General features: G+C 44.1%; 3 long non-coding RNA genes across 4 annotated transcripts; all 3 read left to right on the forward strand.

Moving 5' to 3' along the window:
• Positions 1-18,130: 18,130 nt before the first annotated feature.
• Positions 18,131-37,506, forward strand: LOC102899161. Of its 2 annotated transcripts, XR_006588814.1 has the most exons (10): positions 18,131-18,311; positions 18,476-18,693; positions 20,484-20,644; positions 27,005-27,110; positions 31,483-31,805; positions 32,091-32,202; positions 32,326-33,290; positions 34,930-35,055; positions 35,167-35,336; positions 36,996-37,506. It is a non-coding gene; the product is annotated as an uncharacterized LOC102899161 (long non-coding RNA). The 2 variants fall into 2 exon arrangements; XR_006588815.1 differs by lacking the exons at positions 18,131-18,311; positions 18,476-18,693; positions 20,484-20,644 and adding an exon at positions 24,963-26,045 and having other exon boundaries at positions 31,483-31,582.
• Positions 37,507-38,252: 746 nt separating this feature from the next.
• On the forward strand, positions 38,253-41,471 carry LOC109493775. Its single transcript, XR_002148152.2, has 2 exons — positions 38,253-38,902; positions 40,713-41,471. It is a non-coding gene; the product is annotated as an uncharacterized LOC109493775 (long non-coding RNA).
• A 6,650-nt stretch (positions 41,472-48,121) lies between these two features.
• LOC109493773 lies at positions 48,122-87,676 on the forward strand. Its single transcript, XR_006588712.1, has 3 exons — positions 48,122-49,008; positions 85,797-86,707; positions 87,140-87,676. It is a non-coding gene; the product is annotated as an uncharacterized LOC109493773 (long non-coding RNA).
• The last annotated feature ends 56,503 nt before the right edge of the window (positions 87,677-144,179 follow it).

Genomic DNA, 144,179 nt, shown 5'->3' on the forward strand with positions numbered 1-144,179 from the left:
GAATAGCTTTACGTCCACCTGCTAGTTGGTCATATTTCCTTAGTAAGTGCTCCTCAAAGTGGAATCATGGAATGTAAGGAGTCGTCCATTTGAGATTTTCCGGAATGTTGGCAAATGATTGTTCAGAAGGTCGTACTGATTCATCCTGCCAGTGTTCCAACTGAGTACGCTCTACCTTTGACATTTTGCTAGGCTGACAGCCATTGAAGTTTGCATTTCTGTAGTTACTAGTGATGTTCAACATCTTTTTTGTATTTTAGCCATATGCATTGGTCCTGTGAATTGTCCATTTATAATTTCCCCTCTCCTATTGTGCCACGCATCTTTAACATTAATTTATAGGAATCCTTTATATACCAAGGATTTTATCTTTTTTTTTCTTTGCAAATATATTCTTTCAGCTGGCTACTTCCCTTTTAAATTTTGTTCATGTGTTTCTTGCCTTATAGAAGTTTTATATCTTTATGTAGTCATTCCTATCCATCTTTTCCCATGAAGAAAGCGCTGTGATTTGTATACTCAGTGCCATTTAGTGAGATGCAAGGAAGGGACTTGGGCACTAATTGTGGCTGAGTGATCTTTAATAACTAACCCAGGCATTCAACAAGCATGGGAGCATTTTCTATGTGCTGAGCACTGGGATAAGTGCTGAATGCGACACAGTCTGCCCCCTCAGGAAGCTTAAAGTCTCTTGTGAGAGACTCAAAATGTTTGTAGACTAGAAGGGTCGATGCTACGTTAGGAATAAGCATAGAGCAGGTGGAAGGCGCTGCGGGAGGACTTAGCAGGGCATTTAACAAAGTGCTTGCTGGGCGGCCAGGGACAGAGTCAATCTGGAAGAAGACCTAAATGAGCTGCATTCTTAGCTTGTCCCAGAGAGAGGAAACGGAGCTGGAGGGAAAGATGTTGGTGGCCTATCAGAATGCCTCCAACCAGCACGTCTCAATTTATCGTCCCCCTAGGAGACGCCCAGGTGTTCCTGAGCCAAGGAACGCGACTCCAGGCCAGACACAGGCTCGGTGAAGCCACATCTGGGTCTGCAGTGCCAGTGACGGACAGACTCGCTTGTTATTTAACTTCTTAGTGCCAGTTTCCTAAACTGCAAAACTAAATGAGATATTAGCAGCTGCCTCACATAATGGGGGAGATTCGGCTGCGTAACAAGTGGGACGCCCCTTGCACGATACTTGAAGCCAAATTTTGTTTCTCCAATCTCCCCCTCGAGTTCTTCCTAGAGTGCCAAGTTCTGGTCATTTAAGGAATTTTTTTTTTTTTTTGATATAGACAAAGATAAGCCGCTGACTTTGTCTAAAAAATGATCCCTAGGCTGTCACTAATGACTTATGTTAAAGGTGTTTGTGGATTAAAAAAAAAAAAAAAAGACTAGGTTTCTATCTCCCACAAATATGAGATGTGGCATTAAGTATCCAAAAAAAAAAAAAAAACAAAAAAAACAAAAAAAACAAAAAAAAGAGAGAGAGAGAAAATTGTATTTTTCTTCTTTATATGAAATCAGCTTCTCCTCTCTTCCTTATTTATTGCATTCTGCCCCAAAGCAGGACTCTGTTTCTGCTATTTGAAAAATGCATGCAAGTTATTTCAGAGGATTTAACAAATCCTTCCCCCCTACCCCCCGCCCCATACCTTCCTCCCTCTCTCTGCCTTTCTTATGTGTGTGAACACACCCTTATGTGCATGTATACATTTGACCATTGTGGCATGATGATTTCCTGAAAAATTGATGTGTCTTTTTTTAAATGCTAATTTATATACTTTTGAGAGAGAGAGAGAGAGAATGGGGAGGGGCAGAGATAGAGGGGGACAGAGGATCCGAAATGGGCTTTGCATGGCCAACAGCAAGGCCCATGTGGAGCTTGAACTCACCAACCTGTGAGATCCTGACCTCAGGTGAAGTCAGATGCCCAACTGACTGAGCCACCCAGGCGTCCCTAATGTGTTTTTTTGTTGTTGTTGTTCTGGTTTGTTTTTTTTTTGTTTGTTTGTTTGTTTTTGCCTTTCCCGATTAAAAAAAAAAAGAAGGTGGGCTCTCTCTCTCTGTCTCTCTGTCTCTCTCTCTCTCAGCTTTAGAGGTTTTACGGAATCTAAATCTAAAAGCTGCTGCTTGTGAGCAACCTCTTTTGAAACATAAAGCTCATTGAAGTTGTTTTCTTTTTTTTTTAATTGTTTATTTATTTATTTTTGAGGAGGGGAAGAGAAAGAGAGAGAGAGAGAGAGAGATCACAAGCAGGGGGAGGGCAGAGAGAGAGGGAGAGAGAGGATCCCCAGCAGGTTCTGCAATGTCAGCTCAGAGGCTGATTCGGGACTCAAACTCACAAACCGCAAGATCGTGACCTGAGCCAAAACCAAGGGTCAGACATTTGACTGAGCTGCCCAGGCGCCCCTGAAGACGTTTTCTGAGACATCTCATGGGGTGGGGGCAAGAGGGAGAAGTACCTTGGAGAGCAGCATAGCAAGAGCAATCGCGAGGGGCAGTTTCTAAATCTGAAACAAGGTCAGAGGCCAGCAAGCTTCTCAAGTGACGGTACCTGCACCTACCAGGTGACATATCTCAGGGAGACCTCTGAAAGCAAAAGGCTTTGTGGTGCTGTGGCAGGGCAAGGGCCTTAGCTTTAGAATTTCTGTAACCGAGCTCTCTTACCCTGCAGGGAGGCCTCTGGGCCTGACAGTGAGACCAAGGGACCATGGTGTTCTGAAGAATAGGGTCCTGCAGCAGGTTCTACTTTCTGAAGGTGCTCTGGATGGTATGTCCCATGCCACATGCCTTTCTTCAATATGGCCCTGCCACACCCTCATCAAAGGGAGGGGATTTATTTATCTTCCCTTGAATCTGGGCTGGCCTAGAGATTTATTTGGACACTTAAGAAGCCTTGGAGCTTCTGGAAAGCTCGTTCTCTAGAAACTCCTTCCTGGGATGTTCTACCTCAGAATCCCGCCGCTCTGCTGTAATAAACCCAAGTTACGTCTACGTAACCACATGCCCGCGCTCCAGTCAACGGTACTGACTGAGCTCATCTTTACAGCCAGCTCAGCCCACTGTCCAGCCCAGTGCCTGACATGCCAATCAAGAAGCCTCCAGAGGATTCTAGCCCCCAACCATTCAAGTCTTCCCATCAGAATCCATGGTCATTCTGGAGCAGAGACAAGCCAGACTCACAGTCCTAACTGAATTCCACCATAAGATTCATCACTGCAATGAAATGGTTCTTGTTTTTTTTTTTTTTTAATGCAATTCAGTGTTATTTTATGCCACTAACTTAAAAAAAAAAAAACCTAGTTTTATTGAGATATGAGGTATAATTTATGTAACATAAGATCAACCATTGAATGTGCACCATTCAGTGGGGTTCAATGTCACCCACAGTCAATTTTAGGATAAGCCCACCACCCCCAAATTTCCATTTTCATCTTTTCTAGTCAGTGTTCACTCTCAATGAGTAGATAATCCTCCCAGCTGGGAACTCACTTAATATCACAATAAACCATAGTTATCCTCACTACTTATGGGACTGTCCTAGACTCCTTGATGTTTTGTAACCCAATCTACATTGTTCTGGAACTGAATCCAGGTGGCTTTCTCTCCAGTGACAACCCCCTCCACCAATGACATCTTCAGAGACTAAGAATTAAAAAAAAAGAAAAGAAAAGACAAGAAAAAAAATTCTCATGGAGGTGACACTAAAGCATCTGAGAGAGACCAATAAAAATATTACCTAGGGTCTAAACAGTTTGAGACGTGAGGGGGTTCCATGAAGCAAAGAACACAGCCCCTATCAACAATACTCTCTTTCTTCCTTGTTTTTAAATCACATTGATTTACCAAGAGAAGACATGTGAGTGCCCTCCTTAGAGCTTTTGGAAAGCGTTCCAAGCATGCTGGAGTGTCTCAATAAATAGGGAACGTCTCGATAGTGGCTCATTTGCCTAATCAATCCTTCCTCTCAGACATTTTGATATTTAGGTTGGCAAAGAATAAAAATAGGAAGTTCCTGAACTTCTAAGGAATTTTAAGTCTAGGATTCCCTGAGACGATGGAAGCACAATAGCTTCCCACTGGAGACTGTGAGTTTCATTTCCTTGTACAATCCTGAAGCAGACCTGAGAAGCAGGTCCGTGTGGCGGCACCCAGAGAATGGCCCGGTAAGATTGGTAGCATCTCCCACTTAAAGGTAGTCCATGGGGGTAGAGGAGACTGCTCTGCTCACCATATTCTGTAGCTATTTGTGGCTCATGGACATGTGTAGAGCCCTTAGATACTGTTCTAGAAATCAGTCAGCCCCTTGACTTCATCACATTATGAACCATAGATGAACCTGAGTCTATCAACTCATATAAACAGGGAACATCGAATCCCAATTTCCTTAAAATCTGGTTGAATTAGCCTAAAGGAGCATTCAATGATCTTTCCATGTAGCTTGGGTTTTCTCTAGAAAAGTCAACCCCAAATGAGGTCCTGGGAGGTCACAGATATTTGGAGGATCTTTGACTGTGTTATGGTCCTTAACTCCGTCTCTTTAAAAAAGTTTTATTGAGGGGCGCCTGGGTGGCGCAGTCGGTTAAGCGTCCGACTTCAGCCAGGTCACGATCTCGCGGTCCGTGAGTTCGAGCCCCGCATCGGGCTCTGGGCTGATGGCTCAGAGCCTGGAGCCTGTTTCCGATTCTGTGTCTCCCTCTCTCTCTGCCCCTCCCCCGTTCATGCTCTCTTTCTGTCCCAAAAATAAATAAAAAACGTTGAAAAAAAAAAGTTTTATTGAGATATAATTGATATCACAAAAATTTGCATATATTTACTGTATGCATTTTGATCAGTTTGGCTGTAGATATACATCCATGACACCATCACTACAATCAAGGTACTAAACATATCTATCACCTCCAAAAGTCTCCTTGTGTTCTTGTGTGTGTGTGTGTGTGTGTGTGTGTGTGTGGTAAAAACACTTAACATGAGATCTATCCTCTTAACATATTTAAAGTGCATAATATGGTATTGTTAAATGAACTACAGGTACTGTGTTGTACGGGAGATATTTAGAACTTTTTCCTCTTGCATAACTGAAACTTTATACCTATTGACCATCAACTCCTCAATCCTCCTCTCCACAGCTGGCAACTGCCATTCTATTCTCTGCTTCTATGAGTTTGACTATTTTAGACACCTTGAATAAGCGGAACCACGCAATATTTGACCTTCCGTGACTTGCTTGTTTCATTTAGCGTAGCGTTCTCTAGGTCTTGGGTATTAACCTCTTATCAGATAGATGGTGTGCAGACATTTTCCCCCAATACGTAGGTTGCCCTTTCAGCCTGTTGATGGTTTCCTTTGTTGTACAGAAGCATTGTAGCTTGATGTAGTCCCGTTTGTCTGTGTTTGATTTTGGCTGGTGCTTTTTGTGTCCAATCCAAAAAATCATTGCCAAGACCAATGTCAAAGAATGTTTTCTTCAAGTTTTACAGTTTCAGGTCTTGTGTTTAAGTCTTTAACCCACTTAGAAGTGAGTTTGTGTATGAAGTAAGATGGGAGTCCGGTTTCATTCCGTTGCATGTGGACAGTTTTCCCAGCACCATTTGTCAAAGAGATGATCTTTTTGGCAGTGTACTTTTGACTTCCTTGCTGAAGATCAATTGACCATATATGCATGGATTTGTTTCTGGGCTCTCTGTTCTATTCCATTGGTCTATGTATTTATGCCAGTACCCTACTGTTTTAATTAATATAGCTTTGTAAATTATTTTGAAGCCAGGAAGTGTGATACCCCCAACTTTGTTCTTTCTCAAGATTCCTGGGGCTATTCAGGGTCTCTTGTGGTTTTGTATGAATCTTAGGACTATTTTTTCTATTTCTGTAAAAAAATGCCATTGGGATTTAAACAAGCATTGAATTGAATGTGTAGTTTGCTTTAGGTAGTATGAACATTTTGACAATAGTAATTCTTTTTTTATTAATTAAAAAAATTTTTTTTAACGTTTTATTTATTTTTGAGACAGAGAGAGACAGAGCATGAATGGGGGAGGGGCAGAGAGAGAGGGAGACACAGAATCAGAAGCAGGCTCCAGGCTCTGAGCCATCAGCCCAGAGCCTGACGCGGGGCTCGAACTCACGGACCGCGAGATCGTGACCTGAGCTGAAGTCGGCCGCTTAACCGACTGAGCCACCCAGGCGCCCCTTTTTATTAATTTTTTAAAAATGTTTATTTGTTTTTGAGAGAGAGACACACAGAGCATGAGCAGGGGTGGGGCAGAGAGAGAGGGAGACACAGAATCTGAAGCAGGCTCTAGGCTCTGAGCTGTCAGCACAGAGCCCAATGTGGGGTTCGAACCCACGAACAGTGAGATCATGACCTGAGACAAAGTTGGATGCTTAACCAGCTGAGCCACCCAGGTGCCCCACAATATTAATTCTTCCAATCCATGAACATGGGATGTGCTATGATCTGAATGTTTATGTCTGCCCCAAATTTATATGTTAAAATTCTAACCCCCATGGTGATAGCATTAGGAGGTAGGGCCTTGGGATGTGATTAGGTCATGTGGACAGAGTTCTCATGAATGGGAATAATGCCTTTATAAAAGAGGCCCCAGAGAGCTGGATCTCCCATTCCATTATGAGGACATAGAGAGAAGTCAGCAGTATACAACCCAAAAGAGGGTCTTCACCAGGACTCGACTATGCTGTTGATCTTGGACTTCTGGCCTCCAGAGCCATGAGAGATAAATTCATGTTGTTTATAAACTACCTGGTCTGTAGTATTTTGTTATAGGAACCCAAATGGGTGAAGGCAGTTTGTCTTTCTACTTACTTGTATCTGCTTTAATTTCTTCCATCAGTGTTTTATAGTTTTCAGTGCACAACTCTTTCACCTCCTTTACTTATTCCTCAGTAGAAGAAGAGAGAGAAAATTCAAATAAATAAAATTAGAAACAAAAAAGGAGATATTAAACTGATGCCACAAAAATACAAAGGATCAAAAGATAATACTATGAACATTGATATGCCAACATGTTGGGTAACCTAGAAGAAAGGGATAAATTTCTAAAAACATACAACCTACCAAGACTGAATCATGAAGAAATGGAAAATTGTTCATGACCAATAATGAATATGGAGATTGAAATCAGTAGTGAAAAACTCCCAACAAAGAAAAGCCCAGGACCAGTTGGCTTCACTAGTGAATTTTATTAAACCTTTATAGAAGGATTAACACCAATCCTTCTCAAACTCTTCCAAAAATTTGAAGACGAGGGAACACTTCCAAACTCATTTTATAAGGCCAACATTGCCCTGATACCAAAACAACACAAAAAGGCCACAAGAAAAGAAAATCGTAGGCTAATACTCCTGATGAACATAGGTGCAAAAATCTCCAACAAAATTCTAGCAAATCAAATTCAACAATACATCAAGTAGGACTTATTTATTTATTTTTGGGATGGTTCAACATATGCAAATCAATCAATGTGATAAACCACATTAACATTATGAAATGAAAAATTAAAAATCATATGGTAATCTAGGGGGCTGGGTGGCTCAGTTGGTTAGGCATCTGACTCTTGATTTCAGCTCATGTCATGATCTCACGGTTCGTGAGACAGAAAACTGTGTTGGGCTCTGTGCTGACAGAGTGGAACATGCTTGGGATTCTCTCTCTCCCTCTTGCTCAAAATAAATAAACATCAAAAACATTGTACGATCATCTCAATAGACGAGGAAAACACCTTTGGCAAAATTCCATAGCCTTTTATGTTAAAAATCTTCAACGAATTAGGTACAGAAGGAATGTTCCTCAACATAATAAAAGCCATATATAAGAAGCCTCCAAGTAATGTCATACTCAGTGGTGAAAAACTGAAAACTTTTCTTCTAAGATAAAATCAGCCGCACTGTATACATTAACAACCAACTATCTGAAAAGGAAATTATGAAAAGAATCCCATTTACAATAATATGTGAAAGAATAAAATACTTACGAGTAATCTTTATTCCCATGCTTCGAAAGCGTCAGGGAGATGGCAATCTGCCACCTGTACATTTTACTCTCAGCTAGTGTGGATCACGTCAGAGCCGCCCAGGAAGCTCCATGGTGGACCCGCTGAAGGGCACTGAAGTTCCAACCTAGAGAAGAGCAGCTCATCGTGTACGTGCGTGACTCCTGGGGGTGCTATATCAGGGATGGTGACATCTCCAGGAGTGGCCAGCAACGTGTCTGGTCATAACTCTGTCCTCTGGGTTCTGGTTCTGTATTCCACTGCCATGCATTCCCTTGCCCTTCACCATGTGGTGTGTGGTCCACATCTGATTGCCATCAAAACTCTTAATAATATTGCAGTCTTCAGTCTCTGCCTCTAATTGCATGTAGTTCAGTTTTCTAAAACACAGAGATGTCCTGCTTTTCGGACTCACTGTTATGTGACTGTCTCCCTGTCCAGTTATTTCTCTTCCTATTTGTTACTGTATGGATGTATGCAATTCTGTTCACGCATATTTTGAGCGACTGCTCAAAATTCTCAAAGGAGAATGCTTTCTGCTTACATATGACCTTAGAAAAGCCTGTGGGAGAGGCTTACATTCAGTGACCTAGTTGCAAATTGAAACTTACAGACTACATGCTACTTGGAAGTTTTCTCGGTATTCAAAGGCTCCTTTTTTCTCTAGCCATTTTCAATCTCCTATTATTCAAGGTCCTTTGGGTTGAAAAAAAAAATGCAGTTTAAAATGATGTAAGGAGGTCACAACACTTTGCAGCGTCCCTGTTGGCTTTCCTTTTTGCTAGGGACAGGACAGGATGCACTAAGGTTGCTGATGTTAATTAGTGAATAAGAAGAGAGAAGAAAAGATGGGGAAGGGGAGGTGGGAGGAGCAACTTCTCGGACAATCAGGGTACTTTAGATGCATGGGCCCCACTTGCTGTGGGTGCGTGGAAATGAGCGAGAACACACGTGAAGGTGTCAGAGTGGGCACCTCAGGCACTTTCAGTTAACCTTTACTTAGGTGGTCTTAGGTGCCTCTGCCTTTTATCCTTTGGAACGGTCTGCATTCATCGCCATTGGCTGAAATTTTGTTTTGTGTCTGAGCCAAAGCCCATCAAGCTTTCTTTAAAAATAATGAGTCGTCGTCATTTTCTTAAAAAGGGGAAAAGAAAAGGCTAATCAGTAAGAGTGATATGGAGGGAAAAATTGGCATGCACGCGTCAAGTGATTTAAGTCCCTTTGCAAGTGAGGGCTTCCTCCAAGGGGCAGACCGCGCCTGGTAGACTTAATTGGGAGTTGGGCGGGAGTCTGGCGGCAATCCAAGTCAGAGCAAGCCCTGGGGGAGAGGCGTGTGTGGGAAGCCGGGTGAGGGTGAGGGGCGGGCTGAACACCTGAGCAGTCAGGATTGCAAAGGTCTCCAGGCAAAGGCGGCCCTGGCCTCAACAAGAGCCAATTAGAGAGAATGACATGGCTTCCCAACTCATTAATTCCTGCCACTAGAGAATACAGATCCTTCCCCCATGTCTCAAGGCCACAGTGTGCTTGTAGCTTGCAGTCACTGAGTGAGCCTCACTGCGGCGGAACTCTCCCCCACCCCCGCGGTTGAGGGTTGGGTGGGGCGTCCTTGTGATGGACAGGTGGTGAAGTCATGGAATGTGGGGAGAAAGAACCTCTCAGCCAGTCCCCACCAACCCTTACATCTTGCACAGGAAGAGAGCGATGCTCAGAAACCCTGACTTTTCTGGGAACATGACTTAGTGGCAAAGCCCCACCTGAATCCAAGCCTCCGCATTCCAAGGCCAAATGCTTTCCCCTCTTCTGCTCTGAGGCTTTATGGGTGTGTGTGAGTCTGTTTGGGTTGCTGTAACAAGCACCATAGACTGGGGCTTAAAAAACAGAAACTTGGGGCGCCTGGGTGGCTCAGTCGGTTAAACGCCTGACATTGGCTCAGGCCATGATCTCACAGTTCGTGGGTTTGAGCCTCACATTGGGCTCTGTGCTGGTAGCTCAGTACCTGGGGCCTGCTTCGGATTCTCTGCCTTCGTCTCTCTCTCTCTCTCTTCCCCTCCTCCACTTGCCCTCTCCCTCTCCCTCTCTCTCTCAAAAATAAATATACATTAAAAATTAAAAAAAAAAAAAACCCAGATACTTATGTCTCACAGTTCTGGAGGCCAGAAATCCAAGATCAAGATATTGGCAGGGGTGGTTTCTCCTGAGGCCTTGCTCTTTGGCTTGTAGATTTTCAGGCTTTTACGCTGTGCCCTCGTGTGGTCTTCCCTGTGTGAGCAACTCTGATGTCCATGCTCAAGTTTCCCCTCCTCTTTGAAATTTAAAAAAAAAAAAAAAAAGTTTTTTTGTTTATTTACTTTTGAGAGACAGAGAGAGACAGAACACAAGCAGGGGAGGGGAGGAGAGAGAGGGAGACACAGAATCTGAAGCAGGCTCCAGGCTCTGAGCTGTCAGCACAGAGCATGATGTGGGGCTTGAACTCATGAACCCTGAGATGATGACCTAAGCCGAAGTCAGACCCTTAACCTACTGAGCCACCCAGGTGCCCCACATTTCCCTTTTGTATCAGGACACCAGATTGGATTAGGCCCCAGCCTAATGGCCTCACGTTAACTAACTCATGTTTTAAAGGCCCTACCTCCAAATCCTGTCACATTCTGAGACACTGGGGGTGAGTCCTTAACATATGAGTTTTGTGGGGACACAGTTCGCCTCATAACCAAGTGTGACAAAAGCCACCGAGAGCGTGGAAGGGAGACCCTAGTCTGTGCTTGTGTTGTTTCTGTGCAGTCACTGGCTCAATGTGAAAACACTCATTATGTAGCCGTAACCCTATGTCATTGTCTTTGTTTTGCCTCGGAAATGATCCTTCTCTGTCATAGACCTTTAGAAAGTGAGCCACATTCCACAAGGGGGCTGACGTTCCCTCTCCATCGTTGGCTATAGCTGCAGAAAGGTTGGGGGAGAGCTAGTGTGAGAATCTATAAGGCATGGTGGTCTTTAAACTTCCCTGGAATGCTCCGGAGAGAAATCCTAATTTCCAGTCCTAATTTCCTTCTGTTTTGTACGTCCTTTTTTCGTTTCCCTCAGGAATACACTTTAAGTCGTGTAACATTTTTTACAATGTTTTTTCTTTGACATCTCGAACATTGTATAATTTCCCTTTGTATTTGCATTGCCATCTGTACACCTGCAAAGAAAAACAGCCATTACAAAGGCCATTGAGGCCCTGTCCTTGGGGGGAGTTTAGGGTTATAGCTGGAATGGAATCTTGGATCCTAGATTTTGTGTCTCAACTGTCACTGTCTGTGCTCCAGGTACAGAGAGTATAATGTTTTCTTTCCTTTCCTTTCCTTTCCTCTTCTTTTCTTTTCTTTTTAATGTTTAATTTATTATTTTTGAAAGAGAGAGAGAGAAAGAAAGTGTGAGCAGGGGAGGGTCAGAGAGAGAGAGTGGAGGACAGAGGACCTGAAGCAGGTTCCATGATGACAGCAGAGAGCCCCATGGGGGACTGTCCCCTAGGACCTCATTCAACCAACTGATTCCAGTCTCCTCACATGTGATACGGGACAAATTTCTGCCAGGCCTCTTTCATGGGTTGTCACAAAGATACAATAAGAATATATGTGGAATCTGGAACTGTGTAATATACATGCATGTTTGGACAGTTACATCTCTATGTATGCTTGTATGTATAAGTAGTTAATGCATATGTGAATGTGTGAACTACTCTTACCATCTCCCAGTGATTGTTTTATGCGCGATGTGACAATAACGAAGGACTAAGATAGGGGAGACAAATTTGAGTTTCGAATTCAAATTCCAAAAGGATCCTATGTTTGGGAGGGGAAGAAGGTGTCAGTATATGACTTCATTTGTGGTAAGAGTGAAGGATGTGTGGCTTACGGATTGTCTCCACTTTGTTTTCCAAAAATTACATTCCTGGACATCTAGCTTTATAAAGATGAAATGTGTCCCTGATGAAAGAAATGATTGTTGCCAGTCAGGGCTATCAAACAGAGCATGTAAGTGTGTGTCCTTACGATGTGGTTCAAGAGGCCTGTCATCCTCCCCTGCTTTCCGCCCCCCCTCGAGGAGATGGCAGTTAATTAAAAAAAATTTTTTTTTTAATGTTTTATTTATTTTTGAGAGACAGAGGGAAGCAGAGCACAAGCAGGCGAGGGGCAGGGAGAGAGGGACACAGAATCCGAAGCAGGCTCCAGGCTCTGAGCTGTCACCACAAGGTGACGCCCATGCTGGGGTGGGAGCTTGTCTGGGTCTGGCCCACCTTAAGATGGCCCCCGTCTATCTATCCTTGGCTGGGGTTCAGAATCCGGCCAGACTCATGGAAGGACATGGCCGGCAGCAAGACTATTGAAAGACAGGTCAGAGTTCTGGATTCTCCTCTCCGGGTGCCTCTGGAATGGATGCAGAGTTGATGCTGGGTTTCCCAGGCTGGAGGGGCACTGGCCGGTCCGACGTGGACAGAGCCATCCATGCCCGAGGGTTGTCTCAAGCAAGGAAAAAGCTCCCAGGAGTTCCTGTAAACTCCAATCTGCTTTGTTATTGTGTTTGTTTTTAATGATACCTACCTCAGTGGGCAATTTTTCCCCTCCCTTGAACCATGACTTATTAGTTTCATTTAATGGTTTCCTCCTACGCCAAAAAATAAAATGGAGCAGCTTACTGAGATACTAAAAGAGAATAAAGCAAATAAATAGAAAGACCCCTTGTGGTGCGTGGGAAGTACAATGAAGGTCAAGTGAAGGCTCAGTGTGCAGACTTATGCAGAGATCATTTGCTTGGTGTGGGGTTGTCTCTGGTTCTCTAGGGAGACGCCATGCCCTTCACCTTGGGTTTCCCATTGTACTGGATCCTGTGCAGGGCCCAAAGGTGTTCAGAGTGATGAGGGAGCCTAAGGCAAGCTGACAGACCATAACCCCCTCCCAGCCCCGGGGTGGGATGTGTGTGATATTCCTGGGCACTCCTGGCTGCCCAAGAACAAAGGAAAGGGGAAAAACAAAAGATTAACTGATAGCGATCACAGTCCTGCGGACACCGGTCTCCACCCATTTACAAATATCTTAGTAAATTACAAGAAAAAGATAGTCTAATCAATAGCCTAATCCCCAGAAACTTATAGATTCCGTTTCTTGGAGCCCCAACATCACCCTCCCCTCCTTAGTGATGTGGGGAAGAAAGGCAGAAGGAAATGGCAGGTAAAATTACATTTCCTTATAACCTGCAGCCCATTGGCAAATACTTGAGGCAGGCAGAGCAAAATGTTTCTCCAGGAACTGCTACTGTCTCAAGGTTAATGCTTTGCTAGAGGGAAAAACACCCTTAGCTAGACACTAGCTAGGCCTCCAGGGTCCTGGGAGTCTTCTTTAGCATATGAAAATCTCACTGGGATTTTACCTCCCCCAACTCCCAGGTATATAACCAGTCTCTCTTCCAGGTCCCTGGGCAGCTTTTCCTGACCACAGGCCCTGTCCCCGTGCTTTGATAAAATCATCTTTTTGCACCAAAGACGTCTCCAGGAATTCTTTCTTGGCCGTCGGCTCCGGACCCCACGAACCCCACCATCACCCCAAAAAACTCATCAGTAGAGCTGCTTTGGCCATAAAGGCCGCTGCTTCGTTCGCCGTGCCCTCTCTCTCTTTCCTGACTGCTGGTCAGATGCAGCCGAAGGAATGGCCTGCCCGCCGACCGGGAACACGAGTTAGAACTTTATACAAATGAGAATAAGCTTCTGCTGCGTTTGGTCTTGCTTGTCGAAGCAGTTAATCTATGCGATTAACACACTTTCCACTGTACTCTGCGCAGCCTCGGGAACGAGAACTCGGGAGACAATCAGAATCGAGTGTTGGCTGTGAGCCTCCACCTGGTGATCTTGAGAATTTGGACTTGCCCTCTGAACCCTTTTTCCCCTGGTGTCTCAGCGGGGCCACAGGCCTCCTTAGGACAGATTTCTGGTTCTGCCACGGAAGTTTCCCTCAGTCTCTGACTATTGTCTCCGTAAGTAAGGGTCCTGAGTGATAACTTTCCGGAGGTGGGCAAGCCATCCCTTCACAGCACAGGGGCGCTGGAAGGGGGTGTGCAACTGCCTGGGTTCTGGAGCCTCCTGCTTTGCGAGCTCACAGGCCATGTATGGTCTCATGGGAGGCCAGCCCCGGCCTCTGGGAAGGCTCATTCCTCCCCCCCGGGGCAACTCTAGGTGTGCAAATAGCTCAGGGAAGGATCATTTAAAATCGCCTTTAAAGCCTGATTTGTAAATAATCTAAGACTGAAGACAGAGCAAGTTAAATATTTATTTGAAGATTATGTCTCTAAAGAGGGATTGTTGAAAATTAGTGAGTGCTCTGCCGTCTTCTCTTTCCCCTCCCCTGCTGGAGGGCATATTATTTTTACGGTGGTGTTTGACAGCCAGAACAAGCCTCTGTAGATTTAGTGGTTGTTTGTAGTGGCATTTATGTGTTTGAATGAGCTGGGCAAACAGGAGGGAGGGAGGTGGGGGTGGTTAATTAACTCTGCGAATCTCTTGCTAACACTTCCACACTCAGAACATGCCAGTAAAAGAACCATTCACAGGTTTTTACAAAAGAAATCCTTCCCTTAACATGGCAGGTTTGGAAAGCACAGCAAATCCACACCCCTGCCTTACAGATTCAGGATCTTCAAAGAGAAATACTTGCTTCTGGGCAGAAACTATCTGTGGCCATAACTTGCCGGGCCAGCTGCCCGGCCAGTTCCTGGGATAATGTCACTCATTCAACTCATTCATCACACATTTACTCATCACCTGATGGTTCTAGACCCGTAGGTATATAGCTATACATACCCATATACATATACAAACATACTTCCATATATGGACACATACACGTGTATTTACACACACATGCATGCACTCACACACATACATATTCATACACGTGTACATGTACACACATGTATGCAGACACACACATATTCATATACGGATACATATTCACACACATGTACACATACATGCATGTTTATATATACAGATGATGCACACACATATACATGCATACACACACATACAGAAATATATATTTATATATGGATACATATTCATCCACTGGACACATACATGTATATTTATACATATGTATGTATACACACATACATATACATACACATACATATACAGATACATATATATGCCAAACCTGCTTTCTAAGGTGAACACAGAAAGTTATTTGAAAAATTGCTAAATTTTTTTGTAGTGAATTAAAATCAAGCTTGAGAAAAAATACTGCTCAAAAAATATTGCTCAAATATTGCTCAGTCAATATATCAATTTACCCAGAACATTTTCCTCTCCCAGGAGATTGTGTTAGAAGGTGACCCCTGAGAGTGTGAGTCCCATGTCCCCCTGAGATTGTGAATTCTTGGTAACTGACTTCTCTGGGCCTTGTCTCTAAGAGATTGGATTAAATCAGTGTTCCCTAAACTTGCATGATCTTTTTTTTTTTTTTTTTTATGTTTTCATTCATTTTCGAGAGACAGAGACAGAACATTAGCTAGGGAGGGGCAGAGAGAGAGGGAGACAGAATCCGAAGCAGCCTTCAGGCTCTGAGCTGTCAGCACAGAGCCCAGTGGAGGGCTCGAACCCATGAACTGTGAGATCATGACCTGAGCTGAAGTCGGACGCTTAACTGACTGAACCACTCAGGTGCCCCTAAACTTGCATGATGTTAAGGATCACCTGGATATTCTGCTTCAGTAGATCTGAGATGCGGCTCGGGAATCTATAATTTTTTTTATGGTTTAGGTCCACTTTCTTGGTCTTCTTCTATAGTTCTAATAAAGGCCCAGGTGATGCTTAAGACCCAAAATGTTTGGAAAATCCTGGAACAGATGATCTTTGCGGTCCTGCCTGGGTATGACATTTTAATATCTTTTTTCCAGGGCCTCTTTAGTCCCCTTCAATTGATATCTCTGGAAAAGCTTTAATAAGAACACTGATGATCAGTAGATTTTTTTTTTAAACAAGTAAAAGAGAAAAGTGTGAGAGAAGGGCCATACACGAATTTTTCACCATCATTGTGGAACCTTAGCTCACTGATGATCTTATTGAAGGGGGTAGCGGTGACATAATGGGGGCAGATTCCCTCAGCGATAAATAGTCCAGTGGCAAAATTAGGACAAGGCTACTGTATTGTGTCAGGGCCCGAGGACGGTGCAGACCTCTCGCAGCTGTTGAGTGAGGGTCAGGACCCAGCGTCCGTGCGCTGGAGGCCACTGGGCACTGCAAGCACCTTTTCTCTCCCTGACCTGTCCCCACATGGGACAGGGAGGTCAAGAACTCATAGGCACTTCCTCTCTGCCCTTTCCTCAGTTTCCCCAGCCCTGGGACACCACCTCCTCTAATACCTGCACCATCACACCTGTCCTTTCCTCCACGGAAGATGGCTGTTTTGGCTTAGCAGCCACCCCTCGTGCATGGGGGGGGGGGGGGGGGGAGGAGGAGGGGTCTGTAAGCTCTTCTGATTCCCTGGGCTCAGATTCCAACGGTCTCTGCCACTCTTCCCTCCAACCTGGCCCTCACGTTCAACACATCACCCCTCTTGCCTGATGTGTCCACATCCATGCCCTTCTGTGCATCCACACCCTTCCTTACGCCATCATTGTCTCTTGCTGCAAAGGCCTCTGCCGGTCCGGACCTGGCCTTTGTTCTCTCCCCACCTCCCATTCACCCCCGAGCTTCTGGGGCGACGTGAGTCAAACCATTCCATTCTGCCTGCTGCAGACAGTGAAGGTCCAACCCATCATGGCAAATGAGCACTCCTGTCCCCTGACCCAAGCACACAGCCTCGCGCCCTGCAGGTGCCGTCCCTCCACTCCCCATCGTTCGGACATACCTGCCTTCTCGCATGCACTCTGTCCCCTCCTGCCAGAGCGCCCTCCTTGTTTTCACCTATCTTCAAGTCTTGGTTTAATGCCAGCTCCAACCTAAAGCCTCTCCTAATCCTGCTATCTGGAACTAATCTCTCCTTCCTCAGTGCGCTCCTTCGTTTCTTTACACAACTGCTTTGGCTCTTATCACGTTCGGCCTGGTGGGATAGTCACACGGCTTATATCACCCCAGATGGTGAGTTTTTTGGATGAGGGGCTTGTTCATATTTACAGCTCCTATCCAATATTTGACCCTCCGTGGAGACCGGGTGGAAGTCACATTACTGGCACTCAGTATGCCAACAAATTTCCTATGCTTCACAGCAACGCTTTTATATAGATTTCTCTCTATTTGAACCTATCTATCTTCTCAATCACACAGCTGTTTTTCGTGGAAACAGTACTTGTTTCTCTTTTTAACTCAGTCTCTTAAACATGACCAACAGACATTCATCATTTACCAGGCTAACTTTCTCATACGATTATATAGGGAGTGTCAGTCACGGACACGTGTTGAGCGATTTACGTATTTTATTTCATTTTATCCTCTCCAGGGAGGAATCTCTTCATTGTGCAGGTGAGAACAACTGAGGCTCTTCGAGACTGCAGAGTTTGACCAGCCTCACACAGCTGGTAAATACCCGGCCGGGGCCTGAAATGAGATTCGGATGACTCAGAACCCCGCACTGTGAAAGGGGATGGGCTGTTTCCTTTCATCTTGGGAGGAAATGTTGCTCCCGAGGAGAAAACAGAGCAGGTGACCACTCCACCTCTGGTTTGCTCCTGATATTGGAACTGCCCTCCAGCTTGGATTTCCCTGGACAGTAGTAAGATGGCCCAGCTTGCCTCCTTTCTAGTGACGGGGATTCCCTCTGACTCCAGCCTGGTTTCCTCGCCAGATCCTTTACGATGAACCCCATCCTCACCCAGGTGGGCTCAGCCGCCCTAAATCTCAAAAACTCAACAATCCACAAATAGTTTGTCTTTCCAAGAGACCCATGGGATGTCAACTCTGGCCTTCCTGGAGATGGATCTGGCCATTGGGAATGGTGCTGGTACTCTGCACCGTCACAGAACGTGCCAAGAGCAATGGAATTTCTGGCCTGGCCTCCGCTAGGGTCTCGGTAGGCGGAGCCCCAGGCAGGTCTTTCTGGGGGCTCTCTTGCCTGCCAAGTTGGTGTGACCTTGGGACATGGTGAAAGGTAGAGCTTTTTGGTTAGCTATTTTGCAGGGCTTTTGGATTCTCTTGCTTTCTTTCCCCTTTGGCTTCTATTTGCAGAGAGACTCGGCTTTGAACCCAAATGCATTGAGGCATGGGTGCCGGGAGCAGCCGGGCTCATTAACCGGAATCCTGCAAGTGAATGCAAAAGTGTGAACACAGTAACAGTGCTGAGGTGACTCTCCTTTTTTTAGATAATCCTCCCCGTCTTTTTTTTTTTCCCTCTCAAGTTTCTGTTGCCTCATGCTCCCCCCCCCCCCCCCGCCCAGTTTCTGTCTTTCCTTTTGCCCTCCCTGAATCCTTCTCTTCACCATTGTCTCTTATCTTCTCTCTTTCAAGGCAAAAAAGGACACAGCTTCTCAGCGTCTGACGTCCGCCTGTCAGACTTCTTGGCCCTCGGGCTGGAAAAACTCTGGCGTTCTCAGGAATCCTTGCAAGCCTGGCTCCGAGGGGAAGCTCACCCGTGCAGACCACAGGGAGGAGCGAGAAGCCTTCAAGGCGCAGACCAGGTTGGACTAGATTCAGAAGCCTAATTACCACCAGAAAATTAAAGAAAGGTAATAATTGCTTTTAAACACTTAACAAAAGGCAATCTCACCTCGCAGGTTTGTAAATTTGTAGTGAGAACTGATTACAAGGGGGCACTTGTGCTGCTTTCTTTGTGTTTGATTTGCAAACCAGAATGCACACGCCCCCATATGCATAATTGGACCCTCACGGTCTCCGCATCAATGTGGCAAGGCAGCCCAAGTTTATTTATCCAGGGCTCATTCAAAGAAAAGCTGAATGGAACAAGAAAACTCCCACTTTGCGATGGGATTAGATACCGTGGAGTATTCCTCCCCCCGCCCCCCCCCCCCACTCTTTCAAGGATTTTTTTTTTTTTTAAGTTTCTAAATCTGCTTGGGAAAAAAAAAAAAGTAAATTACCAGAAGTGAGATTAGTGGGGAATATTGTTCTTAGGACAATAGTGTCTTTATGGCCTGACTGGTATGGGCTCCCTGCTTCAAAAAAATACAAGGGCTGGAGGTGTGGGGGTTCTTAATTGCCTACATCTGATCAACTGGCAGCAGAGAAAGAAGAAGAAAGAAAGAAATCTCATTCAGCTCTGATTTAGCCTGGATCAAGTCCACTTGCTAATCAGAGTTTAATGAGGATGCCACTGGCCCTGTTGTATTTGCCAACGCTCCCACTAAGGTCCCTGGCCTTCTGTTTGTGCAGGGAGCACTTTCGTCCGGCCGCCCCACGAAGCAGGATGCGGGTTGACATGATAGAGTCCCAGCCCGGAGAAGTTAATTAAGTTTGGGCCCTTGGCATTCCAAGTCACCGGAACCCATGGTGGGAAGCCTCACCCACCGCACAAAAGAGACCCACACGGAGCTCTGAATGATCGTCCTCGGCGGGGGTAGAGGGGCTCCTGCGTGCCCCACTGCCAGCTCTTAACCCCGGGGACCGTGTCCCCTCCACTGCACAAACTGAATAGGCCGGCAGGACCGCGGGCCGCTTCGGGTGCGGGAGGATTCGGGAAGCGCCCGGGCCATCATCCAACGTCTCTCAGAGACGTGCAGACTCCACGGTCCTCAAAGAATCCGCAGACCTAGGAAGGCGCAGATAAAGGAATGATCTTGTTTCCAAGCTGTGTTCCTTCTCTGCGGTTTAGACAAAAATGACCTCAAGCCAACGGTTGACCTTTAGACGCACAAGCTGCTGTCTTTTCCGGTTTTAATTGTGTATCATAACCTCCCAGGAGGGAGTGACGCATCCGAGGTCTCCATGAGGATGCGGGAGGGCGCTGACACCGTGGAGGCCCAGAAACGCAATTCACGGGGTGCGGGGAGCCCCGGATCAATGGTCAGGACCTCTTTGCTGCGCGTTTGCGTTTGTGGCACGTGAAGGCCGTGAGGGCAATAGGAAGAACAGCCAGTTGGAGGGTAGTGGGCTTGGGTTTTGAGTTCCAGGTCCGCCTGAATTCTTGGAGGGTTCGTCCCTTCTGACAAATTGAATGTTTCCCATGGGGTCGAGATTGGGATAGTACGAGTGAGCACCGCCTTCTGCAAGGTCACGTGGTAAACGCTCTTGCTCCCTCTAGACCCGCAGTTCTCCAAATCTGGAGGCCAGCAGAATCCCCTGCAGAGCTGGTGAGCATGCGCACTTCTGAGTCCCACCCTCAGAGAGTCAGAGGAGCAGGTCCGGGGCGGGCCTGAGACTCTGAATTCCTAAGGATGCTGCTGCTGCGGAATCGGAATCGGTGGCCACGCTTTTAGGCACCGCCTTGCATCACCCTTCCCTCCCTCCCTCCCTTCCTCTTTCTTTCCTGATTTGTGTTATTCACATGTGGTTTCTCTAGTGCCTACAACAGTGCCTGGCCCATTGTGGATGCCCCAATAAAATGTATCGAACAAACGACAATAGCCACATGAAATAGATGAAAAGACAAGGTTCCGGAAGGATAGGCAATTTGGCCCAGACTACACAACCAAGAGAGAGCAGAGAAAGAACAATTACCAGGTATTTGTGGCTTCAAAGCCAGTGTTTTTAACACCCATGCCACCGTCTCTCACTCCCAGCATGCTCTGGGCTGAGGCTAATTTGGGCATAGTTCCTTTGGGAACCTGGAAATCCTGACTGCCAGCCTCACACAGAGCTCTGAATGGCCCCTTCTCTCCGGAGACAGCAAAACTGAAAATGTAGGGGGTGGCCGATTGGCCTCAGATGGCAAAGGTGGTCTTCTGAGAACCTACGACTCGGCCAACCCATTCTTTTTGAACCCCTGGAAGTATCCAGAGAGAATTTTACCAACACCCTTTCCCTCATTTATCGGACAGCTGACTGGAATGTTTTTCTGCCTCACAATTTGGATTTACCCACCAAGAAAATTCTTCCTCCAGACCTTGGGCAAGCTCTCGGATCTCGTTTTATAATCCCAGCTGTTGCAACAGCAACTATAAACTGTGTAGAGATCAATGGTTATAATGCATAATGAGATGCTCCAGAAATGTTTGAACAAATTAATGGACAAACCATTTTTAAATGGAACTTTTTATTTGGAGTTAATTATAGATTCTCACGCATTTGCAAGAAATAATACGGAGATATTTCTTATGCCCTTTACCCAGTTTCTCCTAATGGTGACATCTTGCTAAACTATAGTACAATGTTGCCCCTAGGATATTGACATTGATGTAGTGTGAGCATTTCCACCACCAACCACATGGATCCCTCATGCTGCCCTTTTACAGACATGCCTCATTCCTTTTTGCATCTCCCTCCCCATCCAGAACACTATGGAAATCACTAATCTGCTCTCCATTTCAATAATTTTGATATTTCAAGAACGCTAGGAAAGTGGACTCATACAGCATATTTCCTACTGAGATTGATTTCATTTCCACTTAACACAGTCCTCTAGAGATTCATCCAAGTTGTTGATATATCATGCATTTACTCCTTTCTTGGCAAGTAATATTCCATGGTACTGAAATGGAAGTTTGTTTTTACCATTTAACTGTTGAAGGACATTTGGAATGTTTCCAGTTTCTGGCTATTAGGAGTAAAGCTGCTGTGACGATTCATGGACAGGTTTTTGTGTGACCATGTATTTTCCATTTTCTGGAGCAAATGCATCAGGAGTATAATTGCGGGGCTCTAAGATAGTTTATATTTATTTATTGTTTCGTGAAACCGCCAAACTGTTTTCCAGAGTGGCTGTACCATTTTGCATTCCCATCAGGTAATGGGAATTCAGTTTCTCTGCATCCTCCCTAGCATTTGTTACTGTCACTATGTTTTATTTTAGTCTTTCCCATTAGGTGTGTAGTGATAACCTATTTTGGTTTGAGTTGTATTTCTCTAGTGGCTAATGGTGCTGCATCTCTTTTCACGTGCTTCTTTGGCAATACTCATCCTCTTTGGCGAAAGGTCTGTTCATGTTTTCTGCCCATTTTCTTTTTTTTTTTTTTAAATTTTTTTTTTCAACGTTTATTTATTTTTGGGACAGAGAGAGACAGAGCATGAACGGGGGAGGGGCAGAGAGAGAGGGAGACACAGAATCAGAAACAGGCTCCAGGCTCCGAGCCATCAGCCCAGAGCCCGACGCGGGGCTCGAACTCACGGACCGCGAGATCGTGACCTGGCTGAAGTCGGACGCTTAATCGACTGCGCCACCCAGGCGCTCCGTTTTCTGCCCATTTTCTAATTGGATTGTTTATTTCATTACTACTGAGTTTTTAGAATTCATTATATAATCTAGATACTAGTCCCTTTGTTAGATATGCCATTTGCAAATATTTTTTCCCCAGTCTACAAGCTTGTCTTTCCATTCTCCTAACAAAGTCTTTCACAGAGTGAATGTTTTTGATTTTAATGAAGTCCAGTTTATCGGTTTGTCCTTTTTATGGACTGTGCTTTTGGAGTCAAGTCTCTGAACTCTTTGCCTAGCTGTAGATCCTGAAGATTTCTTGTTTTCTTCCAAAACTTATAGCTTTGCATTTTACATTTCAGTTCATGATTTACATGTTGACTTAAATTTTGTATAAGGTATAAATTTAGATGTTATGTTTTTTGTCTGTGGAAGTCCACTTGTTCCAATGATCTTTCCTCCATTGAATTGCTTTTACACTTTGGTCAGAAAGTTGAGTGTATTTGTGCGTCTGCTTCTGGGTTCTCTCTCTATTCTGTTCCATTGATCGCTTTTCATCAATACCACCCAGTTTTGATTCACAGAGCTACAAAATAAGTGTTGAAGCTGGGTAGATTGATCCTTCCCACTTTATTCTTCGTTTACAAAGTTGTTTAGCTACTCTAGTTCCTTTTGAGTTTCCGTATAGAGTTTTGAATGATCTTGTCTCTAGCTACAAAAACTCTTGCTGATATTTGGATGAGCATTGGCTTAAATATTTCTAAAAATTTTCATTCTTATCATGCGAAGTGTTCAAGTGCACGTCCATGTGACACATACGATGTTTTGATTTCTTTCATCAGCGTTTTGAAGTTTTTGGCATAAGAGTTCTGTATGTGTTTTGCTAGATTTATCTGTAAGTTATTTCATTTTTCTGAGCTATTGTGAATGGTATGCTATTTTAAATTTTTTTTTTGACTTTTTATTTATTTTTGAGACAGAGAGAGACAGAGCATGAACGGGGGAGGGGCAGAGAGAGAGGGAGACACAGAATCAGAAACAGGCTCCAGGCTCTGAGCCATCAGCCCAGAGCCTGACGCGGGGCTCGAACTCACGGACCGCGAGATCGTGACCTGGCTGAAGTCGGACGCTTAACCAACTGCGCCACCCAGGCGCCCCCTTTTTTTTTTTTTTTTTTAATTTTTTTTTTTTTTTTTTTTTTTTTGGTATGCTATTTTAAATTTCAGTTGCCCTGATGTTATGACTACTATATTTCTGGTATATACCTGTATACAATTGACTTTTGTATGTTCTTGTATTCTACGACTGTTCTGAACTCACAGAATTTGTTTGTTTCTTATAGATTTCTTGAGAATTTCTAGGTAGGTAGTCACATAATCTGTACACAGAGGCAGTTTTATTCCTTCATTCCAAATTTACTTTTCTTACCTTATTTCACTTTACTTTTTCTTGCCTTGCCATCTAGCTAGAACTTTCAGTACTATGTTGAATGAGTGAATATTCAATATTGAATAAGTACTGTATGGTTTTCCTTTTGAGATATCCTTGCCTGTTCTCAATCTTGGAGGGAAAGCATTCAGTTTTTTACTATTAAACATAATGTTAACTTTAGGGTTTTTTTTGTTTGTTTGTTTGTTCTTTTTTTTGTAGATGCTCTTTATCAGGTTAACTCCTCTTTATTTCTGTTTTCCTGAGAATTTTTATCATGATGCCTGTTGGATACTGCCAAGTGATTTTTCTGCATCTGTGATATGATCACATGATTTTTTTCTTCTCAGATTATAATGACTGATTTCCAGATAGTCAATTAATTTTGCATATCTGGAATAAAACCCACTTGCTCATGGCATAGTATTCTTTTTATGTATCATGAATTTTATTTTCTAATATTTTGTTCAGGAGATTTGCATCTGTATTCATGAGGGGTAATGGTCTATAGTCTCTTTTTTCTTCCTTTTTTCTTTCTTCTTTCTCTTTCTTTCTTTCTTTCTTTCTTTCTTTCTTTCTTTCTTTCTTTTTTTTTGTTACTGTCATTTTCTGTGTCTGGTTTTGGTATTAGGGTAATAGTGGCATCATAAAATGAATTTGGGAGTGTACTCTCCTCTATTTTCTTGAAAAGACTGTGTAGAACTACTGTTAATTCTTTAATCATTTAAAAAAAAAAACTCTTCAATGAAACCATCTGGGCCTGGAGATCTCTGTTTGAGAGTTTTTAAATTACACATTTAATTTTCTTAATAGTTATAGGCTATCCAAATTTTCCAATTATCTATTTCATATTGGGTAAATTGTGATAGTTTGCGCATCTTGAGAAATTGGTCTATATCCTCTAAGTTGTCATGTTTATGTACGTAGAGTTGTTTGTAGTATTTCCTTATTGTTTTTTGATATGAGTAGGGTTTGGAATTATACTTTCTGTTTCATTCCTGATACTGGTGATATCTGTCTTCTCTCTTTTTTCTCTTTCAGTCTTGCTAGAGTTGAATCAATTTAGCTGATTTTTTTTTTCTTTCTGAAGAACCACTTTTGCATCACTGAAATTCCTATGTTCTATTTATTATTTTACTTCCTTTGAGCTTTCTCTTCAATTCTTGGATATTTTTTAGAAGTGTGTTGTTTAGTTTCCAAATGTTTAGAAACTAGAAAGAGCTCACACTGGGTTCTAAATTCTTCCATTAAAAAGTTTCATGATATCTAACATTGCTAATATAATATGGTCACAAGTGACCAACAGTGGCAGATAATTTAGCTATGGGTGCTATACTGTGAGATTAGGCTAACGCATTGCCTGATCAGAGCAAAATTTGGCATTGGCTTTCCTTTCTTTTCAGGGAGGTGCCTGAGAGCCTTGACTTCTAAGTCTCTGGCCCAGGATCCCAGCAATGGCGGATGGGGCATTGAGAGTCATGTTTTTGTGCAGCCTAGAGGGTTCCCTTCTTTTAGTAATGTCTTCACTGGAGACTGTAGACAAGTGAGAAGCAAACCAGCCAAGAATAGGCTATGTAAAAATGAAAGCTCTCTGGAAACATAAATGCGTACCACTAAGTGAAAGAAGCTACTCTGAAAAGGCTACATACTACATGATTCCAACTATACGGTGTCCTGGAAAAGGCAAAACTGTGGGGACAAAAAAAAAGATCAGTGGCTTCCAGGGGTTAGGGGGCAGAGAGGGGTGAGTAGGCAGAGTGCAGAGGAATTTTAGGGGAGTGAAAATACTCTGTATGATACCATAATGGTGGATACATGTCATTGTACATTTGTCAAAACTCACAGAATGTACAACACCACGAATGAACCCCAGTGTAAGCTACGGACTTTGGATGATAATGGTGTCAGTGCAAATGTTATTAATTATAAACAAATGCACCACTGTGGTTGAGAATGTGTAGTGTGGGAAGTTGTGCATGTGTGGGGACTCTGTGTTCCATATGATTCAATAATTCTACTTCTGTGTGTATCTTCAAAAGAATTTAAACTAAGCAGTCAAATAGATATTTACACACCCATGTTCATGGCAGCATTATTCACAGTAACCAAGAGGTGGAAATAATTCAAGTGTCCCTCAACAGGTATTGGATAAACAAAATAGAGTATATCCATACAATGAAATACTATTCAGCCTTAAAAGGAAAAGTAATTCTGACGCATACTACAACCTGGCTGAACTTTGAGGATGTTATGATAAGTGAAATAAGCAAGACACAAAAAGACAATTACTGCAGGATGCCTCTTCCATGAACTACCCAGAGCTGTCAAGTTCAGAGACAGAAGGTAGAATGATGGCTACCGGGGGTTGGAGGAAGGAAAAAATGGGGAATTATTTAATGGGCATAGAGTGTCAGCTTTACAGGGTTGTACAACAACGCAAGTATACTTAACCTCACCCCACACTTAAAAATGATGAAATGGTAAATTTCATGTTACATATATTTAACACAATTAAACGTTTTCAAACACTAAAAAGAAAATTAAAATTAAAAAAAAATTAAAAAGCAAGCTCTTGGAAGCAGGAAAATGTCTACTAGCTTCAAAAGTTCAGGAGGCTCCATTTAATTTAATCTGACCTCCCTTTGAATGCAGTGCCTAACATTTTTTTTTTTTTTTAATTTAAATTTTAGTCGACATCCAGTGCAATATTGGTTTCAGGAGTAGAATTCAGTGATTCATCACTTATATACAACACCCTGTGCTCATCACAACAGGTGCCCTCCTTAGTACCTCTCACCCATCTGGCCCATCCCCCACCCACTTCCTGGGTCAAACCTCAGTTTGTTCTCTACCCTTATGAGTCTCTTATGGTTTGCTTCCCTCTCTCTTCCCCCGCCTCTTCCCATAAGTTCATCTGTTTGGTTTCTTAAATTCCACATACGACTGAAATCCTATGGTATTTGTCTATCTCTGGTTGACTTATTTCCCTCGCATTTTTATTTCTAGTGGTGGGCACTGTAGTTTTTCTCTCTCTGGTTCCACTGTCTCTAGATTTTTCCATTCAACTTTCCCAATAACGTAACAATACTTTCACACGAGGCCCCGTGAGAGCACTGACACGACAGGCAGAGGCAGGTCTTGGCCCCGAGGGGCTCATAAACGGACGCAGACAGATGCTTGCTTACAGAATGTGATCCTGTTCAGATAAAATAGGATGCCATTTGAAATCTAGCCTCTTATTCAAGTTTTTTTTTTTTAGACAATTGTTGCCATTTTATTTATAGCTAATTTCTCATTTCCAGCACTTTTCCTGTCCAAGTCAAAACTGGTTCTCTTCCACATCCAAAGTGTGTGGGGACGACAAGAGACACTGGCTCATCACCCGGCTCCCAGAGAAACACAATGGAGGTGTGTGATGTGACCTTCTATTCAATAATATAAGCAAAAATCCAGCTTGATTTATTGTTATTGTGGTAAAATATACATAGCATAAAATTTAACATTTTACCCATTTAAAAATACGTAGTTCAGTGACATTAGTGTATTCTCACTGATGTACAGCCATCACCACCAGCCATCTCCAGAACTTTTTCATCAGCCCTGTGATGAGACTCTGTCCCCATGAGGTAATAAGTCCCCGTTTCTCTCAGTGCCCCCAGCCCCTGGTCCAGTTTTATTTTTAATTTGTGGCCTGGGTAAATGAACATGCAGACCTGGGAGACTTATAAGGTACATGATCTTGCTCTCCCTTGCTTCTCTTTTTGAACATAATCCTTTATAATAGACCTGAAATTGTGTGTATTAGATTTCCCACCCTATATAGTAGAGCAGGAAGCCAGGCTTAGCAAGCTAATGTCCCTCCTTTTAACTGTGTATAGTTTTCTTCCCTGGCTTTTCCTTCTTTCCTGGGCAAATTATCTATCTGCTAAGACTCCGAGAACTGAGGCATATTTCCTGGCCTCTGTTGTTGGCTCAGGCACTTGCCTGGAATTTCTGGGATGCCAGCCCCCTGTGCGTATCTTGGAGGTGCTTATACCGATGGGTTACACCAAGGAAGCAGACGCCGTTCCTATGGGGGTTTCAGCACCGGGAGGTGAGATCTCTGGCTGCGAAGGGTTCTTAGCTTGAGTTCCAAGTTTGACTCTCCTAACAGCTGTTCAACTTTGAGATGACTTAGTCCTTCTGGATCTCAGCTTCCTCATTTAAAGGAGCCTCAGTTTCCTCAATGTGCAATGAGGATGATGACATATCTGATATTTCCACTTGGCATTTCCAACTCGACGGAATGAAATGGCGCTCTTGATTCTTCCTGCCAGATTGATTTCTTCGGCAGCCCTCTTCGACGTGATCCCACATCATCCATCTGATGGTTTATGATGGAAACCTGGGGGCAGCTCTTCATTTCCTTCCCTGCTCATCAGGAAGCCCTAACGATTGCACATCTGACTCCCATTTTTGACTCACACTGCACTGCTCTCCGATTTCCCAGCCACCACTAAGGACTATGGGAGCAACCTCCCAACTTGTTTACTTGCTTCAGTTCTTGGTTCTTCTCCAACCCATCGTTAATCATCAGAATCAGGATAAGAACACTTCTATAGTGTTCTCTACGCTGGCCACCGTTCTAAGTGCATTATGTGTATTACCTCATTTAATCCGTATACTAGCAGTAGATGAGTCCCTACTTAAAATGAATCCAGGCTTCCTATTTTAAGAATCATGTTCTACCTCCCTATCTTGCTCTGCCAGATTCTGAGTGTTGTGTTCTGGCTTCCAGATGTCTTCATCAGGTCTATGTGTGAAGCAGGTCTTCTACAATGACTGACTGAAAAGGCCAAGGTCAAGGGCAATGCCTACTAAGTACTAAGAGAATTAAGAAGCCATCTTTATTTCCTGTAGCTCTCTTCTTGTGGTCCTGCCTTAGTACATTTTTTTTTTAAGTCTTCACTTAACATTTTTACATTTTTAACAAATGTAAAAGTAGCCAGAATAATAAAATAATAATATAATAATATTATATTTATATTTATTAATATAATAAATATATTTAATATAATAAAATAATAAAATTAATGCCTGTGGGTATGTCCCCCAGAGCCAACAGCCATCACATCATGGCCAATTTTATTCCACCTATGTGCCCATCCATCCCCCATCCTAAATTATTTCAAGGCAAAGCCCAGACATTATATCATTTCTTCTGTAAATATTTTAGTATGCATTCCTAAAAGATAAGATCTTTTTTACTATGCCATACCCAAAATACCATTATCATACCTAAAATTATTTAAAAAGCCACTCCTTAATGTTGTCAGTTGTTATATATATCCTATTATCAGTTATTATATGTCAGTTATTATCTCATCCTTAAAATGCATACTTTTATGGTTTATATCTGAATTTATTCCAATAAAGTCCACACATTTTCATTGTTTGATGTATCTGACCAGTATTTATAGGTTTCCCTGGTTTTGTTTTCTCTTGAAATCTTCCTTTTAGGAAACTGTATCATTTATCCCATCAAATTTTCCACCCTGCATATTTATGATTGTGTTTCTGTGGTGTAGATGAGCATTTCTTCCTTTTTTTGCATTTCCTATAAATTGTAGAGACTTGATCAGATTCAAGTTCTATTCTTTTGATAAGAGCACATTCTAGGGTCACCTGGGTGGCTCAGTCGGTTGAGCGTCTGATTCTTGATATTGGCTCAGCTCGTGATCCTGTGGTTCTGAGATTGAGTCCCACATGGGGCTCTGGGTTGGGTATGGAGTCTGCTTGGGATTCTCTCTCTCCCTTTGTCTCTTCCCCCACCCCCCACTGTCCCCCTCTTGTGCTCTCTCTCTCTCTCGAAATAAATAAATAAACATTAAAAAAAAAGAAGAAGAAGAACACATCCTAGATGGTGTCCTACTCTAGGTTTTCTAGAATAAGACTGTTCAATAGAACTTTCTGATGATGAGACTATTCTATATTTGTGTTGTAGAATTATGGTAGCCACTGGTTCATGTGGCTATTGAGCCCTTAAAATGTGGCTAGTGCAACCAAGGAACTGATTTTTAAATTGTATTTAATTATAAGTAAACAAAATTTAAAATTTAAAGCCCTACATGTGGCTGGTGGCTGTCAGATGGAATAACACAGCTCTAGTGTTTTCAAAGACACTGTTGGTTTGGTGAAATAAAAAACACGGCCAGTTTGGCCAGTGGGACTGGAGTTAAGCTTGTGGAAGACTATCTTTATTAAATAAACAAGCCAGTAACTGCCTTCTTTGTGTTATGTAGTTAATGCAGTTGTACCCATCAGTGCCTGGAAGGACCAGAGTTAGGATCCAGTGCCTGTCCCTGAGCAAAATTTGTGTTCCCTTTAAAGAGGAAGGAGAATTGGCTATTGGCCAGGTAGATCAGATGTTGTGTGGCTTGATGACTATACACTTTGAAATCTCTCTTTAAGAAAAGGCATACACAATTATGAAAACAAAATTAAGAATAAAAAATGAACTTCACAACATTCTTGGGTGCCTGGGTGGTTCAGTTCGGTGAACATCTCGACTCTTGATTTCGGCTCAGGTCATGATCTCAGGGTTGTGGGGTTGAGCCCTGTGTGGCTCCATGCTAAGTGTGGAGCCTACTTGGGATTCTCTCTCTCTCTTTCTCTCTTCCCCTCTCTCCCACTTGTACTCTGTCTATAAATAAAAAAACTAAAAAAATGGTAACATTTTAAGTAACTGCCTGGCACATCCCTCTGAAACATTTTATTCGAAATCCTCCTCACCTGACAGTGAATTTCTGTATAATTTTTTTTAGCAACGATAGAAAGACCATTCAGTCTTTCCCATGTTGAGACATGGGGGATCAAGACGTGTTTTTTTTTTTTTTTAATTTTTTTTTCAACGTTTTTTATTTATTTTTGGGACAGAGAGAGACAGAGCATGAACGGGGGAGGGGCAGAGAGAGAGGGAGACACAGAATCGGAAACAGGCTCCAGGCTCCGAGCCATCAGCCCAGAGCCTGACGTGGGGCTCGAACTCACAGACGGTGAGATCATGACCTGGCTGAAGTCGGACGCTTAACCGACTGCGCCACCCAGGCGCCCCAAGACGTTTTTTTAATCAGTAGTTTAAAAAAGTTTCAGCCTGACAACTTGCTTATTGGTAATGTTATGTAAAGATGTAAGGTTACTGCCAACTTTGACAAAACCACCCCCCCCGGTTTCTTTTATAAATGAATTGTAAGATCTCCAGGTATTTCAAGTTGTCTTGTGTGTTGGCGAATCTCAAACACTCTTTCCATTCATGCTACTCGTAAAAGAGTTCATTTTCAATGTCCTCATTGTAATGCGTGTTATGAGTTTTGTGCTAAATTTGTTGTTAGTCTTTCGTGCCAAATTATTAAGAAAGATTGTTTCCAGTGCATGATTTGAACTATTAATCACATTAGCAAATAATCCCTAGAGGCTCTTCATTACTCTTATCCTCAGTCTATCTTTTCTTCTTAATATATTGCCGCTTTAAAAAATATATGCTGGGTGTAATCCAAATGGTTCCCAAACCTCACTATTTTCTTTTAACCAGTGCCCATTTACCTTGAAGGGAGCCACGTCAACCTGTTCTAGTAAACACAATCTAAGTGTATCCTCAACCCAGCTAAGCCACCAGTACACCCTAAACCGTCTACTGGCACTCTGCTACCATTTAGCATGAGAGGAGATGTGAGTGAAGAAAACTGGGGTAGAAAACGGAGGTGGTTATACTTCACGGTGGTGAACAATCTTACTCACACAGGTAACCTTAAGGCGAGAGCTTCCTTTTTCCTGGCTTTGGAAAGGAGCCCAGCCAAGTGAGTGACCTGGGAGCTTAAGCTTCAACGGCTTCGTGGTAAATGGTAAGTCTACCTCTGCCTTCCACGTAGGCAACCACCAGGGTCTGCTGGCATAACGTCAGGAGAGTCAGAAATCACCAGGAGTGGTGAACTGAGGACGGTCTAGAACCAGGGATTGGTTTGGATCGGAGGAACCACACCAAAGCTGGTTTCCAGGAGGACCCGGACTTGGGAGCAGAATGGAGACAGGAGGCACGAGGTCTCGGAGGAAGTGCTACGACGTCTGGTGAGCAAGGAGATGTAGCAGATGTGCAGGGGCCAATACTGATGCATTCCAGATGGTCACGGCTGGACCAGCAGGCAGATGGACATTACTGATGGGGACGAGGAGTTTGGAAGGGTGGAATTGCCACATCCTGTCAGGGGCACAGCGCGACTTAATGAAACTGGTCAAGAGGGATTGAGATCTGGGGTAGCTGAGCCCTCCGCCGGCGAAGGGTTCTTCTTTAGAGTGTGGCCAAGCTGGCCGGGAACCCCGTTTTTCTGACTCCTGTTTTTTTCTTTACTCCAGGCTGCTGCCCAAATAAAACCTTTACCTCAAGCTACGCATTCGAAACTGGAAGAAGGCATTCGTTCTTGCCTAGGGAGAGCCTTCCTGGGAGGTGGCTCATCAAACCCTCGTGGTGGGTGGCTCCCCTTATTGATGGCCTTATCAGTGGTAGGGGATCTTTGCCTGGTGCAAAGAAACATCCGTAAGACAGGGGAGGGAGAAACCTATTGTATTAAATCTTTCTTTCTCCTTTCAGTTTTTTTCCCCTCCTGCCTCCCACAGACACCTGGTATCAGTTCCAAAAGATGCATTTTAGTGCCTTTAAGCAAAACTAGTTCTTCTGCCTGGGTGAACTCTGACACTGAACTTTCTGTTTCCAGCCCCCTTAAAAAACCTTCATCAAATTTCCACCACGCAAAGGTTGAAGTGTTTCGGTCACCGAAGCGGTTCAGTGATGATCGCGGTGGCTGTTTCTTACAGGGGATACTCGTCCATTCATTCATTCATTCATTAGTTCGTTCATTCAACAGACACGTAGCAAGTTCTGCAGTGTGACAGACATTGCGCCTGAAGGCAGAGCAAACACAGTCACCGTTGCGGCCATCTCGGAGACTCACATCGAATAAATCATAAACAAACGTAATCTTGCCACACTCACTTGAATAAAAGGCACAGACCTGACCTCTATATTCAGCCACTATGCAAATACGCTGCTGGGTCAGTGTGAAGGTATTTAAAGGCGTCCACGTGACATTCTCCTCAGATGGCCCCTATCCTGTCCTTCCCTCTGCTGACGCAAAGGCCTTCTCACCCGTCAGAAGGTGAAGCCTTGTCCCTGCCTTGAATGGGGCTGGCCTAGGAACTTGCTTTGAGCCCGAGAACGCTGTGAAGGGATCTGTGTGAGACAGTTTGGGGCCAACGCCTTAAGAGAAATGATGGCCTTCCGCGACTTCCCTTTCCAAGTCATCTGCCGCAGACAGAGCCAAAATCCCGAGACCACAGTGCTGTGAGGAAGCCAAGCCAGCAGCGGGGAGAGGCCACACGGAGAGAGGGATGTTCAGCCGGGTCCCAACTCTTCAGCCTTCCCAGCTGAGACGTCAGACGTGACTGAAGAAGGCCATCTCCTCTCGGGGCATTCTTCTCCCAGTGGACACCACGTGAAACAGGAAAACCACCCAGAGGAAACCAGCGCACATTGCAAAAGAAGAATAAATGGTTATGGTGAGTTATTAAGTTTTGGGGAGGTTTGTTACACAACAATAGATCATTAAAACAGCAGTATAGCTGCTGCCTTGAGCCCCTTGAGTGGCCCCTCCCCTGTGGCCTAGACCCCTCAGATCTGTCTCCAGCACCTCCAGGACGGCTCCCCACCATGACTTAGCACTCAGCAGTCAATTCCCGGCACAGCAGGAAGCTTCCAGTTTCTTCTTCCAGAGTCCATTCTGTGTTCTTTGGGCTGACGTCTGCACATTTCCAGTAAATAAATGCTTTGAATACCTTCACCGAGGGCCGGGTGGCATAGGGTTGTATGGGGGGGGGGGGTCTTTGACCTATTCAGAGAGGCCAGGGAAGGATTCCCCAAGGAAGAGACCTAAAGTGTGTGAAAGCGTTGATTTGGGGAGAAGGGCGAGGAGGCATGACCACAGAGAAGGTGTGTAAGGGAGCTCTGTGGTAGGACAGGAGCAGAAAGAGAAACTGAAAGAAGGCAGGTGTGACTGGTGTGCACAGGGCAAGAGGAATGTGAAGGGTCTGGACCTTGTAATTGTCCTCCCAGAGTACAGCTGGTTAAACTAGAGAGTTCCCTTCTCTAGGCGGGCCAATGACCAGGTAGAGTGCTATATGCTGCAGGGTGACTAGCCAACCCAGTCCAGTCCCTTCTTTTAGAGAGTTCAAACCAGATGTACCAAAGGAGTCCACTGGCCAAGAGCAGACTTGCAGCTGAACCACTGTCATGGCGGACCTTGGCTGGGGGGGGCAATGGATGCCTCTTCCTTATTGAAGACTGAGCTCTAGAATTGCTATAGGGCAGAGGTGGCCTGCAGGCCAGCTGGTGTGGACATTACACCTTCTTAAAAAAATTTTTTTTTGGGGCGCCTGGGTGGCGCAGTCGGTTAAGCGTCCGACTTCAGCCAGGTCACGATCTCGCGGTCCGTGAGTTCGAGCCCCGCGTCAGGCTCTGGGCTGATGGCTCAGAGCCTGGAGCCTGTTTCCAATTCTGTGTCTCCCTCTCTCTCTGCCCCTCCCCCGTTCATGCTCTGTCTCTCTCTGTCCCAAAAATAAATAAACCTTGAAAAAAAAATTTTTTTTTATTCTGTTCATCTACACAGGGTTGCCAGTACAATGCTTTATTATTAAATTCGTCGTTAACACTGAAATATCAAAAGTTTTCAAATCGAAACCTTTCAAACATTTGGGAATTTTTTGAGCATTTCTACCATATCCATGGCAATCGTAGATGGAAGTGAGTAGCAGCTACTTGGGTTAGTTGGAGTATGCACAGTGCACATCAGTTTAAAAAAATTTTTTTTTTCAACGTTTATTTATTTTTGGGACAGAGAGAGACAGAGCATGAACGGGGGAGGGGCAGAGAGAGAGGGAGACACAGAATCGGAAACAGGCTCCAGGCTCCGAGCCATCAGCCCAGAGCCCGACGCGGGGCTCGAACTCCCGGACCGCGAGATCGTGACCTGGCTGAAGTCGGACGCTTAACCGACTGCGCCACCCAGGCGCCCCAGTTTAAAACAGTTTCCACTGCTCGCTGGGGCGATCTCTCAACACACGAGGCCAGTTGTCACATATCATCCTACAGAGGCCCTGCTGCACATGTTCACATTACTACCCCCCCGCTCCCCAACCCTAGAGGCATTGGACATGGTGATCCCCTTTTGGGACAAGCTGGCTCCCACTGTAAACGGAAGACCCTTGATGTCCCCCATGGTGTGTGTGACCTAGGACTGCGAGATTTAGCAAACGGAGAAACGAAACGGTAAGAACGACAAAATTAAAGAGGACACCCAGTTTAATTTGAATTCCAGGTAAGCCACAAGTGATTTTTCAGTGGAAGTGTATCCTCAGTGTTGTATTTTCTCCTTCCCAGGAGGGAGGGGCAGCATTGACGGCTGAGATGAATGATGTCCTGGCCTCGCTGTTCCTGGATGCAGGCCCCCGTCAACTGGGGCAACCTTGAGTGAGGCTCTGCTTCTTGCCACATGGCACAGGGGCCAGTGAGCAGCCCGTTCCGAGTAGGATGATGTATGTGGACGCGAGGTGAGGGCATCCCCAATGTGGGAATTTCTGTCCCGGGCATGCACGACCCTCCTAGCACATGGGTCCATTCACCAACTCAGAAGCTCTCTAAATTCCTTCGTCTGGGTTTTTATGGAGGTCCTGTTGCATAAACATGGTTGATTAAGTCCTTGACCATTGATGAGTAACGCAATCCCCGGTTCTTTCCCCCTCCCCAGAGGCTGGGGGCGGTGGGACTAAAGTTCTAGCCCACTTTTCACGAGCATTACTTACCTGGCAACACTCCTCCGCTCTGCCCCCATCTTCCAAGAATCAGCTCATTAGCAGAAACTCGGGTATGACTGAAAGAGGCTAAGTATGAATAACAAAAGATGCTCCTCTTGCCCCCTTCCTCAGGTAATTCTAAGGGTTTTAAGAGCTTTGTGCCTGGAACCAGGGAACCAGGGACAAAGACCTTGGATCACAATATCACAGCTGGAACGGAGAGGGAAGTGACAAGGTGACAGTGTGGATGGCTGGAGAGAGCAGGAGCAGGAGGAATCAAATATGTTGGTGGCACCTCTGTAGTTATCAGATAGTGGCACCACTGCCTGGGGGTTTTATTTCCAAGGAAGCTGGGAGGAGGAGCTGCTCTGAAGAGAAGAGCACTACCTCTCTAGATGAATCGATTTTGAGGTGCAGTCAAAAGAAAAAGTCCAGCGAGTGGCTGAAAATTCCGTTAAGTTACAAGAGCCACTAATATTTAATCTGTGCTCACTATGTGTTTCCTGTTCTAAGAACTTTGCACATATTAATTTCTTTTTTTATTAACATTTTTAAAAATGTTTATCCATTTCTGAGAGACCGAGAGAGACAGAGCGTGAGCAAGGGAAGGGCAGAGAGAGGGAGACAGAGAATCCAAAGCAGGCTCCAGGCTCTGAGCTGTCGGCACAGAGCCCGGCACGGGGCTAGAACTCACGGACCGCGAGGTCATGACCTGAGACGAAGTCCGACGCTTCACCAAATGAGCCACCCAGGCTCCTGGCACATATTAATTTCTTAAATCCTCACAAAAATTCTATGAAAGAGATCCTACTATTATTCTTTCCACTTTTGGACGAGGAAACCAAATAACAGAGACATCTAGTAACTGGTCTAAAGTCTCATGGCCAGCGATATTCCACCCTAGCTGTCCCGTAGTGCGTTTGCCACACTTCCTCCCACCTGAGACCCAGGTGTATGCTCCTCTGCTCCCCTTTATCAGATCAGTCTAGAGGTGAGAAAACATGTTTTATTTGTCAATGTCCTATTACTTAGTTAACATTTTTTAAGGGGAAAAATACAATTAAAACCAGACACCCCAAATTAAATTGTATTTACGTACGAAAAGAATTGGGATGAGTTCTGGCCGAATGGCACAGGTCTTTTGTGGCATCTAATTAGGATGCTTAAGTTTTACCATTGCCATCTTGGTATTTAATTTTAGCGGAGAAAAGTAGTGAGATGGCGCGTGAATAGTTGTGTCTTTGAAGAGCCTCTTAGACATGCTGAACGTGATTAACAATAACATGTTAATTAACTGATTAATACTAGCTTCATAATGGCAGTTTTGTGACAGGAGTAGCTGAAGGTACGCTGCTAGCAGGGATTCCAGGGTACTTCATCTTTAAAAATGTGTTTCTTTCGTTCTGTGTCGAACAGGAATGCATTTTCATCAATCACTTGAACTGAAGGCATGCGTTTTTTGCTGGACTGAAAATTGGTATTTTTGTCTTTTTTTCAAGAGGATTGTTGGATCCGTGTGCTCAGATTCATAACTGGCATTGCTCCCTTGTCTTGGAAACAGTGTGTGAGAGAACATTGCGTTCTTGGAATCAGAAACTGGTTCCCGAGTTCAGCCTTCATCCACACAAGGTCTACAGGAAGAGGCAAAATTTGAGAGATGGGAAATTGCGCCCATGGAGTCATCAAGGGGTCATCACTGAGGTAGCAGATTTAGGACCCAGGTGGATGGGATAATTGCCACCTCTTCCCCCTGAACCAGCAAGTGTGCTTCCAATTTCATCAACAGAAAGGGGACCTGGGGAAGAAAAATGGCTTTACCCTTATGTATCTTTTGGTCTGTTGCTGACCCTGCCACAGGCCTTTTGGGATGTGAGAATGGTCTCAGTGTGTATGCAGCCTGCCTTTTTTTTTTTTTTTTTTTTTTTTTTTTAGCACTATATACTTCTTGTGGTCATAGAGCCGTAAGTAAACATGGAAAAGGTGACAGCCTGGGGACCTCAAGTTAGGATTGCTGTACGGTGACATTGAACAATGAAGTGTCCCCAGTGCTCCCCAATAATTCACTGTGGACACTGACAGAACATGTGTCTGTTGATGGCAGGGTTGGGGTAGTTTGGGGTGGACTGAAGGCAAAGGCTCTCAGTGCCCTCCAAGATACTGGTGAGTTCAGAGGACTAAGGTATTCAATCATTGTAGGGCAACAGACTCTTTAATACCGTGGAAAGTTGGCAAAACCTTGTGAACCTGTGTGAATCAGATACACTGGCTCAAAGTAGATGAAATGGATCAGTTCACATAACGTGGCCTAGTGTTAGGGCTGTGGGAATGAAAATGCCCTAGGAGAAGTCCTGTGGCAGCTTTGCTGAAGCAGGTGTGTGTGTGTGTGTGTGTGTGTGTGTGTGTGTGTAAGAACCCATATCCCAAATTGTTATATGACTTCCACCACTTACATCAGAATCCCTTTCTCTCTTTCTACTGAATGGCATTCTTAGCTCCCAACACCCTCCCAGTTCTCATGCCTGAAGGTCAACTGTGATTTCAACTTGATGCTTTTGCCCTATTGGACACATGATTTTTTTTAAGGTAACTTTTTTTTTTTAAGTTTACTTATTTATTTTGAGAAGACAGAGACAGCGCAAGCAGGGGAGGGGCAGAGAGAGAGGGAGAGACAGAATCCCAAGCAAGCTCCGTACTGCCAGCTGCAGAGCCCCATGTGGGGCTGGAACCCAAGAGCTGTGAGAACATGACCAGAGCTGAAACCGAGTCGGATGCTTCACTGACCGAGCCACTCAGGCGCCCTGGACACATGATATTTGTAAACCTAGGAAAAAGCAAGGAAAACTCCTTGGAGATTGATTTGGACCCTTGATCAAAATGAATCTTATAATTAAAAGTATTGATAACTCAAATTCTTTAAAAAGGTAAAAATCAGCTCATTTCAAGCAAGCTCTCTTGCCGGCCACTTGGAATAAAGTTAAAGCACCTTTTGAATAGGTCATCTGAATGCAGTTTTCTCTTGTAAGTGGGTTTAAGCAGGAACACGTTGCCATTTCCTTGACATCGCTATGTGCTGTTGCACGTGTCTGAAGTCCAGACATGAAATGAGGTGTGTGCGCATGCATGTGGGCATATGGGACCAGTTTTCCTCACAATGACAAACACATGAGTGGATCCCATGCTTAACCCCTGGTTGTGCAACTTCAAGCACACTGACAATGAGGCGGGCCCAAAGCTGTGCTGCTTGGCCTAGAATGGAAATTCTCCTGCAGACTCCTTTAACTTCTCTTCTAGTAATGGCTGAAGACTTAAGATGAAAACAGCAAGTAAGTCTCTTCAGAAATGAAAGGTATAAGTCATACTTTCACTTTGGGAAAACTCTGCTAATTTGATTACTTACTTGACTTAAATTCACCTCTTCACATCCCAGGAAGTTTGGCTGACTATGTGTTGTATTCTTAGCAGCAATGAATGCAACAAAGATTAGTATTTTATTTCAAAAAAAACTTCCTTGCATTTATTTTTCCAAATGGGAATGACGGGAGGGTAATAACAGAATAAATCTATTTGTAAGTTCTTTTTTTAAAAAAGTTTATTTACTTATTGAGAGAGAGAGAGAGAATGAGTGGGCTAGGAACAGACAAGAAGAGAGTATTCCAAGCAGGATCTGTGCTGTCAGTACAGAGCCTGATGTGGGGCTGGAACTCACAAACTGTAAGATCATGACCTGAGTTAAGATCAAGAGTTGGATGCTTAACCAACTGAGCCACCTAGGTGCCCCTATTTGCAAGTTCTTTAAATGAAAGTCATTAAACAACAGATGGCTTATTTTATGTTCAGATTCTAGAGCATCTAAAAAAAATCTAGGCCATTTATGTTTATTATGTTTAGGGATTGTTTAAGAAAATAGTGTGAGTAAAATATTTCATTTTTCTCTAATAGTTTTACATGAAAATTTGGTTAAATGATAGAGAATTCACGTAAGGGAAAATCTTTAAAATACTAGTGAAAAGGAGAATGTATATGTTTTTCAAACAATTTTTAAACGTTTATTATTTATTTTTGAGAGAGAGCACAAGTGGGGAAGGCACAGAGAGAGAGGGAGACATAGAATCAAAGCAGGCTCCGGGCCCTGAGCTATCATCACAGAGCCCAACACGGGGCTCAAGCCCCGTGAGATCATGACCTGAGCCAAAGTCAGACGCTTAACTGACTGAGCCACCCAGGTTCCCTGGAGAATGTAAAGTCTGCTTATCTGGCTTTGTAAATATAAGCTGCAATCACTAAAAAGCAAATAGTAAATTTATTTTCAACTTTGGTAGCATGTGTAGGACCATAATACTGTCCAAAGGTACTAGGATGTATCACATTATATTCTTTAATGGATTAATGTTAGGGTTTTTTTGTGGCCCTTCCCAGTAAACATAACTTAGCTGAGTAAATGATTATTTTAAGTATCTGTTATAAGTTATAGACGCCTCAGTAGCCTCTTGGTGTTTGGTTGTTTTGGGGAGAGTATTTTCACTTTATATCTTTATACAAAGATAGGAGGAGAGAAGTGTTGGGCAAGATGAATGGGCACGTTCTAATCGCCTGTGGGGCTTTGTAAAGTACATTCTGTCCCTGACAGATTGTGATATTGTAGAGCCTGTAACCCCTATACGGGACACCAAATTCCTTACTCAATCCTAAATCATGCCTAGAGATGGCTGCTGTGACTGAGGGAGTGTGTCTTATCCCTCAGGCATTTTGGGAGAGAAAAAGTTTGTGAAAAAGTTAGTATTCCTGGGGCATCTGGGTGGCTCAGTCAGTTGAGTGTCCAATTTCAGCTCAGGTCATGATCTCACGGTTTGTGAGTTCAAGCCCCATATCAGGATTGCTGTTGTCAGCACAGAGCCCATTTTGGATCCTCTATACTTCTCTTCCTCTGCCCCTACCCCGCTCATGCATCTCTCTCTCTCAAAAATGAATAAACATTTATATAAAAAAAAATTAGTATTCCTGACAGGATTTTTATTTCCAGAAATAGGGATATATTCTGTTACCAAATATCATCTGCCCGTCACATAAGATGATGCTATGAATCTGTAATTGGTTGTGGTTTCCAAATAATTTATATTTTAATACTCAACCTAGGATGCAAGATATTTGCAGAGTTTGTTTTGAGCACCGACTGGATGGCTTTGCTTAAAGGACCACCATGAGGACTGTTTCAGACAAGGAATCTTCAAAGTTCTGCTCTTGAACCATGGCAGCAAGAAGAGGATATAAGCTCAGTTTCTCTTTTTAACCCACTGAAAGGTTCTGTTATGCAAAAGGTTCTAAAAGGTTCTTTGTGCTGGTACCACATCCCAGAGATCACGAGAGGGCTTAGGTCTTTCTGGTGGACCCACCAACTTGAATGATGGTCTATCAGCTTTGGAGATTTGACCTTCTGAGATTAGAGACAGCTGTGCAGAGAAAGAATCTCCCCCATCCCATGTTCTACCATTCCCACGGAAATAAATATACTTTCGTTTGAGCCAGCTTAGACACAGAGGAGTCAACACTGGAGCATTTATCTGAAAAGAAAACCCAGGAAAACCCCTGACATGTCTTGGAAAGACCTCTAAAAATCTAGACATGACTGTAGTTCAAAGGCCCATGTTTTCTCCTCCCCCAGGCTCTCTCCTGGGGCAGTAGTTCTCAATATTCAGTCTGGAGGTTAACTTTTGGCTCTGCGATCAACTATCTGGGTGGAGGGCTACTCAGGGAGCCCCAGCGTCTTCATCTGTCAATAAATTACTTTTTGGGGCTACTATGGGAAGTAAAGAGGAAAGTGAGTATGGCGATCTCAGCACAGTGATGGTCACTAAATCAAAACTAAATAAAGACTCAACAGAATGTTAGCACCTACATCCTTGGGCACATTCACTGGTGGAGGGAGATTGTGACCTGGCATGCCAGAAAACATTGTACTTGCAATTATAATCGCCCTTAGGAACATTTTAATTTTTTAAAATGTTTATTCATTTTTGAGAGACAGAGAGAGACAGAGCGTGAGTGGGGGTGGGGCAGAGAGGGAGGGAGACACAGCATCTGAAGCAGGCTCCAGGCTCTGAGCTGTCAGCACAGGGCCCGATGCGGGGCTCAAACCCGCAAACCACGAGTTTATGACCTGAGCCGAAGTCGGACACTTAACCAACTGAGCCACCCAGGAGCCCTGCTCTTATGAACATTTTAATATACAGACACAGACATATTGTGTGAAGCTGGGAAGTGCATTAGATTAGAAATGGTGAACATATTTATTTTAAAATAAAAAAGGTAAATTCTGGCTAAGAATGCAATCGATCATTAAATGGGTGGTCTGTGAGGACACAGAAGAGGAAGCAGTGTTAGAAGAACGGGCAAGTGCCGGATAAGGCAATATATATCCAGTGCCCAGCCCCTCATGTGTTTTTTTAAGCCTAAATGGGCATACATGGAAAAAGAATTACGTGAACAGAATCTAAGACTTCGATTCAAGTCTTTGAAACAAGCTTGCTTTTTTGTTTTCTTTAAATGTATGCATACATATACACATGCATTTAGTTCTGGAAAAGGATCACAATGAACTATTAATTTTAAACCCTGTGAGGACAGGCCGTGTCCCTGTTTTGTAGAACAGTGCCTGTCTCTAAATAGCATCTGTTGAATGAATGAGTAAATAAGCAATGAGTCAATAAGCAAATACCCAACCACTGTTGCAAAAGACTTGGGAATAACCAGAATGAGGTTTTAATCATGTTTGTTTTGTTTTGGGCCACATCTATTGCATATTTTATATTTTAGCTGGGTATCTTTGGGAGAATTGGTGTGTGTGTGTGTGTGTGTGTGTGTGTGTGTGTGTGTATGTTACAAACTGTTGTCTGTTCTTATAAAATTGTGGGTGTTTTTTGTGGAGTGATTGTGTTCCAAAAGACTCAGACCTGATATGGTGAGGACTTCTGGAAGCTTATGGAGTTAAGGCGTGCATCCTTCACTTTGTGCAGCAGAAGGATCTATAACAACAAACTGGTCTACATGTAGCTGTGTGTAAATATGACCGTTCCTTTACATATTGAAGTTGAACAAATATTATCAGCAATCACTAGGCGTCATTGATTTGCAAGGGAGCAAGCAGTAAGGGAATGGAGGTTCTCAATGTCAATCCCCTTGGGAGAAATTGCTCTTTGTCATGGGATGGTGCGCTGGGCCATAGGAGGAGGGCTCTCTCTCTCTCTCTCTTTCTCTCTCTGCCTTCTCTCAGGTCCTCCTGGCAAAAGTCTGCACTCCAGAAAGAAAGTAGGAGAGCTGGACTTTGAGACATGGTGGCAAAGTAGGAGCCAGGAAAGGGAATTCCTAGGACCCGAGTAGGGTAAGCACGTGGGCTAGACTACTAAGCAAATACACCCGTTGAACAAGGTCATCCATATGGTACTTCCATGACTAGCTGGCCTTTTGGGAAAATGAATCCAACAGATTGTGATCATGTCACTCACTCATCTGGGTGACTGGGTTGGAAAAGTATCTAAAGTATCTAAAGTATTAAAGTAAAAGGGCTGGTGCCTCATGAATCTTCTCATCACAAATATCTCTTCTTGCTGGGAATGATTCTCAGGTTCAAGAGCCTTGATTTCATCTTGTCTGTGTTTCCCCCCTTGTTTTTTTTGTTTTTGTTTTTGTTTTTCAACGTTTATTTATTTTTGGGACAGAGAGAGACAGAGCATGAACGGGCGAGGGGCAGAGAGAGAGGGAGACACAGAATCGGAAACAGGCTCCAGGCTCTGAGCCATCCGCCCAGAGCCCGACGCGGGGCTCGAACTCACGGACCGCGAGATCGTGACCTGGCTGAAGTCGGATGCTTAACCGACTGCGCCACCCAGGCGCCCCTCCCCCCTTGTTAAGAGAACAGAATTATGTTTCTCAGGTCTTCCCTTTACTTGCCCTACTAAATAGGCAAACCTGTAGCAGATAATCTGGAAAAGGAAAGCGAAAGGATCCGGCATTTATTAATAAAGGATCAGTTGTCTATGAGAGGCGTTTTGCGTATGTTATTGAATTCATTCCTCTTGACAACCGTGACGCATGAGTGTTAGTATCCCCATTTCACTGATGTGAAAACGAAGACACAGAAGGCTAAGTCTCTTGCCTGATCTTGGGAATGAGAGCATTGAGCCTAAAATTATTTGGCTCCTGAACACCTGCAAATTTCTTTCGAGGTCTCTCCCCGTGCTTCACTCCCGGGCACTTTTTTCCACCTTCTCTCTGGATGGATATGCATGAGGTAGCATCGAAAGCAGGACAGATGTGCCCACGTGCAGGTGGTTTGGGGGAGCAGGAGCCATCTTGGTGAAGACTTATCTCCTGCCCTTTTCCCGATTCAGCCTCCTCCCTGCCTCCCCCACCCCTGGGCGATCTCCTGTCTCTGAAAGACGTCACAACAAGGGATTTGTCACTGGAGATCAAACCAGTGATCCATCCAGCTCAGTTTCCTGCCTCTTGAGTTTGGCCGAGTCACGACACTTGAGCAGGAGGCAGGACGCTGGGCAGCCCCAAGGCGAGCAAACAATATTGCGTGGTATACGTGGGACGAAAACATCCCAGCTGACCCCAGACCTGTGCGTTGCCCCAAAGCAGCAGATTTAATGAAGCAAGTGGCCAGGTGAGGTCACAGACCAGATTCCAGGCATGTTTTGCCCACGCCGGCTTGAAGGGTCTCTTTGCATCTTTCTGTCAGATTTATAGACACGTTGGAATCTCATTTTTAAAATTCCAGCCTCTGAGCTTTGATATATTTCCTTTCTAGTGCTTTTCTGCTGTGGCCTGAGAAGCGAAAGGAATATTTGCATCTGCGTTGCAATTACCAGAAGGGGAAACTTTTAAAGGGTCTTTACAATTATTATAATCCCATGTAAAATGTTGGCCTTTTAGGGCACAGGGAGGGAAACGGTAATCTGGTTTTTAAAACGTTTGCTTGTTTCAAGTGGAGTTGGTTTATACCCACTACCCTGTCTTGTCATCATGTCATGTCACCCCCACCACTTAGGCGTGCTGACTGCCTCTGAAAGCTGTCGAGATCGTATGCCCTCGCCAAGGCTAACAGCTTGTCAACAAGACAGGTCAAAGGGGCCATTTCAGTGGCCAAGCTGGCAGATTCTGGTTCAGATACTGGAAGGAAACTGAGGCCCAGGGGCCAGTTTGGCCCTGGCTCTCGCAGTAATGGTGTAGGGAGAGGAAGAGTCCCGAGCCCAGGTGCCAAATCAGATGCGGAGGCTCGTGTGGGTATTGAAGGACCAGACCCAAAGCCCCAAGGCCATGGGGATTAGAGATCCATGCCTCAGGTCTCCACAGTAAGCAGGCCAGTGGTTGCCTCCTCACGTCTGCGGTGGGTCCTCAATACAGACGCCGGGCCGGACTGGATACGTGTTGGGATCTCTGTCAGCGTGGGTGCCTCACTTGGCCAAGGAACTTGCTGCTGATTCCCCCGACTCCTTTCTTGCCTGGAGTGTAAATTTTGGTCTACTCCTTTCACATCTCTTTTGTGCCCAGTTTTCTCTTGATTGTGAGCTGGATGGAGTTAAGTCTGACCCATGGGAGTTATGGGGATTTAGTCAAAAGAACAACAACCCCCCCCCACCCCATTCCTCTTCACCCCTCTTTCTTTTATCATGAACTGAAAAAGTGGATCTCTGGATCTTGCCTGGAACTTTTTTCTCAGGTGGCCAGGGTCGCAACACCAGGGGCCAAACTTCAGAGAGATCCTCTGAATGATTCCACGTTCAAGCACTTCCGGGCGAGGCGGTACCAGGTGCCCAGATTATCATGGTCAGTGTATCTGGAATGTGAACCGAGCCCAGAGTCAGACTGGATGAGAAGAAGGCAGATTTGCGTTAGGCGTGGTGGTCAAGAGTTCAAGTTGATTACATTGGCATTTTTCTTTGGAAAGTTGCAAAGCAGTGACATTAAAATATCCTCCCCGCTAATGAAAGGTTTTAATAGAGCAGGGGCAAAGGACGTTAATGAGCATCGTGGCACCCTGGTTGCTGAATTAATGACTAAGCGAGGGAGTCCCAGACGCCAGGCTTATCTGCCATTAGGCATCTCTGAGCGGGCAGGAGGATCAAACTGACAAGCATCACCGTGGAGATGATTGAGTTTCTCAAGCAGCCTGTGTTATTTTAATTAGACCGGGATATTGAGAACATGGTGCATTGATAAACTGAAGAATTAACGAAGGCTGTTTCTTCTCCCTTCGTCTCTTTTCACCCCCTTCAAATGAAGCAATTATTTCCCTGACCTCAGGAACTGAATTTCAAAGAGGTCTGAAGACAGGCTGAGGCCTGCTGCTCTGGTGAATTCTGCGGGGCCCAATTACTGACCTCAGGAGTCAGCATTCCGAAGATTAGAGTCACGGGGAATTTGCTTCACAGACTCACTGCTAATAATATACCTTCCGCGCAGACACCATTAACCTGCCTTTTCCAGTTAGCCGGTCAGGTATGTCTCGGGGCAAAATTGTTATCAGCTCTCAGGGGGTCAGGCCCCGGGCTCTAATTAGAAACAGAGGCACCTGCAAGGGAATGTAATAAAAGCAGCCAGCGAGTAAAGGAGTAAAGGCTGACAGTGAAGGAAGGCAAGGTGAGAAGTCGTTCTCCGCCTTGGAACCCACGGGAACAATGCTCCTCTGGTGCTGAAAGAGTCGCGGATCTTATGGTTTCTCCGGCTTCTTCAAACTAGCTCTGATCTTCCCTGCGAGTTTTAGTCCAAGAGGCCGGCAAGGGTTATTGTTGATATTGACCTTACTTAGAGGCGACTGAGAACACAGTGAATTCTTCCCCTTGTCCCCACACCCGGACACCTCGCTCGCTTATAGTTGAATGAACATTTGTTGAGAGATGCTGGGTGCTGGGCTCTGTGCTTGGATGGACAGTAGGCCCTCCCGGGGGGTTCCCTGAGAGAACTGAGCGTGGATGTCCGGGGTGTCCGCAGTGGCTCGGGAGTGAGTTCGTTTCCTATGCAACGTGCCCTCCCTGGGAGGATTGAGAACACGTGGACTCTTTTTCTGTAGGGCTTAATTTCTCAGGTAACATCCCCGGTGAAGGCCGGACCACAGGCACAATGCTGTTCCCCCACCCGCCCTGCCATAGCCCAGCGGGACTGGCAGCTGGCCCGGCAATGATGTGGCATGTAAAGGTGACAAAGACCATGGGGTCTGGCAATGATGTGTCATGGGGGTGTGACAAAGGTGAGGAGAGGGGGTGCGTGCTGTGGGAGCACACGGATGAAGAGCCAGCTTGCTCAGGGAGGGTAGGAGGGTGAAGGAAAGCCTCTGGATGCTTCCATCTGAAGGAGGTGCAGGAGGTGGTCAGCAGAGGGGAAAGGAGTGTCCAGGCAGGGGGGGAGTGCGACAGCAGGAGTGAAGGGACAGAGAACGGATGATTCCAGGTGGACATTTGGGGACTCCTTGGTATTTAGCACAGAGTCTACGTACATGACACGTAGCAGGTGCTCAATCGACACTTGGGGTAAATCAATGAAGAAGGGAACGAAGTGTGACTGGAGAAGACAGTGTGGCTGTGGGGAGTGACTAGGAGGGTGGTGAGGGCGGGGAAGGGGTGGGGGGTGAGGGACATGTCTGGAGAAGTCAACAGGAGCCTCATCAGTCACGTTCAGCAATTCGGGCTTCACCCCAAACGTCCTCAGGGGCTGCTAACTGCAGTGTGGTCATGTAGGCTCTCAGTCATGTGCTGGGAGTATGAGCAAGTATGAAAGCACGCTTCTTCGCTGGAAAGCAGGCCTTGCAATGAACTGATAACGACTATGCCCTGATCCCCGGCTGAGTCCCCCCTCTGATGGGCCTCTCGAGGTTTCCTTCCCTGTGTGGGCTTTCTGGGTTCTCCCTCTTCTTCTTCTCTCCATCCCTCAGCTTTTCTTACCCCTCTGTTCTCCCCCCCAGGGCCCTGGCTCCACCTGGAGTGGTAGAACCAGAACCTCAGGTCCCGTGGTTTGGGAGAAAGGTCCAATTCTTCACCTTGTATGGCAAAGCAGCTCCGAGTCGACCCCGTAGTGTAACTCTGCTGTGTCACTATGCCCAGGGCCTTATTGAACATTGTATGATTCCACCCCTGTTCTCTCTCCACTTACCAACTTTCCAAAAGTACTAAGTAGGTAATGGCACTGTGTTAGGGCCGTGGAACTAGCAGGAACTCTTCGCAAAGCTGTCACGTATCTGGGCAGGTTAGCTTTATTTTAAACATTCATTTTATAACGGAAGCAGTGTTTCAGAGTGGTTTTTGCCTTCACTGCAGGACTCTGCTCTTTCCAGTGATCAAGAGTCTTTTCTTGACCCTTTTATAACATTCACACCGAATTTATTCCATCGCAGACTCTGAGAGACTCTGAGGCTTAAGGTTGGCTTCCAAATGGACCCCTAGTGGGGAAGCTGGTCCTGGGGGGGTGGGGTGAGGGCAGACTCCGGGTGCTCACACCCCTGCTTCAACCACAGGGACTTGGCACTGCTCCGGAGCTACCCTTGGGGTCAGATTCTGTCAGAGTCCGGGGTTCCACAGTTGAGCAAAGGCTGAGAACCACTGCTCCAGAGAGCAGCTGCAGGCTGACTGCCTGGAAATGGGCAAAGAGCCACTGAAAGTCAGCACCATTGAGTGCCCTGTCTTCAGCCAATGGCCTGGAGCACAAGTGCCCACGAGGTTCACTACAGCTGCACTTTAAGGACCTGAGATCATTCTCCCGTTTCTTCTGAGAAGTCTTGTGACAAACCACCCAAGAGACTTAAGAGATGAATCCAACCGCGGGAAGCAATCAACATTTTTGACCTTTTCTAGGTATCAGGCCTCGTGCTAAATGCTTTATGAGGGTTATTCCTCTTTCCTCCCTCAGAAACTGGAGGAAGAAGTTTGGGGAAAGAAGCGGAAGAAATGTGGACGTTAAGTCTAAGAAGTCCTCAACGGAGCACAGATGAGCCAGAACGAACATGGTTTCAAATTCCTCAATTCGAAGCTGCTAGATTGGAAAGGTCAAATTGGAAGCTACGTCTTTAAACGTTTCAACTTGTCTTTAGTAGGGTCATCAACAACAGATGCCATGGAGCAATGGTGTGCACATTCTAGAATTGAGGCTCTCACATTTTCATCCGTAAATATCACCTGGAAGTGACAGAACTAGAGACTTTCAGTCTCCACCTGCAGAGATACTAATTCAGGACATTTATTATCAGGTGAGAATTGCTGGCAGACTGTACTGATAGGAAGTTCAAGTGACCACCATTAAACCTGCAAGCTGGCTCTGTTTTAAGTTCATTTGCATCCAAGAAAGGCATGGCTGCTAATTACTTCAGAAACCGGATTGATCCACTTTTGTTCATTTTACTGAGAAGCATTGAGCAAGTGTGGCTGGAATTCAGGATGGCCCGGTATGTTCAGCATTTATCTTACTGTGATAGAAATATTCCTCCTTCTCTTCTTTCGTTATTTTCTTATAAGCTGCAAGCTGTGCTAATAAGCAGCCAAGCCTTTCTTCACACCTGATTATTTTGTGGAATGTGTCCCTGTGCATACAACCAAATCAGCCTTGAAACTATATTTCCCATATCAGTAAGCTTGGAGACCATTTGGGAAGACCCTTTCTTCACTGGGGCCAGAGAACTCCTACTCTTGTTGGTTTTGAATGTTTCTTTGGCTGACCATGCCCTCGTCACCCTGTCAAATCTTATTGATCCTTAAAGGCTTATTACAAATGTCATGTCCTCCTAAAGCATTTCCTGATTTGCCTCTTCCATATCCCTTTTCCTGAATAGTCAACTCTGACTGCCATTACCTTTGAACCCACAAAACTCGTGGTTACAATTCTTTAATGGAGCATCTTTTCTTTTTCCTTTCCTTTGCTTTGCTTTGCTTTGCTTTGCCTTGCCTTGCCTTCTCTTTTCTTTCCTTCTCTTTTCTTTTTTTCTTGCTTTCTTCCATTTTGATTGCTTTATTCACTTACTTAGAATGCTTATGACAATACTTAAGCGCTACTGAAATAGATATGGTCAGAAGTGAAACCTCAGTCCTTCATGTCAGTTTCACTCCCCACTATAGACCTTTCAAAAGGTATTTGCAATATGTATGTCTCCACATATCCACCCCTTCCTCCTAAACACACACAGACTTATTGTGCTTTTGCGGGGGGGGGGTTCGATCCATAACAAAGTAGGCTTCCTTTCAGCTGCTCCAGCACGTGTAAAATTTCAAAGAAGTTTCAGTCTGTCCTTTAATTTGGATTTAAACAACAGTGCAACCCATAGATAAATTTGTGCATGGGTTTCCTAGTCTCTCCACCTCGCTTCGACCTTTTTGAGGGCACAAGGCTTTCTCTGTGGGCTCTCCTGGTGCCACCTCCCCCCCCCCACCACCCCCACAGATTCTTACAATTGTAGATGACAGTGCTGCTGGACCGGTTCCTCACCATCTTTCTCTCCCTCCTCAGTTCTTTGGCTTTTTATTCTTCACCTAGGGCTTGGAGAACCTTGTCTGTGAAGGGCCAGCATGTAAACGTGTTAGGCTTTGTGGGCCATGGAGTCTCTGTTGAACTGTTCACCCCAAAAGCAGCGGAGGCAATGTGTGAATGAATGGGGGTGTCTGTCTTCCAATAAGCCTTACTTACAGACACTGAAACTTGAATTTGATTCCATTTATCTTTTTCCTCATTCGACAATGTGAAAATTGTTCTTAGCCTGTGGGCCATACAAAATTAGGCAGTGGTCCAGTTTGGCCTAAGGAATATAGGTACCAACCCCTGCCCGCCCCCAAACTTTACATCCTTTTGTATCTGGCTCCTGATGAAGTTGCCAGCAATTTTCTATTTGTCTTATAATGGGTGGAGCTGGGGCATGGATCTTCAGATTCTGGGGCCTGAAGAGGGGAAGCAGAAGGGCTCTCACAATGTCCTGGCCTTCAGGTAAGTATCTCAGATGCAACAAACAAAAAGCAAGATTAGAACTTCTGATCTTTCTGCTCTTCTGTGTTGTTCTTACAACATTAAAGGAGTATTTCCTTCCAGTCTTGATTTAAAGCATCATTGTTTATTGTACATATTTTATTCTACTTGACTCCATATAATTAGTTTCCTGAAAATAAGGGCTTTTAAAACCCTAGTGTCTCTGCATCATCCATCCAAATGTCTGGTACAAATTCAGTCCTTAAATCTTTTGAAAGGAACTGATCGTAAGAATTCCTATCAACCCTTTATTTCTCAACCAACACTCTTTATCCACGTTCTATCCATTTCTACTGCTTTCTACTATTCTCTCTATAAATTAGCAAATAGAAAGCAACCAGAACATGTCTTCAAAATTCTTTTACATAGACTTTCTTGGAAACCAAGAAAAAAATGGGATATGATGGATGGAAGATATATCTACCTCTCTAGACATAGTTTCATGTCTTTCCCCAAATCCCAAGGCTGCTCTCCCTGGGAATGCAGGGCACAAATGTGTTCACCTGCTGTCCTGGGATGAACCTCAACATGGTGGATTTGTGTGGGCTTTCTAAAGTGTTCAACACTCACAGCCACTTATATGAAGATGACAATAAGATTGTGCTCGTGCTTTGGTTGAATGTATCTTACATCTGTGACTGAGTCTAACGTTGCTCTGATCCCCCACCTCCACCCTAGATCTGCTATCCCGGCCTTTCTTGAAAGCAGATGTGGAATTCGTAGTAGACAAGGAGTCTTTCTTTATGTGATTCATGTCAGAGTTGTAGTGACCATGGAGAAATGTACATAGATCAGAATGGCAGCAGGGAGTGGACTGGTCAGAGAGAAAGGTGCCCCGACGTACTTAAACATATCTTTGGCTCTGGAATCCAAGCTAACATATCAGGGTCTTCGTTTACAAAGTTTTCCCTGGTCAAAAAATAAAACGTCTAACAAGCCTAAAGTATACTCAGTAGCCGTATTAAAGTTCTCATAAATCATTTATGAGATGCAAAGTAAACATGCCTGGCTCTTTGTATTTTACTTCCTTGGCATAACACGCGTTTCAGCTGGCCTCACGTCGGCATGAGTATTTTCCTCAAACATTCAAACTCCTCCTTCTAATGTGATATTTTATTTTATTTTATTTTATTTTATTTTATTTTATTTTATTTTATTTTATTTTATTTTATTTTATTTTATTTTACTTTACTTTACTTTACTTTACTTTACTTTACTTTATTTTATTTTATTTTATTTTATTTTATTTTATTTTATTTTATTTTATTTTTTTGAAATGAATACTGACTTTCCGTCCTCTAAACAGCCAACCATGTGGCCCGTGCGGGCAGTTCCAAAATGCAGGCTGCCATTCCTGACAGTGTGATGTCCTACTGCTCGTAAGCCAAAGAGTAAGCACGTGCTATGTTTGTCTACACTGGGCCTTTCCTGGACACAGTTGCAAGAAATCATGGAAACCTGTGGCACTTCTTTTTTTTTTTTTTCATTTAGTTTAATTTATTTTTTTAACTTACATACAAATTAGTTAGCATCTAGTGCAACAGTGATTTCAGGAGTAGATTCCTTAGTGCCCCTTCCCCATTTAGCCCATCCCCCCCTCCCACAACCCCTCCAGTAACCCTCGGTTTGTTCTCCATATTTAAGAGTCTCTTATGTTTTGTCCCCCCCCCCCGTTTTTATATTATTTTTGCTTCCTTTCTTTTATATTCATCTGTTTTGTATCTTAAAGTTCTCATATGAGTAAAGTCATATGATATTTGTCTTTCTCTGACTGACTAATTTCGCTTAGCATAATACCCTCCAGTTCATCCATGTAGTTGCAAATGGCAAGATTTCATTCTTTTTGGTTGCCGAGTAATACTCCATTGCGTGTGTATACCACATCTTCTTTATCCATTCATCCATTGATGGACATTTGAGCTCTTTCCATACTTTGGCTATTGTTGATAGGGCTGCTATAAACATGGGGGTGCATGTGCCCCTTTGAAACAGCATACCTGTATCCCTTGTAAATACCTAGTGGCAAAATTGATGGGCTGTAGGTAGTTCTATTTTTAATTTTTTTTAAACCTAATTTTTTTTATTTTTATTTATTTTTTATTTTTATTTATTTATTTAAAAAAAAATTTTTTTTTTCAACGTTTATTTATTTTTGGGACAGAGAGAGACAGAGCATGAACGGGTGAGGGGCAGAGAGAGAGGGAGACACAGAATCGGAAACAGGCTCCAGGCTCTGAGCCATCAGCCCAGAGCCCGACGCAGGGCTCGAACTCACGGACCGCGAGATCGTGACCTGGCTGAAGTTGGACGCTCAACCAACTGCGCCACCCAGGCGCCCCAAACTTAATTTTTTTAAAATGTCTTATTTATTCTTAAGAGAGAGAGAGAGAGAGAGAGAGAGAGAGAGAGAGAGAGACAGAGCAGGAGCGGGTGAGCGGCAGAGCGAGAGAGGGACACAGAATCTGAAGCAGGCTCCAGGCTCTGAGCTGTCAGCACAGAGCCCGATGCGGAGCTTGAACTTATAGACTGCGAGATCATGACTTGAGCCAAAGTCGGACACTTAACCGACTGAGCCACCCAGGCGCCCCAACTTTTTTTAAATTTTTTGAGGAACCTCCATACTGTTTTCCAGAGTGGCTGCACCAGCTTGCATTCCCACCAACAATGCGAAAGAGATCCTCTTTCTCCATATCCTTGCCAACATCTGTTGTTGCCTGAGTTGTTCATGTTAGCCATTCTGACAGATGTGAGGTGGTATCTCATTGTGGTTTTGATTTGTATTTCCCTGATGATGAGTGATGTGGAGCATTTTTTCATGTGTTTGTTTGCCATCTGGATGTCTTCCTTGGAGAAGTGTCTATTTATGTCTTTTGCCTATTTCTTCACTGGATTATTTGTTTTTATGGGTGTTGAGTTTGATAAGTTCTTTACAGAGTTTGTATACTAACCCTTTATCCGACATGTCATTTGCAAATATCTTCTCCCATTCCGTCGGTTGCCTTTTAGTTTTGCTGATTGTTTTTTTCGCTGTGCAGAAGCTTTTTATTTTGATGAGGTCCCAATAGTTCATTTTTGCCTTTGTTTCCCTTGCCTCTGGAGACGTGTTGAGTAAAAAGTTGCTGTGGCCAAAGTCAAAGAGGTTTTTGCCTGCTTTCTCCTGGAGGATTTTGATGGCTTCCTATCTTACATTTAGGTCTTTCATCCATTTCGAGTTTATTTTTGTGTACGGTGTAGGAAAGTGGTCCAGGGTCATTCTTCTACATGTCGTTGTCCAGTTTTCCCAGCATCATTTGCCAAAGAGACTGTCTTTATTCCATTGGATATTCTTTCCTGCTTTGTCCAAGATTAGTTGACCATACGTTTGCGGGTCCATTTCTGGGTTCTCTATTCTGTTCCATTGACCTGAGTGGCTGTTTTTGTGCCAGTACCATACTCTCTTGATGATTACAGCTTTGTAGCACAGCTTGAATCTGTGTCACTTCTGTTGCCATAATATGGTTAAGAGTGAGTGTTGGCAAATGACAGCAATGTTTGCTTTGTATGGCTCATGAGCTAAGAATAATTTTAATATTTGAAAATTCTTTCCAAAAATCAAAAGAAGAATATTTAGTGATCTGTGGAAATTGCATCAAATTCAAATTTCAGTGTCCACAAATAAAGTTTTGTTGGCTCAGAGCCACCCCCATTTGCTGATGTGTTACCTGAAGTTGCTTTTGCTTACCCTGGTGGAGCTTAGACCTTCGGCAAAGGCCTGGAAAGTCCTTCACAGAAAGGGCTTGCTGAACCCTGGTTTAGAGCTTGGGGTTTGGATCAGACTTTCTTGGCTTGAATTCTGGCTCTGCCTCTCACCGTGTGAAACCTGTAAGTTTTTCTTGTCTATAAAGTATTTTCTGGTCTGTAAAAGATGGTCTTCTTCATTGTTTTCTTGTGGGAAAAGAACTAAATGGGCTTCTCTGGTTTCCTCATTCCCTCTAGATGTCACTGTTCCAGTTGGGAGAATTCCACTCCTTCCTGATCAAGTCCCAAATGTTCACTAAGAGACTTTGCTATGTTGTGGACTTAACTGGTATTCGGATTCGTCGAATAACAGCCTGTCAATCATTTGGGGTTGGTTTTCTATCAGGTCAACTCTAACCTGATAAAGGAATACTTTTAGCACTCACAGAAAAACCATGTTTTTTTCTTTCTTGCCTGGAGGTGGGAATTCCAAGGTTTGAGCATGTATTCTGTAGTTTTAATTCGGCTTGTGCATTCAGAAGCAACCCTCTGGGCCTGTGGTCTTGGCATTCTTCCCCCTGAGCAGTGAACTGCCCAGTTCCTGAGAGCCCACCCACCGTAGGAGTGCTGTGTCCAGGGCCACAGGCACTGGTTTGATCAGGTTCATCAGTGCTTGTCGACCTTCCAGCATCACAGATGGGAATCTCACTTCCTGTGTCCATTTCAGGATGATAATCATGCTTCTTTCCCAGTGTTATTCAGTATTAAGTTATCCCTTATGGTTATTTGTTTGAACGCAACAGAAATTCAGTCTGGTAAAAGAACACTTGTTGGAAGGATGCTGCGTGGCAAACCAAACTAAAGGGAAAAAATAAAGAGCTGGCCTTAAGAAGGAGCCAGGGAAGTTGTGTGAATTGCAGAGCACAGAGCTCGTTTCAAGATGTTGCTTTCATGACTCACCTCCAGCACTGTTGCTTCTATGACTTCGCAAGACATTGGAGGGTCTTGGAGAGCAAATCTGATGGGCCACTCATGGGGTCAGGAGGGTGGGTCTTGTCACTGAAATCCTCCCGAATCATATTGAGTGGCAGAATGCCCAGTGGTCTCAAATAAGGGGTGTCAACCTCACTCCAGCCTTTAATTTTTGTGGTTTTTTTTTTGGTGGTGGTGGAGAATAGTGGTGGTGGGGAAGGTAGCTATTAGTTAGATTGTCTCTAAATTTCAGTTCCCCAAACTATGGAATCCAGATAATAGTATTTATTTTGCGTTGTTGTAAAGAGTAAGTGTAATAATGTAGAGAAAGTGGTCTATGCCATGCTTGACACATAGTCAACATGCAGTTATTTCCCGATTATTGTTCTCTGCATCAATTCCCATATACAACATTTTTCCATCAAAATATTGTGCTCTCAGCACCTAGGGCTCATAATCTAGAACTCCATTTCAGTTTCTAGCCATAAGCACTCAAAGATAAAAGGAATCGATTGATGCAATAGTTCATTTCTCTGTAAACAAATTATTTAGGTCACTATCAAAGCTGTCCGTATTGCAAATACAGGTAGGTAACTATTTCCTGACCTATTTCTATGTTAGATTGAAATCTCTCTCAGGACAAGGCTGTGTCTTCTTCTTTTTTTTTTTTTAAGCTCAACCAATACTCACTGAGCATCTACCACAGGTAAAGCTTACCGCGGGGTGGGCAAGAAGGTGTACAAAGGGAATTCTGTGTTAGTAAGAGTGAGGACATTGTACCTTCATTCTAGAACAATTTCAATGTGGGAGGAAGGGTGTTAATCTAAAGCAGCTGGAAGGCAACTGACTCTGGGGAGTGTTACTGGGAGGCGTTACTGGGCTGTAGAGACGGTTCAAGATTACTGTAGTGTCCCATGGTTCTATTTGAATACAATGTCGTTGAGAAGATGCTATTGTGCTGTGTTTGTTGACATAAAGGGGCTTAAGTGTGTTTTACTCCTGTAGCCAAAATTGTGAGTGGAAAAAAAAAAAAAAGTCTGCCCAATTAGTTGTCTATCTATGCGTTTTACAATACAAAGATTTCTCAAGTCTGCGAGTCTTGACATCAGCCCCCATCCGATGAGTCACTTTAGATAACAAGTTAAATTAAAGATAAAACTGAACGTCCAGTGAAACTATTTTTTCAAGAATGAGGCCAAAATAAAGACATTTTTAGACAAAGATAAGCAAATAAAATAAAACCCCAAGACCCTGCAGGAGACTCCTACCAATAGGTCTTCACTCATGAAAGGCTAAAAAATATATTTCAGGAAAAAAAAAAATGACCCCAGAGGGAGCACCTGAGATGCAAGAAGGAACCAGAATAAATAATATGGTGTACGTCTTGGTAAATGTAAACAAACACTGACTGCATAAGCAATTAAAATCCAATTTACAGTGTATAACATCAGTGTAGAAATAAAACCCTCAAATACATAACATGTAAGTCACAAAGCATGTGATCAATGTTGAAGTGCCCTAAGGTTCATATGGTGCTCAAAATGAAGGTAAAAATATTGATTAACTTCTAGTTTTTAAAGTTACAGATGCATGTTGGTCATTTATAGGACACCAGTAACAGAATAGACAACCAAAATGTAATTTTCAAATCAGAAGAGGCAAAGAATGAAATGAGAGAGAGAGAAAAAAACAGTAAAGCTAAAAAGAGGCAAGACAGAGGGGCAAAAACTAAAAAGCTCTGGACAAGGAGAAAATACAAAACAAGGTGGTAAAAATCAATCCAAATATATCATTAATCAAAACGAATATTAGTAGACTATAATATGTAGTTAAAAGGCAAATATCGGGATGCCTGGGTGGCTCAGTCGGTTAAGCATCCGACTTCAGCTCAGGTCACGATCTCACAGTTCTTGAGTTCGATTCCCTCGTCAGGCTCTGTGCTGACAGCTCAGAGCCTGGAGCCTGCTTTGGATTCTGTGTCTCCCTCTCTCTCTGCCCCTCCCCTGCTCATGCTCTGTCTCTCTCTGTCTCAAAAATAAATAAAAACATTAAAAAAAAAAGACAAATACTATCACACTGGATGAACAAGCCAACAATAAGCATCAATGCAGTAGATTCAGATATGAACTTTTTTTTTAAACGTTTATTTATTTTTGAGAGTCAGAGAGTCAGAACATGAGCGGGGGAGGGGCAGAAAGAGAGAGGCAGACACAGAATTGGAAGCAGGCTCCAGGCCCCGAGCTGTCAGCACAGAGCCCGCTGAGGGACTAGAACTCACGAGCCGTGAGATCATGACCTAGGCTGAAGTCAGACGCTTAACCAACTCAGCCACTGAGGTGCCCCAGATATGGACTATTGATAACAAATACATATCAGTGCAGCAGATGATTCAGATATGGACTATTTATAAGTCCTCATAAAAAGATACTGAAGGTTGAATATAAAAGAATGGAAAAAATTATATCAGACATGTACAAACTCCAGATAACTGGAATAGCCAGGTTAATATTAGAGAAAAGCTGGTTTTAAGACAAAAGGCATTTGGGAGATCATTATATAATGCCTACTGAGAAAAGATTCACAAGTTGATGAAATTACAAAGTAGACAACACAACAACCATCCTAGTGGGAGACTTTCAGACTACTCCATCAGATATTTATAGATAAGCCAGATAAACATTCATTAGGTATCTAGAGTATTAACAGTATCTAACAGACATATATGGAACACTTCCCCCAGCAATTGGAGAACATACCGAGGATCTATAAACATTAACCTAGTTTTTAGACATAAGGCAATCCTCCACAAAAATTAAAACGAGTGTCATTTGAGACCACATTGTGTAAACAGAATGCAAACAGTTAGAAATTGTAACACAACAACTTGAAGACAACTTGAAGACACAGCATAGGCTGAGAATTTAAAAATGCACTCTGAAACCTCTCATGAATCAAAGAAGCAACCAAAATGGAAATTAGAAATTATGTGAAACTGACAGTTAAGGAAATTGCTGTTCCTGGAAATTGGTGGACAGTTGATATTCAATGCCAGCCGGTGATGCCATATAGAAATGGGGTTCCAAAGATGCCAGAACTTCTGAGTCTTTTCAGAGGATCCCGGGAACCTGGTATTTTTAATGAGGGCTTTCTGATCTTTACAGCACTGTGTGGGTTCGCCCCGACCGCCCACTGAAACACTGGCAGGCCTGTTGGTCACCTGTTTGCTCTTCCCAGGGGAAGTGGGAAGTCACTGAAAGTTTATTGAACTGGAGAATGATTTGATCACACTGGTCTGATTCAAAGCACTCCAGATCCAGTAATATTTTATGTATATTATTTCATAAATGTAAGTATAATATATATTTACATAAATTATATATTATATAACTTTATATAAAATATATACATATGAGTGATTATATGTATGTATGTGTATATATATATATATTTTAATGAATCTGGATCAATCCCTCACTGTCACAGTTGACATAAGGCAGCTATCAGTTGATTGTGGCATTTTTTCACTTTCCCTTGGGTGCACAGAATCCCTGCAGATTCTGTAGCCCAGAAAAATGACAAAGGCCCCTGGTCCTAGGTCTCTGGTGATTGCTGTGGCCATTGTTCCTTTGCTTTGGTCTGTTGGATTTTGACAAGTAGTAAGCATCTAGTAAATGTTGGTTGTTGTTGTGGTTGTTATTTACGAGCCCTATTAGCAAAACAGATTTCATAAAACTGACATTGCGGCACAGGTCTGAGGTTGTTCAACACTTAGTTCTAAGCATAGAACCCTTTCAGAGTCTGTTAAATGAATGAATTAAGAAGCCGCGAAGCTGGCCAGCTTGATAGAAGGCCTGGTCTGGGCAGGCTGCTTTAACATGGGAACCTTGATCTGTAACAGAGGAAGCAGAGAAGGAAAGGAGCCGTGTATAGGTGGGGAAGTCTCACCAAGATGGGGTGTTCATCTTCCCGAGCCCTCCTGTCATTGAGATTTCAGTTCAAAACGTCACCTCAGAAGGGACTTGCCTGGTCAGCCAGTTACTCCCATCACATGGCCTTATTCCAATGATTTGAAAGGGGTTTGTTACAATCTGACATTTTCTTGTTTATTGATTTATTTCCTATTGAGCATGCTTTGCTGGAATAAAAGACAAATGTCTGTCTCGTCCACTGCTGAGTCTCCAGAACCTAGAACGTGCCCTGCACACACAGGTACTCCATTAATATTCATTGTCTGAGTGAGTGTATACTTTGCAAATTTGCCTCAGCCCAGCTTTGTTTTTTTTATGTACATTAGGAAAAAGAGAGTTCACTAACATCTGGATTCTGGCAAGATAGGAAACGCAAGTAAGGACATGTTAGCAACTGCATTTATATTCCCCATTTTTCCCCCTGTAAATTTATATGGGCCTTGAAAAAGATTAAGATGGAGGGATTCTTTTTGGAAGTCTCTCGTTTGATGGAAGCCATCGTCTCTACAGAATAGCGCTTATTTCACAATGCAGAGAAACTTCTGGATGTAAAAGGTGGCACAGGCTGCAAACCAAATTCAACAAACTTTGGAGATGTGCAAGTCCCTAAACAGGCATTCTTTGGTCTCAAATCAGAGAGATTTGCTAACAATGTCATTTCTTCCGTTTGGTTTTGCAGCTCAAACAAAATTTTCACTCTTGCCCAAACCCTGACATGCAGAAACGTGGTGTTAAAGCAGTTTTGACAGGAAAGGAAGCTAATTGTCCTCATTTCATGATGAAGCTTTTAGTGTTGTTAGGAGTACCATATTCTGCTCTTCATAGAAGTCTTGATTTCATGTGCATTTAACATTCCAAAGTGCTTTTTCCTTTATATTTCATTTCATCCCTGCAGTATTCTTAGGTGTCAGTTATCAGTCCCGTTTTTAGAAGATATGAAAACTGTAACTCAGAATGAATACATGCTTTGCCCAGGGGCACTTAGCTACTTATCGGAAGACCTGGGTTTTAGTCTTGGCTTTGCTATATATCATGTTCCATGCTCTTATCTCCACTGTGTTCAGTCTCAAAGTTAACTCTCTCCTAAGAAGTTGGAAGCATCCCCAAATCAGAGCAATTAAAATATGGATTTAGGGAATGAGAGGAAATACTCTTGGATTACTTGTTCAAAAAAGGCTACATTTTACAGTTATCCAGGCATGTACTGATTATCACTGACAACATTAGATGCAACAATTAGCAAATTCTATTTTTTATGGGGCATTATAGATCATAGTTATGGGGGGATAATAATGATACCTTATAATTGTATTGTGCTTTTATCTTCCCAAAGGACTTTAAAATCTATTAGTTCATTTTATCCTTCCGAGTGATGCCTTAAATTCTTATCATATGGCATTTTCAGCAGGCTCTAGAGTCAGGTAACTCTTAATAACATTTGCAGACTACAGCAGAAAGCCCACGCAGTTGTGTACCACAAAAAGGAAGTTGCCCTTAAAAATGTCTGATAGCAAATTAGAAGTGGGGAAAGCAAAATCCTACATGTTTAAACACTCAGCTATCTAATTCCCTTGGGATTTCAGACTCCGTTCATACCAGTGAATATTTTGGAATCAACTCAAACTGCAAGCTGTATTCATTATAGTAGAGAGGGAAATGTCAGTGAGCATTTTTGCATTCGCTTGTTGCTGGGATTAAGACCACATTAGTAATTAGCTATAACTCATTTGCTTCAGTAATTACCCACAATTATTCAGAATCTCATGGGTAATGGAGCACACAGCACAGTTGGCACATGCTGCCTTTTGGGCACTGACCTCTTGGGTGAGAGGTCATCCCAGGCATGAGGAAGGGTGGGCTTTCAGCAGAGTCAGTTGGTCTGGTAGCAACACGTGCAAATAATTTACCAGAGACATGAAGAAAGACATTGTGCATGCAGGGGAAGCTTTATAATTTCTGCTGAAGTGAAGAACAGAAACAATTTTTGGCTTGTTTGTTGTTCGAAAAGAATGTTCTGGAAAACAATATGGCGGGCTTTCCTGGGAGTAGGCAAGACAGACTCAGGCTAGAAAGGAAATCACACGTCTGTTCTGGGTAGAAAACTACATGCGAGAGGGCAATGTGACTGAGGCAAGAGCTCCCTGAGATGGAAACGTGGAGCCTCAGTTCACGGCCCTTTCAGAAGCAAACAACACTCAGGCCTCACGTTACCTCATTCTGTGCAGAACCCTAAAGGTGGTTAACCAATGAATCTCTCCCTGGCTGGGGGGTTGGTTGGAATAATGGGTTTCCAGTAATTATGTCACAGGGGGACAGGTGCAATCTTCTCTTCTCTTCTCTTCTCTTCTCTTCTCTTCTCTTCTCTTCTCTTCTCTTCTCTTCTCTTTTCTTTTCTTTTTTCTTTTTTTTTTAGTGAGAGAATGAAGTACTCCTGAACTAATTTTATAGCTTAGATTTCTATTCTAGTCTATATCATAACTGTTAAAAGTAGAGATTTTCGGGGTAACATGGAACGGTGATCCAGTCCTGGCTCTCCTATACATAAACTGGGCAAATTACTTAGCCTTTCTGAGCCTCAGTTTCCTTTCCTGTAAAGTGGATAAATTAATAAGTACTATCTCATTGGGTTGTTGTGACGATTCAGGACTAATGTTAAAGCTCTCACCATAGCACTTGGTGTTAAGTACACCATATATCCTTGTTTTTATTACTGCTGTCGCTGCCTTAAAAAGTGATAGGTGTTGTACTATTTGTTCCACACAATCTCCCCGTGAGTGTCCCATCTCCATTTGACAAATGAGAAAACCAAGCCCCAGAAAGGGCATATGCTATGCTGAAGTTAACACGATTAGCACGGTAACCCATAACTCAGAACTCTGGTTGACTATTTTCCATTCAAAAGACCCACTGACTTGACATAATTGCATTATATATACTCTATGTTAGCCAGAGCACTAGCCTTTCTCCATATGTAATTGTCAAGGAAAGAATTTCCTTCCCTTTAGCTCCTTCAACTCTGCCTACAACTCCTTACTACTAACTACTCTTCTTTTTAATTAGTGGAACAGTCTGGTAGGCAGAATAATGGCCCATGAAGATACCCATATCTTAATCCCTAGAACCTGTGATTATGTTAGGCTATGCGGAGGATAGAATTAAGGTTGTTAGTCAGCTGACCTTAAAATAGGGAGATTATCCTGGATTATTTGGGCAAACCCAATGTAACAACCAGGATGCTTAAATGTGGAAAAGAGAAGAAGAGAGTCAGAGAAGGACATGTGACAATGAAGAGGTTAGAGTGATCTCATATGAGCCAGGATTCCCAATTTTTGCTGGCTTTGAAGGATGAAGAAGGGGCCATAAGCCAAGAAATACAGGCAGTCTCTAGAAACTGGGAAAGGCAAGGAAATGGATTCTCCCCTAAAGCTTCCAGAGCCACTTTATCCATTTCCCCTATTTTGTGGATGAGAAAAACAAGGTTCAGTTTCCAAAGTCCTGCAGCTGAGATGTGACAGAGCCAGGAGGTAAGCTCAACCCACTTGATTCTAGAGCCTGCGCGTTGAGGCTCTTCATTAAAGTGACATCTACCAAAGATATCTTGTTCCTCTGAACTGCTGTACAGAACTAGCTTCTCTACAGAGGACTTATATCATGGATGGAAGAACCTGGCCGTTTAGAGTCAGTTCTACTCAGTTTTCTGCTTTTCATTAGTTTGAGGTTGAGTTTCTTCTTCCTTAAAATTCAAATGACGCCCCCTCAACCACCCCTCACCCCAATCAGACTGTTGTATGAATTGCAGATGATGTGTACCGTCTTCAACATGATCACCAACTTGGTTGATGGTCACAATTCATACTTTCTTGAGCACAAACAGTTATTAAGTCTCTATGATTATTTATGTCATTGTTTTAAAGTCACCACAATAGTCCAGTTCTTCCGCCCGATCGTTTTGTATTTTCGAACCTATGACTATTGCTTAAATGTTAGCGTGTGGTTTGGATTTCATTACTTCTATTCCTAAGTGTTGAGTAAGTAAAATGGATAGGTGGTCATTCTCGCTGCAGTACCAGTTTCAGGGATAATCAATTCATCATTTCTGTCCTCAGGAAGCCTAGCTTTACATGGAGTGGCTTGAGGGGGGCGGTGTGTGTGGCTAAAACAAATACATAATAGACTCATATAATGCCATCAACGATTATGGTAGAAATGTACAAAGTGCTCTGGAGTGTCTGACAGAGGAAAGACCAATTTTATTGGGGTGGTCCTGGAGAGATTTCATAAGGGAGTTAGTTCTTGAAATGAGCACTGATAGCATTATAGTTCTTTCAAGGGCAGAGGTGTCCGATTCTGTGTCCTCCTCCCGTCTCTCTGCCTCTCCCCTGCTCATGCCCTGTCTTCCTTTCTCTCTCCAAAATAAATAAACACTTAAAAAAACTTTAAAAAGGAAGCAACATGATCCAAAGTATGGGAGGAATCAGAAGTCCTCCAGGTTGACTGGACATGAGCGTCAAGTTCTGAAGTAGGAAGATGTAAGACTGAGGAAGACGTGAGCCTTGTTATTCGAGGCTTGACTGGTGCTTCCAGAAGCACCTCTGGTCAGGAAGTGTAGGATGCACTGGAATGGTGGAGGGAGGGAGGGTTGGGCAGCTGAGGGGGAGAATGAAGTGGAGGCCAGTCAGGATACTTCCGCTTTAGTGTCTCTCATCCTTTTTTTCATTATCACTTCCCTAAGAAGTCTTTTAGACATCCTTCCTTCTAATTGCCAACTCCATGACGTTTTAAATTCAGATATACTGTATGTATGTTTATATAGTGTATCTATATTTGTACTTTAAACATAAAAAGAGACTTAAAGAAAAGATGCTCCCATCACCCCCAAACCCAATTGTCACCCCCCTCAAGGTGGGCCTGTTGAGAATGTATAGTATAGTAGAGGTGAGGAGAATCTGAATTAGTTAGGTGATACCTCGGAGCATGGAAAGGGGGCAGAAAGGGGAAGGTTTTGAGGAAATACAGGTGACAACTCTTGCAAAAGAGAAGATGTGGAGAGAAGGTAGAGGATCCTGGACCATCCTTCTGAGAAGAAGACACTGTTACACAGACAGGGTCAGCTTTGCTCTCTCTACACTTTCCTTCAATGTGTCAGCCTTCCTTCTTAGAATGCTGAATTTGGTCCTCACCTCAGCTTGAAGGCTGAGAAGGTAATTCTCCAGAGAATCTTCAGCGCTCCACTGTTCTGATTTTGTAGAGAGGAACGGCTGTCCCTGTCTCTCACACCCATACCTCACAGATCCTGCCCCATTTTGTGTCATGGTCTAGATCCATGGCCCATGGGAAGACTCCCTGAGACAACTGGTCAGAGTTCCGTTTTTTCCCAAGCCCAGAGGGAAGTTCACTCTGAACTAGTTCAGGTCTATCCTAGGAATGGGTGCCCATCCTCATGCCATGGGAGGGGACATTATGGCAACTTCTCAGGGGTCCCGCCTGTGTTGAGGTGTGGATGACGAAATGACACCATTGCCATCTTACCTTTGGTCTAGAACTCTCTTAGAACATTGAAGGTGACCCACACTAATAAAAATAGGGTGTTGGAATGGACAGCATTAGTATGTGGGGCTTAATTATTTGGATCGAGAGAGAGGGACAGCAGATTGTTTTCTATTTGTTTTTCTTTGATTCATAGTTGAAGTTGCCGCCCTGGTAGGTGTATTGGTTTGGTGGTTGGATAGTTAGACTGGAAATGTTCTGAACGATGGGGCAATTGTTAGTGTGGGAGAAACTGCATCATCAATCTGCACATTTTGAATGTAGACTTAATTATACTTGAATGCAGGTTGTTTCTTTCTTGTCCATTTCGTCAACAGCTGATTGACCCCATCTTTCATATTTATGAGATTGGCTATTTCAATCGTTTTGTCAGTGAGAAGAAATGTGGTGTATAAGAAGTTTGTTAGATTATGTGTCAGAAGATTTGATCCCTCATTTTGGCTTTGTCTCTTACCAGCTGTATGATTTTTTTTTTTTGTATGATTTTTTATAAGACACACATTTTCTCCCTTTTAAACAAGACTCTAGGACTTACCTACGTGCCTGATGTGATTGTGGTAGGGCTTAACTGATAGAGGTGGTGGTGTTAAGGGAAACTTATGTTGCTGATCCAATGTCTTCAAAGGCCCCCCAAACCAAAAGCAATTAGGACCAAACCAGCTTTATGGAGCATGCTAACAGGTTGGGCAGGCAGCTTCAGAATGTAAAAGGCAAGGCTAGAGGACTGAAGGAAGAACTCAACAGGGAGGAGTTCTTTGGTGAGAGTTGTTGAATACCCACCATGGTGAAGGCAGGAAGTCCTCCAAGTGAGGAGGCACTCAAGAGAACCGTCTAGAAAGCTTGACGTCTACCCTTTAGCGTTTGGAGGTTTGAGACTATTAATTGATTTAATCAAGAGAACCTCTAGAGAACTTGATTTCTACCTTTTGGAGTGTGGGGTTTGGTACTATTATTCGATTTACTCAAGGGAACCATCTAGAAAGCTTGACTTCTACCCTTTAGAGTTTGGGGGTTTGGGACTATCACATGATTTACTCAAGAGCACCAACTAGAAAGCTTGCCTCCTGCTCTTTGTAGTTTGAAAGTTTGGGACTATTACTTGATTTATCCCTGGAAAAAAATGGACGGGCTGTGGCTGAAGCTGCCATATTGGCAGAGAAAGGAGACAGGGCTGCAGTGGGAGGGATCTGCACTCCCGCCGAAAGTGCAAAGGTATATGCTTTCCCTGGGCCAGTGGAGGAGCCTGTTGAAAGTACTTGCCCCGAGGAAGCCAGCATGGCTGGCTGGATGCCACGGGCTAAGAGAGGCATATAGGAGATGCAATTTGCTTGGGTTATGCTCATGTTCTGGCCCCCAGCCAGTGAATAGCACCTCTTTCACTCTCAAAGATGAACGTCCCCAGTCAAGATAATTTATATAACAGCTACTCTAGGTGTACCTAGCAAGTTAGGAAAGGCATTTCAGAGATCAGAGAATTACAAATTGGGGGTTCCCACTGGGTGATCTCGGTGGGTAAGAGTCAGTATTTGGACATCGGGCTCCCTAGAGGACCTCGTGCCAGATACCAGATGTCCCTGTGAGGGAAAGATGAAGGTGACCATAGAATCTAACATCTGAATCAATCAAGGTTTCACCAGAAAAACAGTACCAGCAGGAGATAGAGAGTAAGAGACTTATTGTAAGGAACTGGTTTACTGATTATGGGGACTGGCTGGGCAAGTTGGAGCCCCTGAAGGGCAGGCCATCAGGAAGGGTAGGTGGGTAGGTAGGGGCTAAAACTGCAGATGAGAGGTGCAATTTCTTTGCTGAAAAGCCTCAGTACTGCTCGTCAAACTTTCAACTGATTGAGCCAGGCCCACCCAGCCTGTCTAGGATAATCTCTCTTAGTTAAAGTCAACCGATTATGGCCTTTTAGTCACATCTACAAAATATCTGCACAGCAACACTTCGATTAATGTTTGATTGACTAACTGAGGACTGTAGTCTAGCCAAGCTGACACATGAAACTGACCACCACATCACCCAAACCACCACTTTTCAGAGTGAAAGTGGTGGTAAAAATAAGTGAAATTGCATAATTTTTGGAGACATTTTCCTTATCGATCAACAGTACAAATTAGTTTTATCATCTTGGTAGACCTCAAGTTCTATTAAAAAAACTATTTTAAATATAAAACTTCTTTTCACAGAAAAGGAAATGTAACATAGCCATGTTTATATCAATTCTCTGCACATTAAAGAAAACAAAAGCAGGATAATTTATCTGGATACATGTGTACCTAATTTTATCAGCTTTTTAACTGTTTCTGTTTCTAATACTATATCATTTGTATTTTTCTGAAGAATGAAGTTTTCGAAATAGTCTCATTATTTAAATTTTTTTAAATAGTTCTGCCTGCAATCTTTCTCAAGGCTGAAGTTAAAAATTGGAAGTGTTGAAACACTTTCAAGTGATACTTTTATGACACCATGATCTTTTTGATTGAGAAAATGCTCTGACTACATCAGGCAGGAAGTGGTAAGTGCACAAAAAATTCAGTTAAATGGAAGATAGTCTGAATTCTAGCTTTTAAAATATTTAAATTTGAGAATATTTGCAAATTCTCAAACTATTTTCAGGGTAATACATTTCTTCAATTAATATTTTATAGGACAAAACTCATAAAATGAATGGCTTCTACTTATGATTCATGTAAATGTTTCACCAACTTAGAGATGTGAAAATTTGGGGCATTCTCGGTTTCTTTTTATTCTGATAAAGAATAGAAATTCATCTATTTAAAAATAGAAGCTTCCTCAAAATATACTTCTTACATGTTGAGAAGTCCAAAATACAATTATAGAAATCGCTCAATTTGTATGCTACCTGAGCTCTTTTAATATGTTGAGTTGCTTTTTTATTTTCATTTAAATTTTTTTTAATGTTTAATGTTGATTTATTTTTGAGATAGAGAGAAACAGAGCATGAGCAGGGGAGGGGCAGAGAGAGAGGGAGACACAGAATCTGAAGCAGGCTCCAGGCTCCGAGCTGTCAGCACAGAGCCCGACGCAGGGCCCGAACTCAAGAACAAAGAGATCATGACCTGAGCTGAAGTTGGACACTTAACTGGCGGAGCCACCCAGGTGTCCCTGTTTAGTTGCTTTTTTGCCTTTACAGTGATAAATGTTACCGACTGCCTGTTTGCAAATTTTTTTTCAATGATTATAATTTCTTAAAAACTTTAAATGCTGAAGCTTTTGGCCTTATACTTATTGAATAGTTTGAAGAAAGATCCTCATCTGTTTTCTCATTTATTTATTTTTTATTTGAGAGAGAGAGAGAGAGAATTCGCTAGCTGGGGAGGGGGGCAAAGGGCGAGAGAGAGAAAATCTCAACCAGGCTGCATGCTCAGCTCGGAACCCGATGCAGGGCTCGATCCCACCAGCCTGGGATCATGACCAGAGCCAAAATCAAAGGCTGGATGCTCAACCGGCTCAGCCACCCGAGCATCCCTCCCCACCTGACCTTAAATAAATCCAACCAAAACTTAACTTATTTACATAGAAGCTCAATACAAATGTTGGACATTTATGTCAATTTGCAAAATAACCCTTCAAAATTTCAAACATTTATAAAACTGAGCAGCAAAGAAAAAAAGTGTGCACTATCATGCTGCATTTTTGTTTTTTTTCCTTTGAATTCAGCATCGACTTTGTCACAAAAATTTTAAGATTCAGTTTGTCTAGCTGGGAATATATCTTTGTAAATTTTTGTAACTCTAGCTTCTATATTGATAGTAACATGTTGGATGCAATTAAATTGTGCGTGCCCTACAACCGAGACAAAATATCCTTCTGATCGGTGGGATTTTTAAAGAAAGTTTTTATTTTGAAATAATTTTCAAATTGCAAAACTGCAAGTTGAAAAAATTGTTCAGAGTTCGCTTCCCCTAATGTTAACACCTTTGGTAACCACAGTACTGTGGTCCAAACCAAGATATGAACATTTGTACGATGTTGTTAACTAAACTGCAGACTCCATGCAAATTTCAGGAGAGAGCCCTTTCACCCCCTTTCCTGTTCCAGGATGAAACCCCATGACCTTCATTTGCTGTGTCATCTTGGCCTCCCCCAGTCGTGACAGCCGTACATTCTTGGTCTTTCATGATCTTCCCACTCTTGACGAGTACAGGTCACTTGTTTGGTAGAACGACTCTCAGTTTGAGTTCGTCTGATGTTTTCTCGTGATCATATTGAAGATGTGCATTTTGGGCAGGAATATCTCAGAAGTGTTGTGTGTCCTTCTTAGGGCATCCTGTCAGGGCATGCATGATATTAACATTTTTTTTTTGTTACTCCAGATATTAACCTCAATCAGTTGGTTAGGGTGTTTGTTGGGTTTGTCTATTGTAAAGTTACTATTTTCCCGTATATAACTGATAAATATCTTGGGTGAGATACTTTGAAACAATGTTGGTATCTTGAATCTCCTCAAATTTTGCTCAGTGGTTTTTGCCTCATACATTGATACCTCTTGCCTGCGACAATTATTACTGCGGCATTTGCCTAATGGTGATTTTTTGAAGAGTTTATTTATTTTGAGAGAGAGAGAGAGAGAGCAAGCGAGCATGTGAGGGAGCAGGGGAGGAGCAGAGACAGAGAGGAAGAGAGAGAGAGAGAGATTCCCAAGCAGGTCAGGTCCTAAGCAGCTGTCAACTCAAAGCCTGATGCAGGGCTCGAACTCATCAACTGTGAGATCATGACCTGAGCCAAAACCGAGAGTTGGATGCTTAAAGGACTGAGCCACCCAGGTGCCCCCTTAGCGGTGACTTTTTTATTTCCCTGGTTCCTTCTACATTTATAAATTGGGATTCTTCTGTAAAGAAGAACTCCCCCCCCCTTATTGATTCAATAATTCCTTAATATTATTGTGCGTTTATGGATAATTATTTTATTCTATGGGTTATAACCCAGTACTATAATTATTTTTTTAAATCAAATTGTTGCAGCTCTGACCATGGGGAGTCCCCTAGGTTGTGTCCTTGCCCTTAATTTTTTTTTTTTTTTGAGTATAGTTGGCACACCATGTTATTTTACATTCAGGTGTGCAACACAGTGATTCAATTTCTCTATACGTTATGCCATGTTCACCATAAATGTAGCCACCATCTGTCATCGTACAAGGCGACTATAATATCATTGACTATATTCTCTATGCTGTGCTTTTTATTCTTGTGACTTATTCATTTCATAGCTGGAAACCTGCATCTCCCACACTGCTCCGCCATTTTGCCCATCCCCCTACTTCCCTCTCCTCTGGCGAGCATCAGTTTGTTCTCTGTATTTATTCTCTGATTCTAATTTTTGTTTCTTTCTTTATTCATTTGTTTTGTTTGTTAGATTCCAAATATGAGTTACATTGTATGGCATTTACAATAACCAAGATATGGAAGCAACCTAAGTGTCTATAGATAGACAAATGGATAAGGAAGATGTCTTACACACACACACACACACATACACACGCACACACTGGAATGTGTCCTTGCCTTTTGATGTGCCCCTCTCCTTTCTCAAACACTTCCTTATTTTCTGGCACCACAAGATCGTCCAGGCTCTTGTATTTTTCCTGGCCCACCTCTAGAATCAATTCTTTCCCCCAGGGAGCTCTGATTCCTTTTATTGGAGAATGGAATATAGAAACCAAGATCTGGCACCGGGTATGCTCAGACTGCTGGAAGACAGTGTTTCTAGGCTCTCTCAGTAGACAGAACTAGGAAACGTATATAGAAGCAAACATATACATTTCTATACCAATCTATTTGTATATATATGAGTTCATACTGAGTACACGCATTCATAACTTGATTCCAATCCAACAAATAAGTTCATTCTAGTTTCTCCCTTTCCTTAACTTTTACTTCTGTCCACAACAGTGAGAAATCTGGCTCTTGTTATTTACAATACAGGAAGAACATAAATAGTGGCTGATTTGTACTATATAATACATAGGAAACCTTAGCTTTCACACTACTCTCTACACATCAAGATTTCTTAGCCCCTGTTTCTCATGCATAGTTCACATGCACGCAGCCTATAATTTTCAGCGTTTCCACCGATCCTTCCATTTGGTAGCCTAATGGCTTTCAGTATGTTGAAGGCTGTTAGTATAATTTATGTCATGGGCCACAGCATAGCTACCTGGTATACCAAGATGCCGGTAGGCTCATCCCTAACTATGCACTGCATGCTGTCCCCATAGAGGGAGTGTCACTTTGTGTCCGAAAAAGGTCAGGTCCCCATTCAGATTTGGCTATGTATTTCTCTCATGCTATCAGATAAAACCATGGCAGGAACTGGAAGTAGATAGAGGTCAGAGGTCCACCAGACCCCTTCTCATGAATTTCGTGTAACTGTTCATAACAAACACCTCATAGAAACATCGCAGACAACAGCCATGACTGGGAGCTCCCAAAGTAAGCTGGGACTGTCTTGAATGAACTGGCTGTAAGATCAGCCTGATAAGACCTTTCTCTCTCTCTTAATCCTTACCTCACTCCAAACTTGGAGAAGCCAGAGGAAGTAGAAGGATGGGAGGAGGAGAAGAGAAAGAGCAAGGTTAAAAAAAAAAATCACAGAAAAACTCATCCTATCCCTTCCACCTTTGTCGACATCCAAGCTGGTTCAGACACAAGCAGAGGTATGCGATTTTAAATGGCGTAAGACTGTGGCAGTTTGACTTTATGTTTAACTGACTTTTTAAAAAAAGTTTATTTTTGAGAGAGAAAGAGAGGGGGAGGGAGAGAGAGAGAGAGACAGAGACAGAGAGAACCCCAAGCAGGCTGCGCACTGTCAGTGTGGAGCCTGATGTGGGGCTCAAACTCACAAACCGTGAAATCATGACCTGAGCTGAGATCGAGAGTCAGATGCTTAACCAACTGAGTCACCTAGATATTCCTTAACTGGCTTTTTGATACCTGAAAAATCACTAGAAGAGTTATCAAATCTGCCTGGTATTTCATCTAGAGCAGAGAAGAATGCTCTAGCAAAATTTGATTGAAAGCATTTTGTAAATGATAATGAGCTATATGCCCTATTCCCTTATTCGAAGACATTTCTTTCTTCATATTATATATATATTTTATACATATATAAAATATGTATATATATACATACATACACACATATGTGTGTGTGTGTGTATATGTGTGTATATATATATATATATATATATATATATATATATATATATACATATATTTATTCTTCTGAAATTGGGATGCATCTTAACCCCAGTGTACATTTATGGAGGTGATATCTTTCTTCCTTCTTTCTTCCCCCCCCACCTTTCTTCTGAATAGCTGCTATTAAATCTATAATGTATCTTATAACCAGAACTGAGAAATTACTGCAGGTTTTTCTGTTTCATCCAGGATTCCTGAACTATGTATGCAATTTTCCTAATGAAAAATTGCTCCTTAAGCATGTATATTGAAGCATAAAGCTCTTCCTTGATTTCTTTTTTGTTGCCAGGTCAATAATTTTATACCAAACTAAGAAATGAGAAGGCACATTTCCCCATCTTTAGCTTTCTTTTATCTTGTCTAAAGACAAATATCATTTTTTAGGCAAAACACGTTGCCTATAGTGTATTTTCCTTTTTCAATATGGCCCCAGATAGGGAAGGAAAGAACAGGTCATTTCTGTAGGAAAAATTGGAACCAAGCTGAGAGCCTATCTATTAACTCTGCCTTTTTCTCCCTCCCTCCCTCTCTCCCTTCTTTCCTTCCTCCCTTTCTCCTTTCCTTCCTTCCTTTCTCCCTTCCTCCCTTCCTTCCTTCCTCCCTTCCTTCCTCCCTCCCTCCCTCCCTCCCTCCCTTCCTTCCTTCCTCCCTTTCTCCTTTCCTTCCTTCTTTCCTTCCTCCCTCCCTCCCTCCCTCCCTTCCTCCCTTCCTCCCTCCCTCCCTCCCTTCCTCCCTTCCTTCTTTCCTTCCTTCCTTCCTTCCTCCCTCCCTCCCTTCCTTCCTCCCTCCCTCCCTCCCTCCCTTCCTTCCTCCCTCCCTCCCTCCCTTCCTCCCTTCCTCCCTTCCTTCTTTCCTTCCTTCCTTCCTTCCTCCCTCCCTCCCTTCCTTCCTCCCTCCCTCCCTCCCTCCCTTCCTCCTCCCTTCCTTCCTTCCTTCCTTCCTTCCTTCCTTCCTTCCTTCCTTCCTCCCTTCCTCCCTCCCTTCCTCCCTCCCTTCCTTCCTTTCTCCCTTCCTCCCTTCCTTCCTCCCTCCCTTCCTTCCTCCCTCCCTTCCTTCCTCCCTCCCTCCCTTCCTCCCTCCCTCCCTCCCTCCCTCCCTTCCTCCTCCCTCCCTTCCTCCTCCCTCCCTCCCTTCCTTCCTCCCTCCCTTCCTCCCTCCCTCCCTTCCTCCCTTCCTCCCTTCCTTCCTCCCTCCCTCCCTCCCTCCTTCCCTTCCTCCTTCCTTCCTTCCTTCCTTCCTTCCTTCCTTCCTTCCTTCTTTCCTCCCTTCCTTCTTTCCTTCCTTCCTTCCTTCCTTCTTCTTTCTTTCTTTTTTGGTACAGTAAATGGTAGATCCGGATTGAGGTTATTCCAATCTGCAGAGCAAAACAGTAACAGTGAAAACCAGCACAAAACATCCTCCTTTTGGCCGTGCTACACGCAAGTTTCTAATTTATGTAACTGAAAAAGGAGATTTAGAGAGTTCTGAAAAAAAAAATGGAGTTTCTACTGGAAAGACTGACAGACTCTAAACTACAAGGGTGTTGCCAGGCGCCACCATAATAAAAGGTGGCAAGCTTCCAGAAGTCCTCACAGCTGCATGCCTGAACGTTATTAAATATCTAACTATAGTTTGCAGGCCCTGGCCAGCTTGTAACTCATTTCTGGCTGACACATTCCGGCTCATAATTAGTGTAGTACTTCTATGGCCCTTACTTTTAATTCTTTTCCTGTAAAACAGGTCTGTTCCAAAAGACAAAGGTGCACTTCACTCGGCAGTAGGGGAAATCCACGCGGTTGGGATTCTTCAGGTGGTCATGTGTGGCTGGGATCCACAGGGAAGGGAATTCTGTCTTCTTCGGACTCTCTGCAAAATGGCACGCAGATCCCCGGATTTTATTTCAGCCTTTGTCACCAGCCTCTTCCCTTACAAAATCTTAAGTTTTTTCGTTGACCTGCTAAGACGTAGAAACTCGACCACCTCGCTCCCTTGATCTTACTCCTCATGGACAAGCGTGGAAGGACACAGTCTGGCAAATGGAATGACCAGGATGTGCGCAGATCAAACATTTCGACAATGGGTCCGCAACGGACAAATTTCACGCTTGTCATTTGTCCTGGGTTGGTAGCATGTGTGCTCCGCTCAGGTGCTTCCCAGATTTCTCCACCTGCATAGTTCCGGGCTGGCGGGGCTGCAAGGCGTGGGAAGACGAAGCGATGTTTGGCAGTGTTCTTTTTAACCCTGGAAGCTGGGGGCAGAGCTCTGGTGCTGCTGTTGCTCTCACACACGTGGCCGCTCGTCTTCCTGGTCCGTAGCTTCTCCAGATCCACTGGGTTATCCTTCAACTTCTTCAACTTCTGGGCCAAGTACATTTCGCCCTCTGATGAAAGGCACCCGAGTCACATAATGTAATTCGACATTTTGGAGAGACCGGTGTGGATTTCGGTTTGCCTTCATGGGTTCCAGCTCAGTATCAGGGGTTCTAGTTTGTCCTTGCCACACCCCCCTTCTCCTCCATCTTTCTTTCCCAGCTGCCCGCGCTGCTGACTATAGGGTCATCGCCACATAGCACAGCCTTACATGGACTGTTTAATCATCACCCAGAATTGTGTAAGATCAAATCCCCATAATAAATCCCTTATTTTATATCACCCTTGGTGTTAGTGGTTCTGCTCCTCTGATCATACTCTACTTGGTACAGTTGCATAGCTGTTGACAAGCTAAACCCTATGAGAGTGTTCAAGAAGAATTCAGTTTTCTTTGCTGAGGAAGACAGTTAAGGCATCTTTCTTTTCTTTTTTGAACAGCCGAAGGAACTGTGAGCGTAGAGAGTCAGTGACTTGACACAGCAGAAAATACCAGAGATGACATTTGAACTCAGACGTTTCTGAGACTGTACCCGGTGAGCTGTGAGCAGGCACTACATGTAAACGGAAATCAAAGAGGTGTGTGTGAAAAGGTGTCCCATGTCACTGGTAATCAGGGTGACGCAATAAGATGCTACTTTCCATCCACCTGGGTGGCAAAAGGTTTTAAGGTTTAGTATCAGCAAGAATATTCTCCATGAAAAAGGGAACTCTCACAAATGGCTGGTATTCACTAGTCTAACAACTTTGGAGGATGATTTGGTATTTCCCCAAATCTAAAGGATTCATGTCCATGACCCAGAAAATTCATTTGCACTGTCTACTCCAGCCTACGTTTTCATGTGTGCCCAAGGAGGCATTTTCAAAGATGTTCAGTAGAACAAGTCCATGTTCATTAATGTGAGTGTGACCCCAAAGCATGGTGGTACATCCATAGAATGGAATGAGGTAGATCTGTAGGCACTGAAGAGCTTCTCGTATATTGTGGAATAAATAAAAAGGAAATCACAGAATGATATGTTTCATAGAGTACAACTCCGGTGAAAATACACAAACAGAACAGGGCTATCTATTTCCCAGGAGAAAATATGTGTAAGTAAAAATATTTACAAAGTTGGCAAGCTAATACTGGCGATTAAAAGAGATGAGAAGAAAACTGGGATTGTAAGTGGTGAAGTTGAGTTTAATTTATGATGTTTTATTTCTTTTACAAAGAAAATCTCTTCATGTATTACCCATGTAATTCATATTTTTTGCTGTAGAAAAATAAAAGCAATGTGTCTGAAAGATGCGTTATAGACCGCGCGGCATATTAAAAGAGGGATGGTGTATTTGCAAAATGTTAATTTAGTTAATACTTTTCATTTTATGGCAAGGAAATTGGGGCTCAGAGACATGAAATGATTGGCTGAAGGCAGACTCCAAGAAAAATTTGAAATCAGATTGTCCTGGAAAAATTGGTAACAGTTTCTGGAATTTTTTGTTAATAATGTCAGAGATACTTTGATGAAACCAGAGTTGACTTAGGGCCACCATCCTGGGGACCTTCTGAACAAACCAGATTCAGCTTCGACATTCATGATTTGGTCTTTTAACCATGTTGCCCATGGATTCTGTTAAGATCGTGCCAACACCACATTATCAGTGTTGAGTCTTGCAGCCTATGGCTAAAGCTACAAGGTTTTCGAACACCTTCACCCTCTGTTGCCTCAGTAAATTCATGTTTTCTGCAGCATATCCAAAAACACTTTGGTCCTTGTCCTTCTTTAAGATGGTTCACATCTGTGATATTTCCCAGGAAGGCAGAAAACTCAGCGACAGTTCCCTACAAAGCCATTCTTTAAATCAACAGAAATATAATGGTGGTATTCTGAGTCCATTTGTTCTGATGTCCCAGGAAAGAAAGAATTGGTTTCTGCTTCTACGAATGTATTTTCATCTGGCCTTCTCAAGGATGGGAAATAACCACAGAACAGTCCAACACATGCAAGTCTCTTTGGCCCAGAGCCTAATTCCAGTCTGCTTGTAGGGATCTGCTTGATTAATAGAATCTGAAAGTCCTAAATGTTACCCATCATTTAAGTCCTATTTATGTTATCCCTGATAATAAAGATCTTCTCCTAATCCCCGATTCTTGCTCATTTCTCCACCTCAGGTGCTCCACTCCTGATGACCGGGGTGGCCACCTTGTATTATAATGATCTACTTTGGGTTTTTCTCTTTTGCTATATTGTGAGCAGGGGGAGAGCTAGGGAGATCTGGGGCTGGTAGAAATAGGTTCAGAGATAAGGGACCTTATCTCTACCTTCTCTGTGGGTCTCAGAATCTTCTATCAATGTCTTTCGCACAGTGATAAAAGAGCTATCTTTTTATCATAGCTCCAACAACAACCATAGCAGTGTGGTACCCAAACAAACTTGTTTTATAGATGCCACTTTTGGAGAATATTCAGAGAGAACTTGTTGCCTCCCTCCTTATCCCTAGCTACCTGATCACCTATTTCCCCATCTTGGGCAGCAGAGTCTTTCTGAGGGTATCAGTTTCCTCCTCTACCATCCTTTCCTCAAGGACAGCAAAACCCGTCATGGCTGCTGCCAGAAATAACTCTACTCCTCTCATTTGAATCTGAGCCCCTCTCCTCAAGCATGGCTCCATGATGCAGAAGTAAAAACACGGAAGCAATTGTAGCCGCCTCCAGCCTTCAGAGAATACTTTCTTCCATTAACTGTTTTCAGGAGTTTCTCTCTCCTCCCCAGAAAAATGAAATACTTACTTTTTTCTGTGCCTTGATAGCCAGGAGTGTGATGTTACACTAGACGCCTTGTCCATTCTCTGAAAATTAGGAGGGGCAGGTCATGGCCTCTGCTTCTTCTCTGTGCTGAATCTCAGAAGAGTTGGAAACTGAGATTGTCCAACAGCCACGCTCCTCCAAGTCTTGTTCATTTTAGTGTGACATTTCTGAGCTTTTGTTCCACAAGTATTCAACACACACACAGATGTTATTCATATTCTTCAATCTACTGAAAAGAAAAATACCCAAGTCTACTGTGTTACCGGAACTGAAGTAAACATTGGCAGCAAGTGTGGAAGGACTGACTGACCCGGTGGTTTAATATTTTTCCACTTCAAGCCCTTAATGTGCGTCGTGTGAATCATCTAACAACAAAATGTCATGCTCTCCGTGAGGTTTCTCTGCTAATTACCTAGTGAGTTTTGCCTTCCCAGTTTTATGTTTGGTGTGATTGTTTGTGTGTGTGTGTGTGTGTGTGTGTGTGTGATTTTCTCCCATTCCTATTGATGTATAATTGACAAATAAAATTGTATGTCCTTGAAGTGTGCCACTTGATGTTTTGATATACGTATAGGTTGTGGGTTGTGGGAGATAATGGCCACAATCAAGCTAATTAACGAATACATTACATCACATAGATTTTCTTTTTCTTTTTTTCTTGTAGTAAGAACACTTAAGATTTACTCTCCTAGTAAATCTCAAGTATACCACACAGTATTGTTAGGTATAGTCACATTGCTGTACATTAGATCTTCAGAAATGAAATTTTGTACCCCTTACCACCTCCCCCCACCCCTGGCAATCACCATTCTACTCTCTGCTTCTATGAGTTTGATTCTTTTAGATTCCATATATAAGTAAAATCACGTGGTATTTGTTTTTCTTTGTCTCGCTTTTTTTTACTTAGCCAAATGTCCTCCAGATTCATCCATGTTGTTGCAAATGGCAGAATTTTTTTCTCTTGTAGAGCTGAATAGAATTCCATGATTTTTAAATTTCACAGGTTCCATCGCTTAATTCTTGGGTGCATTTATTGGAAAATGGAGCTCTCGATCCCTGACCTATCCACCTTAGTGGTTTGAAATTTGATTTACAATACTTACAAGAAAGACAAATCCCACAGATGATGTAAATGGATATAATCTTCTGTAAGGAGATGATGGAGAAAGAAGAAAATTAGTTGCTATTTGACCAGAAGTAGCTTATTCTACTAATAAAATCAATTAAAGATGTACAAATATCTCTTTTGAGCTAGGTATTTTGGGAATAGAAATCATAAATAAAAGATGGTCCCAGCTCCAGCTGGCCTCCTTTCTTTATGCAGCATGATGACCCCTCTCCTGTAAGGCCTGGCTCAGGCCCAGAGAGGTTTACAAGCCTTACCTTCCACCTTGGCAATTAACAAGGTATTGAACTCAACTTATGGCTGCTTCCTAGAAGAGATCCTAGTGCCATGTGAAGATCATAAAATGTTCTTTTTCTTACCACATCTATATCCTCACTCACATTTTCTTTTTTTATGTTTACTTATTTTTGAGAGAGAGAGAGAGAGAGAGAGAGAGAGAGAGAGAGAACATGAGTGGGGGAGGGGCAGAAAGAGAGGGGGAGACAGAGGATTTGAAGTGGGCTCTGTGGGCTGGCAGTAGTGAGCCTGATGTGGGGCTTCAACTCATGAGATCATGACCTGAGCCTAAATCAGAAGCTCAACCAACTGAGCCACCCAAACGCCCCCTCACTCACATCTTCTAGTGTAATATTGCTAAGGACTTTTGGAAGAAAAAAATTTAACTGCCCACTATCCCAATGGTTTCCTGTTTTGGAAGGAATTCCAGGATGGGTGGAAGTTGAGTCAGATATTGAATCTCCAGAGGGTCTTTGTGATCAGGGTTGTTGGAGACTAGTCCTGGGTGCAGCTGCAGGGACTAGTGTCCAGCACCATGGACTGGAGGGGTTTTTGGTGGAGTGGTGATGACAGCAAGTGTCCATTGTCCCTGGCGCCATTGGGCATGCAGTAAGGAGATAGTTCTGGTGGCTAGATTGTGGCTGTCCTTTGCCTTCCTAGGTTCTCTCCAACTCTTGTTCTCTGGGCTTCTCCTAGGTTCCTTGAGATACCTAACACCCATTCGATGAATCCCTTGTTTTGCTTGAGTCAATCAATGCCTATTTCTATTGTTTGCCATCTAGAACCCAGACTGCTGCCAACATTTTGCATAGGCCTCGCATCTCAAAATCTTTTTAGATAAATATTTTGAATGCTTAAAATGATCAAAGTGATCATGGTGGTCTTTCTTATCATTTGGGTAGTATCAACCTGATCAACACTATCCTATGTTTCCCCCTCATCCTCATGTTTTATCTTCTGTATATTTAGGACTGAAGTAAAATTTTTATTTGACTATAAAACAGCTTTTTTAAAAAAAATAACTCTAAGAGAGGTTAAAATATTTAGGTGTTATTGACTCAGAAGATGCATTAATTCCTGCTATCGTAGTTAACTAAGAGATGTATCTGGGTATATATTTAACCTATTTTCATGAATGAACTAGCCTGCTTCTAGACAAAGGATTGAGCGAAAGTCCCCAAGCTACTAGCAAACATTAGTCTCCCCTAACTGCTTTATAAGTTCCTTATATTGGCACGCCTGCAATATGCCATCCAAAGATGTTGAAGGGAATGTCTATAGACAAAAAACAGCTCAAAACTCTTGATTTTAGGATTTTATTTAAGTGGTTCTTATAGCAAGAGCTTAAAAACTGTGCTCTGCAGAGTCCTGGGGGCTTCATGGAATCCCTTTGGGGATTTCAGGAGAGGTACGCATGAAGGAAGTGACCAGGGCTAGAATGTCTTCATGCAGAACAACATCTTTTTCTTTAAGTGTCAGGTTTTCACACAAACCACTGGACCTCTTTGAAACACAGTGAAACTTTCGGACCCCTATTCTCCAGAAAAATTCACATACAAGACATAGAGAAAATTTTCGCATGTAATTTTTAGGGTGTTCATAGATTCTGATGATCTTTGTGGATCTTTATAGGTTCCCAGATTAAGAACCTTTGAGGAAAGCTTTCTTAGTTGAAGTTTTCTTTTACTTAAGAAAGGAAAAAGAAAGAAAGAAAGAAAGAAAGAAAGAAAGAAAGAAAGCAAGCCACCATCTGTCTATACTCACGTGTTTGGGTTTTCTCCATGTCTCCATATGCAGGCAGTTCCAAAGAGCTGTCTTTTCATGGCCCTTTGAAATGGGTTTTCCTTGCACACAACGATGTGTGTAAAGAAGCTTTGTCGTCAGACAAGACCCGGCCATTTACCTGTTTCACATCCAGAAGACTGCTAAGAAAAGTTTCTCTGCAAAATATGTCTTCTTGAATACCCTTGAGCTGGGTATTCAATACCCTTGAGATGACTTTTCATAGGGAAAGGCTGGAATAAGGAGCTCATGGCTGGAAGACATCTTCAAGAGTCCTTAGACTCAAAGGAGCTAAGAGATCTAGATCAATAGCCAAGGAAAGCCCAGAGAAAATGCTGAGAGAGGTATGGGGAAAGAAGGGAAGAATACGGAGAACCACAGAAGGAGGAGGAATGATCCTGATAAGGGTCAGAAAGTGGTTCAAGCACTTTCTCCTTCCTCAGGATCTGTGTGCATCTTGCTCCCACTGCCTGGTCTTGTCATCCTTCTTCTCATCCGCTTCACTCTGTGAGTCTTAGATGAAAAGTCCCCTCTTTTTCCTCACTGCTCAACATAGGGTGGATTTCCTCCGTTATTCTTTCTCCTAAAACTTAAAAAATTATTCTTATAGCACATATCATAATTTAATATTACATATAGAGAGACATACATATATAATACAGGCTTTGAGGGTGCATATGCATGTGTATATATAATTGAGTTACACATGAAATATTATATTTAATAATATATATGTCTACAATATAAAATACATACTCTAGTAGGGTTTGTCCTTGTTTATTGTCTGTCTCTAGAAGCCACTGTAGGGTCAAGGACTGTGTCTATTTTGTGCTTGACAAAGAGTATGATTGTTAATAAATAGTTGTTGAGTGAGTGAATGATCACTAGAAATTATGGTTCGCCCTAGATGAGGCAAAGAGCTATGCCACCCATTGGCCTAAGGATGGGTGACTTAGACATAGGGAATGAAGAATTGGTTGAAAGTAGAGAATATGAATTTTTAGAGGAGGGATCTGCTCAGAAGAAAAAGCTAAACTCAGGAATTGCCTTGTTCTGGATTTCTGTTTCAAAACCCCAAAGTGAATACCACCTGTAAGTCAGACACAGCCTGCTCCTGCTGGTGATCCCCACTTCCACCTCTAGTTTAGAAGGGGCTCTACTTCTGAGAAGGGGTGAGAAGGATGGGAAAGAGAAGAAAATCACTTTCTGCAGTCCACAGTGTTGAGGTAGCACCTCCTAAGACCTCCCCTGCAGGCAGTGGAAGAAGACAACCATGCTTACCTTCCCTTGGCTGTAGATGGTGTAGTCCCTGCACTTATGTGTAGCTCAAGGCATGGGCAGCCCAGGAAAAGGAAACACTGTTGAGGGTGAGTAAGAACTTTCCAGTGAGTGTGTGGTTTCTATATTCATTGGAGTCTGCTTCTGGGCCTTAAATTTTACTTGGAAGTGCAAGCATCCGAGGAAGGCATTCTGCGCTGTGAGCGGGAACTGGAAATGTTCCCTTTTGCTAGGACTAACGCAATGCAAAAAGGAGCTGAGGGCTAGAAAGGCAAATATTCTTTCTGGAACGATGACCATGAGACCAGTTATATTCAGGAGATTTCACAGTTTGTAGTACCTTTCTCGAAGTGTATTAACTTTCTTATAAATAGGGAGATAAATAACATAAAAGCCCACAGCCTTACATTTTCTTGGTTGGAGTTCGCATGAGTTGACTTTTCTTTATCAGTTAGAGGGAAAATAATCCTCTCATCTTGCCTGAATTGCCTGAACATTCTAGAGAGTGATCTAACTTTCTGTTTCACTTCCTGCTCTGTGGAGGTGGCATTGACAAACTATATATATATTCTCTGCAGTAAAAACCCCAAGAATACTTGGCTTTGGAAGGACCCTGAATGCAAGGAGGCAGAAACTTGGTTTGGAGTCCAGACCTGCCACTTACAAAGCAGATGATCTCAGAGAAGTGACAGAGCGGCTGGCATCTACGACTGAGAAGATTTAGATGGTCTCCAAGCTCCTGTTACAAGATTGTGTGACATTCTTTTTTTTTTTTTTTTAATTTTTCTTTAACATTTATTTATTTTTGAGACAGAGAGAGACAGAGCATGAACGGGGGAGGGGCAGAGAGAGAGGGAGACACAGAATCGGAAACAGGCTCCAGGCTCCGAGCCATCAGCCCAGAGCCCGACACGGGGCTCGAACTCACGGACCGCGAGATCGTGATCTGGCTGAAGTCAGACGCTTAACCGACTGAGCCACCCAGGCGCCCCTAAGATTGTGTGACATTCTTAATGAACCCAAGAATCTATGTTGAGGTCCTTTCTATCCTGTAATTTAAAGGAGAGGGAGGCTGACTAGTGAATATAAATGATATTTGTTCTACAGTTTACCTACTCCAGGGGTCAGCACTATAGGGTAGGTGTGCATCTCCTTATTTGTTCTAGAATGCTCCTCGGGGAGGGCCAAGACCTATTCAGCAAGGGGCTTCATCCATCCTGATGAAACATTTGGGGAGAGGAGAGGGGGTTTATGTGTGTTTGTTGAGTAAACCAAGTTTATAAGAAACTTTGTCTAAATCCTAGATTCCATCTCAGCTTATATAGCCAGAGAATGTGCTAAAGAGTTGAAACAGACAACTACACCCACGAGAGAATTTCACAATGAAATCTCTTGCGTGCTGCAGCGAAGTCACAGACAGCGCTGTTTCACAATGTTAATGATGTGGAGGTAGAGGCCAAATTTATATGCAGAACAGATGGGCCCATAGCTAGAAGAAAGGGAAAGACTGCTCCAAAATAAGCTTGTTAACTATTATTATCTCTGAATATAAGCAGGGAGAAAATGCAGTGTTTGGGACAAGCTAAAAGTATCTTAGGACCTTTTGAGTTTATAGTCATTTTTTTCCTCACATATTTGTAAAAGGGCTATAGACGATGGGATGCCACCCCATCTGATGAGTACACTTAGCATGATTTTAATTAGTAAATTCGGCAATCCCTTAGAAAGAATTCTACCCAAAGGTGTTGTCTCTGAAATATCAAAAAACCTAAGGACACCTGAGGAAACATGGACCCACGTTGGCTTTTCATATCTGTTGGATGGGTCAGTGATGACTCATCTAGAAGTCAAAAATTTCCCTTTACTCCTCCCAAATATTTTCTGCCCTATATGCTCACAGATTCTTGAAATTTCTTCTTCAGTGACTTCCTTTCATTTTACCATTTAAAAATGAGATATGGGAGACAAGCACTTCTACAGATGTAGCACTTTGACTACAGTTCTTACTAAATAGTAAATGACTGATACAAAATTCATTTTCAAAGGTGAATTCCAACGGGATAGCTGGGAAAGATCATGTAATGAGGGCACAGGCTACCCAGGAAAGTGGAGAGGGTACAACACACAGTAAGCTTGGACTGGGCTGGAGCAAGACAAATGTTACTTATTTTGCTTTTTCTGTAGATGCATAGTTTTAGTGAATATAGGAGAGTTAGATAATTATTAGACTTTTGCCAAAGCTCGGTCTTTAGCACTGACTTTAAAGGAAAGACCTGATCTGTAAGGTGTGATAATATCCCAGTGTGATATGTGGAATACTAAGAAAAAAAGTAGTGGTCCCAGATATACTTCTTAGCCCATCAGTTAATATGAGGAATTCTTCGACCACATGCATAGAGGGAGGGATAGGAAGAAAGGATTGATAAGAGGGGGGTAGAAAAAAAGCTGTAACTAGGTGTCTGAGAGGGGAGTGGAAACTAATGAGAACCCCCCACCCCATCCCAAGTGCAAACATAGTAATAAAATATAGCATGTTGGGGCGCCTGGGTGGCGCAGTCGGTTAAGCGTCCGACTTCAGCCAGGTCACGATCTCGCGGTCCGTGAGTTCGAGCCCCGCGTCGGGCTCTGGGCTGATGGCTCGAGCCTGGACCCTGTTTCCGATTCTGTGTCTCCCTCTCTCTCTGCCCCTCCCCCGTTCATGCTCTGTCTCTCTCTGTCCCAAAAATAAATAAATGTTGAAAAAAAAATTAAAAAAAATATATAGCATGTCGTGTGGTTTCTATACTCCAGGCACTCTTTTGAGTATTTTACATATATTAACTCATCTAGAGAACACATTTGTCAATATCATCACACAAATATCTGTTCTTAAGTTATTCATTCAATAGACCTTCGCTGAGAGTCGATTATGTACCCAACACTTTACCAAAGTTTGGAGTTACAGAGGTTAACAGAAAAAGGCAAGGCTGGTGCTTCTATGGAATTCACAACTTAGTGGGGGAAAATAAGCAGAGAATAAATAAGTAAATCGACAAATACCATTATTCTAGATGATGATGAGCTCTATGTGCTATCAGCACAGTATAATAGAGAGTAACCGGTGTCCAGGGGATGATGGAGTGGTCGGGAGGCACCTCTCTGGGGAGGAGACGAGTGACCTTCCACCTGAACGATGAGCAGTCAGTCACATGAAGTGGGCAAGGGAGGCTGGGCACGAGGCACAACACTTGCAAAGGCCCTGGGGTGGGATACGTGTGGTTTGCTCGAGGGACCGAAGAAGGATCAGTGTACGTGGAGCACAGTGAGCACAGACGAGAGGTAGAAGGTGAGTGAGGTCAGCTGGGAGGAGGAAATGCTCTGTGTGGCCCGTCATTTGGATTTTAGACAAAGTGAGAGGGAGCACTTAGCATCTGGTAGGTTCTGAAGATGAAAGGCATATAAGATTAAGCGCCTGTCTCATGGGTTCACCAACTAGCATCATCTTTCTAGAGCCCGCTTGTTTGGCCCTTCGCCTGACTTAACGTTTGTTGTGGTTCTAAGAAAGCAGCACGCCTAAGTGTGAGAACGGTCAAGAGAGTCTCTGTGGTGGAAGCTAAGCATGTGCTGGTCATGCAGAGACGGGGAGTGGAGAAAGGAAATCCACGAGCTAGAGTCTGGCTGCCTATACCTCTAATAGGCAGCACTCACTTTTCTTACCGATTTTTACCTTCGCTTGAACATACTTTGTTTATCTGGAACTCTCATGTTCCCTGAGGGTGCGTGCATGCACTTACGTAAGAGCGTGTGTGTGTGTGTGTGTGTGTGTGTGTGTGTGTGTGTGTTGGGGCACTCTACATTCTTTGGAGCCAAAAGACATTTGGTGGAAAGCTTAGTAACTTTCTTGGCTCTGCCAGTTGAAGTATGGCCTTGTAGTACCGTATACGCTTTTTAGGGATGAAAATTTTCATTTCGTCTTAGATATTTGCTATCTTGGTCCCATAGACAGATGTCGAGAACCTTTGAGGTAGTGGTACATGCTCAGTTCAGTTCACCAAACATTTGCCGACGGCCTACTCTATGCCAAGTGCTGGGTGAGGCCCTGTCTCAACAAAGATGGGCAATTTGCATGCCTCGCCTTCATGGAGCATGTCTGAAACCAGAATCAAGTTTCACGTGTCAGCTAATTCTGCCTTTTCGCTTCCCCTGTGCTTTACTTCAGGTCCTAGAAGTCCACCTGCACACGAGCTCACCCCGGTGCAAGCCGGGCTCCAACCTAATCCATAGAGGCTCTACGTTGCTCTCAGTGAGCCACATTACCGGGATGGCATGCAAGAATCAAGGGGCCAGAGTCAAGAGCTGCGTTCCATTGTAATTCTCCAGCGGTCATGGATAGCTGGAGCCTTTGAAATGGACACAGATGATTTATGGGCAGAAAGCATTGAGAGGATAAAGTCTCAGGAATGAAAATCCAAGAGGAGAAATAAATGGGGAATGCATCCCAGGGAGAGGAATAATATTTACTAGAGTATGTTTGTTTCAAGGCGGATTCCTAAGTTTTACTGCTTAGAGTGGTAATCTTTGTGAGAAATTTCAGGCCAGAAGAGAGGACTTGAGAAGCCAGTCTGGGAACTCCTTTAGGTCAGGGATCATGGTCTTAGCTCCGAGTCGCAATGCTCTGTGCAGTGACTGGTACATGACAGGTGCCAAATTCATGTACGCTGAGTTGAACTATAGACCTTTCTACAGCGTCTCTGCTTCCAAGTATAGGCTTCAGCTGGGCAGAGGGGCTGTGGGTCCTACCTGGGTGTCATTCTTCAGTGCACCGAGGATTCCTGACCGCAGCGTCTGGCTAAGGGGCTGAGACAGGAGCAGGACGGTGAAGATGGCTGCGAAAGCAGGGGATTTCTGCTCCAAGCGCTCCCTGTCCTCCATCGAATGATGCAGGGTTCGCACGGATCCTTTCTACTCTGCTCTCAAGGGATGCGAAAGATTCGGATGTCAGCTTTCCTCCCGAAGGCTTTCAGAATCAGACTGATTGCTCTGTCTCGGCCAGTACCTTCCAGATTCTCTCAGAGGGACCTCCTGATGGTGTTCAGATGGAAGGTGTCAGTGTTTCACAGCAAACGCAATGTAATACAACCTTGACTCTACATGCCCCCCCGCCCCCAACAAAAACGGCACTGTTTTCCCTTGCATTCTTTAGGTTGCTACCATCCACCCCGCAGCATTGCTGCTACCCTAGAATCCAACTTGCTTTCCACCACTAATTGCCTTGCCTCCGTGCTCGCATGTGCTATCTTGCCTCCTTCTAAATATATTATGTATTTCTCCCTCCTCTCAGTCTCAGTTACAGATTCCTTAAAACAAACAACTGGTCACCCTGCCTCAAGTTCATGCTGTTTCCAGAGATAACTTCTCGAGACACAGATTTATAGTGACTGCCTCGGAGAGCATGCTTGTCACCCACGGTGTACGTGCAGAACCCTTAGGAGGGCCTAAAAAGCCTTCGAAATCTGATCTCAGGGCACCTGACCGTGTTTTTACTCCGTTCTCTCTTTTCAGATATACTGTGCTCCCATGGAACCAAGCCATGTGCAGTTCTGAACCCCATTACGTTCTTTGGGCCTCGAGGCATGATGTGTCATTGTCTAGAATACGCCTCCAGCCTCTTGCCATGCCCTTTCTCCATGTCAGCCTTGTCAACATCTACTCAGTGTTCACGATCCAGCTCAAGCATCCCGGCTTCTGAGAACTTCTCCTCTCTCGCTTTCCCATCCATGCACCCGACCCAGTTATTCACACCCTTTTCTGGGACAGCAGTTTCCACCTGACTCTACTCTGGGATCTGTCATAGGGCGCTGCAATTTTCGCCGTCTACCCTTTTGTTCTTCACCCGTGTCTCGTTCAGGTTTAGGTTCCCTGCACCTTACGCTCAACTTCCTGTTAACTCCGTGGCTTTGGAGACATTAGATAACCTCCCCCCCACCCCCCGCCAGCTTCAGGGGCCCACTTCACAGATTGTTATGAGGGGTTAACACGATACCTACAGCACAATGCCTGGCACAGTGTAACTATCTAATAAACGGCGCTGTCTGTTGATGTTATCTATTAGCCTAATATCGATGCAGATAAGAATTGTCTGCTGGAGACGTCAGGGACTGTGTATGTATGTCACCAGAAGGAAGGGTTTCTTCTGTGCTTTGGGCTTGACGTAAAGGATTTCGAGGAGAGGGTACAGGTCCACTGTTACTTTCAGCTGCTGAAGGGAGATTTTCCCTTAGGGCCCATGGTCATCCTGGAGGAAAGAGAGGCGTGAGCTTTGCCTGGGACTAGTCTGGAGCTGTTGGTATGGAGGGTGTGGGGTGCGTGCAGAATGAACAGGTTGCCGTGTTACTTGTGCTGTCATAGGATTTTCAAGGCAAGACGGTTACAAACTGGACGGAATCATAAAAAATCTTACCTAGATATATTTTATGGTTTGAGCTAACTATTAAATGGCTACTTTGAATCTAGCACAAAAGAAGCTCAAGGCATTGTTTTGGCCTTAGGTTATTCGCCTCCTCCCTCCTCCTGCCCCACCATGAGGAAAGGAAGCTACTTTCATTTTGGTATTAATGCATAGTCCCAGACATGCGTGATCCAGTGTGGTGTGACAGAGACTCAATTCTCTCAGAACGCAGTGAAACGTGAGGTCAGCATGCACAGAGACCTGGGAAAAACAAACTGATTTAAGGCACTACACTGGGAAACTCTGTTCCATTTCCTTCTGAATGGAGTCCACAGTGGTGCTGGAAAACCATCTGGAGAAACCCAGCCCCAGGAGAAATAGCATGTTGTAATGCATTTGATTAAAAAAAGAAAGGGAAAAACCATGGTGTGTGTTATCCTCATGCTAAGACTGGGGGGGAGCCAACAGCCTGCGAGTGGTGGTCTACGGAGATTTCGCCTGGATTACTTTAAAAGCACTTTTGCAGAGCCAGGCAAATGAAAGTCATGTGTTTATTCATTAAGGAGACCTTCTCTTGGGGATATTTTATTTGCAGTTCTATAAAGAGGCAAAACCTCCGCATTTTTAATCTTCCGTGCAAGAACTTCTAAGCACTGGAAAAGCAGTCACAGGAAGAATGAGTTTGGATGTCTCAGAAATCCTGATAAAGTTTGGGAACTTGTCCAGGCTCTTTGAACTTTTTGGCTGTGTCCTATCGGATTCTGTCTGTGGTAGCAAGTTCACTTGCAGCGTGTACATTTCTCAGGCTATTTTGGTGTTTTTATCAAGGGCTGGGCCCAGCCCCAGAGGAGCAAAGCACTGAGAGAGTCCTGAGCATGGGGATGTCTGGATACCCCCAAATTTCCTCAGCCTTCAGTGGGAGTTTGAGAGACACGCAGGGGTCATTTATTCCATCCGGGGGGAAGTGTTCTACTGATCACAAGTGGTCAGTCTCCAAGCCTCTTAGTCAAGTGGTACCAGTCCAGTACAAAGGGTCTTGCCATAACATTCAAGGCCTAGTGGGATGAGACCTTCTCTTTTATTGTTTGGAAATTTTGGAAGGTTGAAGCTCCCACTCAAGAACTCAACACTGCTTTGTGTCTTTGGTCTGGACTATGGGCAAACGGATTCAAACACAGAGAGTCAACTTCAGCTCTTTGAGATTCTTTGTACAGGCGTGGTGATCAGACAGGGCACTTGGTAAATGTTTTTGAATGTGTCGAATCCAGAGAAGGATGGAAAGGGGCTTTTATGTCCCTGTCCCACTTAATTTTGTATGCCATTGGACACACAAGGGCAAATGGAATTGCTTTTGAGGGAATATGATTTAGGAGAAAAACATGTGCATCAGTGATCTAATCTCGCATACATTTAGCAGATTAAAACAACAAAGAGCTATTGCGTGGTTTCTGCGGATCAGAATTTAGGGTGGCCACGCTGGGTGGTTCTGGCTCATGGTGTCTCACGAGGCTGCAGTCACAATGTCAGCTGGGGTTGTGGTCATTTGAGGGCTTGGCTGGGGCTGGAAGATCTGCTTCCAAGGTGGCTCTGTCACAGGGCTGTCGCAGGAATTCTCTGCTCCTTGTCACATGGGCCTCTCCATGGCGCTGCTTGAGTGTCCTCATGATATGGCAGCCAGCTTCCCCCAGAGTGAACTGAGGAGAGATGGAGAGCAAGCGGGAAGCCACAGTGGCTTGACCTAATTTTGGGAGTCACACCCCCGCCTTCCGCCATATTCTCTTTATTAGAAACGAGCCGCTAAGCACAATGTACTTTTAAGGGGACAAAAATTAGTGTCTGCCTTTGCTGAGAGAAGTATCGAAGCATTTGTAGAGATATTTTATTTAAAAAAAAATTTTTTTTTTAGCATTTATTTATTTTTGAGACAGAGAGAGACAGAGCATGAACGGGGGAGGGGCAGAGAGAGAGGGAGACACAGAATCGGAAGTAGGCTCCAGGCTCTGAGCCATCAGCCCAGAGCCCGATGCGGGGCTGGAACTCAGGGACCTCGAGATCGTGACCTGAGCCGAAGTCGGATGCTCAACCGACTGAGCCACCCAGGCGCCCCATGTAGAGATATTTTAAAACCAACACACTACGAGCCTCAGAGCTCATTGAGATTGACGTGAATCTCAAGTCCGCCACTTAATAACTGCATTGCTGGGGGCAAGTTGATGAATCTCTGGGACTTAACTTCTCATTTATGAAGTGATATCCAATAAACCTGCTTTGAAGTGTTATTGACACGATTAGAAATTATGCTTATAAAATACTTCAAATAAAAACCAGGTCATATTTACAATGAAAATTGTAGCTATGATTAATGTCATAAATTCTAACATTGTTAGAGCACACCCACTGAGAAAAATAGGGGAATCCCACTTTTAAAATTATTTTTGAAAAATGTTTATGTATTCACTTTGAGAGAGAGAGAGAAAGAGAGAGAGCACACGCATGAGCAAGTGGGGGAGGGGCAGAAAGAGAGGGAGAGAGGGAATCCCAAGCAGGCTCCGTGCTGTCAGCACAGAGTCCAAAGTGGGGCTTGATCTCATGAAATCTGAGCTGAAATCAAGAGTTGGACACTTAACCGACTGCGCCACCCAGGGGACTCACATTTTAAAATCTACTCATCTAGGGGCGCCTGGGTGGCGCAGTCGGTTAAGCATCCGACTTCAGCCAGGTCACGATCTCACGGTCCGTGAGTTCGAGTCCCGGTCGGGCTCTGGGCTGATGGCTCAGAGCCTGGAGCCTGCTTCTGATTCTGTGTCTCCCTCTCTCTCTGCCCCTCCCCCGTTCATGCTCTGTCTCTCTCTGTCCCAAAAATAAATAAACGTTGAAAAAAAATTTTTTTTTAAAATAAATAAAATCTACTCATCTAGAGAAAAGGGTTCGTCCCTCCTGCATTAGAGGCACCATCTTGTCCCACAATTCATTGCGCTGATTGGTTGTTCTGTGTCAGTGAGTCTCTTCACGGCATTGTACCTGGAGATGACATCTGTCACACCCTCTTTCGAAGAGCTGATCATAACCCCACTCTTCAGTTAGTGTGCCATTTAATACATTCCCATCATCTGAAAACAATTATCTTGTGGACAGTGATGGGACCGGATATGAAAAGAGATGGAAAATGTCAGAATGAGGCATTGGATGGCAGATGGTTTTTACTGTTTCACAACGATGCTTTCCCCCGGAAGCCAGGGTATGACAATGAGGCCAAACAGTTGCCCGGGATGAGGTTGTTGCTCAATGGAGTGATTAGACCTCATCCCCCAGCCTTGGAACAGTAGCAGGGTGGCCCAATTGGCACTTTTATTTTTATTTATTTATTTATTTATTTATTTATTTAGAACGAGGCCCCATGCTTCCCAAGAACCATTAAATTCAATTGGATTTCAGCAACTGGTGAGGTGACCTCAGCAAAGGCCTATTTACATGCGGTAAGTTCAAGGTTTCTGGAATTGAAGGTGAAACTGGCAAAGCCACCATTAAAAGCCACCATTAATCCAGGAAGGGAGGGAAAAGCAGTATATCCGTGGTGCAAATGTGGGAACAATAAAGAACAAAGACCATGATCTTCCTGCCCTAGGAAGACACTGTTCCCCTCCTTTCTACCTCCTACTAGTCAAAGGCAGGGAGGCGGTGGGGGGGGGGGGGGTGGGAAGGTTCCAGTTTTCCCTGGAATGAATTGTCAAAACTTTCCCCTCCAGGCTTGAAACGGGTTCCCCTCTGAGCAGCTCAGCACATTGTCAAACCGGTCTTGACTTGAAAGACATATGGCATCAGCATGGAAGATGTCATGTAAGTTACCCCCACCCCCACCCCCAAGATTTTCGAAAGATGTTACATCCTGCATCTGGGGCCTACAGAGCTGAGGTGGTGGAGAGCAGGCAGCTCTGCAGGGGAAGCTGCCAGGGGGCCGGAGACCCCATCTGGAGAAGGTCCTGAGCTGGTTTCTGTGGAGCAAATGAAGGAGAAAAACAACTGACCGGGCGGGGGGTGGGAAGACAAAGCCGGCGACGGGAAACGTTGGTTTTATGGAGCTTGCAAACCTGAACTCAAATATTAAAAATGCTTTCATCGGTCTCCTTAATCCAGAGAAATTCTTTTTGGCTTAGATGGGAGGAAAAATCAGTCCCTTAAGGGGAAAGCGAGAGGAGAAGGAGGTAAGGATATGAGTCAGATTCACGGAATTGCCGGCAAATGACTTCGTTTTAGGAGGTGGAGGGGGACTGTTCGCAGCTGATCCAATGTTGCAGGCCACGGATCATGCCCGCCTGCCTTTTACAGATTTCTCTCTCTACTTCAGAAAAGAGTTTGACTCCATTAAGTGGGGGGAAAGGTGGGGGGGGGAAGCTATTCTCTCTTGTTTTCTTTTTTCTCCGGGGAGTAAGCAACGCTTGGGCTCCAAAGCTGTGTTTTTCTTTGGGTTTCGCCTTTTAATGGGGGTTGAAGAAAGTGGTTATAGACATTCGAAGGGAAATAAAGCCTGCGGTTTATTAACAGGGCTGGTTTTAATCAGCAGTGATTTGACTAGGGTAACATTAGAGCTACAACACTGATAACCGATACTATGATTTTCTATGCTTTTAACCCCAAACTGAAGTCTTGCGGATTCACTGACAGACACGCATTTGTTTCCCTGGCCAGGCTGTGGGGAGTGAGTGTTTTGTGAGGACAGCATCCGCTGAGGACAGGAGTAGTGGGGCGGGGGAGTCTTCTCAGCTGGAATGCCAGCTTCAAACCTTGGGGACGCAAGGGCTGCTCAGTGAGGCCAGCGGAGGCGAGAGGGAAGAGTGGAAGGCAGGTTCTAGCTTGGAAGCCAGATGGATCTGGCCACTCCGGGTCAGGGCGCAGATGGTCAAGTATTCACGAATACTTCTTCAACAGACCTGAGGTGACATCTCAGGTCGTGACACCTTACAATTTCCAGATGTTGTTTTTCCTCCTCCTTTTAGGAAAGTTGAAAAAGTCTAGGCCACTTCTCAGGCAGAAAGCTGCTCTTTGGGGTAACTCAATCCTGTCCTATGTGGAACAAAATGTTCTGGATCTCTCCTTCCTGTTAGCATGGCCTCCACCCAAATCACTGCCAAGATCCCAGTGAATTTCCAGTTTGACCTTAAAAATCAAGGTCAAACTCCTGGACTAGTCAGCAACTCCGGTTTGCCGTATTTATAATCAGCGGTAGCAATAAGGTTTCTAGGTAGGTTCCCTGCAAGAGGAAGGCACTTTGTTTTTCAGTGTATTTTTTTAAATTGTTTTAAATGTTTATTTTTGACAGAGAGAGAGAGACAGAGCATGAGTGGGGGAGGGGCAGAGAGAGAGGGAGACACAGAATCTGAAGCAGGCTCCAGGCTGTGAGCTGTCAGCACAGAGCCCAATGCGGGGCTCGAACTCACAGACTGTGAGATCATGACCTAAGCCGAAGTCGGACGCTCAACCGACTGAGCCACCCAGGCGCCCCTTTCAGTGTATTTTTTTAATCTATCTATCCATCTATCATCCATCTATCATCATCTGTCATCTATTTTTAGCAAGCTCTTTTATCAGTCTTCTTAATCCACAGGGGTGGGATTTGAACTCAGGACCCTGAGATCAAGAGTTACATACTCTACCGACTGAGCCAGCCAGGTGCTCCCACTGTATTTTATAAAAGGAGAAACAGAGCCCCAGCATTTACCTTTCTCCTACTGATTGCTTAAAACACAAATGAGATGATGCACCAAGTTCCTGGAGAAAGTGAGAGGTGAGGGTGGTGAGGGGAGTAGACCCATCCCCCAGCCAGTCGTCCTCACATTTCTGTAATGTTTCGTGTTTCTTGTTTACACAGATACAAATTACTCTCTCAGCCTAGAGAGTGCTTTGGGCGCGTAGAGTTTCTTTCTTGTTCTCATGCCAGAGAGGCAGTAGCCAATCCCCAGTCTCTCCCTCGATGTTCCTTGTGAAAGGGGGCACATACCCAGGAGATGGCTGCCCAAGGTGATGGTGGAACCATGGCATGGAACCAGGCATGTGGCCAGGAAGGAATCAGAGTGAGTCTACGTCGGTGTTGGCTCAGATCCACCTACCCAGCACCCCTGGCTTCCTCTTGCCTCTCCCTCTGATCACACTGCCCTTGTGTCCCTCTTTAGTGGGCATCCCTGGGGGAGGCTGCCCAGTTCACAGTACCAGCTCCTGGGGACCTGCCCCTGACTCAGACGGGTGGGGCTGTGGAAGCCATGTCTTACCACCCTGGGCTGAGAAGCAGACAGTTCAGCTCTGGAGCAATAGATTCTCTCTCTCTCGGGAATACGAAATCATACTGAGAATCACAGAGACTCGGGTTTGTTAGAGCCGAGTCTCATGAATGACAGCCTTTTGGAACAGTGGTTGCCAAATATTGTTTTCATTACGAGTGGGTTAAAAAATGGGACATGGGGGCGCCTGGGTGGCGCAGTCGGTTAAGCGTCCGACTTCAGCCAGGTCACGATCTCGCGCTCCATGAGTTCGAGCCCTGCGTCAGGCTCTGGGCTGATGGCTCAGGGCCTGGAGCCTGTTTCCGATTCTGTGTCTTCCTCTCTCTCTGCCCCTCCCCCGTTCATGCTCTGTCTCTCTCTGTCCTAAATATAAATAAACGTTGAAAAAAAAATTAAAAAAAAAATGGGACATGTATTCCCACTCTATTTATATATTTGTAGATTATATACATGTATACTTTTACTGGCTAATATCTCAAGGCACACTATATTCTTAGGGTTTTTTTTAAATGAAAAGTAAAGATGGCCTTGGTAGTAACAAGCACACCAAATGCCCGAATCTTGGTTTCGAATACCATTCTCCAATGAAAGGAAGCAGGACTCCTTGGGTTAATGGTTGATTCTTGGACCGGGGTATTGAAATGCAGAAGATTAGCCAAGAGCATCTTGTAGTGCCAGAAAGTAGGGAAACACTCAAACAAAACAAAACAACCTAATAACGGGGGTACGCCACAGGGACACAGGAGCCAACTGAAAGAGCTCCCAATGGCCAAAACTGGAAAAAATGGAGCATCGAAATAATATGGCATTATATCCAGAACATAAAATAAATATCCGTGAGTCCAGATTGATATAAACAAATGATTAAGTAAGTAAGTGAAGAGGAAGAGGCAAATTTCATTTGGAGTGCTGAAGCATTCCAAGTCATTTATGTAGATAATCCAGGAGGTGGAGCATAATTCCTTGCTTCTTAAGTGTGGGCCACACGTGGTGACTTCCTCCGAAGGGGACAGTATGGAAAAAGGAGGCAGGGGGAAGCAGCTTCCCAACGGAGAAACTTGAAAATCTCTGCCTCCACCAGGCGATCAGGTCAACATCAACAGTCATTAAGTCGGGTTGATGGTGTTTGATATGATGTGATGAAAACGGTGCTTTATTTCTATTGGTCTTTCTTCTAAAAATGCATAACCCCAGACTAGTCATGAGAGAAGCATCAGACAAATCCCAATTGAGAAACACTGGACAAAGCACCTGCCCAATACTCCTCCAACTGTCAAAGTCATCAAAACGAAGACGAGTCTGAGAAACTATCACAGCCAAGGGGAACTGAGGAAGAACAAGGATATATACATATATATATATATATATATATATATATATATATGACTAAATATAATGTACTCTACTGGGTGCCATGATCAAATAGAAAAAGGGCACTAGATGAAAACTAAGGAAATCTGAATTAAGTTTGGACTGTAGTTAATAATAATCTACTAATATCGATTCATTAATTACAATAAATGTACCATGCTGGTAAAAGCTGTTAATCATAGGGAAATTGAGGGTGGATCATATGGGACCTCCCCATCCTATCTTTATGATTTTTATGTAAATCTAAAGCTGTTCCAAAAAGAGAAGCTTATTGTTATGGGATAAATTGGTTAAAAAATCATCCTTCAGGGGCCCCTGGGTGGCTCCTTTGGTTAAGCATTCGACTGTGGCTCAGGTCATGATCTCCTGGTTCATGAGTTCAAGCCCCCCATCTGGCTCTGTGAAGACAGCTCGGAGCCTGGAGCCTGTTTCAGATTCTGTGTCTCCCTCTTTCTGCCCCTCCCTGCTCGTGCCCTGCCTCTCTCTGTCTCAAAAATAAATGAACGTTAAAAATATTTTAAAAGATCCCATCATCCGTCAGCAGCATCCCTGGCCTCTACCTAGTAGATGCTTATAGCATCCTTCCAGTTGTGACGATACAAACGTCACAAGTGTTAGCAAATCCACCGCCCCCCCCCCCCCCGCCAGGGGTGTGGGTGCAGATCGTCCCCAGTTGAGAACCATTTGCCTTAAACAAAGGCTTGATTGAGTGGGAGGGCCGGTATGAGATAGAAAGTTAAAGAACTTTCTCACAAATAAAAAACGGCCCCTCTAATTTTGCCAGCTACGTATTTGTGTGCGTGCGTGTACTTACTCATCATTGTTGGCTGAGTTAGAGGAAAGTAGACAAGCTGATTCTTCATGCTATAAGGAGCTGGTGCAGAGGATGAGACGACAAGGTCATGGGAAGGTCGGAAAGAACAAACAGCGGAAGACCTCAGAAGTGTGAGGAGCAGAGACAACAACAGCAGCGGCACAGGTAATCGAGGGTCTGACGTGGGCGATGTAGCTCCACGCACTGGGGGGAGGAGCTCCTGCATCCTCCCTACTCAACTCAATTACACAGGTATGTATTGACCGCTTGCTCTGAACTAGGCTCGTGCTAAGTGCCAGGCTTCTAGGTCACCCTCCTTCACGGGCCGGTTGCTTCTCCCAAGCTCGTTCCTTCCCTTAAGGTGCTCACGATGCTGCCCGGAGGCCCGGGCCACCCTCCAGGCTCGGCAGTTGGGCTCCGCCTCCTCAGAGACAAACCACTTGCTCAGGTCTCTCCCTGTCAATAAAATTGTCTAAGACCCCTCATCTCTGGCCTTTGCTGTGCACACACACACTATTATTTGACACAGTATATGCATATAATTATATATTATGCATATATTATATAATAATTATACACATGTTATATGCATGAAATATATGTATATGTAATATGCATGTGTATATGTTACATTATATAGTATTAATATATAATATATTAATATATATTGTATATATACACACAATACATACATATATTGCATGTATTAATAATGTATATAATATATGTAACTATATATACACTTAATTACAGACACACACTATTATTATGCACTATTAATTATATGCACACACAAGTATTATACACAGTATATAAATATAATTACATAAATATATTATTATACATATATATGTATAATATATGTATGTAATATATTACATACATGAATAGAATATATCCCATTATACATTATTAATATATACAACATATAATACATAATTATATATAAATTATGATGTAATTATATATAAAATTGCCTACACTTACACTGTCACATATACATTTAATTTATATATTTAATTGTATAAGCTACATTGGTTATCTTCTTTCTAGCTTTACTGAGATATAATTGACCTACAACATTGTGTAAGTTTAAGGTGTACAACATATTGATTTGATGCACTTAATATATTGTGAAATGATTGCCGCTGTAGAGTTAACTAACTCGTCCATTACCTCAGTTAATTACCATTTCTTTTTGTCGTGGGAATATTTACGATCTCCTCTCTTAGCAACTTTCTTCCCCCCCCCCTTTTTTTTTCAATATATGAAGTTTATTGTCAAATTGGTTTCCATACAACACCCAGTGCTCATCCCAAAAGGTGCCCTCCTCAATACCCATCACCCACCCTCCCCTCCCTCCCACCCCCCATCAACCCTCAGTTTGTTCTCAGTTTTTAAGAGTCTCTTATGCTTTGGCTCTCTTCCACTTTAACCTCTTTTTTTTTTTCCTTCCCCTCCCCCATGGGTTTCTGTTAAGTTTCTCAGGATGCAACTTTCAAGTATACAATGGAGTTTTGTTAATTAACTATAGGCACTATGCTATACACTGCACCCCAGGATGTATTCATCTTATAACTGGAAGTTTGCATGCTTTGACCAACATCTCCTCATTCGGCCCGCTCCTCCCTCTTCCCCCCAGCCCCTGGCAATCACCACTCTACTCTCTGTTTCCATGAGTTCAGCTTTTTTAGATTCCACGTGTAAGTGCCAGCATATAGTATTTGTCTTTCTCTGTCTGACTTATTTCACTTAGCATAATGGGCTCAGGGTCCATCCATGTTGCAAATGGCAGGATATCCTCTCTCGTGGCTGAATCATATTCCACTGTATATGTATACCAGGTTTTTTTTTTTAATCCATTCATCCACTGATGGGCACTTTGGTTATTTCCATATGTTGGCCATTTTGAATAATGCTGCAATGGATCCAGGGGTGCAGACATCTCTTTGAGATCCGGATTTCATTCCTTTTGGATGGATACCCTATATGGGTTATCTCTGTCCTTCTGAATCTTCACTGTACTTGAATATCCCTGATCAAATGTCACTTTTGCTATGAATACTTCCCAGTTTTACCAGTCACAAGTAGTTTCTTTTTCTGCCGATTTCCATTGCTCTCCCAGTTCCTTGACAAAGGTACAAAAAGCCTACATGTCTCTTCCCTAAAAGATCGCACTCTGCTGTTGTCATGAGAGTGTAATCATTGTTGTGTTATTTTAATCTTTGTACCCTTTGTTAACCCTGTGGTCAAAAATTATTACTTAACTACAAAGCTATTTTAATTGAGGTCTAGATTATTAGAAATAAATTAATATCTTACCCTGTCATCCTTTTGACATATTTGCATTTCAACAGGAACTTTCTGGAGAAACACAATGCTGAACTTACAAGATTTGAGGGTGGCCATTTAAGGTACGAAGCCAGGTTAGTCGTATTAATTAGGGGCAAGTTTAACTCGGACTCCAAATCTCATTCTGTGGGTGGAGGCCTCATCTACTTACGCCTGAGACTTGCTCTGCCTTTATTCTTTATACATGGGGATCAAGATTGAAGAGTTGGATTCTTATGGAAAATACTCCTCTTGGACATTTTCTGTTAGCCTTTCCTGTATACAAAGCACCCCCAAACTTAGTGACTTAAGATAGTAATAAGATATTATTTTTTAAGCTTCTGTGGTTGGCAAAGCAGTTCTTCTGTTGGTTTTGTATGAGGTCATTCACGTAGGGGGTCAGCTGGGCCAGAGGGTCCAAGATGGCGGGTGATACTGGCTCTTGTCCTGAATACCCGGGCTCTCCTCTGTGTGCTCCCCCATCCTCCAGGAGGCTAGACCAGCTTCCTGACATGGCAGCCACAAGGTAGCATTCCAAAATGGCAAGGGCAGAAGCTACAATGTTTCTTTATTCCAAGGCTCCAGATTTTGCACAACAGGAATTCCATAACATGCTATTGATCAAGTCAACTCACATGCCAGCCGATAGTGGAAAGATGGGGAAACAGATGCCACTTTCAACGGGAGGAGCTGCGACGACTTTGTAGCCCTATGAAATCGGCCAGACAGCTGTGTCACATCTCCAGTGACCCAGACCCGAGGGACTGAGGCTACCACCCCACGCTATGCAGAAGTCCTCTACTTATTCTCCTCTCAAAGGGACAGAGGAAGGATATGCTATCTTCAAAGCCTTCTCTCTGCCCAGAGGTGGGAGACAAATGATTTCCCAATACAATGCTACACTGGACTGACCCGAATTAACCAATGGTACGATATTCTCGAAGATTTCTTTCTTTGCCCAGAAGGAGGAGAATTTGAACTGTCTCATCTGTGGGGAAGAACACTATGTTGGCTGACCACCATGTATTTCTGGAAAATTAACCACTTACCTCTAAGTGATGGCAGGAGGCAGCCCACATTGCCAAACCATTTCTTGCAGGTGGTAGTAACTTCCTAAAGCCTAAGCATGTGAAGTAGCTGGCAAAGCATCATCATAAAACTATCTTTAAAGAGTGCTGAGCTTGCCCGAGTGGAATTTAGAGGGGAGATTCTATCATCTGTAGAAAGTTAAATAGTCCCCCCCCACCCTCCCATCCCCACACCACAATACAGTCTTTCCTCTGCCCCAAAAGTTTGTAATAAGAATGAGTAAGATGCTGTGGATTCCCTGCACTCAAACACGAGGGAGCATTTCTTATAACATCCTTTTGCCGGGTCAGGGAGGGGAGATGTTTGAGGAATTCACCGAGCACCACATTCCACACTCACAACCACGCTCAGAGGGAAGAACTGGCATTGCACAGCTCAGGAAATGGCATCTGAGGGGCTAAGAAATCGTCTACTATCTCACAGCTAGTAAGAACTGGAACTGGAATTCATGCTTAATTCCAGGTCTGTCTGAGGGGAGACTCACCACCACCGCCCTCTCTCCCAGGGGGATGTACACACACGATCTGCCAGATAGATCATGCCTTGGATAAAGGAATACAAGAAACCAGGGACTTGTAGAATCCCAGAGAGGAAAGCGTTGGAGGAAGTTTGGGGATGGCCTGGAAGCATGATGTTACTCCATTCCTGTCTTTAGAAGAAAGGTCCAATGACGAAAGATTATTGAAGTAAGAGATAGATCGAGATAGAGATAGAGATGATAGAGATAGAGATAGATAGAGATAGAGACATAGAGATGGAAGTGGAGTTAGAGATGGAGGTGGAGTTAGAGAGAGAGAGAGAGAAGGAAGGGCTGCACCCTGAAAATGTGCACTCTGGCTTCAACAAAGGCTTGGTGACCCAGAGGCATTTCTCATTCGCCAAGGGGAAGTTGGCCTTGAAGTCGCCAAGGCCTGTAGTGCAGGCCAGCCTGGGCTTTCCACCCAAGCATGTGCTATGACCTGGGAAAAGCTGTTGTTAATTCTATTCAGTTCAGTCTAGCATTATGTAGGGAAATCATTTGTCTTAAATAAGACCCTGTGTTTTGCGAGGTACTGTCATCTTGTTACCACATATTCACAAATGCCCGGGGATTACCTATCGAGGTATTTTTTGCCTTGTTTCACATTGGCTGGGCATGTCAAAGACCCAAGCCCACCCCACCTCTCCCAGGAGGGGTCAATTCCACTGAGGGAATGTCTAGTGGTTGCCTGGGGACCGATGTCCAATACTCAAGCCTTGAAAAGGGAAGGGAGAGTCTCCCATTGCTCAGTCTGGGGCTGAACTCCTCCACATCTTGAAAACCGTTGTATTATTTTTGCCTATCCATTGTGTGCTTGTGACTGACTCGCGATAAATGTGGGCTTACTCAGCAGCAGGCTTATACGCAGAAGAAGGGAGAGAACCCGGTGTCCCATAGACTAGGGGCCAAGATAACAAGGGACTCTTCTCTAATGTGATGGGGGACAGAAGGAAACCCACAAATACAGGCATCAGATGTTCTGCTAGTCACATAAGTAGGAGCCTGCAACCAGATTTATTTGCTCTGGAGAAATAAGAAAGTGGTACATTTCTTATACTCAAGCATTGTTGGGCAAATTAACACTCATTATATATATACCTGCCAGATAGGTGTGTGTGTATATATATATATAATATATATATATATTATATATATATGTAATACGTACATACATATACATATATATATAATATGCTCTCTTATGGCATTTTCTGATGATTTTGTGTTCTTTAGTCTTACTTCTGCCAAGTTGTTAGAGAGACTAAGATCATTTCTTATTGTTGCATATTTCTTGGACCTAGGCTTACGCTATGACCTTAGTGGACATGTGTGTCTTTTGACGCTTGCAACATATTGAAAGCTTATTAAAGATTACTAAAAGACTCTTAAATTTCCCAACTAGTTTAACAAGAAGAACCAACCTAATAGTGCAGCTGAGGGACACTCGGCTAGTCCTAACAGTGGGCACGTGATTCTCAATACTGCCCTGCATTTAGAATGGCAGGTGTCTTTGCACATTCTCGGCACAAGCCAGTTGACTCACCCCAAAGAGCCAGCCCAGTGTCTGCGGCATCCCTGATTGCCTAGAGAGATTTCTGTTTGGTGTTTGTCTTTAGAAAATACACTGTCCCATTAGTAACAGCCTCCTCACCCTTTCTTTCATTCCAGCTGTAGCTGACGGCCCCAATCCTCTAGAAAACAGCACCGACCTAGCAGTTTAGGATTCTCTGTAGAGTGTCTTTTTCAGCGGAAGGGTTAAAATGCATTACATTACATTGAGTTAGTCTGCTGTGTCCTCCGTGTGTTAGCAAGGCAGCCTGGGCTCTCCTGCAGTTTTCATTAATATGAAGTGAGTGGTGGGTGCAGGGGTGGGCGTGGATAGAACAGGCTCCACTAGTCCTCAGAGACCGCATTTCCACAGTGGGCTTCGGGAAGCCATGGCTGTCAAAATGAGCCACTCAGGATGATACCTTCTCCATTCTCCAGTGTGAGTGTGTGCGTGTGTGTGTGTGCGCGCACGCGTGTGTAGGGGAGTTCAGAGTCCATTCCTCCACTTGGTCTGAAAGTATTTGATAAGTGGAGACACAGAATTTTAAAGAGGAAGAGGTTTTCAACAAGCTCACATAGGCTGAACTTCAGCAGACTTGGCAAATGGGTTTTCCATTTGGGAAATGAGGAAGTAGGGCAATTTGCTCATTGTTCTGTTATCCAAGCACGCAAGTCATATATTTCTATTGTAGAAAATTTAGAAGAACCAAAAAAATACAAGGACACAATTAAAATCACCTAAATTACACTACTAATATTTGCGTGTAAGATGAAATGAAATACTACATAGGTATAGTTGGTGAGGTATTTAATATGATGTGATATGTAACATTTTATAAAATGTATCGCATTATATTACTATTTTTTTCTACAAAAGTATGAAAATATATGTATATACTCTATTGAACTTAAGTGGTATGTAATTTCAGACTCTCTCAAATGTGATTAACGTAAGTATTTTAAGGAAGAATAAATGAAGTTTTACATTAATGAACAAATGCGTGAGTAGGTTCATTTTCCACTTGGTGGGGCGGGGCTTACAACCCTTCCCCAAATTTTAAACTAGAGGAAATCTGAGAGATTCACACTAACCTCTTCATAATGGAATGATAGTTCACCTCATCCTGACTCTGTCACCAAAACATGCTAACCAACACATGCACACACACCCATCATTTAAATACACAGTCTATCTCACTGTGAACTTGGCCTGGGACAGGAAGTCTGGTTCTATAGGTTCAACTCTCAAAAATACAAGCAATGAAACTCTCTGTTTTTCATTTCTTTCTCTTAAATGCCCTCTGCTCTCTTTTATACACACACACACACACACACACACACACACACACACATCACCACCACCACCACCTTTCTGCAGCATAAATAAATCCCTCATGTGGGAAGGTCTTATGTAATCCCAGAGATTTCCACGTTGCTTATGTTGGGCTGAATGTTAGGTGTTATCTTTTTTTTTCTTTTTTGCAGTGTAATCTTTCTCTTCAGAGATGAACTATGATTTAACAAATAAAGCTTCAAATAAAAACCCGGCCAGTTCTTTTGAGGTCCACTGCATCTGACTCAAAATTGCTTTGAGACTTTAGTTGTACATCTCTGACTTCCAGATATTGCAGAAAGGTGAAAAGTGGGAAAAAAAACATAAGGCAAAAACATGGGACATTTCAATCTAATCTCATTTTCCTCTCCTCCACGTTTGTGTACAGGTTAAGAACAGGGTTCTGACGCCCAAGGCCTGACCTGAATCCTGACTTTGCCACACTCAGCCAGGTGACCTTGAACTCTTAAAGTTCCAGTTTTCTCATTAATAAAATGGCTTAATAATAGTCCTCTTTTACAAAATTATTGTGAAGGTTAATCAAGATAATGGGTGTTTAGTACTTAGAACAGGGACTTTTAAACACTAAGTGCTAAATGTTAAGCAATTATAATTCTATTATCATCACTGGTCTTTTTGAAAAAAAATTTTGTTTGTTTTTGAGAGAGAGAGAGAGAGCACATGCCCTCATGTGTGTACTGTGCCTGTGAGCAGTGAGGGGCAGAGAGAAAGGGAGACAGAAGATCTGAAACAGGCTCTGCACGGGCAGCAGTGAGCCTGACGCAGGGCTCGAATTCACGAGCCATGAGATCATGAGCAGAAAGTTGGACACTTAACCGACTGAGCCACCCAGTTTCCCCATCATAATTGGTCTTTTCTTAATATCAGTATTACTGGGCTAGCATTGAACTTGAAACTAAAAAAAATTGTAGAATGAGCTGCAAAGCTCAACATAAATTTCCTCCTGAAATACTAATTTATTTTTCTTCTAAATTTAAAATAAATACAAGCATATATAACACCCATGAAGGGGTGGCGGCAAGCATTCAGGAAATTTCCTGCTTATAAAAGAAATCTAGCCAGGTAAAAATAAATGAATATGCAATTAGACTTTCCTAGGATTTCTAACTACAGCATGTCATGATCTGTAATGCTGTATTGTCTGTCCGTTTCAGTACAATACCCAGATTATAAATTATGACCTTCATAGGCGAATTACCCAGTGCAGCCAATGTTGCTCGAGAGAGTGGTTGTGAGAGAAACCTAATTCTGTTAAAGATTCAGTTACAAAGGAGAACGTCAAAGCCGATGAGGTATGATGCTGTCATGGGATTGGGGTTTAGTACCATGAAACTGATCATCCGTGAGTCAGTTTTTGGCTCAAATGTGGGGAGCCTCCAGGGAACACTAATAGGATTCGCAAGTGTTCTGGCACCATCTCAGTGCTGCGTAAACCATGAGACCAGGGCAAGAGAGCTCAAGAGGGATAGTATTTCCTGGCTTCTTTCTTTCTGGCATGTTCAGAGTATCAGAGCTTGGGAGCACACTGTGTTGCCCAGTGTTTAGTGTTGAATGAGGCGGGATGGGAAGAGAGGACAAAAGGGTAGTTTCTCCCTTCCAGAGATCTTACCAGCCATTCCTGAAAGGGATCTGGGATCAGGTTTGGGGGCAAGAGAAATCCCCCCAGGTCTCCCAAGAGTTGATAGGACGTGTGAAATAGACAATAGTCTGAAGGAAGAGACTACGGCCAGATCCTGAAGCATCCATCACGAATGCACATTCCATGGCTCCTCCTGAAGGTCTGTGAGATCCCTCTGAGCCATCTGAGGACAGTGAAACTAGTCTCCCCATAGACGAAGCTGAAGTTGAACTGAATATGACAGCACATTTGCCTTGCTCATTTTTCTTCTTCATAAATGTGTCTGCTGTCCCCTGGCCATCTTGGTCTGCTCTCTCCAGCCTGCCAGAAATGGCATTCTTTGTTACAGGGACTCTCAACTGTAGGTTTGTCAGTGTGACTGTTCCCATAGTGAGCATGACAGAATCCCCTGGGTTCTGCTCCTTTTATAACATATTTGTGTTATCTGTAAATGGGATGAATTCATTGCTTGAACTGGGGGTGGGGGGCATTTCTTCATGGACAGGCATATTATCTATGTGTTTAATTCTCAGCTAGAAAATATGAAATGGCTCACACCTTGAAGAAGGATAGCCCATCAGTCAGATGGAGATCATGAGGGTCTGGCATGAAAGCCACTGAGTTCCACCATAGCTTTCCAATGTACCTTTACAAGTAAGCTACTTAATTTCTCCGGATCTCAGTTTGTGGAGAGAGTTGAGCTGTGTCCCAATTGTACCTTTAAGATCAAATTTTAATTGCTGATTGTTTGATATTATATATATACATCCATCAACCAAGAAAAGTATACATGTTTCTTGACCGTCTTGAGGATTAAAGAGATATGGGCGTAATGTCCCATAAGTACAATGCCTAGTGCATGAGAGTCACTCAATAAATACATCATGACTGCGTTGTTGTTTTTATGCACAAAAACATGCATACTACTCAAGCCCACCCTGAGTTTTAAACTCAGTTGAGCTCAATCCTTGTACATGAACATAATAACTGAAGGGATCCAGCTGCTTCCCTTGACCATGCACGATTGCTGGTTTTCATGCTGGATACTTTGGAGCCTTCCCATCTGGTCCCATGGCACTGTTGGAACCTTGGGAGTTTGAGGCAGTTCATCCCCACCCCCCCACCCCCCCCAATCCACTCAACATAAGAGGGTGAGAGCCTCTCCTCCAGCTGGGGCAACATTGGGAGTAGGTAAGTTCCTGGCAATCTGACTTGCTCCTTGGAATGAGTTTTCCTGTAGGACAATATGTTACATGATATCTGGTTTCTTGGAGCAGTCCACAAAAGAATCTTGTGTGAGTCAGGGAGGAAACACACGGCACGTTCAAATGGGGAATCTGGGAGGGTTTAGTAAAAAGATTGTTTACAAAGATGTGGGCAGGGTGTAGAGAAATCACCAACGATAGTGTATCAGCCTGGAGACTTGGAATGGGAAGGCTTAGGTGCCATGGCAGGAATACGTATCAAAACATGGAAACAGAGAACTTAATGGGAAGGGCCACCAGCCAGGCCCCTACAGCACAGAGACACGACTAGCTTGTGTTCCTTGGGCAGGGAGCCAGGGGAATCAATATCCCCTCCTCAATCTCTTATTCCCCATTGAGTGAACCCAACCAGAAGTCAAAGAACCAGGAACCAATCTGTGTAGACAATTCAAAATCTTTTTTTTTTATGTTTATTTATTTTGAGGGAGAGAGAGACAGAGTGTGAGCAGGGGAGGGGCAGAGAGAGAGGGAGATACAAGCCTGCAGCTGTCAGCACAGAGCCCGATGCGGGGCTTGAACTCATGAACCATGAAATCATGACCTGAACTGATGTCGGAAGCTTAACTGACTGAGCCAACTAGGTGCCCCCGTGTAGACAATTCAGATCAGCCTTTTAGGGTGGAGCAGGCTGGAAGCCAGTAGAGTGAAGATCCCCAATCATAACGTGGTTTTCTAATCATGAATCCAATCACAATTGTTCCTAAGCCACAAATGTAGTATAAAATTTTCTTGGAGCCACATTTAAAAAATAAAGAAATTAATTTTAATAACATCCTATTTAAATTTATATACCTAAAATATTGAATTCTACCATGTAATCATTATAAAATATACTAATACTGTATATTATATTTTTTTAAACCAGTCTTCAGAATCTGATGTATATTTTATACTTCTAGCAAGACTATCTCAATTCAACTAGTCACATTTTAAGTACTGAACAGTCTTGGGGTCTGGTAGCTACTCCGTTGGACAGTGTAGGTCTAATATATTTTAAATGCTGAATAAATGCCATTTATTGTTATTGTTATTATTATTACAAAGGGCGGGAATTGAGAAACATGCTTTGCCTGGGTTTGGGGGGGGGAGGTGATGGAGGCTTTGGAGGCTTGTGTCAAAGGCCCGACGGTCCCGTCTGCCGGTGTCCTCCCTGTGCCTTGACATGCCTCACATGGCCGTCTCATTTACAGTCCCAGATTCTTAAACTCAAAGTGACGGTAGAGATGGGCCCTCCTGGGAGAGATGTGAGGCCAGGCTGTGGGTGACTTGAGAGGACAGGAATGTGAGTTCCCCATCTCCTGGGACTCATCTGTCCCCATCATCCCATTCCTGCTACCTCACATCTCACCCCCCCCAGCGGGCCACCTCATCCAGGCCTCTGCTTTGGCTTATGTCACATCCAGAATTTCTGCCCGTGGAGTTTCTCTGAAGAAGGTGACTGGTTTCAAGAGCCGGGTGGTGTTTTCAAATGACAGTTCAGCCCCTTTGAGAGTGACATCATGGCAAGAGTGATGGTATTAACTCCAGTGTTGGTACCAGAGGATGGCAGGGACTCAGATGCCTGGTGAGCTGGCCCCACCTCTTAGCTGTGTTTTTCCACTAAAGATTTAATTAAACCACTGCTGTGTCAATATTCCTAGCATGCCGCCAGTCTCTTACCCTTGCATGGAAACATTCCGGGTCTCCAAGCATAGATTCATAGGGAATTGGGTGCGGTGGGGGGTCCTGGGAGGGAACCTGGTGTCGACAGGCCATTTGGTGAGGGGCTTTGGTTGCTCTGTGTGGGTCCGAGCGGCTCAGGCTCAGTTTGCAGCCGCACCACAGACTCGGAATAAGGGCAGGCCCTGCTTCAAAGTCTTTGGTCAGAATGACTTCACGGCCTTTTTCTCCTCCACCAGCTTCTCTCTTTCCTCTCAGGAAAAAATGGCCCGCGTACCAGCTGGGGTTGCCACCCTGGAACCACGACACTTAGCCTTTCTTCTGTTACGAGACTGTTGAGACTGTTGGAGTCTCAAGGCTACGAGGGGCGTGGTTTTAGCCTCATTTTAAATGATCGTGGAAACAGGATTGAGAGGGTAAGTAACTTTGCTTGAGGTCACTAAGCCTCAGATTTGGGATTTGACTTGACTATGCCACTTTTCAAAGTAATCGTAATAATGACAAAAATAATAGGGGCAATATGGAGTAAGCACCCAATAAAAGGAAGCCATTATTGTCACACAAGTAAGAGAAATGTACAATTGGCATGTGATCACCTCCCTCTTCCTGCTCCTGGGCCAGAAATGGTAGCATTATATGGACTTGCTTTGTCCGTTAGTGGATGAAAGCGGATTCCCAAGGAAGCGGTGTCTCCTTCAGGCTCTATTAATTCTATTTTTTTTAAGTTTATTTATTTATTTTGAGAGGGAGAGAGAGGGAAAAAGTGCGAGTGGGGGAGGAGCAGCGGGAGGGAGAAAGATGAGTGATGGAGAGCCGAGTCCTGAGGAAATGAGGCAGAGGAGAAACTTGAGTTAGCAGAGGAAAGGTGGATGGGAAAGGGACATGGGTGGCTGGGTGGGAAGGGTTCCAGGATTGATTCCCTCCCTTCTATTGTGCACATGGCCCATGGTGGCAGAGATGGTGGCTCTTCACTGAACAGTCCACATGTGTGCCCCTGCACTTCCCAGACCCCCTTGGATTTTCTCACTTTCTGCCCTTTGCCACATCTCCATTAATGGGACTACTATCTGGACAATTGAGCAGAACCTAATCTGAGAGTCGCCTGGGGCTCCTCTCCCTCCCTCACCTTCCATATGCAATCTATCACCAAGTTCTTTCAAGGGTAGCTCCAAAATACATATCCTGACTTACTCCTTATCTCATGTCTTCCTAGCTTCAAAGCTACCGACCTAGTCCCAGAAACCACATCCTTTTACCTGGGCTGTGCCTCTTGTTTCATGTGCCTGTTCCCAGCCTTCTTTCCCCCTTCATTCTTTGTATAGCATGCTCTTTAAAAACATAAATCAGGTCACATCTCTTCTGGCTTAGGATACCTAGTGGTTTTTCGTGGCATTTTGAACAATAATCTAAATACCATAAAATATAGGTACCTATAGGGTATTTACTTATACCCTCCTCAATTTAGTGTTGGCAACCTCTCTGTCCTCACCTCCTGCCCTTTTGCTCACTAGGCTAAGCCCACTGGCTTTCCTTCTGTTAATCCAATACCATAAGCTTTCTCCTGCCTTGGGTCCTTTGCACCTGTTATCCCCTCTGCCTCCAGGACTTCACAGGGCTGGATCCATCTTGATGTTTAGGCCTTAGCTCAAATGTCACCTCCTCAAAGAGGTCTTTCCTGAACACTCAACATAAATGAGCCTGCTGATCCCCATTCTATCACACAAACCCTGCTTTAATAGCTTCACAGTGCTTATCATCACCTGTCCAGTTACCATGGCATGGAGAAAGAATATAAGTGCCGTGAAAGCAAGGACTGTCTTTTTAGCCTTGTTTCTCCTTTATAAGTGCACTTGACATGTAGTTGATGGTTGGAAAAATACTCGCTGAATAAATGAATGAAAGTATCTACTTGAGTTCGATTCCCAATAGTAGTCTGTAAGTTTACCAGCCAGATGAGAGGACTTCCCCTAAGAAATTCTGCCCTCGCTTAGACCTGGGCAAGGGACCTCTGTTGTAAGACCCTTGCTTTATAGGGCTCTACTCTGATCTTCCTCTAGCCTTGTTCTTTCTCGTAAGATGAAGACATCAGGAGGTTCAGGGGATGTGCCCTCCCAGAATGCAGTCTAGAAGGGAGTATAACATTTCTAGAATTCCCTTCTAGAGTGCCCCTCTTTTAGACCCCAGAATTCCCTATCCAGTGACCTTGAGCCTACTTCCAGAGCCTACATGGGACTCTTCTCCATGTCTGTCCTCCTTGGGCAGACCAGCGTGCATGGCCCTATGCCTGGTGGTGGCACAGGGGCAGTTGTCTGATGTTAGGTGTGGACAGATCTTAGATGTGCAGGCTGGGGAGTCCACTCAGCTCTGCGTGCTATGGAATGGAGTTCGAGTGGTAAGAGAGGAAGGGCAGGTGGAGAGCCGAGGCTTGCTTCTCCTCATTGCCAGTTTTAGCATGGAACACCAAGGAATCTGAGAAGCCTGCACTGAAACCCGGCCTCTGGAGCATGACGGAAGGAGGAGAGGAGGAGATTACATATTGAGCAATACGTGAGCTTGGTTTGTAACTTCTAAGTAGTTACGTGGCATCTCCATTTGGACTCTCCCCAGCCTGCAAATGCTCTGGGCAGGCCTCCCGAGCTGCGTGGAGTCCTGGTTCCCTTTGCATTGGTTTAAGATTGAGTGAAGGCCCTGGAGCGTTCCCTCCATCATTGAAACAGAGGGGCCCCCAAGAGAGAACCAGGAACTCCTGGTGGTGCAGTACGCCATGTTCCTTCCCCATCGTTGTATTTGTGCTTGCTTTCCCCAAGGTCATTAACAGGATTAACGGTAGAGGGTTTGTGAACAAGATTAATGCCCCAGAACAGGGGTTTAGATAAATCAATCAAGTACATACATCCAATGCTATACTCTGTACCTATGAAAACATTTTAGATAAATAATTGGAATAACAATCCTATAAGTACTAATAATCATAACAATGACAGATCTTCCTCCTTGAGCACTGGGTCTCTGTCCGTCAGCATGTGCAGCAGCTCAAACTCACCATCTCACTCAGGCCCCCAAACCACAGGGTGGGTTCTTAGTTCCAGGCATCAGCAAGGAAACTGAGCTTGGGAGGATTTGATTATACAAGGGCATGTGGATTAGGGAGTCGCTCTCTGAGTCTTTTGGACTGGGCCACAGTTTCTCCACAGGGCGGAGATGGCATCTTCCAGAATCACAGGGGCCCCCCCTTTCCCTAGGAGAAGGGAAACCAGAGCTCCCTTTTTTATTGAGGTATGATTGGCATACAATGTCGTGTAAGTTTAAGGAGCATGAAGATGTTGGTTTGACACATTTACATAGTGCGGTATGATTACCACCTGGTACCACCTGTGCCATTGCTTTTTTGTGGTGAGAACATTTACGATCTAACCTTCTAGCAACTTTGAGGTATAAAATCAGTATTGTTGAGTGCAATCACTCCGCTTTGCATTAGGTCTCCAGAATTTACCCATCTGCTACGTGCACGTTTGTATCATTAAACAACATCTCCTCAGTTGCCCGAGCCCCAGCTCCTGGCCACCACTATTTTACGGTCTGTGTCTATGAAGTCAGCTCGTTCAGACTCCACGCGTGAGTATAAAAGATACCGTGCAGTTTCGGCCTTTCTCCAAGCTGACTTGTCTCAGTGCAATGTTCTCAAAGCCCAGCCAGGTCATTGCAAATGGCAGTCCTGTGGCTAAATAATATTCCACTGTACATTTACACGGCTTCTTTATTCATTCATCGATTGGCGGACCCTTAGGTTGTTGCCACCTGTTGGCTCTTGTAAATCATGCTGCAATAACATGGGAGTACAGCTGTCTTTTTGATATCTGGTTCCCATCTCCTTTGGATATATACCCAGAAGTGGGATAGCTGAATCATATGCTATTTCCATTTTTAATCTGTCGGTGGGAATACCAATTCTCTCAGCCACCATGGACAGCAGTATGGAAATGCCTCAAAAATGTAAATATAGAAACCTGTGCCCTTTGACCCTCAGTTTGCTTTTCCCTCCTCTTGGCCCTTTGATACTTAACCTCTCTAAGTCTTCAATTTTTTTTTTTTTTTTACCAGTGACATAGGAATAATAATAATACAACGATACAACGATATGGAATATTCCTACTTGTTCACTCTCTCGATAAGTTCCTGTTTTTCTTTTCCTCTTCTCTGGATGCTGGTTGTCAGCTATTGTGTTCCCTGTGGGGTCCAGGACGTGGGGTAAGTGGCCGTCCCCATGACCCATCCTGGGAAGAGCATCAGCGAGAGAGAGTTGGGAATTTCCACACCACCCAGCTGATGTCCTCCCCGCAGCTGTCCAGCCTGGTGTACTAAATCATTTGGTTTCCTCTCCTGTCTCGAGATGCCCATCAAGGCCCTTCCAGTATGACAAAGCCTCAGGCACAGGGTAGTGAGAAGAGAGAAGGGACTGAGAAGTGAAAAAAAAAGGCTATATAAAATGCCTATAAGAAACTGTATGAGTTTGTTGATTACCCCAGACGTATTTTTAAAAGCTTAATGTTCTACATTACAAATTACCTTTTGAAGTTACCTACTTTATCCACATCACATCATTGTTGTCATGACCATTATAAGTGTTCCCATTAACAACAAAAGCGAAGAGTAAGACTAGGCATTTGTGCTCTTTAAGAGGAATATAAACTCCTGCTGCTCTCCCTGTGTTCGGCTCCTTCTTGTTGACCCTGTGGTGAGAGCCTTGAATGCATGACTCACTCTCTCCTCTGGATGATGTTCCTCCCAGATTAGCAGAAAGTCCCCTCTTCTTATATATTTTATTTTCTCTTCAGGTTCCTGGCATGCCTGTTCTTCTTCCCAAGAAGGTTCTCTGGCACATTCAAGGTGGAATGATTTCAAGTCAACTTAGTTGTCCCCATTTTCATTTTAGTAGACATCCACTCCAGGTGCTGCATATGACACTGAGTGGAAGAGTGACGTTCAGATGGTAGTAAGGGGATCGTTTGGCCGTTGGATTGTTCTGCGTGTAAGCAGACCTATTGGAAGGTCTTTCTATAAGTAGCTAATACACATAAACTGTGAAACAGAACAAAAAGACATAATGGATTAAAAATAGATAATAAATAAAGGAAAATACAACAGACAAAAGAGAAAACACCCAACTTCCAACTAGACAGAGATATAGGCCCTACTAAATTTTGGGGTACGGTTTTGAAAGGCTCATTAGTAAATGCTCAGGGTATGGATCCGGATTTCCTGGATTCAAACCCTCTTTATCCTGCTTGTCAGCTTGGGACCCTGGACTAGTTAACTTGCCTCAGTGTTCTCATCTGTAAAATGGAGATAATACAAGGACCTCTATCATAGAGCTATAATGATAAGAAATGAATTAGTATTTGGAGGATATGTAAAATCATGGTTGTCTTGGGGTGAAGCACTCTATCAGTGTTTTTCTTTTTTTTTTATTTATTTTTTTTCAACGTTTTTTATTTATTTTTGGGACAGAGAGAGACAGAGCATGAATGGGGGAGGGGCAGAGAGAGAGGGAGACACAGAATCAGAAGCAGGCTCCAGGCTCCGAGCCATCAGCCCAGAGCCTGATGTGCGGCTCGAACTCACGGACCATGAGATCGTGACCTGGCTGAAGTCGGACGCTTAACCGACTGCGCCACCCAGGCGCCCCTATCAGTGTTTTTCAAGAAAGTCATAAATGAATTCAACATATCCAGAAAGTCTCATGCACAGAAGTGGAATCCCACCAGTCCTGAGGCTCTGTTCTCTGCTTTTCGGCGTGCTAGGAGTCTTCAGATATCCTGCCAGATCAAATAGTGCCACCTTGAATTAGCTACTGACAGTATATTGTTTTATTTTATGGAACACCATAAATTCAGTTTTTCTTTTTTTGTGCTATGGTGCACATTGGTGCAGCGGTCCTCCAGATACATATGTCTTTCCACATTATTTCCTGACTATGTCCTTAGGTGGGAATCCAAGAAGTGGAATTGCCGAGCATGAAATTTTGTCTTTTTTCTTGAAATTTTCTCTTTTGATACATAATGTCAAATTGCCTTGCGCAAAGATCACGTAGCGTGCATTCCCAGAAACAAGGCTGGCAAGTACCTGTTCTCTGCATCCTCCCCACTGTGAGGATGGATATTGTCAATTATTTCCCAATTTCTGTTGTGTTACATATGACACCATCAGCATTGTGGTCTACAAGACAGGTGCTGTCCTCATTGGTTATTTTGTATTTTGCCTTTACGACTCGCCTACTCATATTTGCACATTTTTCTAGTAGGGTGTGTACCTGTGGAAGTTCTGAGCTGCAAACAGTAGAAACCAACCTAAGATGATGGAGAATTGATTTTTGGGGGGTATCAGGTGGCTCATGTCATTGACAAGGAGGCTGAAAAATGAGGCTCAGAAAATCAGCAAGAACAAAGGAAGGACTGGATATAGAAACCACAGCCTAGGTTATGCGGGAGGGTAGAGGCGGATTAAGCTGTCACCAGTGGACACATCTCCCCCCTCCAAGCACTGCTCTCTCCCAGTGCACTGGTCGTTGGCTTCCGTAACTGCCCAGTCAAGGAAAAGGCAAAAGCCCACTATGGGGTTTTTGTCTTCTCTTCATTGTGTTGTACCAAGGCTTTGTACATTTGGAATATTGATCCTTTGCATGTCTTTTGTATGGGAGACACCTTTTCTTCAATTTGTATTTACCTTTTAACTTTGTTCAGAGTGTATTTGGCCACACTGACATTTAAAATTTTCTTTCAATAACTATACAATGTTTTCAGGCGCTCATGTGCTCATGGTAGGCTCCTAAATTGTTCCCTTTTAACTCCAGATTCTCCCATAGCATCAGATAGGGGATACCTGTGGTAGGTTGTCCAAGTAATGGCCCCAGATTTATTCGTGTGTCATTGCATCCATACCCTTGGCTAGTCCCACCCACATTAGTCAGAACTTGCTTCTGGCTGTTGCTTCAGCCAATAGGACAATCCAAGCACGATCAACACATGATTCAGGCAGAGGTAGGAAAAGAACTCACACACTGAAGTCTGCTCTCTTAGACCTGTGTGACCCCTACCACACAAAAGATGATCTGAAACTCCTCTAGAGCCCTTAGAGGTCATCTGTGCCAGCCCAAACCAGAACTGTTCAGCCCACCCATGGGATGGTGAGGAAGTATAAATGTGTGTTGTGCTGGCTATTGGCTAGAATTGCTGGAGGGCATTCACCTGGGCCTGGGGCGAGCCCCCACAGAAATGTCCCCGTTCAGAGTCGGTGTTGTAGCTGCACTGGCCCTTGTGGTTCATATTATGATTGCAAGAGGCACCTCAGCAGCAACTCTCAGGGAATTTTGAAACAACAATCAAGGTTTATCGCACGCAGGGTCACGGACAGTGCATGGCACGTTTGGGGTCATACAACAAGGTTGTGGAGAGAGAGAGAGAGAAAGCATGGGCTTGAGGTTCTGCTTTTATTGGGATTGAAGATGGGGCTGTCTAGGGTTTTGTGGGTTCACTCCTCGTTGGTGAATTTAAAACATAAGAGCAATAATTACAGCATGGGCAGGGAAAAATACACTTATTTTTCAAATGGTCAGTTATGGAAGTCAACCAGGGACCTCTAAAACAGGGGTGGAGTGGCCTGGCTTTTTATCTAGCCTCGTGGCTGGCAGTGTGTTTATTGGAGAGACCTGTGTGAAGAGGCTGCCTGGAAATCAAAAGCTTAATGTCAGACACTTGCATTATGATCAAAAAGCCAACTCTCAGGTGCTTACACTGCAAAATGTTTGATATTTTAAGCCACTAAGTTTTGAGGAAGCTTGTTACACATCACATGCAAACTGATACACCAACTATACATGCAGCTCCTTTAAAAATCCTATTAATTCTAGGAGTGCCTGGATGGCTCAGTCAGTTAAGCGTCCAACTCTTGATTCGGCTCAGATCCTGATCTCATGGTCTTGGGATGGAGCCCTGCACGGGGCTCAGCATGGAGCCTGTTTGGGATTCTCTGTCTCTCCCTATCTTTCTCTCTCTCTCAAAATAAATAAATAAACATTAAAAAAAATAAATGTAAAATATCCTATTCATTCTATTGTTTGTTTCCCTCCTATAGCCTTCCCAAACTATATAACCTGAAGGAGAGAGTAACTCAGGACTTAAAAGAACTCACAGGTAATTCAATGTACTCTACACTAAACTTTCTAGGACATTCATTTCCTGGAAGCTCTTTTTTCTTAAGCTTATTTATTTATGTTGAGAGGGGGAGGGGCAGAGAGAGAAGGAGAAAGAAAATTCCAAGCAGGCTCCACACTGTCACCGCAAAGCCCTGGAAGCTCTTAAGAGAATGCCACTGATTGGTCCTCTCTTGTTGACTTGAAGAGTATTTGCTTTAGGTGATCCAAAGGATTGGAATCCCCCTCATGCTTCTATTTTGGCAAAAGGCAGAGTAAGAAATATCCCTTTCCTTCATTGAAAACGTCTCCTTGGTTGGACAATTCCCGGCTTTCTAAATCTTTTCCCAGTTGTTTCCTCACCCCAAGACACACTTGAATTTAACCTCTGTGTTCACAAATACATGGAACCTTCTTATCATTTAAAGTTTTCTTCGCTAAAATCTGAGGGCTCTCTCCACAGCAATATCAGGCCCAGCATTTACTTAGCCCACCATTTTGTCTGAAGAAACACGATGGAGAGAAGGCGGGTGTCATTCTAGCTGACCTCTTTCACGTCAGTCCTGAGCCCACCCAACATTCGTCAGCTTGTAGGTTTGGGAAAATGCCTTTTGGTAAAATCATGGGGTGGTAAACATTCAGAGAACTTTGGGTCCGTACCATCCAGTCTCTTAGCCCAAGGACGCCGACTTCTGAGTGACAGAGCTAGGGCTAAATTACTCAAAGCTGTTTCCTCTGCTGGCTACGTATCAACTACTAAGAACGGACGTGTTGGCAGTTCCTAACGCTCATTCTGTCTCCCTTTCTCACTGTGTCTCATACCAGGTGAACTCACTCATTCCCAGATATGTAAATTATGTCTATGGCTTCCAAATTTATATTTGTAAACTCCAGACTCATGTATCTAACTGCCTACTCACGATCTGTCCTTGGATGTCTTGCAGATATATCGGAATTAATGTGTCTAAAACAAGACTTTCAGTCATCCAACTGGTCTACCCATTCCATATCCACATCACTAACCTCAGCCAGGTTGTTAATACTGCTTCTGTAGACTCTCCCACCAGTTCCTGTAGACTATTCTAACCAGTTCCTGAATGTCTTGCCACTTGTCTATTTCTCCTCTAACCCGTTCTCCACACAGCATCCAGAATAGCCTTCTAATTATGAAAACCAGATTATCTCATGGTTACCAGTTATGACCCCTTCCAATGGCACATGGAGTAAAATCCAAAATCCTCATCACCCGGCCCTTGCCAGCCTCCAGCTGCACTTCATCTCTCAGCCCTGGTCTTTCAGGTTCAGCCACACCAGCCTTTTGGTTTCTCCATGGGTTAAATTTTCCCTGCCTCTGGGTCTCCGGCTATGCTATTCTGCTTGGAAGCTCTCTTAGCTTTCCTCCTGGCACTCTAGGCCTCGGCGTGAATATAGATAGCATCCTTCCAGGCCTTTCCTTATGACATGCCATGTTCTTTTCACAGCACTCATTACAGTTTGCAGTTATTTCTTTTTTTTTTAATTTTTTTAAATGTTTATTTATTTTTGAGACAGAGAGAGACAGAGCATGAACGGGGGAGGGGCAGAGAGAGAGGGAGACACAGAATCTGAAACAGGCTCCAGGCTCTGATCTGTCAGCACAGAGCCCGACACGGGGCTCGAACTCACGGACCGTGAGATCATGACCTGAGCCGAAGTCGGACACTCAACCGACTGAGCCACCCAGGCGCCCCTGTAGTTATTTCATGAATGTGTCCTCCTGCTCAAACTCACTTATTGTCAACAACTCTCTAAGTACTCCCAGAGCGAAGCCAAGTCTACCTTGCTTACGGTAGCAGATTTGTTAAATGCAAATCTGGAATCTTCATGCGTCCAGTGCATGGGCTTATATTGCAGAGTTAATCTCCGACCTTCTCAGCCAGAGCCGCGTCTTCTCTGACTACATCTTCAAGGGCAAAATTGTTACTTTGCATTGCTTGGCATTATGCCTCCTTTTCATATAAATGCAGGAATTTGAGGGCTTATTTGTTAAGTGCTATAAGTTGGCTTATTTACTTTTTTTTTTTTTAAACAGGAGAAAACCTCAGAGTTTTCATACAGGCTCACAAAGGTCCAGTGATGAAATTGGGACACAGAAATGAGCATGGCAGGCAGCTTTTGCACATTTTAGATGAAGAAGCATACATCTTTGATATTTCACAGGATGATTATGCTTCTTAAATTGAAGAACTACCATTCGCAAGGAATTCTAAAAATGAGCAGGTCTGGAGTAGACAACTAAGAAAAGTAACAAGGTTTGTTTATACAGAATTCTTTGTTTTGAATTTCGTATCTTTGACAGTAGGGATGTCTCTCTTCCCCCTGGTACGTCAGGCAGTCTCTTTCCTATGAGAGATGTATTTCCTTCTTTCTGGAGACAAAGGGCGGTCTTAGTGTTCCTCTTGCATTGGCCCATTTCTTAAGTAACTCAATTCCAAATGATGAAGATGTATCTGTGGAACTCTTTGTGGTACAGATGCCTCATAAACTGCCAAGACCCCCAGATGCATATCTGTGTCTTTTAAAAACAGCTGTCCATTCTTTCTGACCTCCTACGTCCATTGCTTAGGAGAATCCTAATTCAAGCAGGGAAAGTAGAATCATTATTTCCCAATACTCTGAGGCTCATGGTCTTTAGTGAATGACCCCAACCCTTTACTCTCATAGGCATAATCCAGATAAATTTATCAGAATGGAACAATGCCACAAGAAAAAGACGGGCTTGAGAATCCACTGGAAAAATTCATTTGCTGGTTGGTAGTAAGTAACTTAGGTCAAACGGTCTGTCCATAGCCCAGAGGGTGATACCACGGAGGCTATGGGGTTTACAGGAGAGTCTGATTCTGTGCCGATCTGGTCTTCTGCTTGGATACATTCCAACCTGGAGTTGCTTTCTTTACACATTTCCAATGAGTCCTTGTAGGGATGATGTGGGCCAGAGAGGCCCAAATACATGCATCGTTCAAGTGAACATCCTTTTCAAAAAGCAGACAGTCCCAAGTCTCAGAAAGCAGGGCTCTCCAGTACGTTCCTGAATATAGGAGCATAGCCTGAATGTTCCCTGAAGAATTTCCTAGGTGTGTGACCATTTGTTGAGCTGAAGGGAAGGAAAGAGTTAGAAAGCACAATGTCTACGCGGGAGGTGACGGGGTGTGTCACCATGAAGGCCTGCTTCCATTGTTCGTCCCGAATTCACCATCTGAGACTTTCTTGAACTTTTTCAAGTTTGCAGGGTACAAAAGGTATCGGTTTCATCTATGCAGATAATAAAATCTCACAGGCCTGTGTCTGTGAAGCCATTCTGTTATATAGTGTGCCTATGGCCAGGCACTACCAAGCACTTTTAAATTGTATATTTTTAATATTTATTTATTTATTTATTTTTGAGAGAGAGAGAGAGAGAGAGAGAAGGAGAGAGAGAGAATCCGAAGCAGGCTTCAAGCTCCGAGCTGAGGCACAGAGCCGATGTGGGGCTCAAACCCACAAACCGCAATATCATGATCTGAGCCAAAGTCGGATGCTCAACCAATGGAACCACCCAGGTGCCCCAAGCATTCATTAAATACTTCTCTTGGACACACCTTTAAAAAGTAGGAAAAATCTTTATGAAAGCCCAAATAAGTGTTTTCCTAGCTCAGAAAATAGGTGACCTCAATCCGGCCCCGTCTGCTGCCTTGCCCAAGAAACTCAGTCCCTATTTGCCCTATTTTAATGCAAAATGCAGTTTTTAAAAAAAATTTTTTTTTCAACGTTTATTTATTTTTGGGACAGAGAGAGACAGAGCATGAACGGGGGAGGGGCAGAGAGAGAGGGAGACACAGAATCGGAAACAGGCTCCAGGCTCTGAGCCATCAGCCCAGAGCCCGACGCGGGGCTCGAACTCACGGACCGCGAGATCGTGACCTGGCTGAAGTCGGACGCTTAACCCACTGCGCCACCCAGGCGCCCCGCAAAATGCACTTTTGGACACAAGTTGCCCCCAGTGGGGAGAGGGCGAGGCAATTGCCCTCACCATCCAGTCTCATCTTGGCCTTTGCTGAAATTGGCCCAGGTTCAGCGTCTACACTGATGCCACACGCCTCCTGTAGCCTGGGCTCCTGCACCTGCCTGGGTTCCCAGGCAGTCCTGGGCTGGAGGCACAGCGAACACACATGGCTTCCCAGCAAGCTTCCCCCACCCTGCCCCAAGGCCAGGCCTTCCTCTTCCTCTGCTTTCTCATCAGCCGGGAGCCGAGGGAGGATGGGAGGTCCCCACCTCTCCCCTCCACGGCAGACTGTGGTCCGGAGCCCCGGAGGACTTGGCCCCTGCTTTGTATCCGCCCTCCCAGAGGAGGAGAGTTTGCAGGGGCCAGTTTTGAGATTATTTGGAGCTGGTGATCAGTGAGGTGTCTTTAAGCTGGTGGAGCCAGCTGTGCTGACTTAGTCAGCTGGCCTGGATAAATGCCATCCCGGCTTTCCTTTTGTTCACTTAAGGAAAATAATGTCAGAGTGCAGGATGGGCCCCCGGCGGGAGAGCTGACACCGTGGAGACGATTCATTAGCAGATGCTCCGCTGAACTTCAGCTGTTCTCTCCAGTGACATCGGTGCGACAGGGAGCTATTTGTTCAGGTGACGGGGTTTGGCGGGCTTCAGGCCGGGACCCCCACCCCCAACCCCAGGAACCCCCCCCCCCCCCCCCCCCCGCCTTCCAGCACCGAAAAACACTAGAGTCTCCACACGGGCTTAATCCTCAAATCACAAGAATCTAACCAACTTCTCTCAATGACACTTGGAGGTTTTTGGCAGCCAGAGAGCCTCCCCGCAGCGATGCTGGGGGCCAGGTACAGATGGGCTGGATTGAAAAGCTGAGTTTGAAGGTCGCCACCACCGCAGGATCTTTCTCCATGTGGTCATCACCCTGGTGGGGTGGAGTCTGTTCATGACCAGGGGGTGATTGATCTGGGCTTAGAGCAGCGCGTCTCCAGGGGCCTAACACCCACAAGTATTTTCAGCTAATTTTGTCAACGAGCTCACTGGATTATCTATCCCTGGTAAGGCCTCTTAGAGGCTCAGGGATGTTTGAGGTTTTGAACTTCCAATTTTTATTGTTCCCAGTATTTGAAACTGGAAGGAAATACTAAATGGGTCTTAAAAAAACCTTACGTTTTAAATATTCAATGTACTTGGAGTATTTGCAGAATCGTATGCTATCCCTAGTGAGATATGGCAACAAAGAATCAGAGACCCAATGAGTAAAAAGTTGGGCCAGACAGTTACTCTGTCCTCAGCATTCAGAGTCTCTGCCTCTCCCCTCTTGGCTGTGGCCCTTGGTTTAGACCCTATGGTGAAATGCTGGGCACTTTGGTATCACCCAACTGAGAGGTAACTTGGGGGCCTCGAAGATCAAACAGACCTCTCAGAGAGTAATTGAGGCTTTATTATTAGTGGTTGATGACTTCTCGACTAGAACCTTGACTAGTTCTGACCAATAGGCTGTAGGTGAAAGTGGTTTATGTCATCTCTGGACTCAAGTGTAGAAGAGTCAGGACATGACCCTTCTTGGCTGTATCTTCCCTTCCTATAGGGTCCGGACATGTTTCAAGTGGTAGAGCGTGATTCCTGAGAGTTAACACGTCGTCCTTGCGTGTTTTTCTCGTCTTTTTGGTTTTGCACGTATTAAGCACTTAATGCTAAGATGGTAACTTAGCATTAGGATAGTATAGGCAGTAGGATTAGGAGTCTCTAAGTCAAATTCTCTCTGCAGTCAGAAGAGCCTGATACCTACAGGCTGTGGTCTCAGCAAGTTCAGGAGATTGGGGGAAAGGTTGGGAATAGAAATGAGGAGATATAGCAGCCACAGATATTCAGGATCACTCTCTGCACTGAGGCTCAATTCACCCTCCAGGGCCCTTCCTCACTTACTTGGTCCCACACTGGTCGGTCCCCTTTTGAACTGCGGTGCCAATGGATACCTGTGCTTCATGTTAGTTATATTCGGTCTCCCATTATCTTTGCATTCATTCCGCAAAGATCCATTCATTCTGCAAAGATCTGTGGAGCCTGGGATGGGATCTCACGTCAGGAGATGGGAACTCAGAGCCCTAAGCCGGCCCTTAAAGACTCACAATCTAGTGAAAAGTTCCCTACAGGGGTGTGCTCCCTCCTCACGAGAAGGCCATATGCCTTTCATTTCCCAATTTATCTCCCACACGCCCTGGTGTAATGCTGGCTGGGTGGAGGCTGTTGCATGGACGATTGATTTAATGCCTGGTCTCTGCTGGGCGCAATCAACTGGATCTTTATTAAAATCCATTCCCCGAAGCAAAACGGTTCTGTTTTTGTTCAGATCCATTTTCCTGTCTGCGATTACTATGGTCTGCTTTGGGTTGCTTCACGCTATGCAATTCTGGCAAAGTCCTCTGCATTTTCCATCCCTGAAACTTACTCAAGAGCAGCCAGGTTTTGTGTTCAAGAGTGAACAACTGTGCAAACTTGTGCATTTGGAGGGGGCAAAGGCTGAGAGGTGGGACCTTCCCCAGCAGAAGTCTGACCCGCTGGTGAAACGTGGTATCACACGGGAAGACCATCTGAAGCATCCCCCCTTTTCCTCCATCACTGACATTCAACTTGAAATGTTCTCTTTCCAGATACAAGTCAAAGCAAGACTTTTCCGAGTGTCAGCTTCACAAGCTCAAGCTAGTTCTTGGCAGTGAAATAGGTTCCCTTTTGCCCCTGGCAGAGTATTAGCAACCCAAGCACAGCTAGCTGAACGGAGCTGCACCATTGCACTGGGGTCCCAGCTGCTAAAGGCCACCTCGGTCCCAGCCTGTCCGGTTCTCTAAAGACATCTGCCCCTGATTCAGAGGGGTTCAGGGTGTGCCGTCAAGGATGACATAGCTGTATCTTTTTTTTTTTTTTTTTTTTTTTTAGCTTCTGAAGGGCAAAGGACCCAGCTTGTTCTCTCTGCAGCTAGATGAGCTGAACTGGCTACAGGAAAACAGCCAACATTTGTCAGTGAGCTGCACCGACAAGATACAGAAGACAGAGCCCAAGCAGAGGAGGGCAGCTCAGGAGCAAACAGGGCCAAGCACCGTCGAGTAATTCTTTGCAAACTCGATGGCAATCAACGCCACCCAAGGGCACCGGATGAGCCCAGAGAAACCTCGTGCATTTTTGGCTGAATGTGGCTGTGGACTGGCGTTTGGGGAGAATATCTGTTGTTTCCAGGCAGGCCAGACTGCCGAATGCAAAAGTGACTCTTTTGATATTGATAAATAACGTGACTCAGGATTCCCCCCCCCCCCCCCCCCCCATAGAAATTGTGCGAACCCTTAATTATCAGGGCACTTTCTCAGGGGCACAGTAGAATATACACTGAATTGCGTTATCTTCACCTTGGCCCACGCCTCTGTAACGCAGGGCGGTAAGTTGCTCTCAGAAGTTTTTGCTTTTGTTTGTAAATCATCAGTTCAGACCGCAGGAAGGTTTCCAGGAATTAGGAAGAGAAAAAGCCTAGCAAAAAATACACAGAGTGAGATTCCTAAAGTAGGTTCCCCACCCCACCCCCACCCCCAGCCCCCCTTCTGGCGAACGGGTCACAAGATTGCAATTCTAAACAATCTCACAATTAATTCTTGAGCTATGCAGCCCAATTAGAACAAATGCTTTCTTTCTGGTTTAATTAGAGATGAGTACGCGCCTGTGAGCTTATTTGTATAAAATAAGCACTCATTAAACCAGGTTTGGATCAGGCTCAGCTTGTTAGAAATGCCCTTGAAAAGGGTGCTTTCTCTCACTGTCTCTGGCCCTTTTAACCCCTTCAATGCCCAGAATGAACTTCGTAGACGTGGACGGTATAAAGAGTATCTTCGTGGCAACCTGGTGAACTTGAAAGAGGAGAGATGCGTTTGCTAGATTTGCTGGTAAAGAGGCCCTTCCTCTCACCTCTGTACACTTGGCATCTTCCTAACCTGCCTCACCCACCACAGGCGGGAAATCTGGTTGTGTCTGACGAAGGTCACTCAGCTGTAGCAAGAACAGCCTTCCATGTGACGTGCGCTCTTGAACGTCTCACTATCCAGAGAGTGAGCCATGGGCCAGCAGCAGCTCTCAGGGTCACCCCAGACTTGTGAGAATCTGCATTTTTACAACATCCCCAGGTGATTTTGTGTACACATTAAAATTTGAGGAACACACTGGTCTAGAGGTAGCAAATGGTGAAGATTTTACTTGAAAAGACAAAGGTCCCTTGGGAGCCCCCAAGAATGTCACTTCCATTGAAGAGAACCAGCCCCTGGCCCTTCCTCTCCAGTGCGGGGGGGGGGGGGAATGCCACTTTGACCCCCTGTAAACTTTCTACCAAAGACTCAAATATGTCCCTTCCTGTATCCTTTAGTGAGCTCCTCTGACTGACAGGCTCTGGGTTATGAGGCAGTTCCTCCCCCCCGTCTGTGCCTTGGCCTCTTACCCACCCCCTTCAGCACTGCTGGGTCTCTGGCCACAGGGAGAGAGAGAATTCCTGTCCTCAAGAGGCTCCCGCTGTCATGGACCAAAGCTGGAGGGAGAATATGCGTGGGAACAGTCATGGGACCCCCAGGCCCAAAGTGAGATACATTGGTCACTAGATCCAATGTTGGAAAGGCCATACAACCTGGAAGGAGGGAGCCCTTGTCTTCAAGGAGGAGGCTCCATTATGTAGTATCCTGACATGTGCCAAGAGGCAACTTTCGAGACTGTTCTGCATTATCGTCAAGGGCATCCTCAGGCAGCAGCTACAAGTATGACCAGTTTCTGGGTGATGGTAAGACACTGGGAAAGTGTGGCTTCACTTTCAGTCAGACAGCATGGCTGCAGGCTCCAGCCACTGTGAGGCTGGCCTTCCAGAACGATGAAGCTTTCTAGGTCTTGTGCCTTGAGCCCTTGTCTAGCTCACCTGAGGCATCTGACATGATGAAGCCACAGGACTTAGGAAGCAGCATCAATGAACAAGCCGTGCAGTGAGGGGCTCTGGTGCTCCCCCCCCACCCCCAATAAAAGAGTTTTGGGTGTCAAAAAAAAAAAGAATGTCATGAATTATAAAAAAACTTGCCAAGCACATAAATGCCACCTCTGCTCAGCAAGAGTTCGTCCTTTTTTTTTTTTTTCTCATTTATTTCATCAGAAAGTAAAACTTGGGTATAACAAGATGGCAGCATGAGGCACGTTACCAACAAGGCCGAGGACTCCTTTGCTCCCTCGTGTCGTTCAGCCCTGGACTTTCTTCAAAGAGCCTGGGGCAAGAAGATGTTGATATGTCCTTGCTTCACCACATGGTGCCAGAAAGAGGGTTGAGCTATAGGTATAGCAGGTTTTAAATTTCTCTCCTTCCGTCCTAGACACGGAGGCTATTGTCACTGTTGATTAGGGGACAATGAAGGAGACCGGATTAGCAGGTGAGTCATCACCAGTGAGCCTTCTAGCTGGCCCTGGTCTGACTGGTATCCTGTTATTGCCTCTGCCCTGGTGACGGGCTCAGCCCTGCAGCCCTCCCCACTTCGGCTGGATGCTGGGGCAGGACCATAGGCGTCTGCACAGACTAGGAAGCTTGTCCCCAGCCCTGAGCTCCAGCCCATGAAAGGCCCATTCCTGCTCCCTTGACCTTTTGCTGATGAAACAGAAACCTGGAGGAAGACCTGGGAGGGGACCATTCCTCCCTCTCAGTGAGCTTTCCTTAGCCCACGATGACCGTGTGGTACATCAGCTCGTCATCGTCTAATGGCGTGTGATGGCGGAAGGAGATGTGAGGGAGGCAGGCTAAGGGGTGGGGGGGGGGGGTGGTGAGACAATCTGGAAAAGCCAAGAGTAAGGAGCTGGGATCAGGTAACCATGCAGTTTGCTGGAAACCTTGAACATGATTCTGAAAAGTTCAACTAGAGTTCTGGAATAAGAGGTTTATTTATTTATTTATTTATTTATTTAGTGCAAGTGGAAGAGGGGCATGGAAAGAATCCCAAGCAAGCTCTGTGCTGCCAGCGTGGAGCCTGAGGCGAGGCTCCTTCCCAGAAACCGTGAAACACGACCTGAGCCCAAATGGAGACTTGGGTACTGCTCTCTCTCTGCCCCTCCCCCGCTCACGCTCTCCCTCTCTCCCTCACAAAATCAATAAATGAACTTTAAGCATAAAATAAAATAAGTTTGCTACTTTAAAAAAGTCGCATAAGCAAAATTTGCTTGCTATTTAAAAATAAGAAAATAAAATTTTAGATGATCAAACGTTGCTTGCCCATCTACCACTTTCAAACACTTGGGTATATCCTATCTTTCCCCATTTTATGCGGATCGAGGTATAAACACATAGAGAGGTTTATAGATTTAAAGACAATAGAAAATGGAATCAGTACACACACAAATGATCTACAATACTATCTTCAGTGACTATAATTTTATATCGGTACATAGATTACAGTGTTTCGAAGCTAATTTGCTACAAATTATTACTGGGCATTTGGAGTATTTCCTCATCTGTCTATCTATTTACCTACCTACCTATCTATATCTATGACCTTTTTATGTTTTACTGTCTTAACAGTATTAAACTACATTCTTATAGTTAGATTTTTGCACATATCCTTAACTGTTCCCTCAGAAAACATGCCTAGATATCATTGCTTGCTTAAAGGGAGTCTGTATTTGTGAATTTTTAATCTTATGGCCTCACTGTCTTCCAGAAAGCTTATACCAAGTTTTGCTCTCTTTTGAGAAATAGCTTTCTCACTCTAAGCTAATGTTTTTTGGGGAAAGAAAATCCCTTTGGGTTTTGGGGCCAATGCTTGGAGTTAACATCTACCACAGTTCTGCCCAGAACTGTTCTTGGGCTCTCCTTCAATGACAGAGAGGGTAAAACATGAGCCTTCAAGAGCCGAGAATTCAGATGATGGCATGTGGAAGCTTTGTTCTGATTGTCAGTCTTCCTAACTACTTGGGAGGGCCAATTAATCCCTGGAAACCTGGGGCTCTGGAGGGGAACGAACTGGGGTGGGTCTTCAGTCTGTGATGTGCGGGTACCAACAGGGGTCAGGAGAAATGGCCAGTTTCTACAACTGCCTGAGAGGCCACTGCAGCAGGTGCCAGAGAGAGGGCCACCCATTTCCCCTGAGAGCTTGGTGGTCCTGCTGGGTGAGCCCCAGCCACAGGAGGCAAGGAAAAGCACAAAGGCACATTGGATTCAGAAAGGGAATCCACTGAGGGAGGAAGACCAGCCTGAGGGATCAACCAGAGTGCTGACGCTCCAGAGTAGAAGAAATGAAGAAGAGTGTAACTAAGAGAAAGAAAGAAAGAAAGAAAGAAAGAAAGAAAGAAAGAAAGAAACTTTCAAGGAGACAGATTCACAGAGCCCCCCCCCAAAAGAAATTTTTAGCTAAAATACACATTTCGCAAGATAAGAAATGTAACGGAAGAATTGATAACAGAGAGTAATCGCTTGCTGATGGCCAAATTAAAGATTTCGTTAAGGAAACATGGCAGGGAGAAAGTGAGAATAATGAGGGAAATTGTGAGATTTAGAGAAGTGAGACCTTATATGCAGTGTTGAGGAATTTCAATAGAAAAAAAGAATAGATGGAGAAGTTATAAATAAATAAGACATTTTGAGTTAAAGAAAACTTCAATTTTGCAATTGAAAGGGTTCAGCAGATGTCATGCAAGATTAATAGTAGTATTAATGTTAATGGCACTGGTAATACAAACCAGATCAGAGCTGGCCAATAGCGCTTCCTGCAATGATGGAACTGCTCTGAGCTCTGCACCTCAGTGGCCATTAGTCACATGAGCTTTGGAGCTTGTGGTATGTGAATAATACGGCTCAGGAACTGACTTAATTAAAATTAACTAACATTTGCACTTAAACAGTCATATGTTAGTCACTTCCACTTTGGACAGCTCAGATCTAAACATTTCCTGGTGAATTTCCAAAATGCAAGTCTCAGTGTAAAAGCTTATAAAATTCTAGACAAATGCAAAAGCTTGCCTTCAAAGTCTAGAGAGTCGGATTTGGATTGGACTTCTCATCTGTAACACTAGAAGTTCAAAAGCAAAAGCAGCACATGTATAAACTATTAAAAGAAAAATATATAATTAAAAAAATCATCTATTCTGCCACGATAACATTTTTTAAACAATTATTATTATTATTATTATTATTTTGAGACAGAGAGAGCTAATGCAAATGAGAGATGGGTGGGGTAAGGGAGAGAGGGAGAGAGGGAGGGAGGGAAGGAGAGAGAGAGAGAGAGAGAGAGAGAGAGAGAGAGAGAGAATCTTAAGCAGGTTCCATGCTCAACACAGAATTCAACAAGGGGCTCAATCCCATGACCCTGGGATCGCGACCTAAGCAGAAATTAAGAGTCAGATGCTTAACCGACTAAGCCAGTCAGGCACCCCTAAGATAACATTCTTTATAAGGAGAAATAAATTTGACATTTTTAGATATGTAACTATTCAGAAAAGTTCTTTGTAAACTATAAGCAAGAGCAGAACAAAGATTTACATGCAGAAAAGAGAATATGTTCCAGAAACTTTGGTGTATAATGAATCTGGATGTGTATTAGGTGATGTGCAATAGAAAGGATGATGATGTCACTGGAAACTGTGATTTCAAGATTAAATAGTTCCTTGAAACACACACACACAAATTAGGAAAATCTAGAGACCAGGAAAAACCAGCAATAATGTATCCGGCAGAACAACAGCAAAACCCTATTATGTCTGAGCCCAGAAAAGATACCACTTTCTTTTATAATTCATGGAATAAGGACAAAGGTTGATTTTGTCTTTGGTTAGAATAAAATTCTAACAAATTTCAAATAAGGGAGCTTTTATGGATCATATTATTTGACCATAATCCTTTACCCCCAAGTCCTAAAACCTAGAAAAGCATTCATGGAAAGATGTCACTCAAAAGTTTAATTAGTTGAGATTTTGGACACATCTATACCTAAATAACTTCTCATATGAAAGAGTAAATCAAGGTCTGAGTTACAAATCATACAAAAAAAATTAAAATGGAAACGTAGGGGATGCAGCCAAAGGTACGCTGGGAGCAAAATTTATAACGCATTGTCTTCATTATACTTAAGTAAATAAATTAGATAAAGAAGAATACAACAAACAAAAGGATTAGGAAAAGAAGGCTGATAAGAATAAAACCTGAAACAAATGAAATTAAAACAAACTAAAGAAAGAACTAGTTTTGGGGCACCTGGGTGGCTCAGTCGGTTAGGCATCTTGCTGAAACTCTTGTTTTGGGCTCAGGTCATGATCTCACGGTCATGGGATCGAACCCATAGGTCAGCATTGGGCATGGAGCCTGCTTAAGATTCTCTCCCCTCCCCTGCTCTTAAGATTCTCTGCCCCTCCCCTGCTCATGTGTGTGTGTTCTCTCTCTCTCTCTCTCTCTCTCTCTGTCTAAAATAAAAAAAGAGGGGCGCCTGGGTGGTGCAGTCGGTTAAGCGCCCGACTTCAGCCAGGTCACGATCTCGCGGTCCGTGAGTTTGAGCCCCGCGTCAGGCTCTGGGCTGATGGCTCGGAGCCTGGAGCCTGTTTCTGATGCTGTGTCTCCCTCTCTCTCTGCCCCTCCCCCGTTCATGCTCTGTCTCTCTCTGTCCCAAAAATAAATAAAAAACGTTGAAAAAAAAATAAAATAAAAAAAGAAATAAAGAAAAACAACTAGTTTTTTAAAAAGATGAAAGAGTCAAAACCAGAAAATAGATAGGAAACAAAAAGATACAACATTAAGAATGAAGCATGAAGTATAAAAATAAATACGAAAAAGAAAAAAAACTATAGGGGGGTACTTTATGCCGTTTACAGTAATATGTATAAAACATACCAGAAATTAGTAATTTTGAAAATAAAATATAATCGACCCAATGACGGTAGAAAAATAAACATACCAAAAATTTATCCAGCTCTGTTGATTTTCACAGCTAACTTGCATTTTATATGAAAAAAAAAAAATAAACCTTTTCTATGTTAGTGAAATGTTCTGGTATAGAGAAAATTATAGAAATTTCCCAGTTCATTTCAAATATATTATAATCTTGATATCAAAAATTATAGAATAAACAAATGAATAAGGACTTTAAGTAATTAGCAAGTAAAATCCATCAGTATACTGAAAGAATGCCTATTACAGCATAACCCAGGAGGGTTTGTATTTGAAAGAATGGTTCACCATCAGGAAATCTAAAAACAAAATTATTAATTCAGTTAAAGGAGAAAGACAAAAAGTACCAGTAGATTCTAAAGAAGTCATTATAAAATTTGGAAGGTGTTATTCATAGAGATTCTACTTCAGTTTAAATAGAAGTCAACTGAGTAAATACACCGAGACTCTCTTCTTCTGTAAACAGAAGAGACAATGGCAGTATGGCTGCTACTATTTGACGCTGAAGCTTCTAGAAAATAAAATCAGCAGAATATATGTTAGAATTGAAAATCCTCACAATAATCTTTTTTTCAGAAGATAACATATTCCTAGAAAACTTGAAAGATTATTAAAAAAACCATTTAAAATTCATAAAGAGATTTTGAGAAAGTATATGTAGGTGTGCATATAAGTATATATAAAACATATAATAATACATATAATATACATAAAATATACAATACATAAATATGTAAAATTCATATATTTATATATTTTTATATTTGTAAAAATCAATAGTCCTTTTTTCAGATATAGCAATAAGGGAATAGGGGAAATCCCATTTGAAATAGATATGAAAACTATAAAATAACCAGGAATAAACTTTATTGAAGGACTTAAGGTAGTAACAAAGAAAGAAACACACCGTGTTCCGGAGGAAAGTCTTAAACTTGAGACTGAAGTCTCAACAGTCATGAAATCAGTGGTTACATGAAAGTCACTCTCCCTTCTTCCTGTGGGACATCAGGAGTCATACTTCTTGATTAGAAGTGAAAAGTGCAAGTACAAATGTGTAAAAATTTATAATAAAAATTTGGAAAAGGAAAATACTGAAGGGTGGCAGAGAGAATTTGCCTAGCCGGATGTGAAAACATACTATAAAATTTCTGGAAGTAAAATCACAAGGCATTGAAATTAGGGCAGGGACACGCTAAGTGAGCCCTCAGCCTGCCGGGAAGAAGTGGCCCTGGAGAGAAACCTCGATGACAGGAGAAAGACACAGAGAGAAATTTTCAAGTCGGTGTCTGTGGCTATTTGTGGGATCCGACAATTCTCTCTGCAAACCTAAAATGTAATTTTATGTAAAATGTAATTTTATCATTTAAAATAATAATGACCGAAAGTAAACATAATCCTATTCTGGGTCATCTGATGATCACCCACAGCTAAGGACTGCCACAAAATCTGTGCCACACTTGCATTTACAATTAAGTGCCTTTATGATCTCACTGGTGGTAAAGTGGCCCTGATTTAATAATCCTGGGCAAGTAAGAACAGACGTAGATTTAAAACACTGATGACGTGCTTGTGTTGAGTGACAAATACCAATGTGGCTCAGTGACAATGAAAGTTAACATCGGTGGGAACAACAAGGGAGCCTTAGGTCTTCGCATGACAAATAATATTCTCGGCATACCCAACTCGAGAGGACCTGCCTGCCCCCCATAGCCCTGAGTTACCGGTCTTCACTGCTGACCAACAGCTTTGTTATGGCAACATATTGTGTTCGTCTGAAATTTACTGGTTTTGCAATTGTATTTGTATTTGATTTGCAAAGCAGATTTAGTCTGATGTAGCAGAGCTCTAACAAGAAGGAGTTTATATCTAGTATGTGTTTGCCTATAGTAACGAAAAATAACTTAACGTTAAAGAGGCAGCATCGGCGTAAGAATAGAACAAAGGATTAGTGGAAAGATCAGAAAGAAAGATGTACGTGGACTAAGCATGGAATTACACAGCATTTTATTTTAGTGGGACGAGGAAGATGAATAAATAACAGATACACACAAAACTAACCATCCGTATCAATGAAAACAAAGACACATCTGTTTTACCCTGCCTATAAAATTGCAGTTTAGCCACAGAGTTTCTCTATGTTGGCACTGTTGACGTTGGGGGTTGGCTAATTCTCTGTCGTAGGATGTTGCCAGCACCTTCCTCCCCGCAGGTGGGACAAACGAAAATGTGTCCAGACATTGTCATCGAGTTGAGGGAGGAAATTGGCCCCAGTTGAGAGCCATTGGTTTAGATGTCCTAAAGATCTAAGTGGAAGAAAAACTTGCATCAGCATCATCAGGAATACCCCAGGCCACATTTGTAAGAGAATGTCTATGACTACATGTTTAGAGATAAAATACAGTTAAATAATCTCTATCTACCCACACGGGACTCATGGATTAAACCGTGGTGCTTCCATACAATGGAGTAGTATGCAGCTACTAGAAAGGTTCAGTGATATCTCACTGAGAGGGAAGCCCATGATACATTCTTAAGTAACAAAAGAGGTTTGCAAATTTTCTTTGTAGCAGGGAGAATGGTGGGGGGGCTCCTGGATGGCTCAGTCTGTTGAACATCCGACCCTTGATCTTGGCTCAGATCATGACCTCACACTTTGTGGGTTCAAGCCCCCATGTGGGTGCGGAACCTGCTTGGGATTCTCTCAATCCGTCCCTCTTCCACTCATGCTCACTCTCTCTCTTTCTCTCTCAAATTAAATAAACTTAAAAAAAAAAAGGAGAACAAAAAGCCTTATATATGCGTATGGGTGAGTGTATATAAATATCAATTATTTTGTGTGTTGGAGTGTTGAGAACGTTGTCGGGCAGACACAAACTAAACACTAGTGCTGGTCACCTTGAAGGCACAGAGACCTCACTGTGCAGATGGGTTTGAATGGGCCGGGGGAGGCTTTGGACTTATTTTTATCACTAGTCCATTGTAACAAACGCATAATGATTCCATAATCCAAAAGGTAAAGCCAGTAGAGTTCATGTAGTTCAAAGGTCTAACTATCCAGTGAGGAGGGGAAGACAGTTTATGGCTCAGTGTGCTAAGCGATATAACATAGTGATGATTATCCTTTTGGGGGGCTAGTGTGCCATGGGGTGGTTTAGTGTGTTTTTTGTTGGGCAGGGGTATATAGTGGGTCAAACAGTGGCCACCAAAAATAACTGTCGTGTCCAAGTCCCTGAGACCTACGGATGTTACCTCATTTGGAAGAAAAGGTCTATGCAACTGTAGTTAAGGATATTGAGTTGGCGTCACAATTACCCAGGTGGGCCCTAAACCCAATGGCAGATGTCCTCCTAAGAAAAAGTCCAAGAGAGCTGTGAGACACACAGAGGTCAAGTGAAGAGGAAGGCAGAGGCTGGTATGACGGAGCCACGAGCCGAGGAAGCCACAGCCACCAGAAGCTGGGAGAAGCAGAAGTGGATTCTCCCCCGGACTCTGCAGGGAGCATAGCCCGGCCCACACCTTGACTTCAGACTTCCGGCTCCCAGAGCTGTGAGAGAATAAATTTCTCTTGTTTAAGCTATCTGGTCTGTGGTAATCTGTTGCGGCAGCCACAGGAAACCAGTATTAGGAGGATGATTTATTCTTTCTGGGACAGTTGAGGGAAGCTTCCGTAGAAACATGGCTGTCGTCTTGCATTTCAAAGGAAAGTGAATGAGGGAGGGAGTCTGCTCAAGGCAGGCGAACAGCATGAGCAAAGGCCCGGTGGCCTCACGGGGCAGAGCTGGGTGAGGGGGGCTGGGACGTGAGGTGTATTTCCCGGGGAGGGGGAGATGGAAGGTGAAGCACCATGTCGTCTCCTGATCTCCTCAGCTGGAGAATGAGTTCACAAAAAATTGGGGGATGTTTTCTAAGAGGATGCGGCAAATTCACGTCAGAGACGGGACTCTGGTGAATCTGCCTTCAGCATTGAAGTCATGAGGACGGGGGATTGCAGCCTCTCCAAGTACCCAGAAAAAGAAAATCTCAGAAGGGACTCCTGGCCTTCAAAACGTGGCAGCTTGCTGGATCCTGCGGGCCCCGTTCTCAGCCAGTTCGCTCACATTCCTAGCAGACGGCTTGCTTTGGCGTCCGTGTAATCCCCGCCAGAATGGGAAGCCCCCAAGCTAGGCAGAAAGCAAAATATTTTCCTCATTTGACATGATAAAGCGTGTGGCTTGTGAGGAGAACTGGCACAACCCTGGGCGTGTTCTGTCTTGTCCCCTCCACTCCAGCACCGGGGGGAAACGACTCTCCACCAGCCAGCGTGTCACAGGGGGCCTTCTGCTGGCCTGGGAGGGGACAGTAGCCGTGACTTTTCTTCGCGTTCCATACGTGGCCCTGCCCTCCCCCCCCCCCCTCCCGCCACTGCTCAGCGCCATTTCTGTTGCAGGTGGGTGTGATTCTCCTTGGTGCCCTCAGAAATACCCAATCAGGGAATCTTCTGGTAGGGCATACTGAGACTAAAAAGGAATGGGCCTACATGCCAGAAACGCTCGCAGATGTATGGCTGAAGACATTTGTTTCACAGGACTGACGCTATAAATAGATGCGGATAAGCAGGAAGGCGGCAGTTTGCATGGGTGGCCTTGTCTCCGTGGCGGAGATAGTTCCCAGAAGCACGCACCAATGGGGCTGGCTCTGGATCCAATGACGTTGCCAAGTCATGGCCACAACATGCCTCACAGCTGCCCTCGTGCCACGCCCTTTCCCTCATTGTTCAAAACACGTGTGCAATCATCTCTAGAAACTTCCACGAGAAGCTGGGGGCTCTCATCTATCGACGGTACGCCGGTGCATGCGAAATCCTGTCTCCTCTGTGGCTGGGGGAGGGGGGGGTGCGTGTGTGTGTGCACGAATGTGAGTTGGGGCATGAGGGTGTGCACGCCTGTGTATAGGTGAGTGTATGCGTGTGTTTGTGTGCGTGTGCATGTACGCATCGGTGTTTGCATGTGAGTACGAGTGTGTTTTCGTGTGCATGTGTGCACATGCGTGTGTGCCCCACATCCCAACCCACGTGAGCTCTGAAAGCCTGGGACCCGGCTTCATCTCAAGTGAGCACCATGGGAGTTCTCCCTCGTCCGCCAAACAGAGGGAGGCGGATTCCCCTGCTCTTGGGAAAGACTGGAAGCGTGGATGGGGGAGGGGATGGGGGGCAGGAGGGACGCAGAGGGGACTACAGGCTGGGGTGCAAGTGGTGCCAGGAGCTGGTGGAGCACCTGGTGTGTGGGAAGCAGGGGGAGGAGTCGCTGAGGAAGGAGCGGGGGTCAGGCTCATCAGTCACAGCCTGTCTCCTGTTGGGGCCCTTGTGGGCCAAACAGAGGCGGGGGCGAGCAAGGGGGTGGGGGAAGGGAAGGGAAGAGGCCAAATTCTCCAGCCCGGCAGCCGATAAACTGGCGAGAGGAAACTGGCGAGGAGGAAACCACGTCTCTCTGACAGAACGCTGGAGGTACAGAACAGTCTGAAGGGCTTTGTCTGGAAGCCGTTATTCTGACGCTTTCACGTGGGTGGGAAGAAACCAGGGGCCTCATGTGCTGTGCTCCCCAGACATTTGTTTCCCATCCCACTGTGGCTCTGTGTGGGGTCACTGATATCCATGATCTCGGTCAAGGCTCACAAACCTTAGCTCCATTTTACAAAGGGAAAGACTGAGGCTCAGAAAGGTGGAGTCACTTGTTCAAGATCAGAGTAGGATCACGAACCCATGCCTGGGATGTAACAGAAGGTCCTTGTCTTGCTTTATCTTGGGGGCATGCAGATACTCTTTTTTTTTTTTTTTAAGTTTTATTTATTTATTTTGAAAGAGAGAGAGGAAACAGGAGAAGGCCAGAGAGAGGGAGAGAGAATCCCAAGCTGGCTCCACACCATCAGCACAGAGCCTGACTTGGGGCTCGATCTCACAAACCATGAGATCGTGACCTGAGCCGCAATCGAGTAGGTTGCTTGACCGACAGAGCCCCCTCCCCCCCCCCCCCCCCCCCCCCCCCCCCCCCCCGTGTCCCCAGATATTCCTAATGGCAGAGGGGGCTTCCCCTCTCTCATAGCACAAACACCAAGTGCTCGCCTGGGAACCGCTACGTGCACAGAAATACACCTCTCATTTGTTCCTCACAATCACGGTCTGGAGTGAGTGGGGGAAACTCCTCCAAGGGCACGCAGCAAGGTCATGCCTGAGCCTGGAGTCAAGCGAAAACCTATCCGATCCCAAGGCCATGCTCTGGCCCACTGCGCTCTACTCTGCTTCCTTAGCGGAAAGAAGGCTCCGCCGACTCCCAGCCCCCGCATCCCCTTTGCAGCTGGCTCTGCCCAGGAGAGGAGGTGCGTTGTAGGCACGCCACAATGCCCATTACTCATTACTCACGGGCCTGCCAGGCCTCCCAGTAATTAAGCCCTTAGAATTTCCCTCAGCTTGGGTGACGTCATTGCATAATTAAGGTGCCGGTGATGCCCAACTGCACGCACCAAACAAAGGTCCCTTGTTTTAATTTATCATCCGAGCTCTCCTTGTGCAAAACTGAGCTCCCACTTGGTGATTAAGGAAGACGGTTTGACCCCACTGAATGAGGGCAGGGCTTGGGGCAAAGCAGCAAAGTGGCGGAGGAGGAGATGCTACGGCCGCTCTTAAATTGGCACGGTAATGAGGGCACCAATAAAAGATAGCAAAGGGTATGCTTACCCTGGAAAGACGAGACGCCGGCACGAAGCTGCTGCCTTCCTTTTAGGTAATCTTCTTGCCAAGTAGCTAAATAGATTTTTCTGGGTCCCCTTTCAGTTCTCATCAGACCCTTGGATGGAGCTACTAAGTGCTCACGTGTCCCAAGGTTGATCACCATCTACCCAGACTGTCGTCCTAGTGCACGCAGATTCTACAGCACAAAGTACAAAGGTTCAAACTCCAGTCTTTCCCAAGTATTAGTTTTGTGACCTGGGACAAGTACGTAAACTCCCCGTCCCTCAGGAGGGCGATAATATAACACTAGTACCTACTTCCAAAGGGTGTTGTGAGGGAGTCAGGTGAGTTACTGTGTGTTGTGTTGAGGACCCTGCTTAGAGCATCAGGACTGATGTATGAGTGTTTGTTGTTTTTATCTCAGCCACTTTCGTAACCATCTTTGTATACCTGTGTCGTGTTTTACATGGGACTGGTGTTCAAAAAACGTCCCTTCCCTCTTAATTTCAATGTTTTCAACACACACACGGAAGAAATGGTAAGTATGTGATGGGAGGGAGCGATTGCTATGGCGGTATTGCCTGGCAATTTATAATTTAAAAAACAATTTATAAATGTATCAAATTGTTCACATGTCAATGATATCTCAGTAAAGCCAGAAAAAGAATAAATGTCCCTCCAGTACATTCTCTCTCTCCCTCTCTTCTCTTTCTTTGTCCGGTCTCTCCGCAAACACGGATTCGTTTCTATCTTCATGCACAAGTTGAAGAAAGTAAAATATGGTGAAGATCGACTCGCATGTGATTGCTATGGGCGGGGAGGCAAGATGGCAGTGGTTATAATGCGTCTGTGTCCCCCCTTCTTTCCACCCCCTCAGTATCTATATTTATGTAATGTAATATAAATATTTTATACATATATTTATATTCTTTTCCATCACATTTTCTGAATTCTTTTGACCTTTAGCTATTCATTTGTGAAATTTTCAGGTTTTTTGTGAGTTATTCATTTGTGAAATTTTCAGGTTTTTTGTGAGTTGTTCTGAAGTTCTTTATTTTTTTTTTTTCAACGTTTATTTATTTTTGGGACAGAGAGAGACAGAGCATGAACGGGGGAGGGGCAGAGAGAGAGGGAGACACAGAATCGGAAACAGGCTCCAGGCTCTGAGCCATCAGCCCAGAGCCCGATGCGGGGCTCGAACTCACGGACCGCGAGATCGTGACCTGGCTGAAGTCGGACGCTTAACCGACTGCGCCACCCAGGCGCCCCATGTTCTGAAGTTCTTTAAAAGCCATTTTATTATTTACCAAAACTCTAGCAATTGTAGAAATCGTTGACTAATTTCTCCAATGGTACATTAATGTTTATTTCTTTACACATTTCAATTATGTATGTAATGTACAGGAGTTCATATGAGATGACATAGTTTTAATAGCTTTTGGGGAAATCTGCCATATTATATTTGCCCGATTTTTGATTCTCTTCAGAGAAGCAATTTAAGGAATTGTTAAGGAACGTAACGGGATTTGTACGGCTTATGAACATATGTATTCCTTGGAAAAGTATATGTTTAAAACCCTAGTAGAAGGTGAAGGCTGATTCACTCATGAATTCATCCAGAAGCGTATGTTCATATTTGTTGCTATGTTCAAGAATACATTTATAAGATTATGGGTAAATTTAGGAAATTCAGCAACTTGGGCGTTTGGTGACATGAGCCTTAGAAGAATTTACTCCTTATTCTTCTATGAACGAATGTTCCACTTGCCTTTCTGATTATTGAGAAGAGTTAAAGCAGGATCAGAATGAATGACCACTTGCTGAGAGAAACATGGAAGGTCCTAGGTAGTAAATAGATAGGAAGGCAGACTAGGGGTTTTTATCTAGTAGACATCCATAGTGAAGCATAACATATGTACAGGAAAGTACACAAGTCATGAGTGTCCATTAAAGTGTAACTTACACCCAGACCAGAGCATAAAACATTACTGGCCCCCCAAAACAGCTTCTTGTTCCCCATCCCAGGCTCTATGCTAGCTCCCCAGGTTAACCACTGTCCTGACTTATCACCGCAGATGAGCTCTGTCTTTATATGTCTGTTTTGTACTTCACGTAAATAGAATCATATCTATGAACCCTCTAGTGTGGGCTTCTTTGGCTCAGCACAGTGTTTGTGAAATTTCTTCACAATGTGTGTATGGTTCTTTAGTGCCTGTTGTGTGGTGTTCATCAGGAACGTTCCACGATTTATCCATTCTATTGTTGATGAGTGTTTGGATTGTTTTCAGTCTAGGGTTATTCCAAAGAGCGTGGTGACGTACATCCGAGTACATGTGTTTTGGTGAGGATAGGTGCACGCTTGTTTACAAGATTTTGAAGACTTCTGCAAAATTTTAACTGACAAACTTTTTAATCTGACTTCATATCAACTTGCTGACTATACCGGGGTGTGGATTTGCGGGGTTTCAAACGTTTGCGTATGTTCAGTTTTTGTGGCTGTCCAAAATGGTTTCCTAGAGTTGTATCCATTTACATTCCTACTGGAAGAATTCTGGCTCCTCTATATCCTTGCCAACTGTAGGTATTACCATATATCCAGGCTTTTTTCATATGCCTACTTTTCTTAATGTTTAGTTATTTTGAGAGAGAGAGAGCATGAGTGGGTGAGGGGCAGAGAGAGAGAGAGGGAGACACAGAATCCGAAGCAGACTCCAGGCTCTGAGTTGTCAGCACAGAGCCCAATGTGGGGCTCGAACCCACAAACTGTGAGATCATTGATGAGGTTTTTGGGGTGACAGTGGGGTTCAGGCGGTCTGGAGCTGCTGACCACGAAAGAATTCTTGAAGACATCTTTGGTGCAAAAAGGTGGTTTTATTGAAGCACGGGGACACCCGAAGAGCTGCCCTGGGACCAGGAGGAAAGATTGGTTTTATACTGTGGAGTTGGGGGAGGTAACGGCTGGCCAGCGGAAGTTTCCAGTGAGATTTTCATGTGCTAAAGAAGAATCTCAGGATAGTGGAAGCCTAGCTATTGTCAAGGGAAGGTGGTTTTCCCTCTAGCAAGGCATCAGCGTTAAGACAGTAGGGAGTTCCTGGAGAAATTTTTTACTCTGCCAGCCTCAAGTATTTGTCAATGGGCTGCTGGTTATAAGGAAATTTGGTTCTATCTGCCATTTCCTTCTGCCTTTGTTGCCCACACCACTATGGAGGGGAATTGGAGACTTAGGTCCTGCAGGACTACGATCTATCAGCTAACGCTTTGTTTACCCCTTTCCTTTGTTCTTGGGCAGCCAGGAGTGCCTGAGGAATATCCCCGCACACCCTGCCTGGAGGTGGGGGGTGTTTGCAGCCAGTCAGCTTGCCCTAAACTCCCTTATCAATTATCGGAAGCTTAATCTCCTAAACCACCCAGTTGCCCCTCGTATGCCTTATTCTATCATTCTGACATTCCCTTTTGTGATGTACCTATCCCATTCTTTAGCACATTTTGAAAACTGGCCAGTCTGTCTTTCCCGTGGATTCGTAGGAATGAATTATACATGGTGGACACACATTGCTTGTCGTATGTGTTGTGAGCATCTTCTCCCTCCCTGCGGCTTAGCTTTTACCTAGTAGCTTCACGGTGTCTTCTGATGAAGGCATGTTCTTAACTGAAAGTAAACCAGTTTGTCCATCTTTTCCTTAACAGAAAGCACGTCTTGCATCCCGAGGCTAGACGATTATCAGTGGCCCTCCCGATGCCACAATTATGTGATTCAGTGACTATCCCTTAGCTTTTCCTTCAAGTTCTGCTCTCCAGCGGCGGGAGCAAACAGACACATTCAGGTTACACCTTCATTAAGAGGTTAGGTGCTGGGCCACGTGGGGACGGAAGACAAAGCAGCAAACAGACCCAGGCATCAGGCAGCCTGGCGTCAGGGGACTTGGAACGCTGCCCGGCCATTCTCTCTCTGTTTCTGCTCACACAACCCTCTCTTCTCAGTACCTTCTTTCTCTCTTTGCCTCCGGACTCCCTCTTACTGCCGTCCCTCTGTGAATCTCTATTTTAGAAGACAGTGCATGAGTAGAAAGATGGAGATATGGTGAGGCCAAAAAAATTGTTAGTCACCGATCCCACGGGGAAGGGGCAGGCTGTGTCACAAGGGGCCGCAAGGAGGAGGCACCCGAGGCGGTCAGGAGGGAGAGGGAGGAGGGAGACTTCGGCAAGAGCCTTTATTGTGGTTTCCAGGAGAAAGAAACGGTAAACCAGGATTGGCTGGTCTGAAGAATTTCGGCAGACTGCTGGGGCTGTCTGGAACCCAGTCCTGGGCGATAGGGCAGGTGGGTAGTGGCCCAGAGTGTGAGAGCCCAGTAAGGAGATGTTGGGGTGTGGGTTTGTATTTGGAATGTGTGCTTAGGGGCAAGTTGTTCTCCGTCTCTAGGATTGGCTAACCTGGGAGGGGCCGGCCCTCCCATGTCAGCCAGGCCCTGGATGTCAAAGCATCAGAATGCAGAAACTAAGAGACTTGGGTCCTCCAGTCTCGAGCCTGTCTCCCCTCCCGAGAACTGTCAGGCCCTTAACATAACTTATATTCATGACACTTCCCACGGGAGGCTGGCTGGTCCAGTGAAGCCTATTTGCTTCCGAGCAGAGTTTCCGGGCAGCCCCCCAACCCTACAGCTGACTGGCCAGGCTGGGGATCGGAACCTCAGCAGGATCTGCGGGCCAGGGTCACAGGAGTGATGTCTGCACCTGGTCAGCTCTCCTCGGAGGGAATGTTCTTTACCGGTATCTACCTAGCTACATACCTCCCCTGCCTTCAGGTGAGCGCCGATCTGCCTCACTCCTAAGCCTTCCTAGCTTCCCTTCTAAGTCTGTGGCCACGTGTGTGTTTCCTCTCTGAATTTCCAGAGTGTCTTTTCTATTCTTTCATGGAACTTTGCACTCTCTGCCATTTGATACATGCTGTTGGGGTATCTGCCTTTATATCTCCTTTAAAAACACGCAGTAACTCAGGACTTGCTCAGGTGGCCTCGCTCCTCTCTTCTCTGCACGCCCAGCATCCAGAACGGTGCCTGGTGCTTAGTGAATGATTTTAACCGTGAATACTTACTGAATATTTTACATTAGGTCCCCACGGAAGCAGGACCTGAAATGAGGATTCAGGAACAACTCGGTTGCTTTGGCAACCAGCCCAAAAGCACTTGGTGGGGTAGGCGGGGAAGAGAGGTCGCAGCACAGTGGGTGAGTGCGCTGTTGACCCCTGAGGGCAAGTGGGGCTCAACCTACTGCCAGCCTTTGTGGGACACAGCTGGGAAGTGTCCCCTATGGGTTATTTGTCCATAAGCCACTGGGCGCGGACTGTCCCTAGGCTGGTTAACCCTCTGACACATAGAGCATGTTCCTGTAGCCAGGGCAGTCCCTCCACTGGATCCAACACCAGGAAACCAGGCCATTGACCTATGAGCGACAATGGGGGTGGGGCACCCAGGCATCTCCTACCCTTCAGTTGCAAACCGAATGTTAAGTAGCCACCGGTCCTAAAATCTAGGCCTCCATACCTAATGGCCAAGAAACAGCGAAACAAAGGGACAGGTTTAAAGACGTATCCTCAGGGGGAATGGCCAGCTGACCTTGGGAGTAGGTGGTTGATGCCTTCATGCTCCTCCCACATCCCCACGTGCGATGTGCCGGGCCCTCACAGCTGGGCACAGCTGGGCTGAGCTATCAGGGAAAAGTGTGGCAATGGCCAAGGTGTGCCCTGGGTGGGCAGGCTGGGGGCCTTCTTCTAGCTGTTGTGATTTCACATGAGCCCTCCTTTACCCCAAGCAGCAGTATTACCCTGGGGGTGCCCTTTCATGTTTCTCCCCATTGCTCAAAGACTTCTAGCCTTCGGGCGCCCTGACGATGTCCATTTCCTTCCTTGGAAACATCTGTGAATCCTGGCTCCAGGCAAGGTCAGCTTTTCTTAAATTTTGTTTTTTTCAATGTTTATTTATTTTTGGGACAGAGAGAGACAGAGCATGAACGGGGGAGGGGCAGAGAGAGAGGGAGACACAGAATCGGAAACAGGCTCCAGGCTCTGAGCCATCAGCCCAGAGCCCGACGCGGGGCTCGAACCCACGGACCGCGAGATCGTGACCTGGCTGAAGTCGGACGCTTAACCGACTGCGCCACCCAGGCGCCCCAAGGTCAGCTTTTCTTAGCTTCCTCTGAGTTCTCCTGTCACACCGAGGTAGAGGCGTCGTCCACACTGCCTGTTGCAGTGGGATGGCACAACTGGGGGTAAATTTAACCAAGGCAACAGGAATCAAGATAACCTGGAACGCTCGTCCCCAAACTCAGTTTAGGAAGCCCACGTTACAGAAGCAGCCCAGGATGGAGTGAGGATGGACGGCAAGTAGAAACCGTGATCTGAGACTCTCTGGAATTTGGCATGAAAGCAAATGTCATCACTTCGCTCAAGGCACATGAGCATCTCGGCAACGTTCCATGTTTCAGACATTCTTGAATTTGCCAATTTCGATTTTATATTTTTGGACACTCTTCTGGAATAATCTGTCGATTAACATATACCAGATTCCCTTTCTTTTTTCTGTTAGCAAAACCCTACAAAAATGTTTCCCAAACCCATCCATTCCCCCGAGTTTTCTGGTAATCACAAACAGGCCTCCCCATGTGTCAGCTGACTGCGGCGTTCCGGAACATTCCACCAGCACCACAAGCTTGAGTACTCCCTGGGGGGCTTTGTCTACAGTCCTAGGCTGGGAGGGCCAGGTACAGCTGTCACGATGACAGGGTATTCTTTTTTAAAAATAGAGCAAATTGATTCTGGATTATATTTTAAGTTCTGTTATGTGGTTATAAGAAAGAAGGAAGAGAAGAGCAAACAAAAAACGGTACTACACGTTGGAAACTGGGATGAGGTGGCAAGAATACTGGCCTGGGAACTCTTCCCCAAGTGCTGACAATAGTATTGTGACCTTGGACAAGTCCTTGAACACCGCTGACTTCAGTTTCCTCCTCATCTACAAAGCTGGACCACGTTCCAGCTCTACAATTGTTAAGAACGCATGCATTTTCAACATACACACATATGGCAATCCCTCATACACTTTGGTATAAGAAAAACAGTGCCTCTGCCGTAAGCGGGTGCTTGTGAGTAGTCTGGAGACCAAGTAATATGTATGAGGCAACCGAACGGGGAAGGCTCAAGTCTGGCCAATGACGTCATCTCTCAAGTTTCATAATTGCGTATTTTTATAAATGTGTTATGAAGTGTAGTAGCGATACCTGGAAGCAGAAAATTGTTGTTCCTATGAATTAACATTTAAAGATTTTTCTCTTGGCCACCTGGGTGGCTCAGTAGACTTAGCGTCTGACTCTTGATTTTGGCTCAGGTCGCGATCTCGCTGCTCGTGGGATCGAGCCCCGTGTCTGGCTGTGCACTGACAGTGTGGAGGCTGTTTGGGATTTTCTCTTTCTCCTTCTCTTTTTGCCCCTGCCC

The sequence above is a fragment of the Felis catus genome, chromosome D4 (genome assembly GCF_018350175.1).
Source record: "Felis catus isolate Fca126 chromosome D4, F.catus_Fca126_mat1.0, whole genome shotgun sequence".
In the NCBI taxonomy this organism is placed as follows: domain Eukaryota; kingdom Metazoa; phylum Chordata; class Mammalia; order Carnivora; family Felidae; genus Felis; species Felis catus.